The 107,486-nt window shown below is 47.7% G+C and overlaps 1 protein-coding gene across 4 annotated transcripts; it reads right to left on the bottom strand.

The window, feature by feature from the left end:
• Positions 1–36,904: 36,904 nt before the first annotated feature.
• Positions 36,905–91,269, bottom strand: MOB3C (MOB kinase activator 3C). 4 transcript variants are annotated; one of them, XM_075131867.1, is made up of 5 exons: positions 91,078–91,269; positions 76,775–76,916; positions 75,904–76,412; positions 58,020–58,222; positions 36,905–40,413 (listed from the first exon to the last, which is right to left on the bottom strand). In XM_075131867.1, the coding sequence occupies exons 3-5, from the start codon at positions 76,319–76,321 to the stop codon at positions 40,384–40,386; spliced, it is 651 nt and encodes a 216-aa protein (XP_074987968.1). In that variant the 5' UTR covers positions 76,322–76,412; positions 76,775–76,916; positions 91,078–91,269; the 3' UTR covers positions 36,905–40,383. The 4 variants fall into 4 exon arrangements, with proteins under 4 accessions (XP_074987968.1, XP_048718616.1, XP_048718618.1 ...); XM_048862659.2 differs by lacking the exon at positions 76,775–76,916; XM_048862661.2 differs by lacking the exon at positions 76,775–76,916 and having other exon boundaries at positions 36,905–40,409.
• Positions 91,270–107,486: the final 16,217 nt, after the last annotated feature.

Here is a 107,486-nt window from a genome sequence, read left to right as displayed (position 1 = left end):
ACGGGTCAATTTGGCCCATGATGCAAGCCTCCATGGCCCACCTGTTACATTTTGAAAGAAGCACCTTTGTGCTTTCTCCCATACTGCCCTTTGTGCTGGTCAAGAGTGCCCTGTAACCATCCACAAAACCAACTCATTGTTCTCCTTCAAAACCCTACTTAAAACTCTTATTTGCTGTGAAGCCTACAAAAAATTTGTCAATGGAGAGGCTGCTGTCGTGCAGAGACCCATGCTTCTCATCTTGACAATATAGTTTCTTTGTACTCCCTTGTCAGTGTTTGTATCCATCCATTGTCTCTTGTCTTATACTTAGATTGTAAACTCCTTAGGGCAGGGATAATCTCTTGGTTCTATGTTTGTACAGAACCTAGCACAAGGGGGTCCTAGACTGTGAGTGGGGCTTCTAGGTGCTAGGACAGTACAAATAAATAATGAGGCAGCCTGTTACAGCTCAGAAGTGAGGAAACCTGAGGCCAGTATTGAACCTGATACCTTGACCCAGATCCTCAAAGGTATTCAGGCTTCTAAATGCCAGCGCTGGTGCTGCTGTCCCCAGATTCTTCTCCAGCCATCGTCACTGACTCTGGGGTTCTGGTTCCTGCCCTGATCCAGCTTTGGGGAGGGAGATGAGGGCTCTGGTCATCTGCAGGGCAGGCACTAATATGGCTTCTAGTGGCCAAAAGGCTCATCTGCAGACAAATGCCTGCAACCTTCCCATAGTTCAGTTGGATTCATGAGAATCCTGCTGAGTTACTGGGATGTCTGACTAGACTTCCAAATGCATGACCATCATGTGAGATGCATGACATTTGACAATCCTGGACGTGTAGTGAGGGATGAGCCCAATACAGAGCTTTGGCATCAGTGATGCTATTTCCCCTACAAAGGGAAAATCAACCAGCTAAAAAGATCCTTGTAAACAGCAGAGGATCCGAAAACCTCCTAAATGGGGAGCTGGGAGCCTGGAGACTTCCTGGCTCTGTTAGTGGCCTTCCGTGCGACCGTGATCAAGTCACTTTCCCTTTTGGGGCCTCTGTTTTCTCCTCCCTCTCTTTATTGATCTTTTTTTATTTAGATTGTAAAGTCGCTGGAGCAGTCTCTTTCTGTTTGTACTGCCCCCAGCACAATGGGCCCCAAGCTTGATTGGGGCTTCTGGATGCTAACTGTAATGCAAATAATAGTTCTAAATATTCGTAAATAAATTTAATGAACAAGAAAACAAAATTCAGGATATGCTGCCTAAAGTGTCAGAAAATGTCCAGTCAAGTTCTGAAAATGCAAGCGTCAATTTAACTTTTCATACTATAGTGAATGTTTATTCTGGTTATGCAATAGAGCATAACAAGAATATTTATCTCATGTAAATCTTTTATTCAAGAACATCTATTTGGCTCAAATACTTTCACAGAAAGTCAATACGGTGTTATATTTATGCCTATGGCATCCCCCTACACATCACATAGCTGATATTTTGAAACGTATCTCCTTTACCTGTTTTCTCTCATTTCACATACTCCCAGCTGGTGTGCTACATAAACCACAAGTTTCTTAGCAATCTCCAGATTAGCCTCAGGATCCAGGAAGCTGCTTGCATATGTCAGCAGTCTGTCAGACAACACAAAGCACAAGACTTCCACATCTTTGCCTTCACAGCTGTATGGCTAAAGTCAGTGGGAGTTGTGTTATGTCTCCAGAAATCGTGTAGACCAAATATCCCTCCAAGAACAAGAACAATAAAAATAAAATTAGCACAGTGTATCTTCATTTGCAAGCTACATCAGTCCTTGGGTTCAGTCTAAAACTATGAGGCCAGCTGCAATTGTGGCCAACTGACAAATCTTTTATGTTCTGTCACAAGCTCTCCATCTTTTGTGTTCTGCATCTGATTGCTACAGTTGTTAAATCTCCATACACTACATAGGGCATCTAAGTGTCTGAAGGCAGAGAAACTTCTCTGAAGAGAACAAGACCACTCTAGTCCCCCAGTTTCTTGGTGCAATGCCATCTCCGCCAATGGTGACGAGAATGCTTTTGTTCTAGATTTACTGCTAGTAGACCAAATCCTACCCCTTCCTTTGCCTCCTGTCCCTTCCTACGGCATGTAGGACCTTGGCTGCAAAGGAACCAGAGTAGCAACACTGCATCGGAATGGAGGCAAGATGTCAACATCTGCACCCTTTGCATGCCACAGAGGTGCACTTTTCTAGGCCTCTCATCTCAGCATGCAGAAGGGATTGAGCAAGGGTAGATCTAGGGGAACCAAGACACACAATGATGAGTGAAATCTCATTCTGGGCCAGAATCTCAGAAGGACAGCATGACCTTATGTCAGTGCTGTAGGTTACAAATCTAAAACCTGCACCTTCTGCTGCCTCAAGCCTGAATAGTAGCCAACAACTAATCAGTGACCAAACCTCACCTTCTTAACCCGATGCTAATACAATCACAGACGTTGTATTAGACAAAGTTTTCCTATATTCTAACTTGGCAAACTTTTTAATTTCCCAAAGATCCCTCCTCATCTCCCCAGAATTGCTATCATCTCCCCCCCATGCCCAACGAGCATCATGGAGCTGGCACAAGGGGGAAGTAAGCTACACCCTGTTCATAGAGGTTGTCAGGGTTCCTTCCCCACTCTGAACTCTAGGGTACAGATGTGGGGACCCGCATGCAAGACCCCCTAAGCTTATTCTTACCAGCTTAGGTTAAAAACTTCCCCAAGCTACAAACTTTGCCTTGTCCTTGAACCGTATGCTGCTACCACCAAGCGTTTTAAACAAAGAACAGGGAAAGAGCCCACTTAGAGACGTCTTTCCCCCAAAATATCTCCCCAAGCCCAACACCACCTTTCCTGGGGAAGGCTTGATAATAATCCTCACCAATTTGTACAGGTGAACACAGACCCAAACCCTTGGATCTTAAGAACAATGAAAAATCAATCAGGTTCTTAAAAGAAGAATTTTAATTAAAGAAAAGGTAAAAGAATTACCTCTGTAAAATCAGGATGGGAAATACTTTACAGGGTATTCAGATTCAAAACAGAGAGGATCCCCCTCTGGGCAAAACCTTAAAGTTACAGAAAACAGGAATAAACCTCCCTCTTAACACAGGGAAAATTCACATAAAACAAAAGATAAACTAATCCGCCTTGCCTGGGTTACCTATACTGGTTGCAATATTGGAGACTTGGATTAGGATGGGTTGGAGAAGATGGATTTCTGTCTGGCCTCTCTCAGTCCCAAGAGAGAGCAACCACGTAAACAAAAAGAAAAGGAGTACTTGTGGCACCTTAGAGACTAACCAATTTATTTGAGCATGAGCTTTCGGACATGAACAAGTTGCCTGTCCAGTACAAGGGCTGGTCAGGAATGTGGACTTTTGCAGTCTATGATGATTATCCCATCCCCATGCTGTTGGGGGAAGACTTGGCCAATCATGTGAAGCAGGCCAAGAGGGTGGGAATGGTCACCCGCAGCCAGGCTAAACAAGCCGTGAGGCCTAGCTCTGTTCCGGAAACTTCTATCAGGACCCAGTCAGAGGTGATGGACCTGGACCCCAGGCCCATGTCTGCAACAGCAGTAGTGGATCCAGTCCCAGAGACCCAGACGGAACCAGTCCCAGAACCGGAACCAGCCGAACAACCAACACCAGACCCCGTGTCAGCACTGAATCCAGTACTTGCAACCTCAACACCAGAGGGCCCCACCGAACCTGAACTGGCAGCAGCCAATAACCCGACCCAAGAGGCTCAGCCGGAGCCTGAATCCCAACATAGTGCACCAGCGGAGAGCGGTTCACAGTCAACAGAAACAGCTCCATCCCCTATATCGCTTCCAGAGGGACCAAGCCTAGGTCCACAATCCCATGAGGAACTGATGTCTCCAGCATCAAGGGAACAGTTCCAGACCGAACAGGAAGCAGATGAAAGCCTCCAGAGAGCTTGGACGGCGGCACGGAGCAACCCACCGCCTCTCAGCTCTTCTAATCGATCCAGGTTTGTTATAGAAAGAGGACTTTTATACAAGGAAACTCTTTCTGGTGGACACCAGGAAGACTGGCATCCTCAGAAACAGTTGGTAGTTCCAACTAAATACCGGGCCAAGCTCTTGAGCTTAGCCCACGATCACCCTAGTGGCCATGCTGGGGTGAACAGGACCAAAGACCGTTTGGGGGGATCATTCCACTGGGAGGGAATGGGCAAGGATGTTTCTACCTATGTCCAGTCTTGTGAGGTGTGCCAAAGAGTGGGAAAACCCCAAGACCAGGTCAAAGCCCCTCTCCAGCCACTCCCCATCATTGAAGTTCCATTTCAGCGAGTAGCTGTGGATATTCTGGGTCCTTTTCCGAAAAAGACACCCAGAGGAAAGCAGTACATACTGACTTTCATGGATTTTGCCACCCGATGGCCGGAAGCAGTAGCTCTAAGCAACACCAGGGCTAAAAGTGTGTGTCAGGCACTAGCAGACATTTTTGCCAGGGTAGGTTGGCCCTCCGACATCCTCACAGATGCAGGGACTAATTTCCTGGCAGGAACTATGAAAAACCTTTGGGAAGCTCATGGGGTAAATCACTTGGTTACCACTCCTTACCACCATCAAACAAATGGCATGGTGGAGAAGTTTAATGGAACTTTGGGGGCCATGATACGTAAATTCGTAAATGAGCACTCCAATGATTGGGACCTAGTGTTGCAGCAGTTGCTCTTTGCCTACAGAGCTGTACCACATCCCAGTTTAGGGTTTTCCCCATTTGAACTTGTATATGGCCGTGAGGTTAAGGGGCCATTGCAGTTGGTGAAGCAGCAATGGGAGGGATTTACACCTCCAGGAACTAACATTCTGGACTTCGTAACCAACCTACAAAACACCCTCCGAACCTCTTTAGCCCTTGCTAGAGAAAACTTACAGGATGCTCAAAAAGAGCAAAAAGCCTGGTATGATAAACATGCCAGAGAGCGTTCCTTCAAAGTAGGAGACCAGGTCATGGTCTTAAAGGCGCTCCAGGCCCATAAAATGGAAGCATCGTGGGAAGGGCCATTCATGGTCCAGGAGCGCCTGGGAGCTGTTAATTATCTCATAGCATTCCCCACCTCCAACCGGAAGCCTAAGGTGTACCATATTAATTCTCTAAAGCCCTTTTATTCCAGAGAATTAAAGGTTTGTCAGTTTACAGCCCAGGGAGGAGACGACGCTGAGTGGCCTGAAGGTGTTTACTACGAAGGGAAATGTGCTGGTGGTGTGGAAGAGGTGAACCTCTCCATGACCCTTGGGCGTATGCAGCGACAGCAGATCCAGGAGCTGTGCACTAGCTACGCGCCAACGTTCTCAGCCACCCCAGGACTGACTGAACGGGCATACCACTCCATTGACACAGGTAATGCTCACCCAATTAGGGTCCAACCTTACCGGGTGTCTCCTCAAGCTAAAACTGCTATAGAACAGGAGATCCAGGATATGTTACAGATGGGGGTAATCCGCCCCTCTGAAAGTGCATGGGCATCTCCAGTGGTTCTAGTTCCCAAACCAGATGGGGAAATACGTTTTTGCGTGGACTACCGTAAGCTAAATGCTGTAACTCGCCCAGACAACTATCCAATGCCACGCACAGATGAACTATTAGAGAAACTGGGACGGGCCCAGTTCATCTCTACCTTGGACTTAACCAAGGGGTACTGGCAGGTACTGCTAGATGAATCTGCCAAGGAAAGGTCAGCCTTCATCACACATCTCGGGCTGTATGAATTTAATGTACTCCCTTTCGGGCTGCGAAATGCACCCGCCACTTTCCAAAGACTTGTAGATGGTCTCCTAGCGGGATTAGGAGAATATGCAGTCGCCTACCTTGACGATGTGGCCATATTTTCGGATTCCTGGGCAGACCACCTGGAACATCTACAAAAAGTCCTTGAGCGCATAAGGGAGGCAGGACTAACTGTTAAGGCTAAGAAGTGTCAAATAGGCCTAAACAGAGTGACTTACCTTGGACACCAGGTGGGTCAAGGAACTATCAGCCCCCTACAGGCCAAAGTGGATGCTATCCAAAAGTGGCCTGTCCCAAAGTCAAAGAAACAGGTTCAATCCTTCTTAGGCTTGGCCGGTTATTACAGACGATTTGTACCGCACTACAGCCAAATCGCTGCCCCACTAACAGACCTAACCAAAAAGAAACAGCCAAATGCTGTTCAGTGGACCGAAAAGTGTCAGAAGGCCTTTAACAAGCTTAAAGCGACACTCATGTCTGACCCTGTACTAAGGGCCCCAGACTTTGACAAACCGTTCCTAGTAACCACAGATGCATCCGAGCGTGGTGTGGGAGCAGTTTTAATGCAGAAAGGACCTGATCAAGAATTCCACCCTGTAGTGTTTCTCAGCAAAAAACTGTCTGAGAGGGAAAGCAACTGGTCAGTCACTGAAAAAGAATGTTATGCCATTGTCTACGCTCTGGAAAAGCTACGCCCATATGTTTGGGGACGGCGTTTCCACCTGCAAACTGACCATGCTGCACTAAAGTGGCTTCACACCGTCAAAGAAACTAACAAAAAACTTCTTCGGTGGAGTTTAGCTCTCCAAGATTTTGATTTCGACATCCAACACATCTCAGGAGCTTCTAACAAAGTGGCTGATGCACTCCCGTGAAAGTTTCCCAGAATCAACTGGTTAAAATCGTCCTTGAGATGTGAAAAATATTGTTAGTCTTTATGTACTTGGTAGTATATTTAGAGATGCATGTGTCTTATTAACTCTGTTTTCCTAGAGCTCCAGGAAGAAATCCCAGCCAGTGTTTCACCCTAGCTGAGATTTGGGGGGCGTGTCATAAATATAAAGGGAAGGGTAAACCCCTTTGAAATCCCTCCTGGCCAGGGGAAAGCTCCTCTCACCTGTAAAGGGTTAAGAAGCTAAAGGTAACCTCGCTGGCACCTGACCAAAATGACCAATGAGGAGACAAGATACTTTCAAAAGCTGGGAGGAGGGAGAGAAACAAAGGGTCTGTGTCTGTCTGTAGTCGTCTTGGCCAGGGACAGAACAGGAATGGAGGCTTAGAACTTTAAGTAAGTAATCTAGCTAGGTATGTGTTAGATTATGATTTCTTTAAATGGCTGAGAAAAGAATTGTGCTGAATAGAATAACTATTTCTGTCTGTATATCTTTTTTGTAACTTAAGGTTTTGCCTAGAGGGGTTCTCTATGTTTTTGAATCTAATTACCCTGTAAGATATCTACCATCCTGATTTTACAGGGGGGATTTCTTTATTTCTATTTACTGCTATTTTTTATTAAAAGTCTTCTTGTAAAAAACTGAATGCTTTTTCATTGTTCTCAGATCCAAGGGTTTGGGTCTGTGGTCACCTATGCAAATTGGTGAGGCTTTTTATCCAACATTTCCCAGGAGGGGGGGGGGTGCAAGTGTTGGGAGGATTGTTCATTGTTCTTAAGATCCAAGGGTCTGGGTCTGTAGTCACCTAGGCAAATTGGTGAGGCTTTTTACCAAACCTTGTCCAGGAAGTGGGGTGCAAGGTTTTGGGAAGTATTTTGGGGGGAAAGACGCGTCCAAACAGCTCTTCCCCAGTAACCAGTATTAGTTTGGTGGTGGTAGCGGCCATTCCAAGGATAACGGGTGTAATATTTTGTACCTTGGGGAAGTTTTGACCTAAGCTGGTAAAGATAAGCTTAGGAGGTTTTTCATGCAGGTCCCCACATCTGTACCCTAGAGTTCAGAGTGGGGGAGGAACCTTGACATAGTCTCTAAGGCGCCACAAGTACTCCTTTTCTTTTTGCGAATACAGACTAACACGGCTGTTCCTCTGAAACACGTAAACAAAGAGCACAAACAAAAGCCTCCCCACCAAGATTTGAAAGTATCTTGTCCCCTTATTGGTCCTTTTGGTCAGGTGCCAGCCAGGTTAGCTGAGCTTCTTAACCCTTTACAGGTAACAGGATGTTGCCTCTGGCCAGGAGGGATTTTATAGCACTGTATACAGAAAGGTGGTTACTCTTCCCTTTATATTTATGACAGAGGTTAAGGCCAGAAGGGACCATTAGATCATCTCATCTGAGCTCCTATATAGATAGCACAGGCCAGAGAATTTCAGCTGATTACTGCTGCACTGAGCCCCAAAACGTGGCTCAAACATACTTCCAAAAAGGTATCCAGTCTTGATCGAAAAACCTCAAGAGAATCCACCAGTTCCCTGGGTGCTTCGTACATCCCTGTTAAATAGCGGTGCCTTATTTCTCTTTGAATTTGTCTGCCTTTAACTCCCAGCCACGGGTTCTAGTTCTGCCTTTCTCCACTAGATTACAGAGCCTGTTCGTGCCAAGTATTTTCTCCCTGTGAAGGTTCTTACACACTGCAGTCAACATAAAGGGACCCAGGAAGTTACTGCAGCCCAGATCTTCAAAGGCAGTTCGGCTCCTAGCTTCCACTGAAGCCAGTAGGACTTAGGAACCAACCTACATTTGCGGAGCTGAGCCTTCCTTTTCCAGAAGCAAGGCGGGGGAGCAGGGAGGGAGTTGTCACTCAGTCACAATTCCTTCCCGGAGCTCCTTCTGGCACGACCCAGCTGCATATCCGCCCAGCACCGGCCCCCTAGCAATTCTGGGGCCCTACGTGGCCCCCACGTGGGGGGGGGGGCAGGACTCTGCAGGGGGAAAGTCGAGGGGAGGGTTGGCCTCAGGCCTCTGCAGGGCGCGGAGGGGGGCAACCCCCCCCCCAGCAGTCACCGGCGGCACAGCTGGAGCCAGTCTCTGCACTTCCCAACGCTGGCGAGTGCAGGCCTGGCCCTGCTGCAGAGCTCAGGGGAGTGGGGGGTGCGGCTGGGGCGGAGAGGGGCAGGAAAGGGCGGGGTGGGGCAGAGCAGGGGCGGGGCCCTGGGGAAGAGCCGGAGCAGGGGCTGGAGCAGCACGCAGCTGCACAGAGCACCAGGAAATCTGGTGCCCCAAATTTCCTGGTGCCCTATGCAGCTGCGTATGGGTAAGAATGGCTCTGCATCTGCCCCTTACACAAGGCTAAATTAGTCTCAGGCCTGGCCTACACTTAAAATTTAGGTCAACCTAGCCATATTACTCAAGGATGTGAGAAATTCCATGTAGAGGCAGATAGGTCAATGGTAGAATCTGGACCTAGCTACCGCCATGCAGGGAGGTGGATTACCTGCATCGAAAGGAAAAACCCCATCCGTTGCTGTAGGAAGTGTCTACCCTCTGGCACTTCAGCAGCATAGCTACAAATCTGCAGCACCTGTAATGTAGACATGGCATCAGTCAAACCCAGCGATTCTCAAACTGTGGGTAAGGACCCCGTTTTAATGGGGTCGCCAGAGCTGGCTTAGACTTGCTGGGGCCAAAGCCCAAGTCTGAGGGCTTCAGACCTGGGCAGCAGGGCTCAGGTTACAGGCGCCCTGCCTGGGGCTGAAGCCCTTGGCCCCCCACCCCAGGATGGTGGGGCTTGGGCGGGACTTGGGTCAGAAGGGGGTCGCGGTGCAATGAAGTTTGAGAACCCCAGTCTATCCCTTTCTAACAAATACAAGAATGAAACTGTTCTTTGGTGTCTTCTTTGGGCTTTATTATTTTTTGTTTTCAGTAGCTTTTCAAAGCACACTGCCTCCTAAAAAGGGGCTTCTGCTTCCAGGAAATCATTATGCTGATATTCCAGGAATTAATCTTATAAAATGGCAGCAGAAAGAACAATTATGGTCATTTGCTAAGGTGCCATCTACCAAGCACACTAAAATAACTAATTTTTCCCAGGGCCATTCATTTTTTATATACTCTGTTAATGGCTTTGCAGGTAGCTGTTGGCTTTTAAACTATGCCGTGGGCAGCAGTGAGAAGACATGGCCACTCCATGTGAGGAACTGCTGGCCTCTAAACAAAGATGAGAACATTAGCATTTTGACAGTTCAAAAACAAAATGTTTTGGCATTTCATTTTGAAATGGTGTTTCATTTTGGAATTTACCTAATTAAAAAAGCCACCACGCACGGTGAAAAAGACCCAGAAAACAATCTGAAATTAAAAGAAAACAAAAACAAATTTTGGTTTTGACAAGAAAGACTGGAGGGAAAAACAGTTTCTGTTCAAACTGAATGAAATACATTTTCATATTTTTCAGTACAGCCCTCAGTGAACAATCCATGATTTGATCAGCTCTATCACTGCTCATGACTGCAAGGTATAAGAACACCAAGAAGGGAGAAGAATTGTATATGGTTATGGAACGTGGTATAGCGAGGAGCAGTGAGAGGACATGGAAGAACAGAAGTTTTAGGTTGAATCTCAAGAGAACCAAGTTTCCCGATGATGAATTTTATTAAGTTATGTAATAGTCTCCCCCATGGGAACTGGTAGAAGACCTTGCGCTTTGGATATTTAAAACTAGACTGGGCACTAGAAAAGGTATTTCAGTCAATAATCCTGCAATAGCAGCGAGATGGATTAGGTAGTCCAAAAAGCCTTTGGAGACAAGGTGGATGAGGTGATACCATCTCAACCACCTCTTCTCTCTAATGTCCTGGGACTGTCACAGCTACACCACTATGAATACAAGAGGCCTTAATTAATTAGAAGTTTTTAAGGTCAGGCTTGACAAAGCCCTGGCTGGGATGGTTTAGTTGGGGATTGGTCCTGCTTTGAGCAGGGGGTTGGACTAGATGACCTCCTGAGGTCCCTTCCAACCCTGAGATTCTAATCTAATCATTCCTATGATTTCTAAGGGTGGGGGAGTCACTTATTTATGGATAACAAAAGGGGCTGAGTGCTTAAACATTTAGCTGATTACATTAAAAATACCTACAAATTCAGAGAAATTCACACTCCCTCCCAGAGGAAGAGCTTTGCCAGATGGAACAGGAGGGTACAGAGCCAATGTGTAAGGAAATGATAAATGCACAGTGACTTACTCCCCACTCCACAATAGCATCGTTAGGAGAAGCTAAACACACAGAAAACAAATTGGTTTCCCTTGGTGGCTTCTCCATGCTCAGCAGTGCTGCCTTGAATATCTTAATTCCAAGGACCCTTTCAAGGTTCCTTCCCCACTCCGAACTCTAGAGTACAGATGCGGGGTCCTGCATGAAAACCTCCTAAACTTACTTTCACTAGCTTAGGTTAAAACTTCCCCAAGGTACAAATTAATTTTATCCTTTGCCCCTGGATCCACTGCCACCACCAAACTTTAACTGAGTTTACTAGGAAACGAAGTTTGGACACGTCTTTCCCCCCCAAATCCTCCCAACCCTTGCACCCCACTTCCTGGGGAAGGTTTGGTAAAAATCCTCACCAATTTGCATAGGTGACCACAGACCCAAACCCTTGGATCTTAGAACAATGAAAAAACATTCAGTTTTCTTACAAGAAGACTTTTAATAGAAGTAAAGGAATCACCTGTGTAAAATCAGGATGGTAGATACCTTACAGGGTAATTAGATTCAAAACATAGAGAATCCCTCTAGGTAAAACCTTAAGTTACAAAAAAGACACACAGACAGGAATAGTCATTCTATTCAGCATAGCTATTTTCTCAGCCATTTAAAGAAATCATAATCTAACACATACCTAGCTAGACTACTTACTAAAGTTCTAAGACTCTATTCCTGTTCTATCCCCGGCAAAAGCAGCAGACAGACAGACACAGATCCTTTGTTTCTCTCCCTCCTCCCAGCTTTTGAAAGTATCTTGTCTCCTCATTGGTCATTTTGGTCAGGTGCCAGCGAGGTTACCTTTAACTTCTTAACCCTTTACAGGTAAGAGGATTTTTCCTCTGGCCAGGAGGGATTTTAAAGGGGTTTTACCCTTCCCTTTATGTTTATGACAGACCCAAACCAGGCTCCGCTGAAGTCAATGAAAAAATCTACATTGACGTCAACAGGGCCAGGATTTCACTCCCCCTGCATAACAAGACTGTGTCCCTGGGGGCTGCTGCAGCTCGCCAGCTCCATGCCCAGCTTCAGTCAAGGAGGTTTATTGTTTTATAATTTTTAATGAACTTAACTCAATACCTGGTCCCCAGGCTTCAGGGCCACCCAGTTCCTTACCTCTGCTGCCCTCCTGGAGTTGCAGCAATGGGCTTGTTTCCTTGAGTGCCCGCTTTACCCACCATGGGAATCAGCTCCACTCCACCACAACTTTGCTCCCTAGGGCTCAGTTGGCTCAGTCCTTCCTCTCAGCTACCTTCGAGCAGCCCTTTATAGGCCGAGGTGTAGCGCAACCCTCTTTAATTAGCTGGATTCGGCTCACCTGCTCCAGTACAGGGTCTCCCAGCCCAGTCTCTCCACAGAGACCAGCTACCCTGGGACAGACTGGCTATGCTTAGGGTCTAATCCTGCTAACCTTACTCCAATGACCAAACTGCAGAGGTGAAAGTAAGCCGGTACGCCCCGGTACGGCGTACCGGTAAGAGCTGGTGCGCCGTACCGGGACTGGCTTTCCCAGACGGCAATTTAAAGCCCTGGGGTAGCGGCGGCGGGGATTTAAAGGGCCCCGGCGCTCCAGCCGCTGCTACCGTCCTGGCCCTTTAAATGCCCACCTGAGCCCTGCTGCCGAAGCCCTGGGGTAGCGGCGGCGAGGCTCTGCCGGGGATTTAAAGGGCCCCGGAGCTCCAGCCCCGGGCCTTTAAATCCCCACCGCCACTACCCCAGGGCTCCGGCAGCAGGGCTCAGGTGGGGATTTAAAGGGCCCCGGAGCTCCAGCTACTGCTATCCCCTGCCCCTGGGGCCCTTTAAATCCCTGCCTGAGCCCTGCTGCCCGAGCCTTGGGGTAGCGGCGGCGGGGCTCCAGAGGGGATTTAAAGGGCCAGGGCCGTAGCTGCGGCTGGAGCCCCGGGGCCCTTTAAATCCCTGATGGAGCCCGGCTGCCGCTACCCCAGGGCTGGAGCATCAGGGCTCAGGCAGGGACTTAAAGGGCTCGGGGCTCCGGCAGCCACTACCATAGCAGAGCCCCAGGCCCTTTAAAGCTCTGCCAGAGCCCAGAGCCCCGGGGTAGTGGTGGCAGCCGGGAGCCCCCAGGGCTCCTCAGTGATTTCAAGGGTCCGGGGCTCCGCTGCGGTAGCGGCAACTGGAGCCCTGGGCCCTTTAAATCGCCCCCGAGCCCCAGGGCTCCCAGCCGCCTCTGCAGCTGGTAGCTCAGGGGTGATTTAAAGGGCCCCGGGCTCCCAGCCACCACTACCGCAGCTGGAGCGCTGAGGGCCTGGGGATTTAAGGCCCTGCCTCTTCCGGTTGAGGCCACGCCTCTTCCAGTTGAGGCCACGCCCCCTGCTCAGGACTCCGGGGTACCAGTAAGTCTTCTAACTTACTTTCACCCCTGCCAAACCGTCTTCATATGAATACTGCCTTGGCTTGAATGGGATTATTTGCAAAAATAGAGCGTACTCATATGAGAGCTATGGGATTAAACAATGGATTAGACATTGGTATGGCTAACAAGAATATAGATTCATAAATTCATCCCTACAGCTCAGGGCCAGGACAGACCATAAGATCTTCTGGTCTGATGTCCTGCACATCACAGGTCATTACATTTCACCTGGTTGCCCCTGTATGGAGCCTACTAACTTATGTTTGGCTAAAGCAACTCTTCCAGAAAGGCGCCAGAAGACATCAAGAGACAGAGAGTCCACGACTTCCCTGGTGGCTCCAGTGGTCAGTTACCCTCACTGATAAGGGATAATATCAGGGGTTTTAGTCGCAAATATTTAACAAAATAAACAAGAGTTTTGGAAGGACTATTAACCCTTCTGCTCCAGGATGAGAGTCGACCTCTAATGAGGGTCAGGAGGAACTTTCCGCACAGCTGTTTGTCTCCTAACTGCCAACTACATGATTTCTTGCATCTTTCTCTGCACCAGCCTGTGCTCATCAGCTCGTGACACAATACTGGGCTAGAGGGACCATGGCAATTCCCGTGTTTGTGGTAAAGATTGCAGGGTTGGAACCCGAGACACCAAAGGCAGTTTCTGGGCTTGTCTGCGTGTCATGTTACTACCCGGTGCAGCCGGGTGTGAATCTACTGTGCACCAGCACAGAGTAACCCTACTGTTGGTGTGATGGCGATACCAGTGTAACAAACCAAGCTGCACCCTGGGACTTTCAGTGTGTTCTAGCTGGGTCCACACAAGACGTTACTGCGCAGCAAGCTGGTGTGCTGTAGATTCACACCCTGACTTGCTGCTTGGTAACTTGCCGTGTAGACAAGCACCTAGAAACATACTAACTCACATGTCCCTTCGTTTTTCCTCCTTCCCACTCCTCTGGCAGGTCCTTAGACGTTCCCCCATGAGCTGACGCACAGTTAACACATACCTCCGTGATTCCCTTCACTCTCCACTATCAGTCTCCATGCACTGCATCCTAGGTATTCCACCTGAACAACCTACAGTCCTGATCCGACAATTCTGTATTCCCAGGAATAGTCCATGGCCACTGGCTTCAAAGGGTCTGCTCTACTCCAAGGAGTCAGGGCTGTATAAGCAAGGATATGTGTATGACTGCTCATTGTCCCCCTGGTGGCTCCTTTAGAAGTATTTTGTTTGTCTCCACAAGAGGAGTCTCTAGGTCATCGCCTTTTGGTTGCTCGCTAAATATTGAGAGGAAGAGAATGAGACGTAAAATGCGGAGACCTTATCTGCTTGGCATGAATAGTAGAGCTGAGATTGTCAAAGCTGTGGAAGGGATTTGGACACTCCATTCCCAGTCAAATGAATTGGGAACAGGGTGTCCAACTACCTTAGGTTCCCTCTGGCATTTTCCATAAGAGCGGCGGTTTGCCCTAGTATCCTTGGGCAACATTTTTCCACTCTCTCACTTTGTGCACAGTATGTTCCTCCCCAGTGAGCTACCACCTCCACCCGAGAGGTGGCTGCATTTCAGTGGTGCTGGATGTATATATTAGTTTGAAATTCTGGCCCCCTTGACTTGGCAAAACTGCACTTTAGTTCAATAGAGTCTGAAATTCATCAATAGTTTGTGAAATGGATCCTTTGACATGAGAGGTGCTATATACATGTAATATATCATTATTTCTGAGGATATGCAACAAGCATGCTTCTTTGCATGGTTGGAGTGAAGTGGATTGCTTGTAATGCTCTCATAGACTCCCTTTTGGGTGTCGGAAAGAGACAGCATTACGCTGAGGGTGATGGTTTTAGTGAATTTGGGAGTTCAAGGGACAGGAGGCATATCACAGAAAGACATTTACAGTAATTGCTTAGAACAGAAGTGGGAGGCTAATTTGTAAGTGGTGACACCTTGGAATGCAGAGCCTGGTTACGCTAAGTTCCTTTTTTTATTTACTCAATTATTTGTTAAATCTAACACAGTTATAGTGCATATAAATTGAGGAGGTCAAGCAAGAGCTACCTGAGAGAGAAGCTAGAACAGCTGCTACCTCTACAGAACAGTTATCAGCACGTGTTGCAGCAAGAGAAGAAGACTGGGACTGCACTGAAAGTGGGCTTTAAGAAATAAGTACACAACCATTAAGAGGTAAAACGAAAAGTCACAGCATCAGGAGCCCAGGATCTTCTCCACAAAAGCTTCTCCAGCCATCCTGAATAGCCATACAACAGGGAAGGTGGTTCTGCACTATGTTTGCCCAATAACCAAGAGAAAAGAAAGTAGGGGACCCATATGACTGGCCACTAGATTGTTGGGACATAGTCCCAAACAGTGTATGTAGGGCCAAATTTGTCTGGTGGACAGGGGATACTGGAGAAGATGGACCATGGATCTGATCCAGTTTGACATTTTTATGTCCTTATGTAAGCTGATAGAAGTTCATTGAAGTTAATGGCCAGTGGTGAATTTGATCCATCATGTATCATTGTAGCCCCCTCCTTTAATGAGGAGTAGGGGGAGGATACATGAAAAAAAGAAAAAACCTATTAGATCCATCCCTCTGCAAGGGTGGGTATATAGTCCCCTGAGAGAGAAAATATCAGGTTATTCAATTGATACAACAAATAGGCGTAGATGGGTACATAGGAACTGCCATATTGGATCAGACCAGTGGGCATCCAATGACTAGGACCTAGTGTTTCAGAGGAAGGTGAAAGAACCCCCAGAATGGAAAATGATGGAAAAACCTTCCCACAGGGGAAGGTTCTTCCCAATCCCCATGAGTTAGAGGTTAATTTACACTCTGAAGCATGGAATTTCATATCCCTTCCCAACTGTTGAGTTGTGTGGGTTGGGTACCTTTTTCCTTTCTCCCAAATCCCATCTTATATAACCATAGATGTTTCCATTGGCTTGACTCTGTGAGAGGCTAAGGACTCACTGAAGGTAAGGGGAATTAAGGTCTTTCACAGCTTCCTAGAGTCGAAGACCACAAGGGACCATTGTGATCAGCTTGTCTGACCTCCTGTACAACACGGGCCCGAGAACTTCCTAGAGCAGATCTTTTAGAAAAACATCCTATCTCGATTGAAAAATTGTCAGATGATGGAGAATCCACCCTGATCCTTGGTAAATTGTTCCAGTGGTTAATCACTCTCACTGTTAAAAATTTACACCTGATTCCCAGTCTGAATTTGTCTAGCTTCAACTTCCATCCACTGGATCATGTTATATTTCTCTGCTAGAAGGAAGAGCCAGAAATGGAGACGAGATTCCAGCAGCCGTCACACTCATGCCAAATATAGAGGTAAAATAACCTCTCTACTCCTACTCAAGACTCCTCTGTTTATGCATCCCAGGATCTCATTAACTCTTTTGGCCCCAGTGTCATACTGGGAGCTCATGCTCAGCTGGGGCAGGGACTGTCTTTTTGTTCTGTGTTTGTACAGCACCTAACACAATGGGGTTGTGATCCATGACTGGAGCTCCTAGGAGCTACAGCAATACAAATAATAAAATAATAATAAATAATAAGTATTCAGCACTTTGCAGAATCAGGCTCAGAAAAGTCAGCTTGAAATGGAGAGAATAATTAGTGCACACTCTAATGTAGCCTTTAAATATAAACTTTGATAAGAGTTGGAGGAAGGAAACAAAGGAATAATAAAGGTGGGGACAAATTACTGTCATTTAAATAAAAAAAAAAGATCGTTTTCTTCAGCGGTTACAAAAACATCAGAACTTTCCACTTTCTCAAAGCTCATTTCTCACATTAACGTGTCACCTTCTTCAGTGAACCCGCCTACCAAAAAAGCAGCATTACGCTGAGGGTGATGGTTTTAGTGAATTTGGAAGCTCAAGGGACAGGAGCCATGTCACAGAAAGACATTTACAGTCTTTCTGTGACATGTAACAGTTCTGTGATAGATGTTGCAGGTGGAAAATAGGCACAGATCTCTCTACAAGTGAAATTAGCTTGTCAGCTGCAAAAGTTTCAGTTGAAGGGGAAAGTAGGTTTGGGATTGAAAATTAAAAGGTCAGCATTGAATAGAGGATAATTTTTTCAGTAGTCCTTGTAATACAGGGACTTTTCTGCAAAAAGAGGTGTATTTACCCCAAGGCTTTGTTTAGTAGGGTTTTTTTAACCTGTTCTTCTCCAGTTAGATTTATTTATATTTTTGGTTCTATTCTGTAGTGGGACATCACCAGGTCTGGTTCTCCTCTCATTCCCATGGATCAGAACCACCTCCATTAAAACCAGCACCGTCACTGTAAGGCACACGTTCTCAACCTGGAGGCTGCAGCTTCTTCTGCATATTTCTAAATGGGAGGAAAGTCCTGGGATGGAAGAGTTTGGGAAGCCCTACCCTAGTGCATCCTTCTCTTATCTATTCACTCTCAGGGAATTTTGTATGTCTGCGTAGTCTGGACAAGCAGTACCTGTCAAGTACACCACCAGTCAATGATAATCCGAGGAAAGCTCATTAGTGCTAAAGTCCGGGGGCAGATGCAGGTAGCCCTTGTGAGAATGGATGTTAGCTCACGCAGCCCACCATGCCTCAGCCTCCCCTTCTGTAATGTGTTGGAAATAGTTTTGTCCTGTCTTCACTAGCAATTAAATTGGTTTCCATGCGACATGAGGGGGAATCTTTGCTACCACCCGGCAGCAGCAATAGGCCACTTTGCTCGTGTGGATGGATCCTAGATCTTGCTCTGCTGTCGTTCCTATGTGACCCCAAAGAGAAGCTAGAGCTCATGCATGGAAGGGGGATGCACCCCCATCCCAATCCCCAGATTTTGTTTATTAATAATATTTTAGATAGACAGCACCTTCCATCCAAAGAGCTCTATGCATTTTGCAAGCATAAATTAGATTAGTCTCTCAATACCCTGAGGTATGGACATATTCTCATTTCATATACGAGAAAGTTCAAGCAGAGAGAGGTTAAGGCCTGGATCTACAAAAGAGCATTGCAGTGCCAAACTTATAAGCACTAGAAAAATCACAAACCACACTGCAATCTACAAAGCCTATTAGATGCCTGGGCTCTCTATACAATGCATGGAGAGAGACAGACCCTTAGACTGCGATCCACAAAAGCATGCTGGCTAGGCGGGGAACGACCTAAACTAGCCAGTGGGAGATGCTAACTCTCTCCCCTTTCACAGAGTTCAAGCCTTAAGTCCAGGCTGCAGGGAGGCCCCATCTCTGCTAGGGAATCCATGAACGGGAACCAGCCGCCTGGAGTCCAAGTGGAGCAGTGGGGGCAAAAAACTGAACTGGCTTCAAGATTGATATGTTTATGGAGGGGATGGTGTGGTGGGACTGCCTACAACGGCATGTAGCTGATCTGCAACTGCTAGCAGCAAATATCTCCAACGGCTGGTGATGGGACACTAGGTGGGGAGGGCTCTGAGCTACTGCAGGGAATTATTTCCCAGGTGTCTGGCTGGTGGGCCTTGCCACATGCTCAGGGCCTAACTGATCACTGGTGATATTTGGGGTCAGGGAGGAATTTTCCCTCGGATCAGAGTGACAGAGACCCTGGGGGGTTTTCGCCTTCCTCTGCACCATGAGGCACAGGTCACGTGCAGGTTTAAACTAGTGTAAATGGTGAATTCTCTGTAACCTGAAGTCTTTAAACCACGATTGGAGGACTTCCGTAACTCAGCCAGAGGTTAGGGGTCTATTACAGGAGTGGGTGGGCGAGGTTCTGTGGCCTGCAATGTGCAGAAGATCAGACTAGATGATCATGATGGCCCCTTCTGGCCTGAAAGTCTAGGAGTCAGGTAGCTTAGACGCCTACACTGGTTTTTGCAAGAATGAGTTAGGCGCCTACCTCACACAGCACAAAGTGGTGGCAGTAACAGGTGCCCACCGTGTAACTTTTAGCCTTATGGCTAGAGCACTCAGCTGGGCTATGGGAGACCAGATTTAATTCCCCACTGCCTGATGGGGAGAAAGGATTTGAACAGGGGTCTCCCGCCTCTCAGGAGCATTCTCTCACAACTGAGCTGTGGGATATTCTGATGTGGGGAGGGAGCCCTCAGTCTCTCCAGTTGAAGCTGTACCACTCTGGATAAATAATTAAATAGCCATGGGAGCAGGGGGATGCCCGCTCATAGGTGGGAGCTCTAACTACAAGGCTACAGCATCATTCTTGGTCTCTGTCTGGCCTAATGACTCATGATTTACCCACAGTGGATCAGCTTCAATAGGAGAGACAGAGAGCCCCACATTCAGAATGTCCCACAGCTTAGCGGTTGGAGCACCCACCTGAGAGTTGGGAGACCCCTGCTCAAAGTTTTTCTCCCCGCCAGGAAGAGAGAGGAGGAATTGAAGTTGGGTCTCCCAAAGCCCAAGTGAGTGCTCTAACCACTGGGCTAAAAGCACCACCACAACCATGTCCTCCTCCTCCCAGATTCTGAATAGGACCCGATCCCGTCAGCAGCCTCTGAGCACGCCTACCAGATTGGACCCCACACACGGTTCGTGGACTGCTCAGGGGCTTAAGTGGGAGACAGGAATCTGGCCTAGAGGTAAGCCGCAATGCCCAGGCCCAGAGGCCAAAACGTAGGCACTGAGGGAATTTTACCCTGAACACTTAGGCGCCGAGTGCATTTAGGCACCTCCAGGTTCGATGGGAGTTTTTTGGATCACAGGGTAGCCAAAACTGGGATGGAGGCACCTAAACTCCAGCCTTTGGTGCCTAAATCTGGGGTTCAGGTGCCTAAGTACTTTGGTGAATCCTGCTCTAAGTCACACGCCCACGGTGACACAGGAAGCCCAAGACAGAGTCATAAATCAAACCCAGGTCTCCTGAGTCTCCAGTTGCTGTTGAAGCCACTAGACCGTCCTTCCCCTCTTTTCACAGGGTCGCCATCTTGCATTAGCAGCTGGCCTTCTGCAAAGATCTGTACAGCCATGTACCTGCCACCCCCGTGCATCTCCTCACATTAGGAAAGCCAGCTTCCTTTCCTGTTTGCTCTGACTACACAATGGAGCACGCTTTGTGGTTGTGTCTGTGGCCCTGCCTGACCCAAATGTCCATTCAGTCATGGTCACCTTCCTGGAACACAGTGACATTACTGATTAAATCAGTGATATCAGAGCGTCTGCAAACAAACACTAATTAGGCATTTGACATCAGGCCAAATCCCCAGTTTGACAGCAAGAACATAGATGAGTCACCACATCACTGGATCAGCCCTTCCAAAAGCTACTTTATTGTTCTTAGATTGGGACTGGGCATCAAATGATCTTATTTCCCTTATGCAAAATGACATGCATCCTTCACGCCTGAATATTAAGGGTGGGGGAGTAAATCATGTAACAGTTTTGAACCATCTTGGCAAGTCTTCTTCTGCTTGCTGTGCTCTCTGTCTCAGCATACAGGCTGGAAAAGCACGAGCAACAGTTTGCCTAGGGTTTCAGATTTCACACTTTTCCTTCTCGCATGCAGCACACAAGACGTTTGTGTGGAGAAGCCAAGCAGTCTGTTTACAGGGGAGGAAATATTGTCTGGTAATCAGAGCAGAGGAACGAGGTGTCAGGGACAACTAGGTTTTTTTATTCCCAGCTCTGCCACTGACTTGCTGTTTGAGCTAAGGAAGTCTGATAACCTCTCTGCGTCCCATCTGTAAAATGGGGGTAACAATACTCAGCTCCTCAGGACAGGGGGAACTTCACCCTGGTTGGGCCTCCAGGGGATATCACAAGATAAGTAGGTCATGCAGCTCCAGTGAGTTTTGCAAAGCGCTTTGTGATCCTCTGGGGGAAGGCGCATGGAAGTGAAAAGCAGTTTTCTCAGGTATTGCAAGAACTGTTCTTCACGTGTGACTTTCAACAGTTAAATCTCTCACTCCTGGGAACACAGTCCCTGCATCGGAAGACTGGAGAAAGCTCGTTTTTAGTGCCCAAACCCTCCGGAATGACTCTTAAATAGGAAACAGATTCCAGCGAAGGCGTGGGCAGCCCCATTCTTGCCATTTCACCCTCGGCAGCTGGCAGCTGCTTCCATGCAGAGGGAATCAAAACCTGCCACTGTGTCTGAAACTCACACAGCCTCAGCCTGAGTAAGCCAGGAATCTTCAAGATGCTCGAGTCAATGGAAACATGCCAGTGATATACAGACAAACATTTTTCATCCAGCGACCACACAGCACTCTACCAAAGTGGGTAAACAGCATAATCCCTGTTTTACAGAGGGGAAAAAATTAAGGCCCAGAGGTTACGTGATTTACATAGACCCTAGTCATACAGGGAGTCAGCATATGAGTTAAAGGAAGAGAACCCAGGCGTCCTGGCTCCAAGTGCTGTGCCCCGTTCATTGAATCATGCTACCTCCTTTACTTGCATTTCTCCTTGAGCACAGCACCCACCCACTCAGGTCTAGCCCCCTTTCCCCTAGCAACGCAGGCTCTTCGCATTGGTGTGCCTGCTATCTGAGAATTACACCGACAGCTGTTATCAAGGTATCTCCTCGCTCAGAGGGAATATTGATAAATGCAAGGGGTTCTTTAGAATAGAATTGTGACGGGTCACCGGGGGAAATAGCACCCTAGGCAGACAAGTCTCCTGGGTTGTTTTCGCTCAGGAAAGCAACGCAAATAATGACAACTCCGTATTTCTGGCAGTGCCTGCGCCATGCGAGACGGCGCACAAGCATAAAGTCTATCCAAGGTGTTATATGCTCCCCCAAACTCCCATAGTATCTGAGCACCTCACACTCTTTAACATCTTTACCTTCACAACACCCTTGTGAGGTAGGGCAGGGCTACTCTCCCCATTTTACAGAGCAGGAAGTGAGGCCAGGCAACTAAGGCCTGGTCTACACTAGAAAATGAGGTTGCTTTCGCTACGTTGGCCCCGGGGGTAAAAAATCCACAGCGCGAGGGTGACGGAAGAATTCTTCCAGCAGCTCAGCGACTGCCTCTTGGGGAGGTGGCCAATGGGAGAGTCCCTCCTGTCAGCGTAGGTCGCGTCTACATTGAAGCGCCACAGTGGTGCAGCTGTAGCGTTTTAAATGTAGACAAGCCCTAACCCTCGGTCACACAGGAAGTCTGTAGAAGAGCACGGAATTGAGCCTTGGTCTTCCAGGGCCCTGCCCTAACCACTGGACAATCCCTCCTCTTGGAAAAGAAAGCACGGTCCTTGCCCATCTCAGTCCTGCAGTCAGCTCCACTCAAACAGGAAGATCTAGCCCTAAAGCAAGAGAGATCTTTTCACCTCTCGATGCAACAGCTCCTTCTTGCAGAGTCTTAAGTGCCAGGGAAGTTTCATCCATCTCCTCCCTCCTCTGATTAGCCACAGGACTGGCGACAGCTTGCTTTGTTAAGACAACTAGATTGTCCTTAATAGGGCAGATTTCCATGCGTGCAAACATGGTCAAACTGGTGCCTACAGTTATAAAGCTAGATTCTGTCCTGAGATGCTGATCTTGGTGGGACCCTCTAGATCCCACTGTCATGCAAATAAAATTAAATAATAATAATAGTACACAGGCTTCAGCTGGTGTAGACCCTGCTGACTGGGCGACTGCTGGGAAAGGGAGGAAGAACAAAAGGGCTGCAACCTCCTTTTCACTGGTGGGCCTGCTGGCAGCTAGGGAGCCTTATAAGCAGCCATGTAGAAGGTCTGAGGGAGAGGTGATCATTCAGCGCACCATCTTCGGCAGTGCCTAGTCCTCAGTACACAGAGTTAACTCCACCTTCTCCGTGCCTCTCACTTGAATACCTTTACAACCAGAAGGGTTGTAAGAAGGGCTGCTGAGGAGAGAGAGAACAGAATAGCTTGGGTAGGGCCTTTTCAGCTCAGCTCCCTCTGCAAATTCATAGATTATCAAGCCAGAAGGGACTACTGTGACCACCTGGTCTGACCGCCTATATAACACAGGCCAGGCAACTTCCTGGAAATAATTCCTGTTTTACCAGAGCAGTTCTTTTAGAAAAACGTCCATGCTGGATTTAAAAATTGCCTGTGATGGAGAATCCACCACGACCCTTGGCCAGTTGTCCCAATGGTTAATGACCCTCAATGTTAAAAATGTACACCTTATTTCTGGTCTGAGTTTGTCTAGTTTCCACTTCCAGCCACTGGCTTGTGATAGACCTTTCTCTGCTAGACTGAAGAGACTATTATCAAATATTTGTTCCCCTATTAGGGGAACAAGCTGTGGTCAAGTCCCCACTTGACCATGTCTTTTGTTAAGCTGAATAGACGGAGCACTTTGTGTCTACCACTATAAAGTGTGTTTTCCGGTCCATTCAAGATACCGAAGAATGGTGTGACCTCCAGGCGAAGAAAATTTGCTGTGATAGAACCAAGAAAGGGGACATAAGGAACTATCTATGGCTCTTCTGTGGCCACCATAACATAGCATCTGAGTACCTGGGAAGTACTATTAACCTGATTGTACAGATGGAGAAGGGAGAGACAGACAGGTTCAGGGACCTGCTTGCGGTCACACAGGAAATCTGTGGAAGAGCAAGGAATTGAACCCCATTATCCCTGAGCCCCACTTCAGTGCCCTAACCACTGGGCCTTCCTTCTTTGTGCTGTGTTTCTAACTAGAGCCGGTCAAAACCTTCCCATCCAAAGGCTGACAGAATTTTCATTTCTGAACACCATGGAAGTTCTCCATGAGAAATGCGCTTCGTCAGAAGTTTTGTTTTTAAAAAAGAAACTCAAAATGAAAAATTTCCAAACACCTTTTGAATTTTTCTACAGATTTTGTCTCAGTGAGAAACCACCTCCTCTTTACCTTCCCCCCCTCTTTTGCCAGTAAAAAAAGTGTATGTACCCCCTCGCCCCTTCGAAATAAACTTTTCATCAAAAAATGTTTTTGAATGAAATGAAAATTTCTCATTTCTCTCAAAAATTATGTATAAAATAGACTTATTTTTCCCCAACCCAGCTCTACTGATAAAGATTCTCTCCTGTTGAACAGAACCCAAGAGCTGTTATGTTTATGCTCAGTCATCTGGCCACCTTATAAATATTTATGGACACCAGCGCTGACTATTCCTTTTCCTTGGGGGTGCTCAACCCCTGCTCTGCCCCAGGCCCCGTCCCTACCTCACCCCACCTCTTCCCGCTCCCACTCCACCCCAGACCCTGCCCCCACTCCACCCCTTCTCTCTAGGCCACACCCTGCCCCAATTCTTCCCTCTCCCACTCCACCTCTCCCTGCCTCTTCCCATCCCTGTTCCTCCCCCCACCAGTGCCTCCTGAACACCGCGGAACAGCTAATCACGGCAGGCGGGGGAGGATCTGGCTGCCAGTGGGTCCTAAGCACCTGCTAATTTTTCCCATGGGTACTTCGGCCCTGGTGTACCCACAGAGTCGGCGCCTTATATCTATGGAACCTCAGACAGAACTTAAAGCTACTCATGACCATGAGATTAAAAACCCCCAGGCAAGATGGCAGCTTTGCCACCATCCTGCGTCTGTCCCCTACTCTACTTGCGCTACATTGATGACATCTTCATCATCTGGACCCATGGAAAAGAAGCCCTTGAGGAATTCCACCATGATTTCAACAATTTCCATCCCACCATCAACCTCAGCCTAGACCAATCCACACAAGCGGTCCATTTCCTGGACACTACTGTGCTAATAAGCGATGGTCACATAAACACCACAAACCTACTGACCGCTATACTTACCTACATGCCTCCAGCTTCCAACTAGGACACACCACATTATCCATTGTCTATAGCCAAGCTCTACGATACAACCACATTTGCTCCAACCCCTCAGACAGACACAAACACCTACAAGATCTCTATCAAGCATTCTTACAATTACAATACCCACCTGCTGAAGTGAAAAAACAGACTGACAGATCCAGAAGAGTACCCAGAAGTCACCTACTACAGGATAGGCCCAACAAAGAAAATAACAGAACACCACAAGCCACCACTTTCAGCCCCCAACTAAAACCTCTCCAGCGCATCATCAAAGATTTACAACCTATCCTGAAAAATGATCCCTCACTCTCACAAATCTTGGGAGACAGACCAGTCCTCGCTTACAGACAGCCCCCCAACCTGAAGCAAATACTTACCAGCAACCACACACCACACAACAAAAACACTAACCCAGGAACCTGTCCTTGCAACAAAGCCCACTGCCAACTCTGTCCACATATTTATTCAAGTGACACCATCATAGGACCTAATCACATTAGCCACGCCATCAGGGGCTCGTTCACCTGCATATCTACCAATGTGATATATGCCATCATGTGCCAACAATGCCCCTCTGCCATGTACATTGGCCGAACCGGACAATCTCTAGGCAAAAGAATAAATGGACACACATCTGACATCAGGAATCATAACATTCAAAAACCGGTAGGAGAACACTTCAACCTCTCTGGTTACTCAGTAACAGACTTAAAGGTGGCAATTTTGCAACAGAAAAGCTTCAAAAACAGACGCCACCGAGAAACTGCTGAGCTTGAATTACTATGCAAACTAGATACCACTAACTTGGGTTTGAATAGAGACTAGGAGTGGCTGGGTCATTACACATATTGAATCTATTTCCTTAAGTTAAGTATCCCCACACCTTCTTGTCAACTGTCTAAATGGGCCATCTTGATTATCACAACAAAAGTTTTTTCCGCCTGCTGATAATAGCTCATCTTAACTAATTAGCCGCTCACAGTTTGTTGCCAATTGTGCCCACATATCTATTCAGGGGACACCATCACAGGGCCTAATAACATCAGCCACACTATCAGAGGCTCGTTCACCTGCACATCCACCAATGTGATATATGCCATCATGTGCCAGCAATGCCCCTCTGCCATGTACATTGGTCAAACTGGACAGTCTCTACGTAAAAGAATAAATGGACACAAATCAGATGTCAAGAATTATAACATTCATAAACCAGTCGGAGAACACTTCAATCTCTCTGGTCACGCAATCACAGACATGAAGGTCGCTATCTTAAAACAAAAAAACTTCAAATCCAGACTCCAGCGAGAAACTGCTGAATTGGAATTCATTTGCAAATTGGATACTATTAATTTAGGCTTAAATAGAGACTGGGAGTGGCTAAGTCATTATGCAAGGTAGCCTGTTTCCTCTTGTTTTTTCCTACCCCCCCCCCCCCCAGATGTTCTGGTTTAACTTGGATTTAAACTTGGATAGTGGTCAGTTTAGATGAGCTATTACCAGCAGGAGAGTGAGTCTGTGTGTGTATGGGGGTGGGGGGATGTGAGAAAACCTGGATCTATGCAGGAAATAGCCCGACTTGACTATGTAAAGAGTTGTCACTTTGGATGGGCTAGCACCAGCAGGAGAGTGAATTTGTGTGGGGGGGTGGAGGGTGAGAAAACCTGGATTTGTGCTGGAAATGGCCCACCTGTTGATCACTTTAGATAAGCTATTACCAGCAGGACAGTGGGGTGGGAGGAGGTATTGTTTCATATTCTCTGTGTGTATATAAAGTCTGCTGCAGTTTCCACGGTAAACATCTGATGAAGTGAGCTGTAGCTCACGAAAGCTCATGCTCAAATAAATTGGTTAGTCTCTAAGGTGCCACAAGTACTCCTTTTCTTTTTGCGAATACAGACTAACACGGCTGTTCCTCTGAAACCAACAGTTTGTATGGTAACTTCCAACTTATCTGTATGTATGTAGATAGATAGATAGATAGATATCTTACTATATGTTCCATTCTATGCATCTGATGAAGTGAGCTGTAGCTCACGAAAGCTTATGCTCTAATAAATTTGTTAGTCTCTAAGGTGCCACAAGTCCTCCTTTTCTTTTTGTGGATACAGACTAACACGGTTGCTACTCTGAAACCTGTCCCCTTAAGGATACTGGGATGTATATGTTAGGATATAGATAGTCAGGTCTGTCTTCAAAGGCCTGTACTCTAAGAATTTAGGTGCATTCTTATCACTTGGCTAGTTCTAGAGGTATAAAAGAAAGAATCAAAATCACTGTCTGCTGGTGTAAGGGCCTTCTCTTACTGTGACAGTCTGAGGCCCTGTGCTTAGGCTAAGGCCTTTGGCTAAGCAGCAGAGGCAGCCATAAGCTTGGAAGCGACCGGTCACATCCTCACATTCCAAACTAGTCACATTGAAAGAAGGTGCTCTTGGGCTGTTAGGATACAATCCTGTCCTGATAGTGCCTGTCACCTCCAGAGAAAGGGAAATACCTAGAAGATGTAAAAGGAAACTTAGTTTGATAGCATCCTGTCTGGCAAGAACTCACTTATCAATAGCTGGGATGTGAAATCCTTGTTTTGTCATTATAGTTCCCACTTTGCTATGGTTTGTCTGTATAATCTCTGTCTGGTTCTGTGATTGTTCCTGTCCGCTGTATAATTAATTTTGCTGGGTGTAAACTAATTAAGGTGGTGGGATATAATTGGTTACATAATCATGTTACAATATGTTAGGATTGGTTAGTTAAATTTCAGGAAAATGGTTGGTTAAGGTATAGCTAAGCAGAACTCAAGTTTTACTATATAGTCTGCAGTCAATCAGGAAGTGAGGGGATGGGTGTGTGGGATGGGAACAGGGAATGAGGGTAAGGAAATTGGAATAATGTTTTGCTAAAGGGGGAAATGGGAACAGGGAATGGGTGTAAGGAAATTGGAATCATGTTTTGCTAAAGGGGGAAACAGGAACAGCGAATGGGAGTGGGGAAATTGGAATCATGTTTGGCTAAGGGCAGGAATGGGAACAGGGACACAGGTGTAAGGCTCTGTGGTGTCAGAGCTGGGAAGGAGGATACTAAGGAAGGAAACTGGAATCATGCTTGCTGGAAGTTCACCCCAATAAACATTGAATTGTTTGCACCTTTGGACTTCAGGTATTGTTGCTCTCTGTTCATGCGAGAAGGACCAGGGCAGTAAGTGGGTGAAGGAATAAGCCCCCTAACAGTATAATTTGCCCCTCCATCCTGTGGCAGGGTTGAATCCAGCATAGACTGCCTGGTCCATCTATATGGCTTTATAAGTCATTATGCAAGGTAGCCTGTTTCCTCTTGTTTTTTCCTAAACCCCCCCCAGATATTCTGGTTTAACTTGGATTTAAACTTGGAGAGTGGTCAGTTTAGATGAGCTATTACCAGCAGGAGAGTGAGTTTGTGTGTGTTTGGGGGTGGGGGGGAAGTGAGAAAACCTGGATCTATGCAGGAAATAGCCCGACTTGATTATGTAAAGAGTTGTCACTTTGGATGGGCTAGCACCAGCAGGAGAGTGAATTTGTGTGGGGGGGTGGAGGGTGAGAAAACCTGGATTTGTGCTGGAAATGGCCCACCTGCTGATCACTTTAGATAAGCTATTACCAGCAGGACAGTGGGGTGGGAGGAGGTATTGTTTCATATCCTCTGTGTGTATATAAAGTCTGCTGCAGTTTCCACGGTACACATCTGATGAAGTGAGCTGTGGCTCACGAAAGCTCATGCTCAAATAAATTGGTTAGTCTCTAAGGTACCACAAGTACTCCTTTTCTTTTTGCGAATACAGACTAACACGGCTGTTCCTCTGAAACCTATATGGCTTCTGTTTCTCACAGTTTATTCAGTTCATTTTGCGGGGGTTATTTTTAGCAACTTTTGAGCTCTATGTACTTAGCCCCCAAACCACCTGATTTTTGGACTTCTCTTTGTATATATGTAATGCCAACAGACCCCCAGTGTTGCTGGGCGATATTGAACCTGGGACCTCTGAAATTTAGAGTATGAGCCTCTACTGCATGAGCTAAAAGCCACATGGCTCTTAGCTAAATCTGTAGCAGACTCATCAATCTGTAATCGGCCACTAGAGGGGGACAGAGCACCACACCAAGCAGGCAGGGTTTCCATATGCATGTAGTACTGTTTCAAACAGCACTAATTAAAGCACACTAGGGAATCTTTAGAGCACACCAGCAGGGTCTACATGGCCCAATTAATGCAAAACATATTACTGCATTTTAGAAAGCACACCCCTGTAATCTGTATTATTGCTCCATGTAGACAAACTCTTAGATACAAGTGAAGGAGCAGTGACATTACTTATATAAACAAACTGCACTGCAAAAGGGGTGAAGTTAACATGAATTTAGTAACCATTTCTGCTGTTTGTCTAGTGTTTATTGCATAAACACCAATTATTTTTATTGGGGGTATTTTATCTGGGTTTTTTAGTTAAACCCTAAAATCAGAAGCCTTCTTCATCTACCATAAAAGTAAGAATTAAGTATAATTTTATATACCACAATAAGAAAAATACAAGACAACCATGCAAGTGAAATAACACAGCAATAAAGAGCTTAAAAATTACAGGCAGGAATTTGCATCATAATATCCCCAAGAAGTCACAGGCTCTTTATCTTGTAACAGTTTCTCTCTATCTTTAGTGCTAATGTAATTAGCCCTTCATTTCCCTGGAAGCCCTTTCTAAATTCCCACTGACTTCTGGTTTGCTCATCGGCAGACTAAAGGTAATCAATCATCAGACACTCCCCCTTCCCCCCTTGCAGAGCTGAGCAGAAAGCTTGTAATGATTGCAGCAGATGTTACGGCTTTATAAGACTGGTTTTTCTATTCTGCCCTGAAGGGAATGAATGCCACAAACTTCAGGGCTGGAATTTTAACTCTTGGTAACCAAAGGTTAAATAAATAAATGGTCACCAAGATTATTTTAATAATGGATCTCTACAATTGTCTTAAATCCTGGTCCTAGCGGAGTAACTTGTAGCAGGGTGCTGACCTTTCAAGGCCAGAGGAGGCAACCTGGGAGGCCAGTTACCCTGTTCCAGGTGTCCCAGGAAGGCAAATGAAGGCCAAAGGAACAACTGAAACAGACAATGAGTAAGAGGAAGATGGTCGCAGGGAGCAGTTAGAGTCTGAAAGTGGGAGGAACAGGAAAACCCAGGTCATGGTGCTGTAAAGGACCAGGACGGGGAGGCAGGCTCCTTCTACTCTCAGACAGGGTTTGGGGTAATTTACCCTCCTGAGGTGAGTTTAAGGTGTGGTCAGGTGACTGGGAGGGTGAATCAAACAGAGTAAGAGGAAGGACTTAGCCAGGTCAGTCCCCAGAAAGAGGCCTGTGAAAACTTTGAACTTAAGAGGAGAGATTTTGGGGGCTGGGGAGGCCATGGACAGCCCCAAGAAGGACAACTGTTGAGCCCCCAGTGAAAGTGGGGGACAAAACGGGGCTCTTTTTGGGAGCCAGGGATACTTAATAAGCTAGACCCCAGGGGAGAGGCAGTATTCTAAAGTCTCTGGATGTGAGTGCAGTACTCCTGAAACTCATAGGGGAAATGAAGGCAGGGGACGGTAGTGGCATGCCACACCATGAGGGGGGCATGCTCAAAGACTGCCTCTCTCCGAGACTAACATATCGTGGTTTTTCCTAGGATAGTAGTTAGTGAACACAATGCAGTTCAATCCAGATAGCACCCCAGCAGAGGAACAAATGGATGACTACTTGAACAGCTGCTCTCCCGGTGGGGGTCAGTGGGGTGTGGACAGTGATGCCTAGTGGTTGGACTAGTCAGGAACCAGGCAGGTTGCCAAGGGTCAGAGCCAGCATCAGGAACTAAGAGGTGAGGAGCAAGGCTGGAGCAGGACTGGGAGGCAAGGCAGGTGCAGGAGCAATCACAACTGCAGGCATAAGCATTGAGCAGCTGTTGAGCTTAAAAGCTGGCTGACAGGATCCAGCTGGCCAATCAGGCAGTCTGGCCAGCAGGGCAGTTCTGGTGTAGCTCAGCTGTGTTCATTAGTCTGCCTGCAGACCGGGCTAACTAGTCCCAGGCTCAGCTGCAGGCCCTCATTCCTGCCACCTGGGCCTAACACTAACCACTAGGGGTGACGTTTATGCCCCACCAACACAAAACCCAAGTCAATGGGGTTTGAGTGTCAGGAGTTCTGCAGTGGTTGCGGGGGGTGGGAGGGATGGACTCCAGTCCCTAATCTGCAGGCAGGGCACAGGGTAACTTTCCAGTCCCCCTGCAGCTTCTCCTGACTTCTGTATACACCCAACACGAGGGCCCAGCATAACTGAAGACCCAGCAGCCACGTCCTCAGCCCACCCTTAACAGCCCTTCCATGCTACGTGACTTCCTTGGACAGCACCCGGCTAACACGGCGTCCTGCCACACAGCCACTCCCCAGCGCACAACTGCTCTCAGATTCCTCTGTCAGTCCTAAGTTCGGGACAGGTTCAGAGAAAGGGTTGCCAAGGTTCACGAACCCTTATGTCAAGCCTGGGCCGTACTCCAAGCTCACCGAGGCCAATTTGTAGCTTTGGGTGGAAGCCATGAAGAACTCAGCCTTTTCACCAGCTTTCCACTCGTGCTGCGTTCCGGGATTCCCGACTCCATGCGAAGCTCAAGGAAGGGCTGCGAAGGAAGCCAACCCGTAAAGACCTGAACCAAACAGGTCCCAGGCTTCACCCAACACCCTGCTGTGGAATCCCGCTTCCCCAGGAGCCAAAACCAAACCAGTTTTATACAACCCTGTGGTGAATTCATCCATCAGGGGAAAAGTCAGATTCCCACAGGAGAGCATGAGAGGCTGAATTCCGTCACAGCGAGGAGCAGGAGGCCCAAAAATAAGCGGGACTTGCCCCACACATCTTTGTGGCTGCCATTAGCACACCAGTATTCACCAAGCATTACCACACCTCTGGTGTCTGAGATCCCCTAGCCAAGCAGGGCAGTATGGACCTGATGATAAGCCACTTAGCGAGCTAAGTTCTAGTCATAACCTGTTGTGTGACCTTAAGCCAGTCATGACCTCTTTCTCTGCCTCCCTTTCCCCCATTCTGAAAGGTGGAGATAGCTACTCTTCCTAAAGTTGCTTTATAAGGTAATTTGAACCTTTTTCCAGGCCTTCAGAGAACAAGTTAGGTCTATTTACCAATGTGTAACTCAGCCCCACTTCCATATCACCTGTGAATTTGCCCCAAATAGCCAACTTACCTGAGCAATGGCTGCGGCCTTAGGATAATACTAAAGAATATAACAGCGGCACAAACCAAACACCACCAGTTCTCCTTTCCAGCAGGAGAACATGCTAAACTCTTGACAGAAAGGTATCCCTGTGGGCAGGCCCCAGAGGTCGGACAACAAGGGAAACCAAGCTGATGAATCATTCAGAGGGTCAAGACTCACACTCGGAGGCTAGAGGGTTGTGGATCTCTTCACACCATGTTGCAAGTGAAATTGTAGTGACGAGGACCTAATCTAAGACTCGCAAAGCTGTTGTGCTGGGACGGGGATAAACTCTCAGGGCCTGCTTGCTGTCTTGCAAAGGGTAAAAGAAGATACAAATGTCAACAACACTGTCTGTTCCATAAACCACTCCTCTGTCAGAGGGCTTTTTATGGCTAAATGTCTTAAAGAAGGTGAGATGCTCAGATACTCTGGGAATGGGGGACATATAAGTACCTCAGAGAGAAGATATGTATATATATTATATTTATGTAGCCTATAGGACTAACCTGCTTGCTTGTATCTATCTATCTTTTCTTATAGTTTTAAGTATTTATTGTAATAGGTTTATAGATTTGTAAATTCTGTGGAGCCTGATTCGGGACAAGAACTTTCATCTTCTGATCAAACAGATTGGCGAGCCTAGGACCCATACTAATTAATATTCATAATTAATTATTAATATGATTAATTACTGAAATTAAAATCAATAACTTAAATTAATATTATTATTAACACCCTAAATCAGGCTACACAGTGGAGGTACTTCCAGGAAGCGTAGCTGCTTTGCTGGTGGTGATAAAGAGCGGGGCAATTCCAAGCGGCAGTCTGTGAATTCCACGCTGAAGTCACGATCAAATCTGGGAACCTCAGGGGCAAAATGGTAGGTCTCTAGCATCAGCGCTAGAGAAAGCCACCACGAGCTATGTGGTCATGGTAGACTTAGTCGCTGGAAGCTGCCACTGGAACGAGACCATCACAAGCAATCACAGTATATTAAACAACACCCCTGGGAGCAAGCGTGAAGGGGGTCACGCACCGTTGGCACCACCCGGTGGTCAGGCAGGCCTTGGCAGGCCCTCGTGGTTTCTAGCACCCCTGTTGACAGCCACGGTCTTCCCCTTCCACTACTCAGCCCTCCAGCCAGGTCACGTGTTTTATGTCTGGCCCTTTCCAGGTACATAAAGAGTCCCGCACTGCGGTAACTCTCTGGGTTAGGTGGGTGTCTCCAGTCTCCCACTGGTTTGAGGCCTCAGGTCTTGCCCTTTCAGTCCTCAGGACCTTTTCTGCCCTAGACTCCCCACATTAAGTGTCTATTCCTATCTTCAGCGCCCCCCAGGAGTTGGCAGGGGAACCCAGGACCACCCTCTCCACCGGGCCCAGTGTAAGCAGCTAAGACCTGTCCCACCAAAATGCTATACTACTGCCTGTCTGGATCACTTCCTACATCCCCTCTTTCCCCACAGGTAAAGTAAAGCCAAATACCTGGAAATCAAAGAAAAAGTCTCAGACTTTCTGAGAATCCCAAGTCTCTTTCCTTTGGGTTTGGTCCCCCTCACTATAGCCAGGCAGGCAGAAGGACTGCTTGCAAGGCTCCAGTTCACTTCCAGTATCTGCTGACCTGTTCTCCTTTTGAATTTCTCCTCCAAGCCATGCTTGCTTTGCAGGTGTGGGGTGCCTGGGACCACCTGCTTAACCCTTTCCTTACTGGTGCAGGGTTGGGCATACCCCATCACAGGGAGGTGCATCAAATCCCTATTTTGGGATGGGGAAAATAAAAAGAGAGGTTACGACTGGTCCAGTGCCTTTGAGGGAATCCAGGTCGCAGGAGGGATTAGAACTCCAGAATGACTGGTAGATCGTGATAGGTTTATACTACCAGATCTCCCTCGCCTATGTGTTAGGATACAGATATTCAGGCCTGTCTGTAAAGGCCTATACTCTAAGAATTTAGGTGTATTCTTATCACTTGGCTAGTTATAGAGGTATAAAAGAAAGAATCAAAGTCACTGTCTGCCAGTGTAAGAGCCTTCTGTTACTGTAAAAAGAAAAGGAGGACTTGTGGCACCTTAGAGACTAACCCATTTATTTGAGCATAAGCTTTCGTGAGCTACAGCTCACTTCATCGGGTATGATCACTTTAGATAAGCTATTACCAGCAGGAGAGTGGGGTAGGAGGAGGTATTTTTTCATGCTTTTTGTGTGTATATAATAAGATCTTCTACACTTTCCACAGTATGCATCCGATGAAGTGAGCTGTAGCTCACGAAAGCTTATGCTCAAATAAATGGGTTAGTCTCTAAGGTGCCACAAGTCCTCCTATTCTTTTTGCGAATACAGACTAACACGACTGCTACTCTGAAACCTGTCAAATAAACTGGTTAGGCTCTAAGGTGCCACAAGTCCTCCTTTTCACTTTGCTATTGTTAGCCTGTGTAAGCTCTGTCTGGTTCTGTGATTGTTCCTATCCGCTGTATAATTAATTTTGCTGGGTGTAAACTAATTAAGGTGGTGGGATATAATTGGTTACATAATCATGTTACAATATGTTAGGATTGGTTAGTTAAATTTCAGGAAAATGATTGGTTAAGGTATAGCTAAGCAGAACTCAAGTTTTACTATATAGTCTGCAGTCAATCAGGAAGTGGGTGGGTGGGTGAGGGAAATGGGAACAGGGAATGGGGGTGGGGAAATTGAAATCATGTTTGGCTAAGGGCAGGAATGGGAACAGGGACACAGGTAAGGCTCTGTGGTGTCAGAGCTGGGAAGGGGGACACTAAGGAAGGAAACTGGAATCATGCTTGCTGGAAGTTCACCCCAATAAACATCGAATTGTTTGCACCTTTGGACTTCAGGTATTGTTGCTCTCTGTTCATGCGAGAAGGACCAGGGAAGTAAGTGGGTGAAGGAATAAGCCCCCTAACAATGTGTATTTACAGACTACATAGCTCTTCACTGGGTCCCAACCACGCAGCTTCTCCTGTGTTACTCCAGGGTAAACTGTGCTCTCTTGATGTCAGTGCTGATACTCCAGATTTACACCAGTGTAACTGAGCGGAGAATTTGTCTAACAGGTTTTTGTGGCTAAATAAAATAATAATAGGTTTCAGAGGAACAGCCGTGTTAGTCTGTATTCGCAAAAAGAAAAGGAGTACTTGTGGCACCTTAGAGACTAACCAATTTATTTGAGCATGAGCTTTCGTGAGCCACAGCTCACTTCAACTGTTCTCCACACCCAGAAAAATTGCTCCCCAAGATTTGCATAGGGCCCGATTTCCAGAAATTCCGAGCGTCTTCAAAATCCGCTGACGTCAACAGGCAATGCAGGTGCTCAGCGCACCTTTGCAAGTCAGGCTAACACAGCTTTCGCCCCCCGATTCTGCAAAACCTTCTGCACTGTCTTAATGTTACCAACGGAGTCGTCCCACAGAACTCCATGGCACTATGCATGGGCTGCAAAGCTAAGCCCAATCAGGGCCTAAATTTTGTACGTTAGAAAAAGTAACACCAATTCTTTTCAGCTTTTTCTTTTAAAAGGACATTTTCCCCAGTGTTTTGATGCATGCATGAGCTCACTGGGACAAGGGGTGCATTCATTGTGAGGCACCTAACACATTCTCCCATCAAGTAGAGCAATCAATGATAAATAATACAGCTAACAAGTAATGTAAAAAAATTCACCACCGGCCATAATCCAAGGGCTAACTTCCGATGGCATGTTAGCTTGACGGGCTCAATATCAAAATTTGCCTCTATTTCCAATTCACATAAGCGAAGTAGAACACAGTACTGGGTACACTATGTTGATTTTAGAAAAAACACAGAGGGCTTCATGCGACCCAGTTACAATGCTGTTGTCTCCTAACCTAGTTCCAACATTGTTAGCATATGCCATCTGAATGGAACCTAGCTATGCTGTAACTGGGTCACGCCAATGGGCTATATTCGTGGAATTAAATGATACTTAACTCCTTTATTGCCCTTTTCATTCATAGATCTCAAAGTGCTTTACAAAAGATAGGTAAGTAAAAGTCTGGATAATTCCAAGAAACACAAAATAGGCTTGACTCTGCTCTGCTACCCCTATGTAAATGCCAACGAGTTGCTCTGGATTTACACTGAGGTAACTGAAATCCAGATCCAGCCTTGTCTCTTACATTCATTTTAAATAATACATCGGGCCAGAAACCCTTACCCTGGTTAAACTCGCATCAAAATCAAAACAGGTGAGGTTCCCAATCTGCAACTTTGTAAAAGCTTATGCACATGAGTAACTAACCACATGAGTAGTTCCCCTGAGAACAACGGGATTACTCACATGCTTAAAATTGAGCATGTACCTAAGCATTTGCAGGACTGGAGCCTTAATTTTCCCTTTCTCAGACAGTCCCTCATGTGATTTGTTTGCATCGTGCACTAATTTTCCATCAGTTATACTCCAAGCCGATTATCAGCCGTGGTTTGGGAGTCTTTTTTACCATACCGCTTTTCTGACCCAGAGAGTTGCCAGGTTCACTGAAATCAGTGGGAGTCGGGTCCTCTGGATCAGGTCCATTGTTAGAATTATCCCAGTTTCTGATAACCCTACTACTACAAGTTAACCAGTGAAAATTGGAAAACACCAGTTTGTTCATGTTTCTTTAATTCGTAACAAAATGAGAACATTTAGCATTTTATCAGTTATTTTACGCATAAAATATTGGAGTGGCACTTTCCCCCCCTTTGTGCTCCTTTTTTCTTTCTTGTTTCTATGTAAAAAATACACATCTGGTATACAAGATTTAAAAAATAAAGTAAGTGCTTTGACCACACAAATCTGCCGGTGCACTTGAATACTGGCTTTAACATTTCAGTTTCATAAGCAAAAAACCAGTGCAGCACACGCTATAAATATTGATGCCATGTAATGTATAAAACCTCTACAGAGAAAGGCCGGAAGACACAAACTGAACTATACTGTGGCTCAGATCATTCAATATATAACAAACAAAAAAACCCAAGAAACCACTTCACCTCTTGCCCAAAGGCCAGTGTAACACAGCACTCGTTAGTAGGTATTACAAGCATGATATGGGGAATTTCTAACGTGTGATTTTACCAGCCCATCTGAGTTTAAATGGTAAGATCCTCCAAGGTGCAAGATCTGATTCTGATAAGGAGACCACATCCAGTAGCAGTGTCTGAGGATTTCAAAGCTGAGAGAGCTTGTCCGAAAATATTGATGGTTTTTCCCATTATGATTTCCCACCTTCACTTTGTATCACGACATGCGCTACTTGTCATGCAACGAGCGTCTCCAAAGCAAAGAACATTCCTCTGATGGAACATTCCCAGAGAGTTAGAAACAACACAGAACCCATATTTCTCTGGTGAAATATCCCCCCCGCAACATGGGGAAACCTGCTTGCTGTTAGCCTTCCAGAAGCAGTAACTGGAAGATGACTCATCATTCAGTGCCACACTGCTTTGTTCCTTTCTGTAAATCCTTTGTCCTTCATTTTTGCCCTAAGTCCTTCATAGAGCATTTCAAGGGAAGGGTTTATTTATATACACAAAGGGAGAAGAAACCATGACAATACCTGCAAAAATGACACTGGCCGGATTGGAATGCATCTGTCACCAAGGCCATCTGTACCTGATGCTCCAAGACCCATTTAGAATAGCTCAGACTGATGAAGTTATCTTCACTGAGGGACAAGAGGGGAAATATTGCTCCTTGAAAAAATGGTCCCTGTGGGGAGGCAGCAACTGGTGGGTTGATTAGTGTGGAAGAAGGGAGCTGCATGACTGTAATGACTATGTTTAAAAGTGCTGCATGGGGTTTTAACCACATGAAGTCCGTGGGAATTGCATGGCCCTGAAAATGTAGGGATGGGGATGGTGGTGCGATATTTTATTGCAACTGTAAACACATTAACGATCCTTTACCCAAAAAGGGCCACCTTCAGCGAGTTCAGTGGAGTTGCCCCCGCAGTGAATTTGGCCCTGAAACCAGAAGCTACTGGACTGTAAACTCCTAGATAAGAGCAGTGTGAAACTTCACGCAAATCTTGCCATCACCTGCAGCTGCCTGGTTGTTGGAGTTTTGATAAAGACTTGGAGCCTGAACACGAGGTGGGTCAGCCCTCAATGCTCACAGACATCACAGATTGGCCTGGGGATGCTCATCTCGCAGCATCAGACCCTTGAAATGCAGCCCTGGCTTACCAGAGATTTGTAAAGCTTTCTGGGGAAAGCAGGCCTGGTTTTGAGGGAGCTGGGGCTTACTTTAGGTGCTGCAGGAGGACTCGCAGCTTCATATGGTTTCACGTCAAAATGGAATGAAAAACTCAGCAGTTTTGAGTGAGTTTTGGGGCTCTGCTCAACCCCCAGACTCACGGATTCTGAACCCCCAAAACAGAGCCAGAACTAGTGGGGACAGTTTTTGTTCCCATGAAAAATCCTGTTTTCATCTCCATTTTCCTTTAAAAGTTTTGTTTTTTTTTTTAAAAAACAAAACAAACCAACAACCCACCCCCCAAATAGAGGCCAGAAAGGACCACTGTGATCAGCTAGTCTGACTTTCTGTATAACACAGACCAGAGAACGTCCCTGAAATAATTCCTGTTTGAACCAGAGCAGATCTTTTAGGAAGACAACCAATCTTGATTTAGAATTGCTAGTGATGTAGAACCAACTGCAACCCTTAGTAAGCCGGTCCAATGGCTAATGATGCTCACCGTTAAAAATATATGCTTTCTTTCCAGTCTGAACATGTCCAACATCAACTTCCAGCCGTTGGATCTTGTTACACCTCTGCTAGATTAAAGAGCCAACAAACTGAAAACTCTTCAATTCAAAACTGAAGATATGGGGGGATTTGGCCAAAGTGTTTCAGTTTTTGGATACTGGGGGAGGAAGTGGGGGAGAAATCAATCCCATGGAAATTTCCATTTTGAGGAACAAGCCATTGTTCGGTGCAAAACTGTTTCAACCGTCAGTTTTGACCAGCTCTAGTCAGATTGACTCCGGTTCCCACAATCCCCTTCGCCTTCCCTACTGTTACACAGTTGTATTTGTAGCCAACCTTCCGGGTTTGGAAGGAAGAGCTCTCAGTGACCCATCACCGGACAGACCAGGATGAGCGTGGGTGTAATTCATCCCTGGTGTAACTCTACTGACTTCACTGGAATGTCAAACAGAGTCCTGGAAGTTTTCATTAAGCACAAGATCCACAGCCCAACTAAAGGAATCCACGAGAACTGGGATTAGACCCCCGGCTCTGTATTCAGATAATGAGCACCTCCATTTGACCTTTGGAGATCACAGAGGAAATCAGTTCTCTTGGTGCTAGTCATTATGTACGCCCCTGCTCTGCAGCTCCCCTTTGCCTGGCTGAAGCCGGGGGGGCAGTGCAGGGCGAATGTGATTCTTGGTGCTTTTTCCCATGTGCTTCTCTACGTTTTTAGGAACGTTTCTAAAGCGAGCTAGTCAACTCCTTCCCAGTGTCTGTGTCCTGGCTGCTAGTGCACAGGTGTGCAATGGTGCAAGAGGAGCTTTCTTCACATACCTGCACACGGGGCGGCCAGAATCCTGGTATAGTAAACTCTTGGTTATCCAAAACCCTATCTGAACCCCTGCCTTATCCAAACCCCTTCCTTGTCCCCACCCTCAAAATAACTACTTGCTTAGAGGTCTATTGTCATTAAAATAGGGTCACAATCTAGTGAGCAGATGTAATCACTGGAGCATTTAGCTAGGGATTTCACCCTCCAGCCATCAGTGCCATAATTAAAGGAGAACCACATAATTTAGGACACAGCAGGTGTGTAGGGGATGGGATTGAGGGGGAATAAAGAAGCAGGTGATTAGGGCTCACGGGGATGAGAATGAAATCTGTGGGTATGTATTTAAACCACCCCTCACACACACACACACTTGTCCTATCCCGGTTCTGGCCAATGGTTTCTAAAAATAAAGTATCCACGTAACAGAGACTGGGATCATATAAACACTGTTCTCTCCACAGCAAGAGCTCGGAGTCAGATTGTCCAGCATTCTGCATTTCCATCCCATTGCAAGTGGGCTCCAGGGGAGACGGACAGACTTCTCGTCAGACATCACCTCAGTGGCAAATTCTCTCTGTCATTTCTTTCTGTGTGGAAAAAAAAGAACAGACAAAACAATGTGTTTTATCAAGGTGGAATTTCAGCCAGCTTGGCAGTTCCGCAATGACGACGCGCCATGGGGAAACTGACACCACGCTCCCATGCTGTCTCACGGGCATTTTTTCATCAGAGGATCATACTGATCCTGGTCCCTCTGGCTTGCCAATGGGACTATGTTTCAAGGAGAGAACAACTAAAGCCAGCTTGCAAAACAAACCCCATTCCGACAAGTTCGTTTGGGCTTCTCCTGGCTCCTATTTCTGATTTATTTATTCACCAAATCACCTTACTCGGTTTTGAAATAAAAGAGTTCTGAGGAGGAAAAAAATCTCAGTCTGCACAGTTCTGGTTGTTTTTGCTGCATTCTCATACCCTTCCTCCCTTTAAATAACGCCTTTCGCCTCACCTTTCTTACCTGTGGATTACAGTGCTTCTCAGCATGAGAAAGGCTGTCAGAATCTGGCCCTAAAAAGAGAACAATGACCCCTAATTTCTTGTACTCCCTGAGACTTGCACCCATGGCAGTGTACTAAGAATTTCTGATTACCACCTTAACATAGTTAGCAAAGCACTTCAGTCCCCTAACTAAGCACGGTCCTAGCTAGGGGAAGCTTAATTGCATCACTGAATCACAGCTGTAATGTTTAGGATCTTTCTAGCCTTGCAGTTGTTCATGATGTGCAGGATATGCTGAACAAATAACCAAGCCCCTGCTCCAAACAGCATAAGCCCTGATCTAAAGTCCACCAAAGTCAATGAGAATCTTTTCATGGATGTCAATGGGCTTTGGATCAAGCCCTTCGAGACCAGCTGTACCCAGTGCTGAGTCTGTCTTACAAGGGGGTCGATGCCTTCCAGACCAGCTGGAGTGGAAATGTTTAGACAGGAGCATGCAGTTCACACGGAGAGTCCCTTGGATGATACCTCAAACACTGTCTAGATCAGCAGGCACTGAAGATCCCATAACACTTTTCCATAAGAGAAGGGGTTTGACCTGCTGTCCGTATCCAACACTTTCCTTTCCCTCCACTTTGGTGTAGCTCATGGAGGGCATGATCCAACTCCAGTTGAAGTCAACAAGAGTGTTTCCATTGACTTTAATCAGAACTGGATGGGCCCTGTGCACTGGTTGGCTACTATACTCCACCTCAGAAGCAACTGGACTGCCGTGGTGCTGGAGGTTCTTTTGGGATCGTTAGAAATGTGAACTACTGTTAACCGTGGCTGCTGCTTCCAAAGCATTGTTGCATTGTGATGCATTGTTTTTGTCTAGGTCCTATACACACAGTCGTTTAATCTCAGTTATGGATGGGTGAACTTTTATAAGCAAATGGGCATTGATCTTCTAACCCTTGGAGTGTGGATGACACCTGTGAATGGAGGATTGAGGGCTGGGAGCAGATAGGACAGGGCTGTGAGCAGATAGGACAGGGCTGCTCATTCAGATTTGGTGGGAGCATTTCCAGGAGCTGGGGGGGTAGTTCTGGTCCCAACTCCCTGGGGGAAGGAAAAGGGTTTGACGGCTGGGACAGAGGACTGGACACAACTAGATACCTAAGGAGGGAATAAGCAGCTTTGTCTCATGACCAAATCCAGTCGTTAAAACGATCATAAAACACATATTTATCAAGCTAATGATTTGCCTTCTTTAAGAAGAAGCCCAAGAGCGTACCACTGCTAAGACAGAACTCTTAGCTGGGCTGCTAATTAGCTCTGCAAAATAAATTACTTGGGGGAAAAGTAAAATCAGTATGCAGAGATGCCTCTTTTAGGAAATAAATGCTGAGCATGGAGAGCTAATTACTTGCTAGAGGTCTATTCTCATTAGAATAGGGTCATTACTAAGCTAGAAGAAGAAAGGTTATTTATATGGTGGGCACACACAAAGACATTAAATTATCATTTAAGAATGGTATTTAATAATCACAGACGTGAACACATTCTCAGAATTAAGGCTCTCAATTCATCCTTAAAGGGGCCGTGTCAACGCCAAAAAAAAAAAAAAAAAAAGCCAAATTATAGAGAAAGCCTAAGATTAGTTTCAGAGTAACAGCCGAGTTAGTCTGTATTCGCAAAAAGAAAAGGAGGACTTGTGGCACCTTAGAGACTAACCAATTTATTTGAGCATAAGCTTTCGTGAGCTACAGCCCACTTCATCGGATCCGATGAAGTGAGCTGTAGCTCACGAAAGCTTATGCTCAGATAAATTGGTGAGTCTCTAAGGTGCCACAAGTCCTCCTTTTCTTTTTCCTAACATTAGTATAGCTGAAAGATTAGAGAAAAAGATACTTTATTTCTTCCATTTTACCAATAAATCCGTTTCAGTTTCCCCTGTACAGTCAGATAGGCCAACAACAAAAGAAATTGGCTATCATACAACAAGAGGGGAGGGAAAATACATTAAAAAGGAAAAAGTGTGATTGTAAAAAACACAAGGACTGAGAGAGGGACTGAGGGGCAAGTGTGGAACCCGAGGCTACTTTTTGAAACTCACTCAATTCCACAGGGACAGTGTCACTCCGTGCTGCTAAATATTACGGCAGGAAGATCAGTGTGTGATTTATGTACCATCTGTGTTGCAGTGCCTCAGTGTGGCCAACCCCTGTGGTACAAAAGTCATGAGTCAGCCCACCCCCCCGCCAAATGATGAGATTGTCTTACAAGTCATGAGATTCTTAAAAAATAATACTGGGGTTTTTATTTGCCTTTTGAGCCTTTAGAAGTCATGTTTTCAATTTTTTCTTCACAACTGTGAGGGCTAGAAACCTAAGCTTATGCCCAAATAAATGTGTTCGTCTCTAAGGTGCCACAAGTCCTCCTGTTCTTTTTGCGGATACAGACTAACACGGCTGCTACTCTGAAACCTCACATAATCACATGATTCCAGGAGCTGGGGCTTTAAGAAAAAATAAAAAGTACCATGACTAGCTAACACATGGTGGAGTGGGGAGGCAGCTGGCTAATCTAGCTATTTATAATTAAATAGCTATTTCCATGGTAGGCTGAATGGGCATCCTGCAGAGAGCTTGGAAATACACCCCCCCACACACCCCGGGGGAGTTGTTTAAAGAAATAAAAATGTTTAAAAGATCACACGTGTGCGAGAAGGTGCCATCTCCTCGCAGAAAGGGAAGACACACCAGATGGGACAGAGGGACCTAGACAAATTGGAGGATTGGGCCAAAAGAAATCTGATGAGGTTCAATAAGGATAAGTGCAGGGTCCTGCACTTAGGACGGAAGAACCCAATGCACAGCTACAGACTAGGGACCGAATGGCTAGGCAGCAGTTCTGCGGAAAAGGACCTAGGGGTGACAGTGGACGAGAAGCTGGATATGAGTCAGCAGTGTGCCCTTGTTGCCAAGAAGGCCAATGGCATTTTGGGATGTATAAGTAGGGGCATAGCGAGCAGATCGAGGGACGTGATCGTCCCCCTCTATTCGACATTGGTGAGGCCTCATCTGGAGTACTGTGTCCAGTTTTGGGCCCCACACTACAAGAAGGATGTGGATAAATTGGAAAGAGTCCAGCGAAGGGCGACAAAAATGATTAGGGGTCTGGAACACATGACTTATGAGAAGAGGCTGAGGGAACTGGGATTGTTTAGTCTGCAGAAGAGAAGAATGAGGGGGGATTTGATAGCTGCTTTCAACTACCTGAGAGGTGGTTCCAGAGAGGATGGTTCTAGACTATTCTCAGAGGTAGAAGAGGACAGGACAAGGAGTAATGGTCTCAAGTTGCAGTGGGGGAGGTTTAGGTTGGATATTAGGAAAAACTTTTTCACTAGGAGGGTGGTGAAACACTGGAATGGGTTGCCTAGGGAGGTGGTGGAATCTCCTTCCTTAGAAGTTTTTAAGGTCAGGCTTGACAAAGCCCTGGCTGGGATGGTTTCGTTGAGGATTGGTCCTGCTTTGAGCAGGGGGTTGGACTAGATGACCTCCTGAGGTCCCTTCCAACCCTGATATTCTATGATTCTATGATTCTATGCTTACCAGCTGCAAGGCAAAGAGGCTGCCAGTTGCACAAGGGTTAGGGTTTGTGCCATATTTAAAGGGCCAGCTCCAGAAAAGCATAATGAGTTGGAATTTTTCCCTAAGAGGGTAAACGCTGCAGTGTTTGTAGGGACCAGGAAGACGCTGCCTCTGCATTATGCATGCCCCCTTATATCAGGTCTCCAAATGCACACAACAGAAGTTAAGGACTCTTTGCGGGGCCAACACAGAACCTCTGGATCTAAGCATAAGAGCCTTTACAGCTTCAGCTAAACAGCCAAGGCAATTAGCTCAGAGGCAGTTGCAAACTCAAACCTCTTTACGTGGTCTAACCGCTAGGCAGGGAGAAAGAGAGCTGCACATACACACTCTTAGCACCGGCTTAGTCCCCCAAACCAGTAGCCTGACTGCCCTATATGTCCTCTCAACAACAAGCAGAATATGGTTTTTTCACAGCCTTCATATAGAAATACTGGCCCTTAGCCACAGGAGTTGTACACGGGAAAGGACAAGACAGAGGCCCCTACAGAAAGCAAGCTCTGTTCAGGCAAATGGAATGTTTTCCTTGCAGTGCATCGGTCTCTCAACGCCAGCTACATTAGCTGGGCGAGATTCTCGGTTGGTGGAAATCAGCATCACCTGCTGACTTCACGGGAGCAAAGCCGATCGCAGGTTTGTACCAGCTGAGGGTCTGGCCCAATAATTCGGCAAAATCATTTTGCCTCAGGAAAGCAAGTTTCTGGTTTTCCTCTGGTTCACAATCAGCGGGGTGTGTATGTGAGAGGAATTTGTAAAACTGCCAGAGAAAGGTTGGTCAGAGTGGTTTATTTCATTTCTCAACTGAATCTAACTTAAGATACCCTGAAAGTTTCAGGAATGAAAGGAGGATAGCGCTGAAGCAAGACATGGGGAGCAAAACAGGAGAGCTTCTCGGTGCCCCTTTAAGAGTTGCCTTGGTGATGTTGCCAAGGAGGTCATAAGAAACTAGAATCCATAAAGGCTTGAGCTGTAAAATCTAATTTCAGTCTTTTTTTCCCAGTGCTTTTTTTTTTTTTTTTTTAATGTAGCAGAAAAACTATCAGCGGAGAGGACGGAGTTGATATGCAGAAACATATCAGAAATCAGCGAGGTGATTAACATTGTCCATTTTCCACACAAACGGTGCAGGAGGAGGGGGGTGGAAAATCCCAACTTCCCATTTCAACAGAACACAGTCCTGCCATAAATACAGCCTCGGGTTTGATGCCTTGTTTTCGGTACAGAATCATAATGCATTCTGCTCATGCTGTCCCCAAGAGATACTGCCCCAAAGATCTCCCTGGAGACTGAAGACCCTGCCTGCACTGGGAAAAAGAAAAGGAGTACTTGTGGCACCTTAGAGACTAACCAATTTATTTGAGCATGAGCTTTCGTGAGCCACAGCTCACTTCATCAGATGTATACCGTGGAAACTGCAGCAGACTTTATATACACACAGAGAATATGAAACAATACCTCCTCCCACCCCACTGTCCTGCTGGTAATAGCTTATCTAAAGTGATCAACAGGTGGGCCATTTCCAGCACAAATCCAGGTTTTCTCACCCTCCACCCCCCCACACAAATTCACTCTCCTGCTGGTGCTAGCCCATCCAAAGTGACAACTCTTTACATAATCAAGTCGGGCTATTTCCTGCATAGATCCAGGTTTTCTCACATCCCCCCCACCCCCATACACACACAAACTCACTCTCCTGCTGGTAATAGCTCATCTAAACTGACCACTATCCAAGTTTAAATCCAAGTTAAACCAGAACATCTGGGGGGGGGGGTAGGAAAAAACAAGAGGAAACAGGCTACCTTGCATAATGACTTAGCCACTCCCAGTCTCTATTTAAGCCTAAATTAATAGTATCCAATTTGCAAATGAATTCCAATTCAGCAGTTTCTCGCTGGAGTCTGGATTTGAAGTTTTTTTGTTTTAAGATAGCGACCTTCATGTCTGTGATTGCGTGACCAGAGAGATTGAAGTGTTCTCCGACTGGTTTATGAATGTTATAATTCTTGACATCTGATTTGTGTCCATTTATTCTTTTACGTAGAGACTGTCCAGTTTGACCAATGTACATGGCAGAGGGGCATTGCTGGCACATGATGGCATATATCACATTGGTGGATGTGCAGGTGAACGAGCCTCTGATAGTGTGGCTGATGTTATTAGGCCCTGTGATGGTGTCCCCTGAATAGATATGTGGGCACAATTGGCAACGGGCTTTGTTGCAAGGATAAGTTCCTGGGTTAGTGGTTCTGTTGTGTGGTATGTGGTTGTTGGTGAGTATTTGCTTCAGGTTGCGGGGCTGTCTGTAGGCAAGGACTGGCCTGTCTCCCAAGACTTGTGAGAGTGTTGGGTCATCCTTTAGGATAGGTTGTAGATCCTTAATAATGCGTTGGAGGGGTTTTAGTTGGGGGCTGAAGGTGACCGCTAGTGGCGTTCTGTTGGCGTTGGGAAAGTTTGTCAGCAGGAGGACTCTGGGGCTCTGAAGGGAGAAAGGGCAACAGGGGAATTGCCCACCTTGGATTCTTGGAGTTGAAGTCAGTGGCTCTCTGACTATGCTCCGTGGACTACTAGAGATCTAAGGAGCACTCTGTGGTTGTCTGCAGCGAGCTGGATGGGTATGGGTGGCAGGAAGGTGACACTACAGAACTAGCTGGTACAGAGCAACTACGATGTGATGGCCATGGCCTCTAGCCCTCTTGTATGGGCCATGCGGAGTGTCCAGAAGGCCTGTGTAGCCCTTCAAGGATGGGGGCTCCCTTCCAAGACTGGTTTGCAGAGTACGAAGCCTCACAAGTGGTAGGCCAGATGCAAGTTACAGCTGTGGGGGGCTACGTGGGCAAAGTTAAGGCCTAGTGTAGGCCAGTGCAACCCCAGTGAAGTCAGAAGTCTCGCTTACAGAACGGCTGGATACAGTCAGTCAATGTCTTTTCACTTAGCTTCAGGAAGAAAGTATCTAGAAACCGGACCCCCTTTCTACTAGGACCCTCCCCACAACTAAATAGCCCACACCTCCTGAGCTCAAGTTACATGCATGCTTCTCTGCATCAATCTGCTCTTTGAGGGTGCTCTGGGATGGAACAGGTTTCGCAATTCTTAGATGGTGACGAGACTTTCCAGAGGTTACCCAGCAACAGAGCCAGGAATGGATTCAGACACCTAGGTTCTCCATCCATTGCTCTGCCTACAAGTCCACACTGCCCGTTATGCCTGTTGTCTCCAGTTTGCCCATGGGAGCCACGTCATGGGGGATGCCAGATATTCTTAGCCTTTAGAAACAAATCCAATTTTTTTATCATCCACAAGGGCTTTGGGGTTTTCAACTTTTGCCTCCCAGATCTCTAAATTGTTCTATCCTTCCCCCTACCCCCCACGCACATCCCCACACACTTTTAAAGCTAAGAAACAAGCTTGAGACAAGCCACTAATTTGTTACTTCTCAGCAATAAACACTCACTCCGTTTTCTTAGCAAGACCGAGAGAGGAAAATACTAAAGAACCACAATGGCAACAGACAGAAGCCAAGGAAACAACACAGGTGGGTGATGCTAGTGACCAATTTGCTCCAGGTTTTGTGCTAGTGATTTCACGGCATTGGCTGTAAACAATAAGCCTGATGGTAAGCTCGGTGTCGTATCTCAGCTCTCAACACAAGAATAATGCAAGAAAAAGAGACAGAGTGGGGTTCCAAAGAACTGGGTTTCTTATTTACAAAGACCTAGCTACAGATTTTATATATAATTGCTATGTTAGGATCTGGGGGCTTCTGCAAGAGGAGACAAGGAATCAGTTCCCAAACTGTTTAAAGGGGTACCCCCCAATTCCTATACACGACGCTCAGAAAGGATGAAATGGCAAGGGATCATTCAGCATGTTGCCAGGACTGACCTGCCCAAGTCTCAATCAATCCGACTTTCCTCATGTCTTCTTGGGCTTTCTTTTGTAAGCAGTGTCAGGATGAGCTCCACCCTGACATCTGGTGGTGAGGTGTGGCAAGTTGTGGAAAAGAACTTCAGGGGCCGATCTCATTTGCATAGGCACACCCACCACGCCTAGAATGAGACCATAGCTGCCCAAATGGTCACTTTGGCTGCTGTGGGATCCCCAGTGTCTCTGTTATTGGGGCAGGAAGAATAAATTGTTATTACCCTGACTATGGGAACTGTGCTTGGAACTGTACGTGGCCTTTTGTTATGATGGAGGGATTCACCATCAACTAAGTAGCACTCGCTAGGCAAGGGTCATGGGTTCCAAAACTGTGTGAATGGAGAGAGGCTGGGGACAAGTATTAATACTTGGTGGCATGGGCCCCTTGGTGAGGGCCTTACATGCTAATTGCACTTCCTCCTCTCTCCACTGTGGAGTATCAGAGCTAATTTTGATTTCATTAGAAGTCTAGTTATAGGCTGCTGAGCTCACTTTGGGCTGACAGTGCACCAGCACTGGGGCTCCCCTACTACAAGCTGAATTCACCTAAGAGCTGAAATCACTGAGTGTTGTGTTAAGTAGTGGGGGAGCCTGAAGATATATTGTGGAGCAGTTTGCGGGACGGCTGGTGAAGCAGTTCGACGCAGAGCAGTGTGTGGATGGCAGGAGCTGCTTGTGGGCCGTGGAGCTGAGCGAAGGAGTTCGTGGGGCGGCTGGTGGAGCGGAGCGCAGCTGAGCGAAGGAGTTTGTGGGGCGGCTGGCGGAGCGGAGCGAAGGAGTTTGTGGGGCGGCTGGCGGAGCGGAGCGCCGCTATGGGTGGTCAGCTTCAGATCATGTAAGGTGCCTCTTACCCCCCTCCCATTTCCACCCAGGTTGGGAGGTAAAGCTCCGCAGATAAACTTTCGAACTCTGGGGCTGCCCTGACCAGGGACAGAGACTTTTGGGGCATTGGACTTTTGGGACTTTGGGTGATTTGGGGTTGCTGGACTCAAGAACCAAAGGGAAAAGGGCATGCCCCAATTTGCCTGGGGTGGGTTTTTTTTGCTCATGGGTTGTGTTATGAATCCTGTTGGTGGTGTTTCCCCAACATAATGCCACATTGTTTCTCTCTGTTATTAAAAGGCTTTTGCTACACTCAGACTATGTGCTTGCGAGAGGGGAAGTATTGCCTCTTGGAGGCGCCCAGCGGGGGTGGTATATATTTGTCCCAGGTCACTGGGTGGGGGCTCGAGCCAGTTTGCATTGTGTTATTGGAATGGAACCCCTAGATATTGAACCCGGCCCTTGTTGCTGCCAACTCTGATGGGCAGAAGGGTTACACTTTAAAAAGGTTTCAGAGGAACAGCCGTGTTAGTCTGTATTCGCAAAAAGAAAAGGAGTACTTGTGGCACCTTAGAGACTAACCAATTTATTTGAGCATGAGCTTTCGTGAGCCACAGCTCACTTCATCAGTGAGCTGTGGCTCACGAAAGCTCATGCTCAAATAAATTGGTTAGTCTCTAAGGTGCCACAAGTACTCCTTTACTTTAAAAAGGAGATGTTATAGATTTTTTTTTCAAAAAGTTTGCTTAAACTTTGACTATTTGCAAAAAAACAAAAACAACCTTCCCATAACAACAGTTAAACAAAAAGGTTTTCACAAATTCTTCTGATCATACCCTTGACATACAAACCTTTCTTCCATTGGTCACCAGGATGAATCCCGCCCAGGTCAGCAGTAAGTTAAAGTCATTATCACTTGAAAAATGAAAAGGAGGACTTGTGGCACCTTAGAGACTAACAAATTTATTTGAGCATAAGCTTTTGTGAGCTACAGCTCACTTCATCGGATGCATTCAGTGGAAAATGAAGTGGGGAGATTTATATACATAGAGAACATGAAACAATGGGTGTTACCATACACACTGTAATGAGAGTGATCAGGTCAGGTGAGCTATTACCAGCAAGAGAGCTGGGGGAGGGGGGAGACTTTTTGTATGATAATCAAGGTGGGCCATTTCCAGCAGTTGACAAGAACGTGTGAGGAACAGTGGGGGGGGGGGGGAAATAAACATGGGGAAATAGTTAACGACAGACTGCTGAATTGGAATTCCCCATGTTTATCGCCCCCAACCCCCCACTGTTCCTCAGACGTTCTTGTCAACTGCTGGAAATGGCCCACCTTGATTATCATACAGAAGGTCCCCCGCCCCCGCTCTCCTGCTGGTAATAGCTCACCTTACCTGATCACTCTCCTTACAGTAAGAAGAAAAGGAGGACTTGTGGCACCTTAGAGACTAACCAATTTATTTGAGCATGAGCTTTCGTGAGCTACAGCTCACTATCCGATGAAGTGAGCTGTAGCTCACGAAAGCTCATGCTCAAATAAATTGGTTAGTCTCTAAGGTGCCACAAGTACTCCTTTTCTTTTTGCGAATACAGACAAACACGGCTGTTACTCTGAAACCTCTCCTTACAGTGTGTATGGTAAAACCCATTGTTTCATGTTCTCTGTGTATATAAATCTCCCCACTGTATTTTCCACTGCATGCATCCGATGAAGTGAGCTGTAGCTCACAAAAGCTTATGCTCTAATAAATTTGTTAGTCTCTAAGGTGCCACAAGTCCTCCTTTTCTTTTTGCGGATACAGACTAACATGGCTGCTACTCTGAAACCTGTCATTATCACTTGAGAGGCTGTTTGTTAACTTACATGAAACGAGCCTGTAAGATGCAGTCCAGTTCCCAAGTGCCCACAATACCGCAGTCATGATCTACTACCCTAGAAACTACACAATCCTTCCTACACAATGGTGGCATCTCCTCTGGTGGCATCCATGTCTCTACCAGAAAACAGCAAATGCAAATGACCGCTGACACAATTTTGCCCCACAGTTTAAGTCACTTTGGTGTCAAAATACCCAGTTAGTTGGACCAATTAAGTGGTTTGACATTAAGTTGCGTCAATTATATCTGCAATTATTTGCATCTGCAAAATTCCACTTGCAAAATTGGAGGTTTGATTAAGACCAGCCTCTCTCTGAATAGTTTACATGACTTTTCATCCATACATCAACAGCCTCTCCGTTCATTCTCTTGTCCTAAATTGCCCAATCTTCCTGTATTTGGTCCCGCGCTTTCCTCTGCCCTCTGAGCTGCATTTTCACTTCAGCTTTGTGTCACTACCTGTAATTCCATCCCTATTGTGATCGCCGCCCCCTTCCCCCTCATGCACAGTGTAACACATCTTGGTGCCAAAAGACATCCATTACACTCAGAATATCCCCACAGCAGTGCCTTGCTAATTAATAATCCAGAGCTTGGCCAATGTCATTTCCCATCCCTACGACCCGACTTCACTTGCCCCAGGAAAACAAATGTTTCTGAAGACCCACATTTCTTGAGCCGGTCTTGGGCCAAGAGATGTAACCAATTAATATTGCTTAGCACTGTGTAAGCATACAGGGATGAATCCGGCTCCTTCTCAAAACCACAGAGTTTGATGGGGCCAGATTTTGGGACTATGCCCCAGGAGGTAGAGAAGTTATTAGACTCATTTTCCCCAAGGCCAAGCAGTGAGTCAGGATTAGAAATCACAAGCTCCTTCTTCCTGAACGCCAGTGATCATTTTTCTAAAGCAGAGGTTCCTGATCTGTTGCCTGCGGGACATTTGCCAGTGGCTCATCCCAGGGTGCTGGCTCCTCCCTCTCATTTCCAGCTGCTACATCCCATAACAAGGCAGCTAAATGGTGCTCAGCACTTTCCAAATATCACTCAGCCATGGGCGGCAGGTATCGAAGGCCAGGGGAGGCTAAGCCACCCCTAACCCAGGCCGTGGCCTTGCCCACATTCCGCCCCAAGGCCCTGCCTTCCCTCCTCTGTATGATGAGTTAACAACACTTCCTCCCGCACAGTGGTGTGGTGCCGACAGGTTTATGAAGCACTCAGATGCTGCAGTGATGGGGAGCAGATTACCTTAGACTGACAGGTTTTATTTGCCTTACAGTAGCATCTACAGGTCCAGGCCCCAGTATAATACGAATGCCTAGATCTTATATAGTGCTTTTCAACCATGGATCTCGAAGTACGTCACAGTCTTTACCCCATTTATCCTCACGGAACCCCCGGGAGGTAGGGCAGTGCTGTTTTCTCCATTGTACAGAGGCACAGAGAGGCTAGGTGACTTGCCAAAGGCCACACAGGGTGGTGGAAACCCAGATTTCCCAAAACCTAAGCTTGTCCCTAATCACTGGATCATCCTTTCTCTCCTGTTGTGCTAGGCATGGTATAAACTAACATGTATTAGTTTGGGGAAGGTCTCTGGCCTGTGTTTTATAGGGGGCCAGATGAGAAAATCACAATGGTCTCTTCTGGCCTTGGGATCTACGACTATAACAGAGACAGGCCCTTGCCCAGGGACATTATAGGATTGTGAGCAGGATGGGAGGCAGAGCCCAGAGCAGGGAAGGAGGTGCCCCGGAGACAGACTCTATGACAAGTTGGTTCACACTAGGGAAAAGTTGGAGAAGCTCTGTGCTAGGCTCCCCTGCCTCTCAGAATTAGCCAAATCCTCTCTGGTGGCTGGGCTTAGTTAATGTGTCCTACAGATCACTGCAGCAATGCTTAGCCAAGGGTCCTGCTGGCCAGCAATAAGATAAGACTTGGCACTTCTCGAGTATTTGAGGCTTTCAATGCACTCTATGGAGGTAGGGAAGCATTGAAACCAATCCCTGGTCAACGGTGAATGCCACAGTTTGTCGTTATGTAGCATGCTGGGGCCATTCAAAACTTCAACAGCAGGAACAGAACTTACACCCTCCTACTCTGTCAAAGTACAGGAGTGATCTGCCATATAGGTCAGCTGAGTCATTCTGATTTCATCCACTGGAGGGTATTGGTGCGTGTGACATGCCAATTCACTGCACTACTGCAGAGAAGGCAGCTCCGGTGGTGAGGATGCTCACCTGCAACTTCAGAGCTCCAGGTTCAATTCCCTGCTCCTCCAGAGTGCCTGGGTGACTGGGCCTCAGTTCCCCTTCTGTGCAATGGGGATAACACTGCCCTGACTCACAGGAGTGCGGTGACAACAGCCACCTTAAGGACCGCCAGGCACTCAGATACTATGACAAGTGGGGGGATGAGATAAGCACTAGAACTAGATAGATCCTCCCCGCTTCCTAGCTACAGAAAGTGAACTCTGGGGAGGTTGTGTGAGTCACACAAGCGAGTGAGCAGCAGAGCCAAGAATAAAGCGCCACTTCTCCAGACTCCCAGGCTCTGTTATAGCCACTACACCATGCTTCCACCCGCTAAGAGGAACAGGTGGCTAAGGAGAGGGCAGTATAGCTCAGTGGTTTGAGCATTGGCTTGTTAAACCCAGGGTTGTGAGTTAAATCCCTGAGAGGGCCATTTAGGGATCTGGGGCAAAAATTGGGGATTGGCCCTGCTTTGAGCAGGGGGTTGGACTAGATGACCTCCTGAGGTCCCTTCCAACCCTGATATTCTATGACAGAAAGGGAGTTTGGCTGAGAGAGCAGGAGGAGAGATAGAAGCTCTCTGATGCAGCTGCTCTCTGCATATCTTACATTCCCCAATTCGCCAATGAAAAGGGCTGACTGAGTCCATGACCTGAAACACAAGGCACAAGTCAAGGCACAAATCGGCCCATTGCTTTGGAGGATTGGAGGAAGTTGTCATAGGTGTATATTCCAAATGAGCAACAACAAATATCTAGATACGAATTTCATGAAAGGGCACATGAAAAAAATCCATATCACCATGGCTAGGGGTAAGAATCTGCCCTCTGTTATACGAATCAGACCAGACGACTAATGGTCTCCTGTGTGGAGCAGGGGCATTGTAGACTAGTGGGTAGAGTGGGACCCTGAAAGTTCTGTTCCAGGCCCTGCCACTGACTTGCAGTTTAACCTCAAGCAAGTCACTTAGTCTACCTCTGCCTCAGTTTACCCCTTCTGAAAAGCAAGATAAGTTCATTCATCTTGCTAAAGTGCATTAAGTTCCTTTGCTGAAAGGGGCGATTTAGGTGCAAAATATTATTTTCTCATTCTTACAATTCACACCGGGACACAGCCAGCAAAAAAAACCCTATCAAATAAACAAAGACCCGGGACTTATTGAAAGGGTGCAAGGATGTTAGCACTGAAACTTCCACTTATTGTGTCTTAAAGGAAAGCGCATTAGGGAGGGGGAAGTGGTTTATTATAGCAACATTCTTTTCCCTCTCATCCTCTTCAGCTTCCTGGTCTTTAATAGTGTTTGGGGCCAGAGGCGGAAAAGAGCAGCTCCCAGATAAGACAAGCTTAGCACAGCTCCTGCTGTCTCAGCCAGAGGGGGGCTGTTTTTTGGGGGGGAGGGGCACTCAGCTACTACCTCCAGCCCATGGGATCCGGTTGGAGTCTTGGCTGCACTAATAAGCCATATTTTTCACGTGTATAGCAGAGAAAAGCACTTTACAAAAACTACTAGCTAGATCTTACTGAGTGATTTGGCCTTCTCCACACCATTCTGGCAAAATTCAGCCATCTCTGGGGCAGACTAGAGCGGCGGCCAGCCAGCACATGGTCAAGGGGAGGGCAGTTTTGGAGAAGGAACTCAGAGCAAATCCCCCTGCTCACAGGAGAAGTGCCCTGAGCTATTTATGGACTGCACAAAGCAGATGGGACCTTGATTTTCCATCACTTCTGAAAGTGAACGAATTGTACAGGGGTCCTGGGTGCCTTTCGCAGTCAGCGCCCTCTCGCAGCTGTGCGTGATGCCATGGCAACTGCCTCAGTTTCTCTCCCTCCACCATCAGTCGTTTGGCTCTGTGCAGGGTGGCTTCCTCTTAGGAGTCCAGCTGAGTCATCTATAGCCTCTCCCCTTGAGGGGCAGTGAACCCTAGCAAAGAAGCAATAATCGCAGCCCCCATAGACTCCAGACCCCTTGGCTCCAGATCCTTTTGCTAGTAGATGGTAGGAGACCCCAGCAAGGCCTGCTCAGTCCTCTGGGATCCAAGGGACCCTTCATTAAGCAGCAGGGACTGGCTCCTCGCAATCCCTTGGTGCTTCCTGGTCCACCGCTCCTGTAACCCTCTTCCAGACTCAGTTTCTGATTCTCTTTCTCTGGAAGTTTGACTTGCGGTCGCTCTTCTGCTGAAGGAGTCTGTGCTTAGCTGAGAGAGCTGGTCTACCTGTTAACCCCTTCGTGGTCATGGCAGCCTGGGGTCTATGCACCCCACGACCCCAGGACTTACTTTCTCCGACTCAGAAGAAGTTACCTTGCTGGGGTTTGAATCACTGAGTCAGAGTATTTGACCTAACACTTAGCCATTCCCTTAGCCCCCAGGTGGTCACCCACAGAGCAAGCCATCTGCTGAGCACGCAAGCTATCACGAATGGTTGGGTCTGTTAGACGCCAATTTAGAGATGCACCAAGAGCCAAGGAAGATGAAGTTACACCAAGGATTAATGCGGCCTGTTGCCCTTCAGATAACCACTGGCATCATCGCACCAAGCAGCTCAGTTCCTCGTGGCCTCAGTGGAACCCATCAGTCACCCCTTCTGGCAAATAAGCTATCTGCTTTGAAAACCTTTTAGCATCTTCAACCTCCCATTCCAACCATGTGACACTCACGTTTTTGAGTAGCTGGGAATCAATCCAGCAAGAACCACAATGGGACGGAATAGTTATTGAGCCGCAGCTCATCAATACCGAACAAGTTTATCATGATTAGCATCATTAGGAAGAGGAGCTAATCAGGATGAGGTGCTACTTGCCAGGGCTCCAGGCCATTAGATCAGAATTAGTTCATCTTAAACTATTGATAGGTACGTCATATGAACCTGAGTGCTCTTTGGCCAGCTGAGCTATCATAACCTGAGTCAGAATCAAAGTGATGAGGCAGGATAATTAATTAGGCACCTGGATAGGTTTCTTCCCAAACTTCCAGCAGACCCCAAAACTTCTAGATTTTCCGTAACTCCCCTGTGTCAGCCATGTGGCACTACACAGAGTGTACAGTGCTCAAAGGGAGGAGGAACCCTGATCGGGTCAGGAAATAATGTCTCTCGCAGCCGGGCAATGGGGGAGGACAGTGGAGTTAAAGGCATGGATATAGACCCTGCAATCAGATCTGCGAAGGAGGAACTCTGTGCTCATGTAAAGCCCTCTCCATTCAAATGACCCTTCATGTCATCACAATTCTCTGCAGCCACAAAATCATAGACGCGTCAGGCTGGAAGGGACTCCAAGAGGTCATCAAGTCTGGTGCCCTGCACTACGGCAGGACCAAAGAAAGCTAGACCATCCCTGACAGGTGTACTTAAAAATCTCCAGTGATGGGGATTCCACCATCTCCCTTGGAAGCCTGTTCCACAGCTTACCTCCCCTTAGAATTAGAAAGATTTTTCCTAATATCCAACCTAAATCTCTCTTGCTGCAGATTAAGCCCATTACTTCTTGTCCTACCTTCAGTGGACATAGAAAACAATTGACCTCCTTATATCGGCTCTTAACATATCTGAAGACTTTCATCAGGTCCCCCATCAGTCTTCTTTCCACAAGAAGCAACATGCCCAGGTTTTCTAACCTTTCCTCATAGATCTCAGGTTTTCTAACCCGCTGATGATTTCGGTTGCTCTCCTGTGGACTCTCTCCAAGTCGTCCACATCTTTCCTAGAGTGTGGCGCCCAGAATTGGACACAGTCCTGCAGCTGAGGTCTCACCAGTGCTGAGTAGAGCAGGACAATTACCTTCAGTGCCATACATGCAACACGCCCACTAATATACCCTAGAATCATAGAATGTCAGGGATGGAAAGGACCTCAGGAGATCATCTAGTCCAACCCCCTGCTCAAAGCAGGACCACATCAGAATGATACACATCAGCCATTTTTTGCAACTTCATCACACTGTTGATTCATATTCAATTTCTGATCCACTGTAACCCCCAGATCCTTTCTGACAATACTACTACCTAACCATTTATTCCCCATTTTGTAGCTGCACATTTGATTTTTTTCTTCATAAGTGCTTTGCACTCATCTTTCCGTCACCATGGATGGAATCCAACCAGGCGGGCTGACCTAAATTATTATTGTGATAGCACGTAAGGACCCCAGCCAGGGATCAGGGCCCTGTTAAATGAGGCATAGTACAATCAGAGACCCTGTCCCAGGAGGGCTCACAAGCTTAGAAATAGACAACAGGTGAATAAAGACATGCAAGCGTGGGCGAGGGCAAGGCAACAGTACAGAGAGGTGTGTTTGCACATATTAGGAGCCAGGGTGGTCTCAGTGGCCACGTGGTCAACAGCCCAACCGATACCACGAGGTATTTCTGGGTGCTGTGGCAGAGGCAGGGTTTAAGGAATGACTTAAAAAGAAGATCAGGTGGTGGTTTTGTGAATTTTGATGGGGAGTTCTTCCTAAGCATAAGGGAGAAAGCATGGAGGTGCTCGTGGGAAAGAGTGGAGAAGAGGGTGATCAAGGCAGATACTGCTGGCAGTACGTCAATGTGAAAATAACAGAATGGGAACGAAGGGCAGGGTTCAATGGCAAAGGGCCATTAAGATGAGGACAAGGACTTTGGTGGGGAACAGGTCTTGTGTTCTCTCTCTGCAGAGAGGTGAATTTCACCCCCACGTGAAGTAGGCAACTTCTTACCAAAGGCTCCAGCTCCCGGTGGTCAATGAGGCTGAACTCTCTGCTGAAGTAGTAAAAGTGCTTGTAGCAGGTGTTGACATGGGCCTCGGCACCCATGCTGATGATACTATCGAAGTGATGGATGTAGACATGGACGAAGACTCGGAAAAGGCGGGTGAGGATCTTGGTACACACCTGCTGGAAATTCTTGGGGAAGGGGACTCCTGCAAGGCAGAAGCAAAAGCCATTTTCAGCATTTAAGCATTTGACAATTTCCAAACAAGTAACATTTAAAAGGCTTGGTACATCATCACTGTAACAATATGGAGGATTCCACCTCACTATTTATTACACTGACGATCATCATTTTACTGTTTCCTGGCACTTCTCCCATCTGCTTGTAGTGTCCAACTGTTGTCTCTCATCTTACCATTAAGCACGTTTGTGAGTCTTTACAAGAACAGGTTTCAGAGTAGCAGCCGTGTTAGTCTGTATTCGCAAAGAGAAAAGGAGTACTTGTGGCACCTTAGAGACTAACAAATTTATCTGAGCATAAGCTCACGAGTACTCCTTTTCTCTTTACAAGAACAGGGTCTAGTTTTATGCACTGTGAGTATCTCCACTAAAGTCACTGGAAAGAGCTGCAGTGGGTTTTGGATCTGGATCACAGTTCAGAACTGTTCAAGAAACAGAATATTTTCTGGGAAGTTTTGAAATGACTGTCCATTCTCATTGAGAATTAAATGTCAAAGAAGCCAAAAATTTTGCTACGTGAAAAAAGACCAAAAAAGTGTTTTTAATTGGAAAGATCAACATGGGAAATTACCACATTTCAGACGCAAACAAAAATTTTACAAAATGTCAACGTGAAATGTTTTGGTTTAGTTTTGAAGCGGTGGCCATTCAAAATGCAGGTTTTTGTTTTGATTCTCCCAACTGGGGAAATTTCATCCAATCAACACCTTTCCGGCAGAAAATTCCAATCTTGGCAAAGCCACGTTTTCCAGTGGAAAAACTTTTCAGTTAAAATAATTCCGCCAGCTCTACCCATTGGGCATAAAGTTAAGCATGCGCTTAAGTGTTTGCAGGATCGGGGGCTTAGCCTGTAATTTCTTTAGCCCGGTGGCTGTCTTTTCACAGAAGGGGTGCACGATATCTAGCACAATGGAACCTTGAGCCCTGATCGGACCCCACAGGTGCTACAAATAATTATCAGTAACAATAACAACCATCAAAGCTCTTAATAGACATTAGCTAATGAACCCTCCCAAATTCCTGTGACACGGGCATGCATTATTAAAGCTGGTTGAATGCTTTAAAATGACAATATTTTGTTGCACGGCCACCTTATCACCAAAAATTGAAAACACGCCTGTCTTTTGACTATTTACATTATTAGCTCTTTCGGTCAGGGGCTGTGTCTCCCCTGCAGCCGGGAGCACGCTTCGCAGCGCGGGTACACAGACACACGCTAGCGCTGCTCAAGCTAGCATAACCAAATTGCAGTATAGTCCGGGGTAGCACAGGAGTGGTTCAGGCTAGCCACCCGAATACGCACGCAGAGGTTCCAGGCAGGTTTGTACTCAGGTGATTAGCTCAAGCCACCACCCACGCTACCCTGGCTACGTGGCTCTTTTTAGCATGCTAGCTTGAGCCGAGCTCGTGCATGTCTGTCTACCTGCGCTGAGCAGCACGCTCCCAGCTGCAGCATAGATGTCCGTGCAGCACAATGGGGCCCTGATCTCAGCTGGGGCCTCTAGGTGCCAGGGGAATACAAATAATAATGCCTCCACGGGCATACAGACACTGTTCTTATGTTTCCTTGATGGAGATATAACACCTGCGAACACCGGCAGGTGCCCTATCCAGCTATTCCTCCCAAATGCACCTTGCCCGGATGGGGTGCTAACTCCAGGAGTCTGGCTGCCCATGCACAGTGGGCTGGGAGAAAGCATCCCACTTCCCCCACCATACAAGCCTGCAGAGACACAGCTAGACTCAAGCTCAGAGAAGATTCATCTAAACTTAGAATCATAGAATCATAGAATATAAGGGTTGGAAGGGACCCCAGAAGGTCATCTAGTCCAACCCCCTGCTCAAAGCAGGACCAATTCCCAGTTAAATCATCCCAGCCAGGGCTTTGTCAAGCCTGACCTTAAAAACCTCAAAACCTCAAAACCTAAAAACCTTAAAAACCTTAAAAACTTGTCCGAGCCGAGCCAGCAAGTCAGTGGCCGTCGTGGATTTATGCCACAGAAGTTCCTGGATTCTGGTGCTACGTTTAGTCTGTCAGATTTTGCCAGGCCTTTGCCAGTTTCAATGGAAGTTACATGGGAACACGGAGAAGAGGATCTGGAGCAGCAGCTGCTTCGCAGAATGGAAATCTCAAGGTGGCAGGTTTGCAGATGGGCGGTACAACTAAAGCCATTCCAGTTCCAGCCACAGCCCCCTCTCCTTATTATGTATATTTAGCCATGTCTGAAAACAAGCTCCATACCAAACATTGATCTGTCTAACCAGGCTTTATAAGATATATGCATCAGAGCCCCATTAACGGAGCTCTTTCACCTCCGTTCACTATTAGGCACCACTTTCAAAGACTAGCTGAGGAAGCGTCAGCAGCCATGCATTGGTTTTCTGCACCATGCTTTCAAGTGGGCTATGCTGGGTCCCCCCCCTTTGAAGTCATGCCTCCCTGGAAACGTAGGAAGAGGCTGTTTAATCACTGAAGCTGCCCAGCCTAATGACGCACAGATTAGCATTTAAAGACATCTCAGCGGAGTTGCATCTGCACAATGCAGCTTCTTCTGATGATTTTCCGATGAACCCCTGGCGCGCCGATGAAGATGAGCGAGCATGTGTTAATTACAGCCACGTTCACCACAGTCCAGCTGCGCTCTGTGTATTAGTGCATAAAGCACTACTATTTAACCATGGGAAAAGTGTCAGGGCTGGATCTCGGTGAGTCCAATGACCACGGTAGGCCCAAGCCATGAAGTTTGGACCTGGATGCAGAGTTCAAGGGGGTTTGGTCTGGGTTTCGTTTTGACCGGCTTTCGCAGCCAAAGAGTGCTAGATAGAGGAAATGGGACTAGGCAGTGTTAAATAGGGACCAGCTGAAAAATTTGGCTCCATCTGAAGATTAGAGGAGGTGTTTTGTAAATCCAGATCTACACTTTCTCTCTGACCTACAACTCAACCTCCTCTCAGAGGCTCAGGGGACCTAGTGAATTTCACCTACAGGATTCCGGGTCAAATCCAGCCTAGCTTGGTAGTTGCTAAATGTTTACCAGGTGGTGGTAAAGCAGGTTGGCTGATCTCAGCCTTGTTCCCACCTGACAAGTGTCTGCCTCCCTCAAAGATACCATCGCAAGTCTCGGAAGAGGAGGACATGGATAGACATTTTCCCCCAACTGGAATTTTTCAAAAATTCTGTTTGGTGGGAAGTTGTGAAAATATTTGTTGGGGAATGAAAACAAATTTTGAAATGGCAAAATGTCCCATGAAATGGAAATCTTGAGTTTTAACCAGGTCTGCTCACAATAATCTCTGCTTCACTGTAGCTATTACAGGCGCTGGGGTCTGTGACAGCCACTTGTACATCTCTTTCCACACTAAAATCACTGTTCTCTTTTTTTAAGCAGTTTCCTAAGACTTGATAGAGCATTAGGCAAGTTCTTCATAAAGGAATTCTTAAGCTCTGTTTTCAAGCAGCACTGACTGCTTGCTCTCCTCCTGGGCAACTGCTGGGTTCTTCAGCAAGAGAGATTTAAAAAAAGACAAAAGATGTTTCCATAATCCTCCATTCACAAAAGTCAGCACTTCAAAGGCCAAAACTCAGAGTGCGGCCAATGCCACCACTGGGCTAAATCCGAGATGTACTTAAGAGGAGAGACGCAGACTACAGCCTGTTTCCAAAAACATAGTTACCCCTAAGCTCTGAAAACTATTGGAAACATGATGACAAAGCACAACACATCAGGGGTTCCCCTTCGCATACATTGATTTAAAAAGCTGCATAGATTTCATGTTATTTATAGATCCAACGACCAGATTCTGCTTTCACTTATGTGGGAGAGACTCCGCTGGGTTTAATGGAATTACACCCGATTTTCACAGATACCAGGCTAAATTCTGCTCTGTTTTCTTCAACTAAAACACACTCAGCCCTCTGGTTTGTTGTTTGTTTTTTACCCTTTTGCTATGAGACAGGATTTCCACAGCTGATTATCAATAAGAAAAGGTGCGGTTAGGATTTTGCATCAAGTCTTTTATTGCTTTCGTGGAAGGAGGGTGAACCATGAATACCTAACTGAGAAAACGAACCTATCGTGTGGACAGTAAAGGGTTAAATTGACTGTAGAGGATAATAGGACTGGCCTGTGGTTAAGGTCCCGGATGGGAACTCCAGAGCTTTGGGTTCTGTTCCTGGCTCGGTCACAGACTGTGTGTAAACAGCAGCAGGTCCCTTCATCTTTCCATTCCCCCAGCTGTAAAACGGGGCTAAGAATCCTGCCTTACTGAGCGTGTAAGATCTTTGGGGCAGGGACTGTCCCTCACTATGTGTTTGTACAGTCCCTAGCACAGTGAGGCCCCGATTTTGCCTGGAGACTGAGGCGCTAATAATGTAGCTGAGATATATGAAATTCTGCCTCTAAGGAAACCAAACCAAACCTCGAGGTCTATTTCACAATAATACAAACCTTGCACTGGGGACAACAGGATCTGGTCAGAGTCAAAAAAACAACTCAGTGAAGGTATCAGGATCTGGCCCATTATTCATTTGGTGGTTAAGGAGCCAGATCAAAGGCATTAGTTTCCATCTTTAGTTCTTTAAAGGGAAGATGTGGCTAGGGCCAGGTCCTGCCCCAGGCTAGCAATCTGTATGTGTTGCTAGGAGTCTGTTCTCTTTGTCCTGCATCTTTAACTGTCAAGACAGGGCCCCTCTGCCTGTCTGTTGGGGGACAAGGCTGTGAGGTGATTCCATGGGATGAGCAATTTTGCCCTCTATAATAGCAAAGCAAGCAAGCAGCTTGTTCAGTTTCCCCGCAGCCTGGAGGGTCTAGGTTAACTGGGGCTCTCTTTGGGCCTGATCCAAAGCCCACTGCAGGCTGCTGGAGTCTTCCACTGACTTCAGCAGGCTTTGGATCAAGCTCTTGATTGGATCGAGTAAAAACCCTAAATATTTGAGATCAGCAGCTCACCTGGAGATGGAGCTGCTGTTACTGCATAGAGAAGGAAGGCAGAACATCACGGCCCCAGCAGAGTAAGATGAGGCTGGAAAATGATGAAGCATCAGCCAGCAACGCTCCCCTTAATAAAGAGGATCCATCACAGTCAGTGACTTTTAATGAGTGTGTGTTTTCAGCATTGCCACTGGGAAACCCCTCTGCTCTCCAGAGGGGCTTCTGAGATGCTGTTCATAACACTACCAGGGACTCAGCAAGGGGCTGTTGTGAAGGAAGCAGCGAATGCCACAGCTCTGTGTTTGTGACCTAGTGTTGCTTACGCATCCTGCTTCCCTGATCCCTTTTCCGACCAAAACAAAAAGCAAGGAAGAAACTTGATCCAACTTGCCAGTTTTAGTGTATGCTGTAAACAACCCGTGGGGCGGTGCTTATAAAATCAGATCACATGGTAAAACCAGGTCAGGGGGCTGGGGTGGGAAATAAAGTCTGTTTCCCAGAGCTAGTATTGTCAGAGGACTAGATTCTTTGCTCTGGCTGAGTTTACACTTAGGGCAGGACCAAGGGGAGTGGGAAAGGTAGCTTTACACCACTCTGGGTTCCAGGGCTGGCCAGGAACCAGTCCAGACTTCTGAGTGCCTTAGAGCAGCCTCAGGGCTGCTCTAACTTACATCTGGCTGCCAACAGCTCTGAGGGGACATTTCAGCAGCTGGGGACCACTGTGGTGTAAAGACACTCTGGCCACACCCTCTTCTTCATGAGAATAGCCAATGTACTGGGGCAAGGGAGGTGCCACCCAGGGACGTCACTGAAGAATTCTCTTTGGGCAAGGGGCAATTTAGAGAGGGCAGAGTCTCAAGTGTTTTGTGACACCAAACCAGTAATGGGTAGGGAATGGAAGTTCCCTGTTCAGACCAGGAGATGGAGAAGTCCACTACTGAGAACGCAGAGACGATGTCTTCCCAGCCAGAGTCACCTCCTATGTGCACACTCCCAACCTTCTCTTTAAAAGATCAACAATCACAGGTCCAAGAATTTATATTGCTCTGCCATCACCTTCTGCAAGAGTGTTCTTCCGCTGATGCCTAGGTCTGTGCTAGTTCTGTGGAGCTCAATGCCCAGCCCTCTGGAGGGATGAACTCCCAACGAGACAAAAACCGGGGAAAAAAATGTTTGCATGAACTCCCATGCACCAAACTCATCAGCTCCAGTTACCACGGCCCAAGACTGATAGGCTAGTCCCCACTTCTGCCACATGGTGCCACAGTGTTATGATTCCCCATGAACACACACACAAGCTCACATATGCCCATGTGGCACTGGAGTTGGTATTGCCTTTGATTTGGAGTGTGAAGGGGATGTTGACAGGCAGCTGTGGGTGAATAAGGCAGAAAGGTTTCCAAGCGATCACACACGGTGACATCAGGCAGATCGGACAAACTGGATTTGGCAAAGTCACCCCTGAGCACGTGCTTGATGTTCAACTGTAACTGAACGTGAATTCTCCACGTCATGCTCTCCTCTGACATGTCAGTACGTTGTCCCTTCTCATCCACCCCTACATCCCATCACATGGCTGCATAAGCTGCCACATCAGCCTTTTATAAGAACTGAAGAACTATGCCCCGTCCTAGGGAGAGGGCTCATCATAATAATACAAAATTTGTTATCCCAGCCCATCGAGTCCAGATTCCTGCTGCCACCCTGCTTCGGATGAAATGGGAAAATAAGCACAACACCCCTGTGCATGGGAAGTAGTAATTCCTTCCTGACCCCTGAGATGGCCAGGAAACGACCTGAAGCATGGATATGTCATTCTAGAATCTTAGCTCCTACCGGGCAATTGCAGCAGATACAGGAGAATGTATATCCCCATCATGCTCAGAAGCAAGTCTTAACCCAGACCGTGCCAAAGTATTTAAAAAGGAAGAGGCAAGCTGTCTGTTTGTGGTACACAGGATCCACTCAGCATGGTGGCCTGAAAGATGATTAAAAAGCCTTCCTCTGGGCAGGAAGTGGGGTGGAAATCTGATAAACTTCCACCCCCCTCTATCTATGTGCTGCTGTGAATTTTCAAAGCCCTGAAGGCTTCTTACCATCCTGCTGCTCCTACCCGCAGTTCAGCATCGGAAAGTGGCAAGTTCCAAAGCAACGGGTACCAGCCTCACCTCTTTTCTCACATCAGCAAGGAGCTAGGGAAACTGAACTTCCCCTTGCCCTGAATCTAAATTCAATGGATGTTCTTTCGGGTACCGAGCCATCGCCCTGGCAGCCACCGCACCCCTGCGAGAACAAAACACCCACACCAGGCATGTTCCACATCTCATCTGTCCCTTATGGAGTGGCATAAATAACTCGCCCTTCTGCTCCTCAAGCCATCCCATCTTGGCTCTTAACCGAGCTGCTCCCTAGAATGATGGAGCATCGTTTGCCACGGGGGCAGGGACATCCGGAGCTAAACAAGCCTCCCTCTCTCTCCAGCCTCATTAGAAGAAAGAGGAGCCTTCCTGGTAGAAGACAAGGGGAAGATTTCTCGAGCCAGAGGCACACAGGGCCATTCAGCTGTAACGGATCTGATGTCAGGCAGGCTTGCATGATTCTTAACATGCTTTCCTTTCAGCTGATCTTTGCTGCATCGATAAAATTGCCTCACTGATGGCTCATTAGCCATCGCTGAGAAATTAAACTCCTTCCCCAGCCCCAATCAGACCCTTCTGAAAAAGAGCTAACCTGACTTCCAGAGATTCCCAGCAGCACCGACCCTGCACTTCCAGATGCTCAGCTTTAAATCACGACCGAGGACACTGGGGGGAAATGAGGCTGGTTATCGATGTGGAACAGGGTTACTTCTTGGAGAGGCATCACGTTATGGAGCAGAGCGGTAATGGGCCCCCTCTGCTCTAGCCCAGTGAGGCCCCAATCTTGGTTGTGACCTCTAGGTGCTAATGTAAATAATAATAATCCATTATTATATTTCCAGCCACAAAGACGGTGCCTAATTCTAAAATCCAGGCCTGCTGCTTTTATCACTGTGTTAACCAAAGTCCTAATATAGAACAAAACCATACGAAAGGTTTCCCTATCACATGATACACGATGGTGCTGCCATAATCCTACATTATAGGATTGTTTTGACTAGAGTGAGCAACTCAGGGCTAGTCTACCCAGGAAAATGAATCCAAATGAACTTTTAAAAGGGATTTGTTAAACCACAATAAATCCCTGCGTGGACACTGACACAGAATTAAGGTGGCCTTAATTCAGTTGAGTTTAATTCGCTTTGGAGGACAAGCCCTCATACATAGTGACTTTGATTCCAAAACACTTCCCAAACTTCAAAACCTGATTGGACAATCTACACCGAGAAGAATCATTTTCCCCTCTACAGAAATGCAGCCACATCTGAGGTGACACATAGCAACTGCTTAACAGCACTCAGGAACAACAACAACAAGTGAGGCCATCGAGTGAAGAGAACTGTATCCATCTGAAACCCTCGGAAGGATACAAGTACTCAAAATTTAATTACCTTAATTGATATTTGGCCAGGACCCTGGTCTTAGGGGTGACTTGCAGCTGTACAATGGTTTAGCACCTTAATTTTAACTTTACTGGGACATTTTACTTGAAACCTACCTAGGGTTGTGCTTTAAATGCTCAAGGAGACATGTTTTCCACACACTGCACTGATTGCTTCAAAACACGGAAACCATGTGGGACAATGGGTAGAAAGACATTAAAATGAGAGAAATCCAAAAGTATACACAATTATGGAAACACAATTCTAAGCAGTCTTTGTATCCTCCCTGCCAGGAGTCTGCCTACGTACACTAGTGCCAGCTAATTGCATTCTTTCATTATTAATCAGTCCCATGAAACTGTAGAAAGGAATAATTCAAGTCAGCAGTATTAATACAATGAATTATTAATTATTATTATTAAATCCCATTTTGGCAGCTTATTGTTAACAGAATGGCCCCTTCCTCTTTAAACACCATTTTAAAAACTTTTTTTTAAAACGCCACTTAAAATTAATGGCAGGACAGCAGCTGCAAATTATGCATGGTGTTAATTTCGGAAGGAGATGGGAAAAGACAAAAAAAACCCTCCTTGTTTTCTCAGCTGGCTGGTTTTACAATCGCATCACGCTGCGTCCAAATGTTTCCCCCCTTTATTATTGGGAAAGTATCAGATTGTTTTGTTTTGTTTTGTTAATTGTGTTCTTTGGGAAAGGGCATGGAAGGCCCAGATTGTGTTTAGAAAGAAAGCACTTCACATAGTTGCTTAACTATGAACAAAGCCTGCTAATTTCATGGACAGAATTTAAAAGGGTGCTCAGCGCTCTTTTACAATCTGTAGACCTGATCTACGCAGGTTTTGTACTGGAGTCACTATGTCGGTTAAGGGTCTGATTTTCTGTGGACATAGTTTTATCAGTACAATCCCTCATACGGTTGCAGTTAGACCAATATAAAAGTTCTTCTACCATTATAGCTTATTCCTCTTCCCATAAAAAAATAAGCCATCCCAGCAGGAGGATCTTTATACTGGTATAACCGCATCCACATTAGGGTAGCTGTAGTGCTTTAACAACATTGGCATAGTAAATCAGAACAATGTGGGTGTGTGAAGCTAAGTCTTTATCCTTTACCCTTATCTTCCATTGTTGACTCATACCACCACTGTCCTTAGTAATCCTACGCCCAAGCTTCTAATAATTCCGTGGGGCCTACAAACACCTCAACAAGGTGGCATGTGGCTACCCCGGCCCATGCTGTCTCATTGTTCCTGTCCATCTGCTGCCTCTTGTCTTACTCTTGGATTATAAACTCTTTGGGGGTTCTCTTTTTGTTCAGTTTGTACAGCTCCTAGCACACTTGGATCCTGGTCCATGAGCTGGTCTATAGGTGCTACCACAATGCAAATTATAATAATTCCTGTGTGTGCGTGTCCCATAGCACTGTGTGACAGCAACCATATCTGGGAAAGGAAGCCATCCCATGAGCGGCACAGCAGCTCAGTCAGGCCTCAGCATAACGGGCTGCCGTGTCTAGCAACACCCCAGCTGTGCTCAGCATTCCCTTCAGGCCCACAGAAAAGCTCCCCCACTGGGATAAGATAGGAGCTGAGCGGGGGGGGGGAGAGCGGTAAAGTCCTTCCCAGCTACCAGATGCGCAAGGCCTCCTCGCTGAAGAGAAGGGAACGGTCACATGCCCAATCACCGCCCCATAGCAGCCTCACTCCTTTGACATTGCTGCTGAGGGGCAAACCCTGCCTGTGCTTCTGCAGCCCCCGAGGGTACCCCGGCAGCAGAAGGGCTGTGAGGCTCCTGCCCGAGTGGATCTCAGCCACCAACAGCAATGGGTCCCCCTGGCGTTGCCCCCTGCTTATGTGGATTTTCCGTTCCGCCCCTCTCCAAGCGGCCAGTGGAGATAGCATCTGTGGATCTGCTCCGCTGACCTGGTGAGGGGAGTGGGGGGAAGGCTGTTTCCCTGATTCAGTCTACACATTCACCCCACCCAATCAGAATAGCCCCTGGAGGCTGGGCTCTCCCTGTGTTCCCTCCCCCCTGCCCCGGGACTCCAATCAGTGTGGTACCTGCATCCCTAATTACAGAGGTCACCTGCCTCCCCCAGGATGGTGGCACCAACCATTCTGCATTCACTTTAGGTGGAAGTGCTGGCCCAGGGCACAGCTGCTGGGCAACCCACGGCCAGGTGTCCCTTGTCCCCCTCATCAAGATCTTGCTCATGGTTGGGAAGCTTGGCCCGATGGGAGCTTTCCCTGGGCGCTCAGCGGGCTGGGCTGGACCTGTACCATCCTGTCCCGAGCACGGGGCAGCGCGGCGATGCAGAGCAGAGAAGGAGTTGGGAGTCCACGTCACAATTCCTCCCCTGCTCCCCCTTGGAGAGGGAGTAAGTTACTTCCTCCCTTTTAATGGAGCAGCTCATCACCCCGCCATGCACCCCGGCAGTTAAACTGGCCAGGGACGAAGGACAAGTGTTGGAGCTTGGGCCCTTCACAATCCATGCCCGCCATCCCAGTCACTCACAGGGAGCTGTATGAGATACATAACTCCTGCTCCCCACTCTCAAGGCTGGAGTCTCAGCAGGGCCGAGCTGGGGTGGGGAAGGGGAAAAGACCTTAGTTCCCTGCCTGGCCAAGGGAGGGCTGCGACCATCTAACCCAATGTAATTGCACCCGCAAATCCAGGGCCAGGTTCGGCTACCCTCACTGATGCTGAACAGACCCGTTCCTTCATGGGAGCCAGTGGGACGGTTCAAAGTGAGGGCCTAAGGGTATCAAAATCTGGCCCTTTGAAACTCTGGGGCTGCAACAGAGACTCAGAGTCCGAGCTCCCCAACGACCCGTCCTATCTGCTACAGTGCTAACAAACATTAATGGCCAGATCCTGCACTAGGGTATATCCTCCGCGGAAGCCAAAGCAGCTCTGCAGATGTACATCAGCTGAGTACCCAGCCCTAAAAACCAAAGGAGTCAATGACACCGTGAGCCAACCATCCGCGTTAATTTCCATCTGATTTCCCAGAGCCAGGAGGAGCGATTTTCCACCCCCAGCTGCACAAAGCGCGTTGGTTTGTGGAGTAGCAAGTCTCTTTCCCTGCCTGTCAATACAGCTGGCCGACTAGCCCTGCTGAACTGTGCCCCGCCTCTGCGTTTGTGATTTTTGGATGACTCAGACGGCCGAGGAGAACTGCAAATAACATAAGAGAGTTCAGGCAACACTTGGCATTTCTCAGCAAAGGTTGGTTTGTCAGCGGTTTGCCAGAGAGCAGAAGAGATTGCTTGCCCTTGGGGAGTTCGATTGCACATGGCAACATCACACGAGGGGGGAAGCACGTGAGACCCACATGAGAGAGAATGAGACACCAACACCCACCTCCTGCAGGCAGTATCAGATTCAGGTCAGAGTGTTGCCTGAGTGAGTAGAATACAGAAGGACAGGGCCCCAACCATAACGCTGCCATGGGAATCGTACGACATGTCAGATATCCGTGGGACTCCACTGTTCGGCGGCCCTGGGGCGGAGTCCAGAGAGGAATTTCTGGAGCGGGACTTAATTCTCTGTAGCCAGCGATTCATGGGATGAGTTTTGCCCTTCTGTCTGCACGTGATTTACCCTCAAACAGACGCTGCTCTATACCTTCCTTGTCCTGAATCACAGGAACATTTTACAGTCTGGCGGTCATTTGCAAACTATTCACTCTATGTGTTAAGAAGCAAGAAGAAGGGGGGAAGGAGGGGGAAGTGCACCCAGTTCAGGGAAGGTGAGTGGAGAATGGGGGACCCTGGTATTGCGGAATGGGGCATATCGAACCCCTGCTATGGAGAGAGGGAGGAAGGTAGACACAAACAGCCCCTCTCAGTGGAGGAAAGAGGGTAATAAGGGTTCACGCAGCACCCCTGCTGGGAAAGGGACTAGAGACCATGGTTATGTACACACAGCCGCTGGTATGGAGGGGTGGGGAGAATGGAGGTACCTCCACAGGGAGCGGGAGTCCGATAATAGACAGCTCATTAACACAGCAGAAAAAAAAACACCTGTAACCAGACCCACTGGTGGAGAGCTGATGCTAGATGAATTCAGACTAGGAATCAGGTGCAAATGTTCAAGAGTGAGGGGAATTAACCATTGTAACCACCCACCTTGGGCTGTGAGGGGTTCTCCCTCACTTGAATTCTTTAAATCAAAACTGGATTTCTTTCTGGAAGCTCTGCTATAGCTCTGTCAGGCCCCAGGGGTCTCAACTCCCAACATGGACCCGGATTTCATCACACTCCAGCCCTCCACTGGCAGCTGAGATAGCAGCTGGGACTGGGGCCCATGAAGCCCAAGGGCACAAGCCCCACCCCTCTGCTCTGATTGGGCAAGCTCCTGAGTGGGCTGCAGCCCCTATTTAAGCCAGAGGAGGAAATAGGTAGTCATCTGTACCATAGGGCTTCACTCTGCCATGGACCACTGGTCTGGTGTTCGCCTGGTCTTGCCTTCTGATCAGACCTCCTGGTGTCTGGAGTCTTGGTAACTGACTCATGATCCCTGCCCTCTGGTTCGTCTCTCAGTTCTGATCTCCTGGTGTTCCAACCAGGCCTGATTTCTGGTAATCGGCTCCTGGACCCTCAGCCAGCATCTAATGCTAACCCCGAAGCCAGACTGCCAACCCTCTGGCCCTGATACGCTCCAACAGAAGTGATGGGCTTGATGCAGGCATTTTTTCAGATTTTATGGCCTGTGTGATAGAGGAGGCCAGGGTAGACTATCATAATTGTCCCTCCTGGCTTTTAACATCTCTGAATTCTGCAGATTTCCCCTGCCCCACGTCTTCCCTTCACACCACCTTGATCCATTCCCAGTGTATCCCTCAGGCTGCCTTACAAGGTCTGGTTCTTTGTAGACCACATTGAGCATCTTCTTTTGTTTATGTGCTTTCATTCCTTCGACTGGCTCCAATGCCCCTGCCTTGTCGCTCTCACCCAAACTCGTTCTATTGTTGAGTTCATAAAATGAAAGAGCCCTCATCAGAAACAAATAAATGTGGCATTTCCCTTTTGGCCAGGCAGCTCCATCTTCTGCAATGCCAAAACTACAAAGTAATTAACCTCAGTTTGTCAGAGTCATTAATTGGGGAATTATTGACAATGGCGTGTGACGAAAGGCTCCAGCCTTTCAACGTATGTCTACTCTGCAATTAGACACCTGCTGCTGGCCCATGCCAGCTGACTCAGGCTTGCGGGGCTTGAGCTAAGGGGCTGTTTAATTGCAGTGTAGACAGCACAGATCCCCTCGCAGGGCTCAATGGATACAGACCCATATTCTCTTACTATCAGCCAGAACGCCCACAAACCGCCATTGTCAGTTCCATGTCGCTGTTTGAGAGACTCAGGAGAGGGGTTCTGAGCATGAGAACATTCTGCTTGTTCCTGGAGGTCCATCAGTAATGGCTTTCTCTGAACCCCAGTGGGTTTCTGCAGAATGGAATGTGTTTCTATGGCACTGACTAGGACACAGTGGTGCAGGTGAAAAATAGCTGGCAACTGGACAACTGAAAAAAACCCAGAAACAGCCCAGTACAGAGGGGTTCTGGGATGACTGTCACGGGAAAAGCTTTTGGGAAGCAAAAAAAAAAAAAAAGTGGTCATCGAATATTTCATTAGGGTTTTCTCGACCAGCTATCGTCAGAATTGGCCAATTCACCTAGATCGAACGGTTTTGCGGAGATAGTTTGACAAAGCTGGGGCAGAACGTAGACAGGGCTCCTCCAGAGCCCCATCTGCCAGGCAGAGTTCTGTCAGTTGACCCACCTGGCTCCTCAGTAGCCCGCCTGATAGAACGACAGGGAGCTAAGACCACAGAGGCCTGGCCACTCAGGTTCATTGCTCCCCCTATGTTTCCAGCATCTGTGGCTGTAGGGAAGCAGCCAGGTGGGCTGCCCTAGGATTGGGAACTCCAGGGCTGGGAACCCCAGGGCTTTGCCTTTCCACTGAGAATTTTGACATTTTTGACTTTCATTCTGAATCAGAACAAAACCGAATTTTTAAACTACCAAGATCACCCACAAAACTAAATGACCAGCTGTAACCTGCCTTGCAAGAGACCCCCTCTGGCCCACCCCCTCCTGCACTCCCGAAATAAAAAACAAGAACCTGAAACTACCCTACCGCCCCACAACCAAGCAGAGTTTTGCACATCTCTCTTTCTGGGGCTAAGAGACTCCATGTAGTCCATTAGAGACTTCACTGCTGCTACCAATCTCACGTGGAAGGCACTCAGATACTGTGGTGATGACAAACAAAAGCTAGCATGATATTTTGTGATTATTAGAGAGCCCAGCTGAAGGTTTGCAATAATGCAGGCCTAAAGTTAGCCTCCTAAATCCATATTTAGGCATCTAAATAAGCAGCCTGGTTTTTCGAAGGGCCCAGCACATCCCAGGGCTGGAAGGAACTGCTGGCTGATCTACACTTCTGAAAGTCAGGTTACCTGTTTATGCCAGAGACTGGGATGTAAGCAGCCAGGCTCATGGCTGGAGAAGAAGTCAGTAGCCAGGATTAGGAGACCAGTGTCAGAGCCAGTTTACCTAGAGTAAGGCAAGGCTGGATCCAGAGCGGGAGCAAGGCTGAGAACAAGCAGACATGGTAGCTACCACCACAGTGGGGGAATGCTTCGAGCAGCCATTAGCCTAATGCTGCTGTTGGGCTTAAGAACACACCTGTTGGCATGTGCGGCAGGTATCAAAGGTATGCTCCGCCCAGAGGCCCTGCCCTCGCTCCCCCCCCCCCCCCACAAGCCTCAGCTCTGGCCAGGAGCCTGGGGCTTGGCTGGTAGCCAGGGGCGGCTCGGGTGAGCCAGTGGCCCAGGCCGCTGCTCCAGCTGGCCAGTTGCTCAGGGGTCGTGCTGCTGCTCATGCCAGCTGATGGCCTGGCTGGTGGTAGGGTTGCCAACCCTCCTGGTTTTGCCAAGAGTCTCCTGGAATCAGGCCCTATCTCTCAGAGGCTACTGAAGCCAAACTGGGAGATTTTAGGCTGCTAACTGTCCGGCGGTGCAGCGGGGCTAAGACAGGTTCCTTGCCTGCCCTGGCCCCACACCACTTGCAGAACGTCCCTGCAGCCCCTGCAGGGAGGCTAAGAGTCTATGCGCGCTGCCCACACCCCGAGTGCCAACTCCGCTGTTCCCATTGGCTGGAAACTGCGGCCAATGGGAGCTCTGGGGGCGGTGCCTGAAGGCAGGGGCGGCATGCAGAGCTCCATGCCCCCCCCCCTAGGGGCCACAGGGCCGGAATCAGCGTGTGGAGGGGGCAGCGTGTGGAGTCCCCTGGCCCTGCTTACCTCGGGCAGCTCCCGGGCAGGGGCGCAGTGGGGCTAAGGCAGCTCTTGGCCAATGGGAGCCGTGGAGCCGGCACTCGGGGTGTGGGCACCACACAAGGCATGGATGTGCCAGCCACTTCTGCGAGCAGCGTGGGGCCAGGGCAGGCAGGGAGCTCAATAATCCTGCACCGGTCTTTTCCATCCCAGATTCCTATGGCTTTCCCACCAAGATAACTAAAATAGGAACCCTCAGCTGCAGTGACTTGATTCAGATTCACGAGCCCATGCCCCTCTGGAAAGCAATAATGTCAAGGAAGACTCGCCAAGGGCTGTGTTTCACTGGAAGGATGATCGCTATGTCTTAAGATTCTTAAAACTTCCTTTGGAGGAGGACAAAAAAGTTAAATAAATAAATAAATAAAAAAAATCACGCGTTGCTCATTTCATCGGAAAAGGAACCGCTTCCAAGAGCGCCATGTGGGCTTGGCAGCTGGGTTCAGTACAACTGCACCATGAAGAGGACCGACTGCTATCTAGGGAGAAATTTATTTATGGAATCCGTGTGCTCCATGAAGACACTGAAAACAGCGAGAGCCATCTGTATGGAAACAGGATTGCTGGTATGTGTCTGTCAGACCGAATAACGAATCGCTGACACCAATTGGCAAACCCAGTAGACTCCAATCCCTGATCTCCCCAAAGAAGGCAAATGAACTTGATTAGCATATGTGATATTATCACCATAGTTACCCACAGGGGTAACGAGGATTAAATCTGCAGGATGGGCAATAAAGAGGGTTAGTTCACAAACTTTTCCCCTCTGGGAACTGGGTTAGGTTATAAGAACAACTGTTTGTGGTGGGCCACATCCTATTCTCCTGGTGGAGATTTGTCCTCACTGAAAAAGCCACATGTCCTTGTAGGCCACAGGTAGGCCTAGGAGTGGAATAGCAGGGCATGCCATAGGTCTGGGGTGGAGTGCATTGCCACAGCTATGTACAGGATGCTTGAGTAGCACCAGTCCACACATCCTGCCTGGCTCTAAAGAGTGCTAAGAGTCCCCCACTTCCACAAAGCACCATATGTAGGGGGGAAAGGATTCAACAGACTGGGAGTTCATAGTGTCACTTCATTAAGCTGGTTGCAGGACAAAGCTGGCATATTTTCCTCGCCTTTCCAATGAGTGTTAAAAAGAAAATGCAAAACTTCAACAGAGAAAATAATTATCCATGGAAACATGCTGGTGATGTGCTGGATTCTCCATCCCTTTGAGTTTATACAACATCATGGCAGGATGATTGGCTAAAAGATATGCTGCGGTCTAAGACTGAGCTTGATAAGTTTATGGAGGGGATGGTATGATGAGGTTGCCTACAAAACCAGACAGCCTATCTCCAATAGCTGATGAGGGGGAGAATTCTTTCCCAGGTATCTCACTGGTGGGTCTTGCCCACATGCTCAGGGTCTACCTGATCACCAAAGCTGGGACCAGGAAGGAATTTTCTCTCAGGTCTGACTGGCAGAGATGCTGGGGGGGGTTCGCCTTCCTCTGCAGCATGGGGTACGGGTCACTTTCAGGTTTAAACTAGTGTAAATGGTGGATTCTCTGTAGCTTGAAGTCTTTAAATCATGAGTTGAGGAATTCAGTAACTCAGCCAGAGATTAGGGTCTATTACAGGAGTGGGTGGGTAAGGTTCTGTGGCCTGTGATGTGCAGGAGGTCAGACTAGATGATCATGATGGTCCTTCTGGCCTTAAAATCTATGAGGAACCACAAGCTGTTGGGGGCGGATGTGGGAATCCCTGGGTAAAGTTCTCTGGCCTGTGTTATGCAGAAGGCCAGACGAAATGATCACAGTAGTTGTTGTCTGAATGTAAGAACTACAGTCCACTTACCTATCCTGGTAGGAAAGATGTCCTCATTGTTAATGAGCATCTCGATCCATTCCATCAGCATACACATGTACTGGGGTGCCGAGAGCTTGGTCGGCCTCTTGTACTTGTGATCATCCTGCCACCTGTATTCATATTTGAGCCCACCAGACATGATTGGGCAGCTCTTCTCGGTGCAGAACTCCGACATCGTCCCATAGATAAGGTTTATCCTGTTGAAGAAGTCAACCACGTGCACCGCTATCCAGTCATTGATATTCTCCCCAGGAGGCAGTTGGACCACAGTCTTCAAATCCAGCCCAGATTTGAGAGAGGCCTGGGCTTTCTTGTACAGCTCAAACCGCTGGGTGCCGGGCTCGAATTTCTTACGGGGGCGAAAGGTTTTGTCTTTGTTGAAAACTTGGTTGAGGCACAAAGCCATTCTGGGCTGGGGTGGCCAGGTTTAAAAGGGCAGCGGCACGTCCCAAGGCAGACTCCTAGCCTGGAAGCGTCAGGGTGGACATCGTGGGTTTCTGAAAGGAAAATAGACAGAAATATTGAACCCGTTATTTATGACACCAACTGTAACTGGCTCTCCCTTACTAAAGCTGCTCATGATGAATTGGTGGCACGTTCAAGAGACTAGATGGTCTTGTAGCTAAGGTACTGGATGTAAACTGAGGGAATCTGGGTTCAATTCCTGGCTCTTTGTGTGACTATGACCTCAGTTTCTCTATCTGCAAAACGGAGATAAAGGAAGGATTATTGTTTTGTCTATTTAGATAGCGAGGTCTTGGAGGCAGGGATGTATTTATAGCGCATAGGGCAACGGGAACCCTGAGGCGTCTCGGTGCTGCCATAATGCAAATGGTAATAAATGTTTTGTTGGTGCTACCATGGCTGGCCGGGCGGGAAGCCTTGCGTGTGAAAGATGGAGGCACCTTCTGTTGAAAGCCTCTTCATAAAGCAATATCCTTTGAGTAACAGCATGATCTTTACAGGGAAAGGCTCTGCTCACACCAGTATCTCAAGGGCAGCTGCTCTAAAGCAAAATAAAAAGCAGTATCAGAAGCGTTCAAGGCAGCTTTCCTCCCTCCCCCCCCCCCCCCCCCCCCCGTCCAGTCATCGCTCAAATGGCTTGGTGTTGATTTCCTTTTTGGGCACACGGGAAGTCGTCCCCCACCCACCAGCCCCTAGAGCTTCCCAGCTCATAAAAGTGCTCCCTGTGACTTGCCCCTGCGGCCAGCCTGGCAATTGCCCCAGGGCGCTGAAGTGAGTACGGGTACCTGGCCAGTCACATTGCTCTATTATTTAGCAGGAGTTTGTGTTCTGTTTCTTTAAAGCCCCTTAGGCCGAAATCCCATGTACAATTGTGTCCTGAGGGAAGTACCGTTTGGGTGTCACACTGTGATAGAAAAGGATCAACTCCCCTACCCATACAGCCCAAAACACAATGCAAACTAGTCACACACAGTCTACCTCCTCTCGCCACCTTGCTGGATTGCATCAGCTGCCATCGGCACCTTGCTTTAAAATAATAAAGCCGTGTCAGGTGGGACATTAGCTTTGGCAGCTAGTTCTGCACCCTTGCATCAGTGACTCCTGATCTATCCAGGATAACCCCCTGGCCATCCCATCCAGGAGTCATCTGGAGGTCACCCTGAACATTACCGTGAATTGTGGGATTACTGGCCATTCAATAAACTGCTAATTATGCCCTGAGTTGCCTTCCTGAATTTACTACCACAGAAGCAGAGGGTCTGTGTTTCTCCTGGACTCAGACTATGAACTGAAATCTCTGCATTGTTGTCAAAGAGCCAAAGGGCTCGCCAAACATCACCGATCAGCTAAAATACATTTTGCATTGTCCTACAGTTCCCAGCGTTAATGCTTTTAAGCACATGAGATCGGGGCTCCATTGTACTAGATGCTGCATGTCATAGAATAGCAGGGTTGGAAGGGACCTCAGGTCATCTAGTCCAACCCCCTGCTCAAAGCAGGACCAGTCCCCAATTTTTGCCCCCGATCCCTAAATGGCTCCCTCAAGGCTTGAATTCACAACCCTGGGTTTAGCAGGCCAATGCTCAAACCACTGAGCTATCCCTCCCACCCCCGAAAAAAAATTTTTTTTCTCTTTTTTTTGTGGTCTAATATTTTAATAATTCATGTCCACCAAGTGAGAGACAGTCTTTACCCTGAAAAGCTTGCCAACTACTTTGATAAGTCAGAGCAAGGGTGGGAGAGGAACGAGGGGCAACAAAAAGGGGAAGTAACTTGCCCAAGGTATCAAGCAGAAGGGACGAGAGCCCAGGCCACCTGAACTCCAGTCCAGTACCCTGTTCACCTGTCACACCAACAACAACGGCCACAGACAGACACACAGGTCCTGCCGTCCCACAGGGTCCGATACGGTGCTTTGCAGACTCCATTGCAAGGTACCCTGGACTCACTTCAGCCGCTAGAGAAGAGAAAATGCCTCTTGGGTGGAGCTCCGCGGGTATTTTAGAGCACACAGCAGCAATAGACAGAGTACAGCCAGAAGTAAATAGAGTCGGGGTGGTGAGGGCAAATTATCCAGACACCAGAGTATTAAATTTTGTCCCTCAGGAACAACTGGAGACAAGAGCTGGCTGTTGTGGCTGCTCATCTTTTCACTGTGGATGCCCTGTGCCTCCCTGTCTGAACAGCTGCCTGCTGTTGCATGAAAGCAAGGGTGAAATTCATCCCACACAGAGGGCAGCGCAAGATCCTCAGTTCCCACTGGGGCACAGGGATTTTCTTGCCCCTCTGGCCAGGGGTGGCTTTTGCTCCAAATGAGAGGGCAAACGCTACTCTCCGCCTAGCGGGGCGTCTTCCACTGATGCCAGCGAGAACTGCACCTGTGGGCCAAGGGTGCTGGAACAAGGGGGACCAGGAGCCATAGCTCCATCACTTTTTACCAGCTGTGAAGGCAAGCAACGGGGGGAGGGGCAGAGATAAGCGAGCAGGGGGTGGGGTCGTGGGGGAAGAGGTGGTGCGAGGGCGGGGCTTCGGGGGAAAAGGGACGTGGGGGGTGGGGCCACGGTTCAGGTGCCCTCCCCCCCTTTTAGGGAGCTTTGGTCACTCCTGTTGTGGACTAAAGAGCAGACGTTGCCACTTAGCATGGGAAACAGGGCTCAAGCCCTCTGAGGCTGTATTCAGTGCCACTCTAGGGCAGTGCTGGGGCGGGGGGAAGCGGGGGCATCTGGGAGAGGTAACAGGCCTTCTTGTTGGCTATGGCTCCAAGTCACTCTAGCAGCATCACGGCTTCCTGCCTAGCAGCACAGAAGGGCCTGAGAGGGAGGTTGGTGGTTTGTAACGCAAAGCATCCACCCAGTTACTGAGCCTGGAACTACTGCCAGATAAAGAATGAGCCTTATCTTGTATCTTCCTGCCTGGCTGTCACATTTTCAAGGCCCACCCTGCTGATACCGATAAGCTTTCCATGACTGCAAGTTTTCTGGACATTTAGGATTACATCTACTTCCAAAATAGACCGCCTGGGCCTCCCCCATCCAGCAAAGTGCTGAAGCTCGCACTTAACTTGAAGCATGCAACTTACTGGACTCCTATTGACTTCAACAGAGCTATTCACATGTTTAAAGTGAAGTAGGTCCTTCAATACTTTCACTAGATCAGTGCCTTAAATATAATTGGTACACACACACACACACTACTATTCGGGCATTGGTAGTGACACCGTAGTTAAGGTTGCATCGAGATTTGCACTTAAAATAGGACTCAAAGTCCCTCATGCTACATAACATGCACCAGTGTCTGGAGCTTGGTCACCATTGCATAACACCTTGGACCAGAGCCTCGGCTTGGCTAAATTAGCATCTCTCCACTAAAGTCACATACTCATCAAGTTTAAGGCCAGAAGGGATCCTGAAGATCAGCTAGTCCAGCGGTTTTCAACCTCTTTTTCATTTGCGGACTCCTGAAAAGTTTCAAGCGGAGGTGCAAACCCCTTTGGAAATCTTAGACGCAGGCTGTGGACCCCCGGTTGAAAACCACTGCTCTAGCCTGACTTCTTGTAGGACACAGCCCAGAAAATTTCACCCCCAGACCTATTTTATCTATCTTAGAGTTTTATCCTGCCGCATGTCACCATAGCATTTGAGCAACTTCCATGTAAAATCCAATAGCAATAACAAAGTCCGTAGTGGGCTTCCTGGAGCTTCTGGCACTTCTCCCATGCCAGGTAAAGACTCTGCTTGTGGTAGGGTTTTTTTCCCTGGATGGAGTGAAGGGCTGGGATATCAGGGGTGTTCGACTTGAGAGCGTCCCTTGTGGTGGGAAGGCTTTCCTTCCTCAAGTCCATGAGTAGGTCCGTCTACACAGCGAACAGGAGGGGTAAATTCCAGCTCGAGGAGTCATACCCACGCTAGGTCTGATCGAGCTAACGTGCTAAAAAAATAGAAGTGTAGCTGCAGCAGTGTAAGCAGCCTCGTTGCTCGGAGTACGTCCTTGTGGTCTCAGATCGGCTTGTACTCGGCGCGGCCAGCCCCTTCCACCACTCGCCCCGCCGTGGCTTTACGCTCCTGTTTTCAGCACGAGCCAGGAAGCGCCGAAGGGGGGCTCGGCAACAGCGTTTCAGAACCTCTGCCATAAAGCCTGGCACATAAAAAGTGAAAACCTGTGATCCATGAATAGAGGCTTTTAAATCCCTGTTCTGCCAATTGTTAAGGAGTTTATTTGTACATCTATATTCTACGGCTCTTTCCAACTCATTTGTACTCAATGGGAAGTGACTCTTCTCCAATAACCAGCTCCCAGGACATATTTCATCATACAAACTTATTCTACTGTATCACTTTCTTGTTATCATACACACTGATCTCTTCAATCATTAGGCAAATGGAGGCGGATTTCCTTTTTGGATATTTATTGTCTTACTAAACCCAATTAAAATCAATGAAGCTATTAAGCATCTGGTCTGTGTTTTCTTACAGTGTCTCTGTGAAAGATATACATGAATTGGTGCACCGGAACAATCTGATTTCCTGTGCTCAAGTCCTTTAGTTAATCCGCTACAAAGGCAGCACGTACCTGCCTGGTCATTACATTCCAGTCTACCCCGAATGCAGTCAGCACCTACATGAGCTGTTTGCCATGGTTTTGCTTCGTGAGCCGTTGTCGGCACTGCTGCCAAATTGCACAGGCCTTGTAAATCCTTACAGGAATTTGGAAGAAAACAGATCTTCAGAAAAAGTAGAGGCAGAACGTTCCCCGTCAAAGCCAAGTCAGTCTGTAGAGCCACAAACCCACAAAAAAGCCAGGTCACTCCTCAATCTCCCTCAAGAGTGGGCAGTTTAGGATCAGCACAAATCTTGGATGGGGAGGGTAAAGCACAAAGCTAAGAGCCCAGGGTGTGAAATCCTGGCCCCACTGAACTGAGGGGAGTTTTGCCCTCCACAGCAATGAGGTCAGGGATTGCTGCCTTGCAGTCTAATCACCACTCTGGTTCTTGTGGTTAAGGCACTGAAATGGGACTTTAATTCCTGGCTCTGATACAGACTCCCTGCATGACCTTGGGCAAGTCACTTTGCCCCTCTGTGCCTCAGTTTCCCTGATTACAGAATGGAGATGGTGATCCTTTTGGACCTCACAGGGGCGTTAGGAGTGCTTGCAGTGGAAGCTGCTATACAAGTACAAAGTATTATTATTCATAGGGGGCTGACACTCTCAGCTATGGTTTCACACAAAGGCCTGGAAATCAATTGCATTACTTCAACAGACTGAGGGGAGGAAACTTGCAGTTAAAAGTGTAGGTCTAAATTTCCCCCCCTCCCGGCAACAGTAGCCTCTGATTTTGGGCAGCCAACCTTATTTATAAAGAGAGAACACACACACCGCAGGGTGGATGATGTTCCAGCCCTGCCCACGTGCTCAGGACTTCTCCATATAAACAGCAGGAAGATGGCCAAGTCTCAGGACATTCTAGGAGGGCTCAGGGAGGAAGAGTCTGGCCTCCAAATATCAGTACATGCTGCAGCGGCTTCTTACGTGGCTAGCAGGAGCTGCAATGCAGTAAGCTCAGACAGCCACCTCACACCGTTAGACACACTCCCCCGATCTCTCCCACCTCTTCATTTAATGAATCCTGGAGCAACACAGTGGCCTAGAGGGGCACATTTTTGCTTTTAATTTTCACATTACAAAACAACCTCCTTCCCAAAGCAACAAATCCGCAGGGCGAAGAACAAGCAGCAGCTACAGTCTGTTCCATTACAGAAGGTGCCTACAAACCCTATCAAGGATACAGCTGAAATAAATCTCAGCCTCTGGAAGTCTAAAGCCCAGGCCCACAGGAAAGGGGACTTGGGGTCATTCTCTTGCTTTCTAGTCCCGATTTGCTGCTGCATTTGGGCAAGTCACTCTGCCGGCCTTAGTTTAATTCTTCTCTATCTTTCCAGGGTGCATGGTGAGGCACCACTGATCTGCGATCCTGTATCGGGGCACTCACCTCTTGAGCACCGCCAAGTGGCGGGGTGCAGTACTGCCTTCCTTTTCTCACCCCTGGTGCCACCTGCAGGCTGCTGGCCGCCCTCAAGGCCTTCAGTGGCTTGGCCCTCCAGCTGAATCACAAAGTCTGAATGGCCCTTCTGGGGTATTAAAGAGTCTAGTAAGTAAACAGTCTATTTGCCCTCGCTGAGGTCCTCAGCTGCAACTCTGGGCTCTTTAAATGTAGCCCTTTGTTCAGAGTCCCAAATAAGCCCCATCCCCTTTGTGGGGTTTATGCCAGTGGGTGGTGGCAGAACCTGGCTCATTCACTGCTCTGGGTTCCAGTCCAGGGACCCTATGCACAGTAGCCACATAGTGCCCTCTCCAATCTGTCACTGCTGTTTCCTTGGGCTTCTTCCAACCAGGCCCTTTATCTCCAGCCCTAGGTCAGGGCCAGCATCCTCAGATTCCTCTCTCTGCAATCCCAGCTGGGCAGGTTCAGCCAGCCATGAACTCCATCTATTGTCAGGCTCCTGCGGTCAGAGAGAGACTCCCTCCTTCTCTCCTCCAATCCTAGCCAGTGACTGCTCCACGAACCCACAGGCAGCTCCTTTTATCAGGGTCAGCAGGGCCCTGATTGGCTGTTGCTAGCCCGTCTAGCCCTGGAAGGACCAGGTCTCTGTGGTTTTCCAAAGTGGCTGCTCCGGAGAGTCCTATCTAGGCAAGCCTCGAGGACCCACCTTCGCTGCTCTTTTCTTCTCAGCTCACTGCTTCTTAGGGAATCATGTGGTAGGACCTTGGGGCTCCCAGCAGGGAACCACAAAGGGCTAACACACTCCACCACAGATCTGTAGACAGGCAGGTGAAAAGCACTATACAAGTATTCTTTTCTTTATAAGAATGTACTTAGGTATTTCTCTGGGACGCCCAGAACTCATCCCTGCTGAGCAATGTCAGCCCTGCCAATTGCACATGGTATAAGCTGTGATGCCACCCAGGGGTTGAATCACGGCACGAACGGGGAACTGATCGGAAACCACGGGCTTTCGTTAATTTGTCCTAGTGACCAGGAGACCCATTGCAAAACAAAGATGCTGAGTCATGAATCAGTTCTCTCTCAGCTGTTGTTTAATCACTGGTGATATTCCCGGGCATGCAAGGACGTGCACTGGACTAGACCAATAACCCTTCAACCTTTGGCCCAGTTATAGCCACTGGCAGAGAGGAACCAATGCAACCCATGGTGCAGACGGACAGAGCTGCTGTTTGTCCCAATTGGCCTTTCCCTTGCTTGAAACCGTGGCTTATTACAATGTAGCCAGTCTGCATAGGGATTTGCCCGGTCTAACGTACTTATATGGCCCCTGTTACCACAGTATCGGAGCATCTCATGATCTGCAATGCATTTATCCTCACAACACGCCGGTGCAGTAAGGAAGTGCATTATGCCCATTTTATGGATGGAAAACAGAGGCACAGGGTGTCTAAGTGAGTTGCCCAAGAAGCCTGTGGCCAACCAGGAGACTGAACCCAGGTCTAGCACCCTAACCCCTGCACAGTGCCCCTCCATACATAAGAAGTGTCACACTGTGTCAGACCATGGTTCAGCTAGCCAGGTAGCCTGTCGCTGACAGCAGCCTGTACCAGCACTTGCAGGGGCGTGTACAGAAAGGGCACATATGCAGTGATCCACTTGTGGCTTCCGGTAGTCAGAGGGTTCGATCGTCTCGACCATTCCTTCCGCTGGTGAGACCTTACTACAGCACTTGCTATTAGTTTCTTGCTGAGGGGTTGGGAGAAACCACCCATTTTGTGTTGCGTGGCTTAGCCAGGTTCCATGGTCCAATGGTTGTTTCGTTTCATGGAAATCAGTCCACTAGAGGCACCGAAAGGCCACAGAGCCGCTCAAATCAACCCCGAGAACCTAAACTTCAGGATGGCATCATCCTCCCTCCCGTAGAGACCAGGGACACTTGCACCCTGGATTTTGGGCCCGTTGCTAACTGGATTGCAGTGAATTCAGTGAATTAGAACTAGCATTGCAATAGCATCTAGAGGCCCCATCGTGCCAGGCACTGTACGTACACATAGTGAGAGAATGTCCCTGCCCCCAGAGAGCTTACAATCTATATAGCCAGCAGACAGGAAGGGAAACTGGGGCACGGGGCAGGGACGTGACTTGTCTGAGGTCACCCAGCAGGCCCGTGGTAAAGCCAGGAATAGAACCCAGGTCTCCTGACTCCCAGCCCAGTGCCTGACCAATCAGCCTATCCTGTAGTCTCCCAGGCATTCATAGCACCAGCTCCGTCCAGTTTCCCAGCCCTCACGAGCAGCGCAGCTGCAGCGTCCTCGCCCCAGCATCAGGATGGACGGAAGCAGGTGTGGGATGCCAACAGGTGGCCGTACCTGCCGGAGCTCCGGCTGCCTTTCCTGCTGCGCTGCCCCCATTGTGAGCGGGGCCCTTCCTGTCCCGGGCGGGCCTGTCCCGGCAGCCGCATCTCACAATCGCCTGCGGAGACAGGAAGTTGGAGAGCGACGGCTCCCTCCCCCTCCCCACAGTGGTCCATTCACCAGCCAGGGTCCCGGATTCATTTGCCAGCGAGCTGCAGGAGAAAGGCTTCGTTATTGGAGACGAAGGAAGCAAGGGGGAGCCCTGTTCCTGTACCTGCTGGGTCGAGCACGAATATAAGCTCCAGCATTGACTTGGCTGCCAATTTCAGCACCAGCTGCACTGTGCTCATTCCTCTGGGCACATGGCCTTGTCTACACTGAGAGGAGGCACCGGATTAGCTTAAACTGGTTTAATTAAACCAGGGAAAATCCAGGTCGGTTTAAAACTGGTTTAATTGGTCTAGTCTGTGCCTGTAAATTTACCACCTAAGCCAATGCTCAAGCCAAGGCTAAGCCAAAATAGCTGTCCACATGCAGAGCTGTAACTCACAGCCTGTCTCCACGAGCAAGTTAAAGAGAGAGTTATACTGAGAGAAAAGTGCTTTACACTGGTATCGCCCTGCCTGTTCGGAAAGGAGAATAAGCCACGCTAGCAGAAGCACCTTTATAGCGGTATAACGGTGTCCACACTAGGGGTTGTACTGGTATAACTATCTTGCTTAAAATAATCGTGTCCCTGTCTGATATAGTTATATGCATACAACACTGAAGAAACGTAGGGCTTCTCTTAATAGTTTTCCAAGAACAGGTTCCTTTGTGCCTCAGAAAGACAGGCGTTACTGGTGCGAGGGTTAGCGCTTTTCAGATGCAGACTGCCAGTGCTCCAGGCCAGTCCCGTCAGCTCCATTGCACAGATGGGGAAACTGAGGCATGGGTGGGGGTTGCATGAGTTGTCCAAAGTCACACAGCTCCTCAGCAGCAGGGAGTCAGGAGACCTGGACTGGTGTTCCTGGCTGTGTTTCTCTGTGATCCGGGGCAGTCACTGCACCTCTTGATGCCTGTTTCCTCTCCCATTCTTTGTCTGTCTTGTCTATTTAGACTGTAAACTCTTTGACGCATGGGCTTTCTCTTACTATGTGTATGTACAGCACCCAACACAATGGGGTCCTGGCTGATTTACCTTGGAATAGAAGCCAACTCTCTCCTGACTCCCAGTTCAGCACCTACTCACTAGATCACACTGCCCAAGCCAAATACAAAATGAATATTTCTCCAGGGTCAGATGCGGAAGGAAGCCACAACTAAAACGGCACCCACAGCCCATCTGGCTAAGTTTCAGTTCCCCTAGTCATCAGTCCGGCTTCAGAGACCACCCAATATGCACAGAAATCTTTAAACGTGAGAAGTCCAGCCAGCGTATGGTGTAAGGTACAGGGCACAGGGGTAATCAAACAATCGAGCGTCACCTCCACTTTGTTACACAGGTACACACAAAAGAGGAAAGGAAAGTAGCACGAATAGGGAAAGTGAGAAACTGAGGGCTGTGGCAAGAGATAGGCTGGGGAGCTACTGAGTTCTCATCCAAGTGCCCAGATACCAAGGTGATGGGCACAGTATGAGAACAGAACAGAATCCCAGCTCCGACTCTAATTTTCTCAGGCACTTGGGCAAGTCACACCCTCCCTGCCTCAGTTTCCCCATTTTTAGAACTAGGGTATATATGGTGCATCCCTCTCCTTGCTCAGTTTTGCTGTGCTTAGACTGAAAGCTCCTCAAGGCAAGGACTGGGCTTCCTTGTCTGTTGAAAAGCGTTTAGGCCCAGATCCTCAAATATACTGTAGTTCTAGAAATGGGGAAACTGAGCCAGGGAGGTTGTGACTTGCCCAGATGCCTGGAAGTTAGCCACATAAATATCTTTTAGGATCTGGGCCTTCATACATTGTGGGTGCTACCAGAAAGAATTAATAAGTAAGTATTATTAATAAACCATGAGAAAGAAAACTCAAGAGCACTGAGTGACCAAAACTAAAAGATCAGCCAGGAAAATGTATCCATCTGCTCATCGGCTGAGAACACAGCGTGGTACTTGATCTACAATTAAATGCAGTGCTGAGAGGCTGTTTGAAACCTTTAATTAATTAAGTCCCCTCTCGCATGCCAGTGGTCAGACGCTCACACAAGCATCTGGCTCCGGTAACCTCAAACAGCCACTGAGCAGCACGATCCAAATTTTAAAGCAGCAGAACAGCTGCTCTCACACTGGGACGGAGCGAGGCATTTAACATCCTAACACCATCCTAATGGATGGCTCTGACATGCAGCCAGCTCCTAAGGAGATGCTCAGCCAGGGGCGGGTCACAGATCGCAGGCCCTCAAATCCATGCACGACTTTTTGGTGGGAGTAAAAATCCATCTTTAGGAAATGCAGGGCCCCAGTTTGAAGCAAGGGGCCCCATGCCCGCTTGCATTTTTGAACCCGGGGGTAGGAAGGCAAGCAACCAATGTTTGCGGGCCTCTCTGCAAAATGTGAGTGTCCCTCCAAACATCAAGGCCTGGATCAACCTGTCTGTTGGAGGCTGCCTGAATCTGCGCAGAGCCTGAGTTTACAACAAACTGGTTTGCATGCCCCTGCAATGCTGCCCTCTAGTGGACAGACTTGGTCCTACCCCCTTCCCAACTCTACACCCCTGCCCTGCTCATGAGTGTACCAGATCTCTCTACCAGCCTTGTGAAGAGTTACCTTTTTAGTTCACTGACGCTTGGGTTTTGGGAGTTGACAGTCACCAATTTCCTCTTTCATGCCACATGCATGTGGTTTGTGGGTGACCTTGGGGCCTGTGTAGCTGCAAAAACACCCAAACATGGCAATGCCTCTCAGAGCCTGAGTCAACTGACTTGGGTTTGCATGGCTTGTCCTACTGGGTTAAAAATAACAGAGCAGACGTTCCCGCTTGAGTTTCAGAGCCCGGGCTCCAGCCATAGGTCCTGACTCCATGGGTGCTCCACAGCTCAAGCATCCATGGAAAAAAAAACAGGGGGTCCTCAGCACCCACCATCTACAGCTGTTTGGCGGGGCCCCGGGACTGGCTACCCATCAGCGAGCGGCTTGGATGATGGGGAGGGCGGGTGGAGAGGAGCGAGCGGTGGGAGGGCAGGGGAGGGGGTGGAGCAAGGGTGGGGCCTCGGGGCAGAGCAGGGGTGGAGCCCCCACAGAGAAAAAGAAAAGAAAAGTCAGTGCCCTTGACTCCAGCCCAAACAAGAACATCCACGTTGCTATTTTTAGCCCCGTAGCGCGAGACCCGCGAGCCTGAGTCCATCGACCGAGGCTCTGAGACTCGCTGGGGTGGGTTTTGTTTTTTCTCCCATGTGGGCATACCCGAAGCGGCCGCGTGCTGCAACCTCCAGCTAGGCAGACTCTGTGTGACAAAATAAAGAGGCCTGCACTACTAGTCCGAGCTGTCTCAGTGGCTGACTGAAGTTTGACTGCAAGAGTCTTCGGTTCAATCTCACGCTTGAGGGAACTCCTCTCTTCCTTCACTAGTAAAAGAGGAAAGTCCCCCTGCTGACACATTACTTCGATAGCAGACAAGCACTGGCGAAGTCAGCGAGGAAGCTGCTAGCTGAAGCTTAAAAGGGATAATCGCGAGATATTTCGATGGGATATTAACCTCTCCAGCCAGCTGGCCCGTCAGCCACCTGCACCTGTATTAATGATTATTAGTCGGGCTCTGATCCCGCATGCACGTTTGCACATGCCACTGCAGTCAACGGGACAAGGAGACTTAAAATTAAGCATGCACATAAGCATTTGCAGGCTGGGAGCCTCGTTACTGGTGTAGTGCAACCCTGATCCAAAGAGCCGTATGTTTGGAAATAGATCGGAAGTCCCCTAGGGCTCAGCAACATCACGCCCAAGTCAGCCATTTGCGCCCTGTCCTTGTACAGCCTTTGAGTTTAACCAAATCTAAGGGGACATGAAAGTATTCTATTTAAAAATGGTCACTTGACCACAATGGTCCCCGAACAGGGCTGGTTTCTCTTCACTTCCTGCTGAAGCCAGACCCCGGCTGCATTGCCTTGGAGGAACGGGGTTATTGGCCGCAGATCCCAGATGCCGTCGCAAATGATGGAAAATTCCAGGAGACGTTCCAAGAAAATTGCTGGGAGCGGGAGCTTGCTGCCGGGGCATGAAGGCCAAAGCGAACTAGCCTGGGAGAGGAAGGTCCAAAGAGGAGCCCCAGCTGATACATCCGATGAAGTGAGCTGTAGCTCACGAAAGCTTATGCTCAAATAAATTGGTTAGTCTCTAAGGTGCCACAAGTCCTCCTTTTCTTTTTGCGAATACAGACTAACACGGCTGCTACTCTGAAAGCTGAGAGAAGATGATCTCCAAGAAGCGCAGAGCAACATTTACCTGCTCGATGTCATGGGAATCTGCCTGTGGGTCCCAGGAAGGGAACTTCCCGCACAAACGGGAAGAACGGGGCTGGAACAGACGCAGCCGTTTAGAGGCAGCACCAATCAACATAGCAACTAGGCACCGAAACCCAAGTCGGGAATCACCCTTCTGGGTGCTGCAATCAGGACACACACTGGGAAGTTGCAGCCAGGAGAGCGGTGCCCAGGTTACTCCTGTGGCTGTTCCCCACTCAGGACTTGGAACCCCCCTTCTGTCCCCTAGTGCACAACCCTACAACCGAGCCAAGCAGATTTCTGCTTCCAGACCCTTGCCCCCTGCCTGGTTTTGTTCACTGCCCTCTTCACCCTGCGCACTGCCAGGCAGTCCCCATCTGCTGCTTCCACGCCCACTGCCTGGTACCACCCAGCCCACCTGCCGCTCCCTCCACTGTCACATCTGCCTGCCCCACAATCCCCCTGCCCCAAGCTGGTGTTACCGGCTGGCCCATCACTCTGCCCAGTGCTAGCCCACTGAGTGCCTGGCATCACGTACCTTGGCTACTGCTACTCCAACACCCTCTTAGAATTCGCCTCTGATCATGCCTCCTTGTAGTGTTTGTTCCCCAAGGAACAAGGAGACAGCTTCAGTCTACCTAGCCCCCCCACCACAGTACAATCCACATCTTTCTCCTCCCCACACTTCTGTGAGGTAGGGTGGCGCTGTTATCCGGGAACAGAGGCACAGAGAGGCTAAGTGACTGGCCCAAGGTCACATGGGGAGTCTGTGGCAGAGGAGGGAACTGAACCAAGGTCAGAGGCCAATGCCTTCACCACCGGGCCAGCCTTCCTCCCACTACACCGATCCTCTTACTTGGAAAGCAGAAGGGAGGTGTAGCTCCCTGGTCAGTGTGTGTTACACATCCCACTCTGTGTCTGATCTACAGAGGACATGGGTCTTCCAAAGCTGCCAGCTAGGGGATTTGGGGTCTGATCCAACACCTGTGTAAATCAGTAGAGGCTCATGCTCCTAGCTCTAGAGGGACCAGGTTCAGTCCTGAGTAACAGTCGCTACAGAGGCACAATCCCAAAAGGCCTGGGCTCAGTGGCTCCTGCTGCCTGTTCGGAGCATGTGAGCCATACAGCTCCCATGTGAGGGTCAGACATGATACCAAAAACACCACACACCAACCCTCTACAACTCATCTTCTGGTCAAACCCAAGCTCCTCCCGAACTCCGTGCTCTCACTCCAACATGTATGGGGACCAGATTCCAGGACATGCAATGGCCTCACTCAAGCCACTAGCTATGGGACATTTAACTGCAAAACACGACAGACCATACTCCCAGACCCTTGTCAGTTTCCTCAGCAAAGTCTTACAGTGGCAATTGGCCACCATCCAAACTCTGCTAAGCACAGAATACTGCTTCCAAACTTTGGCTGGTTTGGCTCCTCATCTGCTCCAGGAAGTGACATTTACTCCGCTCATCGGCTCAAAAGCCACATTCATTCCCCCTCTGCTATGGCTCGCCCCTCACACTCGCCCCGGATGTCGCAAAATATGGGGTCACTAAATATTTACAAAAGTGACAAAGAGTCCTGTGCCACAGATCCAGACTAACACAGCTACCCCTCTGATACTAAACATTTATAAGCGCACCGGCTGAGCCAACCCTAGTTTGCAGCATCCAGCTCCTGAAATGCTCCCTCCCCCGCCCCCTAAAATGTACCATCTGCAACTTCATTGCAGGGGTCTGAAGTTGGGGGAATCAATCCACCTGGCTGCATTTGCTTTTGTTCCCAGTGGGACTGTGACACAAAACAGGCTAGCAGGGAAAGCATGAGGTTGGAGTTGGAGGGGGCTTTACTGGGAGACAGTTATTCTCAGAGCAAGCCAGAAACTTCTTAAGGAAAGTTTAAAAACAAAACAAAACCAGACACTCACCTAACTCCAGAACTGATCTGAATTAGAGACCAAATCCCTCTCGAGTGTATGGAAAGGTCAGCTAGCTAGATCCTGCGGCTTCCTTCTGGGCTCCCTCGGTTTAGCTATGAGATCCCAGGGTCAGGGAAAAACTCACACACACACCAACCCTTGCTGGGGTTTTCATTAAAGAAACTCTGCCTGATCTTTCCTGCCCCCCCCCAACCCAGTGATGTCATATCCTGAGTGTGTCCAGAAGTACAGCTGCCTTAGCAATAACTGACTCAAAAAAGAACCCGTAGCTCGCCCTGCCCCCTACGCCTCAATCTCTCTGTCTCCTGCTTCCACTCTGTGGTATGCAGCATAGCTGTAGCCAAGTTGGTCCCAGGATATTAGACAGACAAATGGATGAGGTAGTAACTTCTTTTGGACCAACTTCTGTTGATGAGAGAGAAGCTTTTGAGTTTACACAGAGCTCTCCTTCAGGTCTGGGAAATCACTCAGTGAGTCACAACTAAATACAAGGTGGAACAGGTTGTTTCACATAAGTAGTTAACATATATTTCAAGGGATCATTCAAGGTGAAGTGGCCAGTTATCATCTCTCCAGTCCTAGGGGGGTAGGAAAGCTGTGGGGGGGGGAGGGGGGATTTAGTGGTTTACAGATTGTTGTAATAAAACATAAATCCAGTGTCTGTATTCAGTCCTCAGAGTAGCAGCCGTGTTAGTCTGTATCCGCAAAAAGAACAGGAGTACTTGTGGCATCTTAGAGACTAACAAATTTATTTGAGCATAAGCTTTTGTGAGCTACAGCATCCGATGAAGTGAGCTGTAGCTCACGAAAGCTTATGCTCAAATAAATTTTTTGTATTCAGTCCATGATTTCTAGCATCTAGCAGAGTTATGAATTTAAGCTCCCAGGCTTGCCTTTTGAAGGTGTTGTGCAGGTTTCCTTTCAGATCTTCTACAATGATCAACACCCCCCACAACACACATTTCATGATCCACTGGTCCTACGCACGTCTATCACAACTTGTGGCATATCTTATCCAGTGCACTAAATGCCCCTATAACAACTATGTAGGTAAAACAGACAGACAATCCCCACGCTCCTGAATGAAGTCACACAGAAAAATGATAAACAAAAAATCCCGTATCGCCTGTGGGTGAGCACTTATCACAAAGCGATCGTTCTATAGCTGACCTCTCAGTCCTCGTCCTCAAAGGAAACCTGCACAATTCCTTCAAAAAAGTGAGACTGGGACCTTCAATTCATTTGTTAGATGCTAAAAATCACAGCCCAAATAGACACACTAGATTTATTGCTTTTTACAACAATCTATAACCCTTTAACCCCCAACCAGCAATGACTGGAGAGGTGTTAACAGGCCTGAATGATCCCTTAGACTATGTGTTGCTCACTACCTGTGCTAAACAATCTGCTCTACCTTGTATTTAGCTGTGATGCTGGGAGTACCTTTCCCAGCCCTGAAGAAGAGCTCTGTGTAGCTCGAAAGCTTGTCTCTGTCACCAGCAGAAGTTGGTCCAATAAAAGAGATTACCTCATCTGCCTTGTGTCTCCCCTCTTTGTGCCAATACTTTTGCTATGTAGCATGTTCCTCGAGAAAGTGTAAAGCACACATCATACTTTGATGCTGCAATGTCTTCTTTGGCTGTGGGTTTTTCACTGGGCTTCCCCTAGTTGGCTCCAGTCCACAGATTTACAAAGGAATGTTACATGTGGCAATATAGCTTTCCAAATGAAAAAGTTAATTGAGGGGTGGGAGTGGAGGAGAGAGAAGGGGGAGAGAAAAAATTAGGATTTGCTTTCCCTCTGCCACTGAAAATCAGCTGGTGGATTTAGCCTTCAATGCTGGCCCAACTGTCACCAGTGTTCAGAAAAAGAGAGGTCTCTTGAGCAAACTGGCTTTAAAGTTGCTTCCTTTAAATGTCACATTTAAAACACATCTGATCCTGCAGTTTAGTGTAACTGAGCCTGACTCCAGCTATTTCTATGAGCAAGATTGGGTCTTTAAATTTGCATTTGATAAAGTTCCTTAAGGGGACCAAAACTCCTGGTATAATCTGTATTCTTGGTGGCCCCCAAAGCTGCCTCTAAATCCTATGGACATTTTACGGATGTGAGGAGTCTAGAATCAAGCCCCTGTGAGTTCTACACTGCAAGTTTCTGTACTGTGTAATTAACAACACCTTCAATTTCTGTGACAAAGGCTTTTACACATCCATTTCCTTCACTGTTTGCTCTGTAGGTTTGGGTTTTGCCTCTCTCTCTCAACTCAGCAGCTTAGCCTTTGCTTATAATCGGTTTCACCATCAGGTTGCCTTGTATTGATACAAAGCTACAGTGTTTGGGTAGCAAACGTTGCTGGGGAATATTTGCAAAAGGGGTTTTCATTGGGGGAAAAACACCATGGCAACATTTCTGTTGTTCTTAGCTTCTGTAAACCCTTATTCTATACAAGGGAGATTTAGGGCCAAGTTTGTCCACATTGTCCATTAACTATTGGCTACCTAAGCTCTGTAACAATCCTTCCCCCGCCCACCAAGATTGGCTTGTAGCTACTAACAATACCTTAGTTTTCTTAAAGGGGACCATCAACATATATGTAATCAAATCCTGCTGCTACTAGTCGCAGCTTCAGTTACTAAAATTAAAGAATGTGAAAGGTCTCATTTATTTCCCACTATTTATGGGCCTCGTTAAGCACTCAGGAGGACACACGCCTTCCTAGATAGAGTCAATGGGAATTCTGCCAGAGTGCGCTGGATGGCGTCCTAAGTTGTTACTTTACTTTTCTCTCCCTCTGCTTGGGCAATGAAGCTAAACTGGCCAGTTTAACATTTAGGACCACACAGGCTTAAACCAAAGGTCCACATTGCCAATAACTTTCCTCTGACAGGGATCAGCACCAAAGATGCTGCAGAGTTAGTTGCAAAACTCTAACAGTTTTGCAACAACAGGCTTACATGTGCATCTCCCATGTGGCAGCCCTTTATCTTGCAGGATGATGGTAGGTATAACTCATATGATTTTATCCTGGTTAGTATAAATTCAGTTGCTAGTTATTACCCATATAATTGTCCAGACTATTTTAGATCCATCTTTTTCTCTAAAATGATATCATGTAGCAGTGAGTTCCACAGGTTAATTGTTCCCAGTGTACTTCCTTTCACCTATTTTAAGTTTTAATTTCATCAGATGCCCCTTGTGAGGAAGATGTTGCCAACTGGCCTTCTCGAGACTGTTCATTATTTTATGTACCTCTGTCAGGTCACCTCCTCACTATCATGGTTTATAGAACCATAGTCGTTCTTAAACAGGAGGCATTTATTCAAGAAACCACAGGTAAAGACACAGACAAACAGGCTTCCATGTAGCTTGAGTCCCAGCTTTGTCTCCCTTGTTTACCAGCGTAGTTGTGCCCTGCCTGGAACTCTATACAGCACACAAGGTCACCTACTGTCTGAATAATATACTGCAAGAAAATGTACAGTTACTCTCACTGAAGTCTGGCTCCTCCCCAATATTCAGGGATGCTCAGATCTGGGTAGGGTCTTGCTTTAAATCCACCTCTAAGGATATTAAAATTTCACACAGCTCTGGAAGTAAAGCAAGACAGGGGAGACTCTGATCTTGCTTCCACGGGTTTACAAAAGCAGTAACTCCACTGAAATCTCTGCAGTGTCATCACTGTGTAAAAATGGAGAGAGATGCAGATCAGCAGCCAAAGATTTCCCTTAGACAGGGACACTGCCTCCCCCTGCTCCCCAGCCTGCCTGCATCACAAGTGTTGACCCTTCTCAGCACTGTGGGCCTGGTCCGATGCCCACTGAAGTTAATAGACCCTCCACTGACATCAATGGGCTGCGGATCAGAGCTTATGGCTAGTAGTTGCCACAGGAGGTGCAGCAGTGTCATTGCCCCTATACCGGTCACATTCCGTTCTTGGTGCAGAGTGCTCCTCACCTGCCATCTCAGCCACTGGGCTGAGTAAGACAGGAGGAATGGTTAGACTGGAGGACGAGTGCTAGTAATAATAGCAGGGCTCAGATTTTCCTGGATGCGGTAGCTGATGGATTCCTTCCCCAAGTAGTTGCTGAACCAACAAGAGGGGATGCCATTTTAGATTTGGTTTTGGTGAGTAGTGAGGACCTCATAGAAGAAATGGTTGTAGGGGACAACCTGGGTTCAAGGTATCATAAGCTAATTCAGTTCAAACTAAATGGAAGGATAAACAAAACTAGATCTGTGACTAGGGTTTTTGATTTCAAAAGGGCTAACTTAAAAAAAATGAAGGAAATTAGTTAGGGAAGTGGATTGAACTGAAGAACTTGTGGATCTAAAGGCGGAGGAGGCCTGGAATTACTTCAAGTCAAGGTTGCAGAAACTATCAGAAGCCTGCATCTCAAGAAAGGGGGAAAAACTCATAGGCAGGAGTTGTAGACCAAGCTGGATGAGCAAGCATCTCAGAGAGGTGATTAAGAAAAAGCAGAAAGCCTACAAGGAGTAGAAGATGGGAGGGATCAGCAAAGAAAGCTACCTTATTGAGGTCAGAACATGTAGGGATAAAGTGAGAAAGGCCAAAAGCCATGTAGAGTTGGACCTTGCAAAGGGAATTAAAAGCAATAGTAAAAGGTTCTATAGCCATATAAATAAGAAGAAAACAAAGAAAGAAGAAGTGGGACTGCTTAACACTGAGGATGGAGTGGAGGTTAAGGATAATCTAGGAATAGCCCAATATCTAAACAAATACTTTGCCTCAGTCTTTAATGAGGAGCTTAGGGATAATGGTAGGATGAGAAATGGGAATGAGGATATGGAGGTAGATATTACTAAATCCGAGGTAGAAGCCAAACTCGAACAGCTTAATGGGACTAAGTCGGGGGGCCCAGATAATCTTCATCCAAGAATATTAAAGGAACTGGCACATGAAATTGCAAGCCCATTAGCAAGAATTTTTAATAAATCTGTAAACTCAGGGGTTGTACCGTATGATTGGAGAATTGCTAACATAGTTCCTATTTTTAAGAAAGGGAAAAAAAGTGATCCGGGTAACTACAGGCCTGTTAATTTGACATCTGTAGTATACAAGGTCTCGGAAAAAATTTTGAAGGAGAAAGTAGTTAAGGACATTGAGGTCAATGGTAATTGGGACAAAATACAACACGGTTTTACAAAAGGTAGATTGTGCCAAACCAACCTGATCTCCTTCTTTGAGAAGGTAACAGATGTTTTTAGACAAAGGAAAAGCAGTGGATCTAATTTACCTCAATTTCAGTAAGGCATTTGATACGGTTCCACATGGGGAATTATTAGTTAAATTGGAAAAGATGGGGATCAATATGAAAATTGAAAGATGGATAAGGAACTGGTTAAAGGGGAGACTGGAGACTACAACGGATCATACTGAAAGGTGAACTGTCAGGCTGGAAGGAGGTTAATAGTGGAGTTCCTCGGGGGATTGGTTTTGGGACCAATCTTATTTAGTCTTTTTATTACTGACCTTGGCACAAAAAGTGGGAATGTGCTAATAAAGTTTGCGGATGACACAAAGCTGGGAGGTATTGCCAATACAGAGAGGGACCAGGATATCACACAGGAAGATCTGGATGACCTTGTAAACTGGAGTAATAGGATGAAATTTAATCATGAAAAGTGCAAGGTCATGTATTTAGGGATTAATAACAAGAATTTTTGTATAAACTGGGGATGCATCACTTGGAAGTAACAGAGGAGGAGAAGGACCTTGGAGTATTGGTTGATCACAGGAGGACTATGAACCGCCAATGTGATATGGTCGTGAAAAAAGCTAATGCAGTCTTGGGATGCATTAGGAGAGGTATTTCCAGTAGAGATAAGGAGGTGTTAGTACCGTTATACAAGGCACTGGTGAGACCTCATCTGGAATACTGTGTGCAGTTCTGGTCTCCCATGTTTAAGGAGGATGAATTCAAACTGGAACAGGTACAGAGAAGGGCTACTAGGATGATCCGAGGAATGGAAAACCTGTCTTATCAAAAAAGAAAAGGAGTACTAGTGGCACCTTAGAGACTAACCAATTTATTTGAGCATAAGCTTTCGATGAAGTGACCTGTAGCTCAACGAAAGCTTATGCTCAAATAAATTGGTTAGTCTCTAAGGTGCCACTAGTACTCCTTTTCTTTTTGCGAATACAGACTAACATGGTTGCTACTCTGAAACCTGTCTTACGAAAGGAGAGTCAAAGAGCTTGGCTTGTTTAGCCTAACCAAAAGAAGGCTGAGGGGAGATACGATTGCTCTCTATAAATATATCAGAGGGATAAATACCAGGGAGGGAGAGGAATTATTTAAGCTCAGTACCAATGTGGACACAAGAACAAATGGATATAAATTGGCCATCAGGAAGTTTAGACTTGAAATTAGACGAAGGTTTCTAACCATCAGAGGAGTGAAGTTCTGGAGCAGCCTTCCAAGGGGAGCAGTGGAGGCAAAAGACATATCTGGCTTCAAGACTAAGCTTGATAAGTTTATGGAGGGGACAGTAGGATGGGATAGCCTAATTTTGGCAACTAATTGATCTTTGACTATTAGGGGTAAATATGCCCAATGGCCTGTGATGGGACACTAGATAGGGTGGGATCTGAGTTACTACAGAGAATTCTTTCCTGGGTATCTGGCTGGTGAGTCTTGCCCACATGCTCAGGGTTTAGCTGATTGCCATATTTGGGGTCAGGAAGGAATTTTCCTCCAGGGCAGATTGGCAGAGGCCCTAGGGGTTTTTCGCCTTCCTCTGCAGCGTGGGGCATGGGTCACTTGCTGGAGGATTCTCTGCACCTTGAAATCTTTAATCCACGACTTGAGGACTTCAGTAGCTCAGACATAGGTCAGCGGTTTGTTACAGGAGTGGGTGGGTGAGATTCTGTGGCCTGCGTTGTGCAGGAGGTCAGACTAGATGATCATAATGGTCCCTTCTGACCTTAAAGTCTATGAGATTTGCCTCTCTCTTTTTATCACACTTTAGAATCGAGTTGCGTGAACATGAGTCATCCAGGAGGCAGGAAGCCACAGACCCATCAGCTTGTAAAAATCACAGACCCACCCTCCCTCCGCAATTCTGAATTCTAAACTGTGCCTCAAGAAAAGGAAACGAATGGGAAACAAGAAGTCAAGCTCCCCGTGATCTGCCCCCTTTCTGGGCCATCGGCTTCTAGGTCAGATCCTAAAGGGGTGCAAGTCAGCTTAGCACCACTGAAATTAACTCAGCCACGTCAATTCCCACTAGCTGAGCATCTGGACCTTCCTCCACAGTCATTTTTGGAGTTGTTTAAATCGTGAGTCTCAGTCTCCAGCCTCTCTGGGATTTCCCTTCTGCTGCTGTCAGCCACAAAGCTGGGTGCGGGGGCGGTTCATTTTTTGCATTAACTGGGAGGTTTGGAGGCACAGATGTTTTTCACATTTTGCTTTTGTCCTTTGCAGATGGCTTGACGTTTACACGTGGCACCAGGTCAGCAAATGTCTGACCTAAGAGGGTCTGATGTACATTTTACCTTCCACACAGAGGGCCCAATCCTGCAGAGCCTTATGCACTAAAGTTCTGCGAGTCACCTCCATAAGTCTTAGCACGACTGGGCCCTAGTCCCCCAAATATGGACTCCACTTCAGATGATGTTGGATCTTGTTCCTTTTGCTACCAGCTACAGGGACAGTCATTGACAACAGTAAAAATACTGTAACCCAGGGGTGGCAAGACTCTTCTAACCAGCTCGGATATGTTTCACTCACAGCCTCCCAAAGCAAACAGCCAGCAGAAGGACAGATATCCAGAATCCTGGTCTCTTTAACTCTTAAAGGGGCCTGCAACAATTTTGTTTTTTCATTGGGATTGTGCCCTTGTTTCTGATACATGAAGGACTATCCTCCCCAAAATTCAGGGATGCTCAGATCAGTCTGAGATGGGTCTCCACCTCTAACAATACAAAAAATTCACACAGTTCTGGTAGCTAAGCAAGGCAGAAGAAAATATTCTGATCCAAACACCCCCGTAACACCAGCAGAGGGTAGGTTTTGTGTGGGAGCTAGAGAGACCTACAGGGTTTGTCTGGATCCAGCAGCCCCAGTAAAAACCTTTCAGAGGAGAAAACAAATGAGAGGAATATAAGAACGACCACACTGGGTCAGACCAAAGGTCCATCTAGCCCAGTATCCTGTCTTCCGACAGTGGCCAATGCCAGGTGCCCCAGAAGGAATGAACAGAACAGGTAATCATCAAGTGATCCATCCCGTCGCCCATTCCCAGCTTCTGGCAAACAGAGACTGGGGACACCATCCCTGCCCATCCTGGCTAATAGCCATTGATGGACCTATCCTCCATGAACTTATCTAGTTCTTTTTTGAACCCTGTTCTAGTCTTGGCCTTCACAATATCCTCTGGCAAAGAGTCCCACAGGCTGGCTGACTGTTGTGTGAAGAAATACTTCCTTTTGTTTGTTTAAAACCTGCTGCCTATTAATTTAATTTGGTGACCCTTAGTTCATGTGTTATGAGAAGGAGTAAATAACACTTCCTTATTTACTTTCTCCACACCAGTCATGATTTTATAGACCTCTATCATATCCCCCTTAGTCATCTCTTTTCCAAGCTGAAAAGTACCAGTCTTATTAATCTCTTCTCATACAGCAGCCACTCCATACCCCTAATCATTTTTGTTAGAACCTTTTCCAATTCCGATATATCTTTTTTGAGATGGGGCGACCACATCTGCATGCAGTATTCAAGGTGTGGATGTACCATGGATTTATACAGAGGCAACATGATATTTTCCATCTTATTATCTATCCCTTTGTTAAGGATTCCCAACATTCTGTTTGCTTTTTTGACTGCTGCTGCACATTGAGTGGATGATTTCAGAGAACTATCCACAATGACTCCAAGATCTCTTTCTTGAGTGGTAACAGCTAATTTAGACCCCATCATTTTATACGTATAGTTGGGATTATGTTTTCCAATGTGCATTACTTTCCATTTATCAACAATGAATTTCATCTGCCAATTTGTTGTCCTATCACCCAATTTTGTGAGATCCTTTTGTAGCCCTTTGTAGTCTGCCTGGGACTGTAGTTTTCTTGAGTAGTTTTATACTATCTGCAAATTTTGCCACCTCACTGTTTACCCCTTTTCCCAGATCATTTATGAATACGTTGAATTGGACTGGTCCCAGTACAGACCCCTGGGGGACAGCACTATTTACCTCTCTCCATTCTGAAAACTGACCGTTCATTCCTACCCTTTGTTTCCTATCTTTTAACCTGTAACTGATCCATGAGAGGACCTTCCCTCTTATCCCATGACAGCTTACTTTGCTAAAGAGCCTTTGGTGAGGGACCTTGTCAAAGGCTTTCTGAAAATCTAAGTACATTAGATCTCCTGGATCACTCTTGTCCACATGCTTGTTGACCCCCTCAAAGAATTCTAATAGATTGGTGAGGCATCATTTCCCTTTAGAAAAACCATGTTGACTCTTCCCCAACAAATTATGTTAATCTTTGTATCTGACAATTTTGTTCTTTACTATAGTTTCAACCAGTTTGCCAGGTACTGAAGTCAGGCTTACTGGCCTGTAATTGCTGGGATCACCTCTGGAGCCCTTTTTAAAAATTGGCGTCATATTAGCTGTCCTCCAGTCATTTGGTTCAGAAGCTGACTTAAATGATAGGTTACAGACTACAGTTAGTAGTTCTGCAATTTCACATTCGAGTTCCTTCAGAACTCTAGGGTGAATACCATCTGGTCCTGGTGACTTATTACTGTTTAGTTTGTCTATTTGTTCCAAACCCTCCTCTAGTGACACCTCAATCTGGGACAGTTCCTCAGATTTGTCACCTAAAAAGAATGACTCAAGTTTGGGAATCTCCTTCACATCCTGAGCCATGAAGACTGATGCAAAGAATTAATTTAGTTTCTCCGCAATGGCCTTATTGTTCTTGAGTGCTCCTTTAGCATCTTGATCATCCAGTGGCCTCACTGGTTGTTTAGCAGGCTTCCTGATTCTGATGTACTTAATTTTTTTTTTTGATATTACTTTTTGAGTAGAAGGATCTGCTCTTCATCCAACAGAGCCCCAAGCCGGGTGCCTTCACCCCACCCAATCAGACCACCCTGAGCAAGCTCCTAGCGATATCACAATTGACAGTAACATCCCAGGATTTCCTGAGCCGGGGGCATGTTAGGTTGGATTTGCTTTCATATGTTCTGTAATCACAGGAAGCCATGTTGGTTCCAAAATGGAGTTTTATGCCCATGTGACCGATGGATTTATTTTCCCGCCCTTTATTTTCTCCTCAGAAGTGGTAAACAACTTCTGGATAGAACTGGTTTTTACTGCCTTTTCCACAGGGTTTCCCAGAAGGGGTTTTCTGCTCTTTCTACCAGGTTTCCCGGGCCAGATTTCATAAGTCTGCCCCAAGCACTGCTCAGCTGCTGTCCATCTGAGTGGCAGTGGGGGACGGTCACGGGCCACAGGGCTGACCTGCAGGCATCTATCTATCCATTTTAGTGATAGAAGGGGTAGGGATTTTCCTCCAAAAGCTTCCTCACCTGCAAGAAAGAGAGAAGGAGAAGCACCATCCGCCGCCGTTCTCCTGGACGCAACATCTGCTCTGCCTGTGGTCTCGAGGAAACCACAAGGGACTCCTTGGAGATCCTCTCCAAAGGCTTACCATTAGCCGGAGGGTTGAGATCCCAAGCATCGGCCGTCGTTTTGATCTGGGAAGAAGGTTTTTATATATATGTTTTATAGGGTTGAGTTTTGTGGGTAACCACTGTATTGCATCATTTGCTGTTTATTCTCCTTCTTCTTTGTCCCACTCTTTGTTATAAACCCTTCAATACACTTTATTTGATTTTACCTTTACTGATGGACTCCTCATTATTCAGGGTGGGAGGGGTCCTCTTTGCAAGGGAAGGGATCCTACCAGATGACAGACGCTGGAGAGGGAGTTTGAACCTAGGGAGGCAGAAAGCACAGGGGTCTCTTAGAACACACACACTCCTCCTTTGCCTTTCAGTCCTTTTTTCCCCTCCAACAGGCGGTGGGAACAGGTGAAAGGACCCCAAACAGTCTCCTCTTCAGGCACATTTGTGAAGACCGCATCACTCTTGCCACAGCCAGAGAGGATTAAAAACCACCCACCTTAGTCATCAAGGGCTGGTGCATGACCGGGAGTATGCACACAGACCCCCTTTATATCCAGACAGGACTGGAAACACCGGGGGGAAGGGGAGGCATATGCTCACTACTCCCCCACCCCACTGAGCAGGTGGCTGGGGAATAGGTGGAGCCCAACAGCTGAGCTGGTTCTGAAGGGGGGAAGAGGGGAGAGAGATAAGCCAGCACCCAGTCACTACAGTGGTCTGGGGTTGTGTCCTTGTAAGAGATGGATTCACCCAAAAGGAGAAGGCTCACAGACCACAAGCTCTCTTCGGTTGCAGGTGCTGGGCTGGCTTGGCTGTTCCGGCTCAATCCATTACAGGTTTCAGCACAAGACATTCCACAGATTGGTGTAAAATGGGACCGCCTCTTTCAGAGGAGATTGGCCCATTTCCACCATGCAGGGAGCCGATTCTGATCTCTGAGACACACGGGGCATGGAGCTCCACCGATCCCACAGGAGTTATTCCCGATCTAAAGCAGGTCTGCTGGACTCAGAATCTGGCCCCCACTGCTTGTCAGATTTCTCCTCCCACCTACCTACCGCTAACTGTGAAGTTCCTCATTTCTGTGGATTCATGGGAGGGGAAGGTGAAAGCTGAACTGCCCCCTCTCAGCAAACGCTGGCTGGACAAGGTTGGACTCCTTCGCAGTGATGGGTTGCCTAGATCCCCCGGGGTTGTTAAACAGGTTCCTCCGGGAATGGCTCAGTCTGGCTGGGGGCAGGGAGATCAAAGCCCTAGAAAGGTTTAAAAGACACAGACACTTTTGGGAGGAGGTCAGATGGTTAAGAGGGGAATTGAGGCAGAGATTGTTGGGGAGCAGTCTTCCTCCCCGAGGTTGGGGAGTCTGGTGTAGGGTAGCCTTTAGGTAAGACAGGTATGCATATAGACTGTTTTAAGAGAGGGATAGAGGCTGACCTAGGACTCAGGCACTCTGGGTCCTATGCTTGGCTTGGTTACTGGCCTGCTGGGTAACCTTGGGAAAGTCACTTTCCCCCCCTTTCTCTGTGCCTCGGTTTCCCCTCCTGTAAAATCGTACTGCCCTCCTTTGTGAAGCACTTTGAGGTCTACTGGTGAAAGGTGCCATATAAAGGTTAGGGATTACTGTTTAAAAATACTTTTCTCTTGTCATACTTCATTCTTATTGTTAAGATTAAACAATGCTTTAAGAAGGCTGGTTTGGGTCACTGTATTCACTTCTTGGTAACAGCTTCCAAAGGGACAAACCTCAGGGGCTGAACTCAGTCAGCACTGCTAGGCAATGAGGGTTGGTACACAGAGTATTGTAGACAGTGCCCTTTCTGGCAGTGAAGGATTGTGAGATCACCCCAGGAAGGTGAAAGCTAAGGGCCTAGCCCCTGGAGGGAGTGCACTCAGAGAGCCAGAGAAGGGTCAGAGGTGCAGCTGGCCCTCTCAAAGTCTAGGGTAAGGGGGGAAGGGAAACTTGGTGTGTGTGTGTGGGGGGGGGGGGGGGGGGGGTCTTTTTTTTTCCAAGGCCTGGTCTGGAAAAATTGGAAATTTGGGGAAAAATTTGAAAAGAACTGTTCTATAAAGTATTTTTCTCTTAGAATGAACAACGATTGAGGAAGGAAAGAAGTAAAATTGAGGTATGCTGTTTAAGTTATATTATACTCTTAATAGATGGCTAGTTTTGTCTACAGTTATGACACTTACTGTGTGTAGATGTATATCTGATGCTAATGCACTGTTAAAGAGTTTGGTGATGGTTTTACTATAAAGTTTGGATATATACCCAAATTTACAGTTGATCCTTAATATTGTGCTCTGTTAATACATTACAGGGACATTTGTTTTCCAAGCTTTTTCTTTGGAAACATGATTTTCTTCTGTATCTCCAGGATAATGTCAGGTCAGGTCTATTTACAGATTATTTCTGACCTGAAATTATATAACCTTCTCTTCTGTTTACAACAATATTGATGTTTTTTCTTTGCAACATGTTATATTTTTATCCTATTTGACAACGGAAAAAAATATACACCTAAGTACCTTAGTGGGCAGCTGCAGCGCTGGCCCTAATACTAGGTATATTTGTCATTATTATTCAAATCAAAACTAAATAATTTCTACATCTGTATTTCATAAATAGACCAAACGGTATTTTTTTATGTGCTAACGAAATCCATCAGACAGTTCTGATTCTTAAAGAAATAAATAATGTTTAGCTTTGATAAATACACAACAACTGTAGACATTTGAGTTTTCCCCAAAATTTCTATTTTTTTCTGGAAAAAAAAGGGGGGGGGAATCTGCCTTTTTTCCCATGCCTTCAAAATTTCTCTCCATTTTACAAGCCTAGCTCTGACCTGCAATAACTCACTAGATGACAAGAAGCAGCCACCCCTAAGGGGCTAGCAATGTGTTTGACTTCCAGTTTTTCCTTTAGCAGCTCCCATCAGCCTCTGGGGGCCCCCATGGCCCTGTCTGCAACACAGCTTCAAGAGTTGGTTGGCTCTAAACGTGTTTGATTTTTAAATCCCAGTGCAACTTCATTAGCACTCAGTTGGCATGGCAACTAACCACGTTTCACTGGTGCTTGGGTGTCCCCCTGTTCCCAGGTTGCAACGTTGCACGGAGCGGACCCCTAATCCCATGGGTGCTGACTTTTGTTTTGCCGGTGGGTGCTCTGCCCCTGCTCCGCCTCTTCCCCTGAGGCCCCGCCCCCCATTCCGTCCCCTCCCCCGAGCGCCTCCCGCCTGCTGCTCACTCCCTTCCCCCCCCATCCTGCCTTAAGGGCGAGTGACGGGGGAGGGGACGGAGGGGAGTGAGCCGTGGGGGTCTTAGGGGAAGAGGTAGAGCGGGGGCGGGAAGAAGCGCAGCACAAGTAGGGCCCCGGGGGAAGAGACCGAGTCGGGGTGGGGCCTTGGGGTCCGTGGGTGCTGAGCACCCCTGATTTTTTTCCCAGGGGTGCTTGAGCCCTGGAGTCCCCATGGAGTCAGCGCCTAACCAGGTGTTCGCAAGGATTCGGCCAGTCTGCCTCCTTCCCAGCTCTCTGTGTGATAGGCCGTCCCAGACTGCACCGCACCCCATGCAGCCACCCTTCATGAACATCCGCCAGCCACCCTCTCGCCCGCTGAGAATACCCAGAATGCCTAGGGGCGGGCAAACGAACATGGCCGACACCGGCCTGCAGGGAAGAGGTGCTGGGCAGACACAACGTAACTGTGTCCATTGCAAGTGGGTCAGATGCGAGTCACCCCAAAGCCCTGTCACGCTTGCGGTGTGGATGGGACCAACAAAGACTCCTAGGCCTGGCCCCTAGACTCATTATCAAGGGCATCGCTCGGCCCTGATCAGCTGGGGGAAGAGGAGATACGTGAGCCGTGCTGGAAGCCTCGGACGAGCTCCTGGGGAGGACAGAGGACAGGGTCCATGGGCTGCCATTTAAGCCGTGGGCAGCGCTCTGCTTGGGAATGTGGCCGCAGCACTCACCGGAAGCCGCTCGGAGGAAGCCCCTGCAGCAGGCGTTAAGAGGCGCTGGGTGGTTAGCACTGCAGATGGGGTGCTGCCAGCTGTGGGGAGAAGCATGAACCCCAAGTGATTCCTACCCTCAACAGGGGCGCCCCCCGGGGAGCTGCCCAAAGAGCCGCTCCCGAGGAAGACGAGGGGTTCAAGCGGGTGGGGCGTCTGATTGCTGCAATGGGTTGAGAGTTGGCTTCCTGACGGGCAGACTGAGGCGCGCTCAGCATTACAGAGCCCCAGCAGTCACTGTCCCGTGCACGGGAGGAGGAGCGCGCCGGCCAGCGTACACCACAGATGGAATGGTTCCCAGGCAGACTTGGCACCCCCTCTTGAGCCTACTGCAGGGGGAGCCAGCCAAGGACCTGACCCACTACCCACGCTGGAAAACAGAGATTAACTAGTTGAAGATGGTGTCCGATTTCTGACAACACAAACCAGGGCCCTGTTCTTCAGCTTCTCGGGCTGTAGGGAAGAAGGGAGGTGGGGAGAAGCTGGGGTTTATGTCAGGAGGATGCGGGAGGCGGCTGGCAATTTGGGGCTGGCACTGTTTGGGTGGGGGGATGTATCACTAGGGGGGATATTCTGGGGGGAAGGTGGGAGAGGTCTATATGACTGTAGAGGTAGGAGGGGATGGGGCATTCATAAGGTGACCCGGGGGTGGGGGTGGGGATGAGATATATGGGAGGAAATGGAAAGGCCCTGTCTGTAAGTGAAAGGAGGAGTTCCTGGTGGCCAAATTCAGGAGGAACTCCCAACTGGAAGGAAGCACCAAAAGCTGCTGGCCATTATCACTGCCGTAGCAGTGCAAGGCCCTGCAGTCAGGCTCCCTGGGCTGAGGGAGAGCCCAGAAACAGGCCGGGGAACAGCACAGAACTGCCTTGCAAAGGTTAACTGGAGCCTTGAGATGCTCTTTGAAAAAAACCCATCTCTCCTCTTTGCTTGGGTTGGGAGAGACAAGGCCAAACTGAGAGGCCAAGGTGGATGTGCCATCGATGTAACACACGTGACTCAGGGAATCGGGGCAGGGCGCGCAAATGAGTACAGCACACCCACGGAGCACTCCGAGACAGGAAATTGTTCTGGCAAACTGCCCAGGAGGTTACTACCAGCCTGCCCAGGTCCTGCCTTTATTCCCAGGCCATCCAACCTGCAGCGACAGGAGTGATGCTGGAAAGCTATTCAGTGTGAGCCAAGTGTGTTCGTTTCATATTGAGCTACAATGGCTGAATGTGTGAGTTGCTAAGAATTGCTGCAACAGGTTGCCTGGATTCTGTTTGTGGCTGGAGACGACAGCTCCATGCGTCTACCCGGACAAGGACAAATTTAAAGGAGGCCCGTGGGTGGAATCTGACAGGTTGGCCTGGATTCTAAGAGCCATTTGACTACAAAGCAGGGGAGAGCAGAGTCTATCTAGCCTCCTCATTGTAGTATTTGAGCACTTCCCAATCACTGATTATCTATCCTCACACCACCACAGCCAAGAGGGAAACAGTATTACCCCCATCTTACAGATGGGGAAACTGAGGTACTGAGCATTTAAGTGACAGACTATCTGATTCCCAGATCGGTGCTTTAATGTAACCACTATTTTTCCTCGCTTTATAGAAATACAAAATACCCATCACAGTTGTATCTGGCTCTCAGGAGGGAGTCCAAAATATGACTAAGATCAGAGTAAGATTGAGATGAAATAATGAAACTGATACATGTGACATTCATCAGCATAAAGCTGGAGTT

Source organism: Caretta caretta, chromosome 8 (genome assembly GCF_965140235.1).
Source record: "Caretta caretta isolate rCarCar2 chromosome 8, rCarCar1.hap1, whole genome shotgun sequence".
In the NCBI taxonomy this organism is placed as follows: Eukaryota; Metazoa; Chordata; order Testudines; family Cheloniidae; genus Caretta; species Caretta caretta.
The sequence above is the reverse complement of the archived record's forward strand: the minus strand, read 5'-3'. Positions and strand labels throughout refer to the sequence as shown.

Coding starts and splice junctions, on each gene's coding strand:
- MOB3C (XM_075131867.1), bottom strand. CDS start 76,321: ATGGCTTTGTGCCTCAACCAAGTTTTCAACAAAGACAAAACCTTTCGC. Junction 58,223..75,903: donor CATCTTTCCTACCAGGATAG/GTAAGTGGACTG, acceptor TCTGCCTTGCAG/GAGTCCCCTTCCCCAAGAAT. Junction 40,414..58,019: donor ACCGGGAGCTGGAGCCTTTG/GTAAGAAGTTGC, acceptor TTTTCCACACAG/AAAGAAATGACAGAGAGAAT.